General features: G+C 40.4%; 5 protein-coding genes and 1 long non-coding RNA gene across 12 annotated transcripts; 1 reads left to right on the top strand and 5 right to left on the bottom strand.

Annotated features, from left to right (window-relative positions):
* Positions 1 to 68,521: 68,521 nt before the first annotated feature.
* Positions 68,522 to 87,819, bottom strand: LOC119888340 (centrosome and spindle pole associated protein 1-like). Of its 4 annotated transcripts, none has more exons than XM_038698875.1 (28): positions 87,698 to 87,819; positions 86,873 to 86,999; positions 86,507 to 86,579; positions 86,203 to 86,306; positions 85,375 to 85,431; positions 83,706 to 84,028; positions 83,492 to 83,592; positions 83,115 to 83,211; positions 81,753 to 81,810; positions 81,116 to 81,393; positions 80,373 to 80,491; positions 80,094 to 80,226; positions 79,618 to 79,729; positions 78,153 to 78,300; positions 77,866 to 78,042; positions 76,791 to 76,903; positions 76,352 to 76,501; positions 76,073 to 76,216; positions 74,752 to 74,865; positions 74,503 to 74,569; positions 74,129 to 74,255; positions 72,718 to 72,842; positions 72,465 to 72,593; positions 71,623 to 71,663; positions 70,125 to 70,185; positions 69,821 to 69,930; positions 69,520 to 69,676; positions 68,522 to 68,948 (listed from the first exon to the last, which is right to left on the bottom strand). In XM_038698875.1, exons 2-28 carry the CDS (start codon positions 86,969 to 86,971, stop codon positions 68,770 to 68,772), a joined length of 3,396 nt encoding a protein of 1,131 aa, XP_038554803.1. In that variant the 5' UTR covers positions 86,972 to 86,999; positions 87,698 to 87,819; the 3' UTR covers positions 68,522 to 68,769. The 4 variants fall into 4 exon arrangements, 3 of the variants coding, with proteins under 3 accessions (XP_038554803.1, XP_038554804.1, XP_038554806.1); XM_038698876.1 differs by having other exon boundaries at positions 77,914 to 78,042; XM_038698878.1 differs by lacking the exon at positions 86,873 to 86,999 and having other exon boundaries at positions 87,698 to 87,767.
* A 720-nt stretch (positions 87,820 to 88,539) lies between these two features.
* snx25 (sorting nexin 25) lies at positions 88,540 to 104,710 on the bottom strand. Its single transcript, XM_038698879.1, is given in 22 exon segments — positions 88,540 to 89,449; positions 89,547 to 89,647; positions 89,759 to 89,940; positions 90,599 to 90,665; positions 90,787 to 90,801; positions 90,804 to 90,903; positions 91,014 to 91,097; positions 91,290 to 91,367; positions 91,860 to 91,973; positions 92,427 to 92,567; positions 92,996 to 93,127; positions 93,557 to 93,721; positions 93,846 to 93,971; positions 94,192 to 94,341; positions 94,644 to 94,775; positions 94,950 to 95,140; positions 97,047 to 97,117; positions 97,560 to 97,746; positions 99,299 to 99,471; positions 100,336 to 100,552; positions 102,835 to 102,919; positions 103,728 to 104,710. Coding segments are annotated over 22 exon segments (2,928 nt in total). The 5' UTR covers positions 104,079 to 104,710; the 3' UTR covers positions 88,540 to 89,383.
* On the top strand, positions 97,716 to 100,476 carry LOC119888342. The gene is made up of 3 exons (XR_005441880.1): positions 97,716 to 97,779; positions 99,179 to 99,241; positions 100,343 to 100,476. It is a non-coding gene; the product is annotated as an uncharacterized LOC119888342 (long non-coding RNA).
* A 1,131-nt stretch (positions 104,711 to 105,841) lies between the features above and the next one.
* Positions 105,842 to 116,412, bottom strand: fgl1 (fibrinogen-like 1). 3 transcript variants are annotated; one of them, XM_038699905.1, is made up of 12 exons: positions 116,266 to 116,412; positions 115,702 to 115,815; positions 114,438 to 114,557; positions 114,229 to 114,325; positions 114,016 to 114,089; positions 111,723 to 113,474; positions 110,173 to 110,341; positions 109,839 to 109,998; positions 109,570 to 109,658; positions 108,847 to 108,935; positions 108,160 to 108,347; positions 105,842 to 108,010 (listed from the first exon to the last, which is right to left on the bottom strand). In XM_038699905.1, exons 6-12 carry the CDS (start codon positions 111,786 to 111,788, stop codon positions 107,812 to 107,814), a joined length of 960 nt encoding a protein of 319 aa, XP_038555833.1. In that variant the 5' UTR covers positions 111,789 to 113,474; positions 114,016 to 114,089; positions 114,229 to 114,325; positions 114,438 to 114,557; positions 115,702 to 115,815; positions 116,266 to 116,412; the 3' UTR covers positions 105,842 to 107,811. The 3 variants fall into 3 exon arrangements, with proteins under 3 accessions (XP_038555833.1, XP_038555831.1, XP_038555832.1); XM_038699903.1 differs by having other exon boundaries at positions 115,729 to 115,815; XM_038699904.1 differs by having other exon boundaries at positions 115,729 to 115,848; positions 116,266 to 116,351.
* A 219-nt stretch (positions 116,413 to 116,631) lies between these two features.
* cnga2a (cyclic nucleotide gated channel subunit alpha 2a) lies at positions 116,632 to 125,287 on the bottom strand. The gene is made up of 11 exons (XM_038698664.1): positions 125,151 to 125,287; positions 124,745 to 124,834; positions 122,789 to 122,902; positions 122,477 to 122,668; positions 122,282 to 122,389; positions 121,488 to 121,594; positions 120,845 to 121,332; positions 120,447 to 120,725; positions 120,224 to 120,322; positions 118,628 to 119,005; positions 116,632 to 118,547 (listed from the first exon to the last, which is right to left on the bottom strand). The coding sequence occupies exons 2-11, from the start codon at positions 124,831 to 124,833 to the stop codon at positions 118,368 to 118,370; spliced, it is 2,034 nt and encodes a 677-aa protein (XP_038554592.1). The 5' UTR covers position 124,834; positions 125,151 to 125,287; the 3' UTR covers positions 116,632 to 118,367.
* A 3,723-nt stretch (positions 125,288 to 129,010) lies between these two features.
* On the bottom strand, positions 129,011 to 139,505 carry LOC119888858 (plastin-3-like). Of its 2 annotated transcripts, XM_038699638.1 has the most exons (16): positions 139,384 to 139,505; positions 136,081 to 136,149; positions 135,592 to 135,743; positions 135,170 to 135,299; positions 134,946 to 135,078; positions 134,660 to 134,741; positions 134,318 to 134,483; positions 134,053 to 134,192; positions 133,721 to 133,816; positions 133,336 to 133,522; positions 133,165 to 133,243; positions 132,916 to 133,036; positions 132,651 to 132,784; positions 131,526 to 131,649; positions 131,195 to 131,319; positions 129,011 to 130,462 (listed from the first exon to the last, which is right to left on the bottom strand). In XM_038699638.1, the coding sequence occupies exons 2-16, from the start codon at positions 136,139 to 136,141 to the stop codon at positions 130,330 to 130,332; spliced, it is 1,863 nt and encodes a 620-aa protein (XP_038555566.1). In that variant the 5' UTR covers positions 136,142 to 136,149; positions 139,384 to 139,505; the 3' UTR covers positions 129,011 to 130,329. The 2 variants fall into 2 exon arrangements, with proteins under 2 accessions (XP_038555566.1, XP_038555567.1); XM_038699639.1 differs by lacking the exon at positions 136,081 to 136,149 and having other exon boundaries at positions 139,384 to 139,437.
* Positions 139,506 to 144,179: the final 4,674 nt, after the last annotated feature.

Below are 144,179 nucleotides of genomic sequence, written 5' to 3'. Positions count from 1 at the left end.
ATGTTTACAGATTAGTTTACATGCTGTAGCCCAGTGTAAGCTGTACAATCCATTCACTGTGAGGAAATGAGAGTCATCAATTTAATATATTGGGCTTTCCATTTCATGTGTGTGTGTGTGTGTGTGTGCATGTTGTCTCATATTGATTCAGACTGCAGGCTACAAACCAGTCCGCTAACATGCTTCTGAATAAAATAAATCTGGCCTTAGAGGCAAAGGCTCCTGACACAGAGCTGTCATATCCCCTTACTCTCTGTTTCTCTCTCTCTCGCTCACACACACACACACAGTGATGTGCATCAACCCACCGGTGCGATTGCAGCAACACCCCTGAATGATTAATCACACCTGAGTGTGAGTGTGTGTGTGTGTGTGTGTGTGTGTGTGCGCGCGCGCATATAAAAAGAGCAAGACCAGATGAGATCACATGAGGAAGAGAAAGATGTGTGTTCTGTCTCAACTCCTCACAGCCCCTCTGACAGGAAAACAGGAGACAACATACACACACATATTTGATCCTCTATCCCATTTTTTCCCATCTCTTTGACATAATGCATTCCCTAGCCCCTTACCTTAAACATCACAATTCCATGCCTAATCTTAACCCTTGCCCAACCCAAACCATAATCTAATTGTAACCGGAACCCTAAAACCAAGTCTTAAAAAGCATCTCTACCTGTGCCTCAGTTTTTGTCCCCATGGTGACACAAGTCCCCATTGGTTAGTGTGCCTTCAGTTTAAAGTCCCCACCGGGATACACAAACATGTATCACTACCACACACACACACATACACACACACCATTGTCCCTTACTACTAACTAACATGACCCGTTTGTGACAAGATTGGGCCAGGTTGTGCTACAGGCACTGTGTTGCTTCTCTTTTTGAAGGCAGTGATGTGCAACAGATTTTGCTGATGGGCATTTGAACATTTATTTTGTCTGACGACATGAGACTGTGCTGAAAACATCTGAGTAGACATCATCTTTGATACTGATACTGGTTACAAGACATCCTTTAGTTCTTTTCAGTTGCTAACAAGAATTTACCTAAACTAAAAATACTTTATTGAAACTTAACCCAACAACACACCTAACTCACACAAGTAGCCAAATAGTACATTTTCTGCTCAAAACCACATTTTGTTCTTTAAACACAAACTCTACATTTTAAAATGCAAAAACGTTCTCTACACAGTCAAACTCTATCAAAATCAAATATTTCTGTCAAAACACTAGTAACAGATCAATCAATCATAGCACAATGACTTTCTAAATACAAACAGTTGATTGAATTACAAAAACTGCATTACTTTTCATGTTTCAGTTCTACCTGCATACAGTAGACAGTGTGAAATCCATTGTTTTTTGCAATTTAGTTTCCTTTCCTGTAAACCATCCTACATTTTTGGCTTGAAGGTAAAATGTGTGCGTCTTTGCCAACAAACTATGTAAAATTGAATCAGTCATCTTTACTTTAAAAACTGTAGATTAGGAAAAAGATAAGTGACAGAATTACAAAAGCTTTATTAGCAACATGAAATTGCAGCCAGTGATCAACTAATAATCTAACCTAGGTGGCTTTTGGTTAAAAATATGTAAAAAATACTGTCAAATACGTTTACATTCCTTCTTGGTCACTACGCTCCTCCAACAAACACCGCCTGGCTCTGTCATCCCTACACACAAAGCAATCTAAGTACCGGCTGTTTGCATCTGTGACACCACGATTGTGAAACAAACTACCACATACCATCAAAGCAGGGGCATCCTTCTTTAACTTCCAAGAACACTTCCTCTTATAACGCCTCTAACCCCTAACTGTAACATGCACTTTCTGTGCTGTCCCTCTATCTTCTTACAGTTATATTGTATTAATTGCACTATTTGTTTGTACATAAAGAAAAACTTAGCGTTTTAGAAATGGGTTAAATGTCTGCATATTCTGTGTAAACAATATGAATTGTGTTAATTGTATGGTATGAACAAACCGATGTGGGGCTAACTGTTTAGAGTTTTGAAAATGTGACTGCAGATTGGACAAAAGGATGTTAGCGGTTGTAAAAATAAAACTGCAATAAACATAACACCACAAGGTAAATCATTTAAATACTATGCATTCATTGTACCTCATGTGCTATACAGTTAAGTTATGGCTGATTAGATTTTAGAGGTACAATGCAGATGTGAGTTTTTATCCTGTTAGACTGCACAGCAAATGTTTCAAAAATTTATTGTGTGTATTGTGTAGTTTAGTGCCATACTTTGGCCTTTCTGAGGTCGGATCCACAACTCGTAGAGATCCCTTCAGCCAAAAATACTTGAATACACTTGATCGACTGTGTAGACTGTTACTACTGATTTGTACTTTCTAATACTGGGTAGGATCTCTCTTTGGCCTCAGAACAGCCTAAAAACATTGTGGCATGGATTCAACGATTTGCTGGAAACATTCCTTGGAGATTCTGCTTTGTCGGCTGAATCTCCTTTTCCACCACATCCCAATGACACTCTATTGGACTGAGATCTGGTGAGTGTGTAGAGCTCTAGAGAACATGCAAATGTGCTTTGCGAAATTGGAAGATGGGTTGACTGTGGCCTTAAAGGGATGGACATGGTCAACAGCAGTACTCAGATTGGCTGTTTCATTTAACCCCTTGACGCCTGAATTTTCAAAATAAAAAAAATAATTTGTGTTTTCATTTGCTTTCAAGCTGATGTTAAATTAAGTGAAGATTGTTAATTTGTCTATAGAACATAGAAAAGATATAAATTCAGGTATGTGTAGGTATAATGCAAATTAGCAACAACAGGCATAAAAGAGAAACCAGGGCTTGCAAAAGGTTCCTAGGTACGTATCGAATATGCACCAACAGGCATTCGGGGAATCCATGTGCTATCTTGGCTTGCAGTCTGCAAGGAAGAGGTATGATGCGAATACGCGACAATCGGCGTCAAGGGGTTAAATCATGCCCAGTTGATATTAAGGGGCCTAATGTGTGCAACCAATGCCAGCATGAACCAATGACACTGCCCTGGATTTATGTTGCTGATGCCACTTTGTGATCCCACCATGTGCATGTTTCAAACAGAAACAGACAGCCGGACCAGGTGATGTTTTTCCAATCTTCTTAGGTGAGTATGCGCCAACTGCAGCCTCATATCCCTGTCCTTAGTTGACAGGAGTGGAACCTGGTGTGGGATACTGTAGCCCATCCACTTCAAGGTTTCACGTAAGGTGCTTTCGTCCACAAAACTGTCACTCAATGGATGTTTTTTATTTTTGGCACCATTCTTTCTCTAATCTCTGGAGAAGGTTGTACAGGAAAATCAGGAGTCTGCAGTTTCTGAGATACTCAAACCAACAATCATTCCATGGTCAAAGTCACTCACATCACATCTTCCTCATATTTATGTTTGGTCCAAACAACAACTGAACCTCCTCACCATTTCTCTATGCTTTTTTGTATTGAGTTGCTGCAACATTATTGAAGGTGTATCCAATAAAGTGGGCACTGAGTGCATGTTTCACTATCATCTGTGCGGACTACCCTGGTGAAATGAGGTGAAATAAAGTTGTGCGACCACGGTGTAGTTCATTTATAGCCTAACATAAGCTTTTTACTTCTGGCAATTGCATTTACGCTTGAAATTTGAACATATTATGTTGCCGAACAAAACCTGTAAGTATCATAAATTTTTGTTGGCCACAGAGCTCATTTGGTGATTGAGAGCACCGGGCTTTCTTAATGGATAAGAGTGAATCAAATGAAGACATGTGTGGAACACAAATACCTATTAGGTATAATAGGTATTTACCTTTTTCTTTTTTAATAAAAAAGGGTAAATATTGTGTTGATGCAGTTTTACAATAACTTTTTGAACTATAGACTTTCTGTAGTATATACTAAATATTTTTATTTTTACACCACTACTGTTAATATGTAATGAAAATAAGATAAAATATTTGTGTTTGGAACCTAAAATCTATTTAGATAAGTGTACAAACTGCTATCATGTCAATATAACCACTCATACTAATACTGGTCATACAAACTCACGTTCTACATTTTCACTGCTACATATATAAACTAGTACAAGGTTATGTTACATGATGGTTTTTGGTTTGGGGTTTGTATGTGGTTATTTCCTTGTGTCATTTAATAACACATTCAGGGTTTCCTGATTTATTTTCTTTATTTCTTCATGATTTATTTTTATTTTCTGTTCTTTTCACTTCTTACTCGTGTTTTACCACTTGTTAGATAGTCCTTATGGTTTCCACCTGTGCCTTGTACATCACCTCCCTCTTTTTATATTTAAGTAAGTGTTTTCTCATTGTTTGTTGTTGACTCATCTTGATCTTCATCTCTGTCTCCTGTGCCTGTTTCAGATTCATTTTGGATTTTGCCTGTTTGCTTTGCCAGTGTTTTTATTTTGGACTCTACACTTTGGACTGCACCAGTTTGGATTTAGTATGCCTTGTTTTGGGCTCCAGCCTACCACTACATCATGTAAGGCTATTCACCTTTGAGTTTTCTAAATAAACACTATAAACTGCATCTGCTCCACCTGTGTGTCCTGCTTTTGGGTCCGAATCCCTACTTTACCTGCTCCCTGCTGCGCTCAATGTAACATTTTCTTGATTGTGTAAACTTCAACTCAACAAGACATATCAATGAAGAATATAAAGGGCACCATCAATATAAAGGCTGTAACGAAGGTTATGATATGGTAACCCTAGTTCTATAAGCACAGGCGGAGCCCTCTACTGGACTCTATGGGTACTACCTGCTCCAATCACACGCATGCACTTGCCCACTGAAATTTTATCGTGCACGTAGCTGACCAATAGGACGTCGCTACCGATACGTGCGTGATGTATAAATAGCAGTGTCCCTACTGCCTCAGCATCCGACCGCCTATTCAGCAGATGCTGTCAGAGTGGCAGGGCTCATCGGTAGAGGGCTCAACCACCACATCACCTAGTGACAGAATGGTGGGACACCCCTGAGACGGTCGCTGGACCGACAGGGGCTTGGCCTGACCATTAACACCTGGACTGCCCTGACTTCTCACTGGAACGTCAGGCATGGCCATTGTATGTTCCCCCTCTACACCCAGTATTCACCAGATCCTCACTTTTCAGATCCTAGGTCTCTCTTGCGAGCAGGATCCCGAGAAGTAGCCCGACATATCCAAGAGATAGAAACACACAAACTGCTGACCAGTGCATCGAATGGGGGCTGTGTGCTCTACATAGGACGTTAGCCTAGCACACATGGACACAACAGATGCACTCTTACCTCCCTGCACCCTAAGTGGGGTAGGGGGGTAGAAAGCATCCAGATTTATTGTCCTGGAGCTGAACATGTTCCTTATGTTCTTTAAGAACAAAGGAGGTGTGTGGTCTCAATCCGGCTGCACTGTGGACACCAAGAACCAGCATGCAGCTGGGGTGAACCGACAGGCACACAACTCACTCACCTTCTTAGCAGAGGTGAGAGCAAGGCGCAGGGCTGTTCAAGAGATAGCATTTTCATTGGGGACTGCTCCAGGGGCTCATAAGGTGTAGATATTAGAGCCACTAACACAAGCAGCAAGTCCTACTGAAGCGCTGAGAGACACGACACCGGTCGCTGTCCTCTCACACCCTGCAGAAAGCGTATCACGAGGGGGTGGGTGAAGACTGTTCTGTCACCAAACCCACCAATCCACTTAGCTTTACAACAAGACGTGGTGGAGACTGCCCGCCACTTGGATGGTCTGTACGACCTCAGCGGATAGACCAGCCTGAGTCTGCCTCTCCCCCCTTTTAGGAGCAAAACCTGGAGAGGCTGGTCCAACACCAGCATTGTGCATATGAAGCCTCATCCTTGTGACAGAGCCCCCCAGACCATAGGTACAGGTCAGGGCTCTGTCACTGTAGGCTGCGTCACTTCTACCAGAATGACGAACGACCGTTCCCGCCTCACCTAACTGAAGGGATGAGATGGGGCGGGGGGGAACGCAAACAGCAGCCCTGCTGGCAATGCGTGTGTAACGCGTCCATCCCCAAGGGTGGGCTGTGCTGTGGCTGAATTGAGAACCGCAGTGGGTGTTGGCAAACAGATCCACCTCCGCTCTCCTGAAGCGAGCTCAGATCTGCGGAACCACATTGTTGTGCAGTCTCCACCCGCTCAGCTGGGGGCCAGCCTTCGACATGAGGTCAGCCACCCCCGTTCTCCAAGCCTGGGACGTGAAGGGCTTTCAGAGACAGCATGTGTTCTGATGCCCACGTCCATAGGTTCCCAGCCAGCACCAACATAGCCATGGATTGGACTCCGCCCTATCTATTGATGTACGCGCTGGAGGAAACGCACCACAACACAACCTGGAGTGGATTGTGGATGTGTGTTCCCCCTCGGTTCTTCTCAGGGAGCCACTGCACTCCCCTGACAGGTCTCTCCCCATCCAGTGAGAGACTCATCTATGAAGACTGACATGGATGAAGACACCCTGCCGAGCAGCACTGCCGAGCAGCGCTGCCAGACAGTGAGAGACCCCCAGAATCGCGGGTCCTCCTGCACTAGAGTTGAAGGGGGGCGGTCACCATGCATCACCTTTGCCTTTTGAGGTCCAGATGCAGGCTGGCAAACCAACATTGTAGCCATCGCCTGTGCAGCAAGCTCAGAGGGACCACCTGATGGACTACTAATTGATCGCAACCCCAGGCTGTTGAGGTGCAAAATCAACTGGGCTGTGTGGAGATCACTCAAGGCTTCAATCTCTCCATGACCATGAGGTCGTGAGTAGAAAAGAACCCTCATGCCCTTCTCGCACAACGATTGCAGTGCGATGCATCTGCTGAGCATGTGGGGGGCTAGCGTGTCGTTGATGGGGAGCCCAATGTATTTGTAGGCTACCCCCTGAGAGGAAAAGCGTAGAAATTCCCTGTTACTGTGTCACCTCGACATGAAATAGGCTTCTTTCAGGTTGATGGCAGTGAACCAGTTGCCGGGCTGCACTGGCTCCAGCAGTTTCTTGATCATCAGCATGTGGAAACGCCCTTTTGTCCATTATGCTGGTTCAGTTGGCAGAGACCCAGAATGGGCCGTTTTCGAAAAGGTTTAGCCGTCCGTGGTGTCTGTGAACGCACCACGGCCGGAGTTAGAAAAGGTTAATCACCTGATAGGCATAGGAGGCATTATACATATTTCATTTCAAAATCTATGTTTTGTCCCCCCCTCTTTCCTAATGTAAAGTTTTATTTCGCATTGCCTTCCTGGCTCAGGCGATTTCGGAACTGGCTCATATAGGAAGCGTTTACTAAGTGACCAGTCAATCGCTCACACACTCCACATCAGTCCCAGACAAAATGTAGCCTATAGAAATGTTTAGGGAGAAAAAAAACATTGCTCGAGGCCGGTGCAGCTTCTTCTTTTGTGCTGCTGTTACTTCTAGCTGAAGGCAGCAGTGATGATGGCGTATGCAAACATTTAGAAAATCAGGCAAATATCTTTTCAGTTTAAGGCTTTATTGTTCTGCTAACACAACTGAAATCTAGTGAGCGCACACCATGGCACTGGTGACCATGTTGGAAAGCAGCCTGCGTCACTCTTTAACAAGCCTGCAAGTGAAACACTTTCACTTTCCATTAACGGCGCATTAAAAGTGTATTTAGTCTCTGAAGAGCAAATGAAGACTACACACTGTAAGATCTTTGTCAGACGATCACTGCATTGATTGAGATATATTAAAAGTGTCCTGTTGTTGAACAGAGCATCGCTTTGGACATTAGCCTGTTTCTTTTCTTTAATGCACATTGGTAACTATTTGTTTTATAGCGATGTCCAACGGTGAGTCCAAAAACTAAATGTTGCTGATGAAACTGATCTTTCACTCAGTAGAGAGAGAGAGAGAGCAAGAGAATATGGTGGATAAAACAGTCCTGTTGGGTTTTACGCATGACGTACAGCTTCCTCTGTATATAGGTTTACCTGCTTCAACAACAAGCTGCTCTCGTGTTACTGCCAGAATAATGCTTTGCGTTGTGAAGATTATTTAGATGCTTCAGGAATAATCAGATTGTATTGGCAGCCTGTGCTACTGCAAAGCAAGCGGTTTGGTTGGCTACATCTCCATAATAAAAGGCACTGGCAACAAAAGTTGGCTGGGTAGCAAAACTGATATTTTAAAGTGACCTTTAAAATATTTTAAAGTGACCTTTAAAATAGGTTATAACTGAATCAAAATGATTTCATTTCAGTTACCTCAATTAGTCAGGCCTGCGTGTGTTGATTCAGCAGTGATAATATTAAAAGTTGATCTACAGGAGAAACATATCTGAAAGCAACCCAGAATGCCTGAGAGCTGCTCTGCATTATATTCTGTTACAGTTTTAGATTTTAAATTGTTTTATTATACCTTTTTTAAATCAGAAAAACTCCTTTTCCAAGAGTGTCCTGGCCAAGGCAGGCAGTAGTACAATTGTACATTTAAGATGGAAATAAATAATCAGTTACAAGGTCATAAAATATCAAAATGTTCTTAAATATTCACCACAATTCAGCAACACCTGAATTTTGTAGCTGTACATAAATAATTTCCACAATAAATTGAAGCAGAAAAGGCAGAAATTGGTGCAGAAAAACACCAGAATGCAGGAAATTAAGTGTTTAACACTCACAATTTACTGCTTTACAGACTTAATTTTGGGGTGGGGGGGGGGTCAATTATTATGTGAAGATATGAAGTTTTATGGGCTGGGCTAAGCCCCCAATGTTTTAAAATCCTAAAAACGCCCCTGCGTCAGCGACAAGCTCACAGCTTCCATGTGAAGCAGCGGCAGGTTCGACAGCCTCGCCTCCTGCAACAAGGCACTACGAGCCGCTTGTGGAGGAAACGAAACCAACCAAAGAAGCGAGCAATCTCTTTCGCCCCACTATACCGAGAGAGAGACCTGACTTTGGCTGTCTCTCTCCGGTTATAGCAGACTAGCCTAGCTGCGCTGTGAACGCTCGGTGAAAGAGATGTCGGCAGGGCGTGTCTGTTTATGTAACACGCTTTCACTGCCGGTGAGCTAGCAACGCACCCGTGCGAGTCCTTGTGGGCGCGCTGGGAATGCAGAGTAACAGTAGACTGCTGAATTGCCCAGTTTCCACGGTAAGAACAGCTTGTTTCTGGGCTGTCACGTTGTGGAAGCAGACCATCGGACCGCAGAGTCCGTGCAGCCTCACCCACCCTCTCACTCGGTTCTGACTGGGAGAGCGGTGCGAGCCGTTAGCTTGGCGTCGGTGAGCGCAGTGCCGTGTTCGGCGCGGCTAGCCCAATGGGATGGGGTTGGTGGTGGGGAATTAGCACTTTTAAGAATGTAATGTGTTTCTAATAAACAGTTTAACATTCACAAGCATCACCACGGTGTACACAAGCAGCACATGTAAAACAATGTTTTACAGTAGAGGGCAGAGCCTGTGTGAGATAGAACATCTTCAAACAGCTGTACAACAAAATGATCAGGTTAAGCGGTCACACGACAGTGGTTATCAACCCAGATTTTCCCATTCCAGCCATGCTCGCGTTCACATGAGGTGTTTGCAGTATATGACCAATCGCAAACTTGGACAAGTCTACTGGCAGCAGAGTCACATATTTTAAATGAGAAAAGAAAACTATGATATTACACAAAAGCGAAGCCTTTAAACATAATCCATGTTGAAGAAATATTGTGAGCCAGGTTCAGGTGTGAAGAAGTTTCAGAGACTGATGAAAACTTAACATAGCATGGTTTATTGAGCATGTGAACACATCGAATGCCAGCACCAAATCTGAAGGATAAAATCTTTTGGTTGCTTTTATGTTTCTGTCTTCCCCCAGGTGCCTGTAGGTTTCCCTATTAGGTCACCTTTAGCTGGCCTTAACCTAGAACAACTACTCTATCTGATGTTTAGACTCCAATGCTACTTCATATTGGAATCTATAACTACCCATGAGTTGTACTCTAATCTGTGGAGCCAGAGAGTTCTTGTAGACATTCTTGTAAGACTAAGCCTTGTAAGATTCCCAGAGAACCCCTATATCTGCTAGCCTGACGCCTGAGCTACTATCTCTACCTTATCAATCTAACTGTTGTCTCCCTAACAAGGACGATTACATGTGAGAAATAACTAGATCTGGAAGGTCAGTGAACACTTGTGGGGTCAGCTAATGACTCTAAGCTAGACCTGTCTTACCTTTCCCTGTCACATCGATTAAGACCCCTAAGAAATATCTCTAACAATCCAGGCTACAAGCAAGACAGTTGCAGTAGCAAATGCAGTAAGGACAACTGGCAAAAATAGCAGACTATGTAAGTTAAATGACTTATATTATCACACTCCTATAATTACAGCAAGAGTAGCTCTGACCAGGGCCAGCTAAAGGTGTCACTGGGGAGTTAAAGAAATAAGAGAAAGAAATACACTTTTCACCCCTCTTCCTCACAATTTTCTGCCCTGCCTACTTGTACTTGTAACAATACTGTGCCATGAGCACTAAAAGTGGAGGCATAACCATTTTTACATGTTATTTCTTCACAATGAAAAGGTCCGAGCCTTCAGTTGCAAAAGGGAGAAAATGGAGAAAAGAGGAGTAATAGAAATCCCAAAATAAAGGTGTGTGGTTTCTGTTAGTGTGTTGACATTTAATTTTTAGTAGTTTGCTAAGTAACAATACTAGTTAATTATACTACAAATATTTATGATTCTCACAGCCTGAGAAAAGAAGCTGCTTTGAAGTCTGGTGGTACGACAGCTGATACTTAAGTATATCAATAATAATAAATGTTGCACAACATAGTAATTTATATTACACATTTTTAATTTTGAACTTAGTTGCTGGTGCAACAGGCTGCAGAAGTCCTACTCTGCAACTACATGGTTTTGCTTGTAATAGTCTAATATCTACTATATAAATTCCCAGAAGAACACAGAAAATATTTAAGCCTCCAGCTGCTGGAGAAGGGACATCTGATCTCCCACATCACTCTCTGAAGCATGTAAGTTAAAACAAGTATGTGTAGTCTCCGTGTAATTGATAATACACTGATATATGTTGTCATTGCCATTATTATTATTATTATTATTATTATTGATTACAGTTAAACCTTTTTACTAATTAAATGTATGTCAAATTACATTTACATTTACTCATTTGGCAGACGCTTTTTTCCAAAGCGACTTACATTTGAGGAACAACATGCAATCATTAACAGAGCATAAAATACAGCATGAGATCTACAACTGACAATACATAATAAAAGCAGCAGTAAATACTAGTAAGCGCTAATGACACATATCGCATCAATGGGATAAATACCTAGGGAAAGAAGTTAGAGTTAACAAAAAGTGCAATCAAGTCAAAATAATTGAAGGGGATAAAAGAAGAAGAGCACAGGAAGTGCATGCTAGAGGTTAGGAGTTAGAGGTGTTATAAGAGGAAGTGTTCTCGGAAGAGCTTCTTGGAGTTAGAGAGGGACGTCCCTGCTCTGACGGCGTGTGGTAGCTCGTTCCACCATCGTGGTGTCACAGATGCGAACAGACGGGACTGGGATTGCTTTGTGTGAAGGGATGGCAGAGCAAGGCGGCGTTCATTGGAGGAGCATAGTGGCCGAGAAGGAACGTAAACTTGTATTATGGAGTTTAGGTAGATGGGTGCAGACCCAGTAGTCACTCTGTATGCCAGCATTAGTGACTTGAATCTGATTCTGGAGGCCATGGGTAGCCAGTGGAGGTCACACAGCAATGGAGTGACATGCGTCATTTTGGGCTGATCAAAAACCAGACGCAAAATAAATCAAGTTTAATTTAATTAAAGGACTCAATGCAGTGGTGTAACAGTATGGATGTACTGTATGTTTGAATGCAGCTGCAGGTGAAATAAAAGACCACAATCACTCCAGCTACATCCATTGAAACACAGCCTACATATGAGTTCTGTAAATTATATGTTACAGCTGCAGTTATGAAAGTAGCTAATGGCCAAATCAAACACATTTTGCTAAAATTCTATCAAATATTCACAATCTGTTATAAAAATTTGATTTTAAAATTTAACTCAATATGTACATCTGGAATGTTTAATGTATGCTTGGGAATTTATTTTTATTCTGATAATACTTTGGACAAACCTTTGACCATTTTTTAATCCTTCATGGTGACAGAAAGTCATTAGAATTGACCCTTTGCTAAGCCACGCCCCAAATACACAGCTGGCCAATCACAGCGCAGTATAGGTATAGCGACTTTCATGGATGCGCTCCATTGACTCTATTGTAAAAAGGGTCGTTTTCTAGCTTTTTTAGGCTGTATTTTTCTAAGATATGTTCAAACGCTGTTCCTGGGGCACTTGTAATAGTTACAGTCGCTACCCAGAGAGGTTGATAGGAGAAGTACGATTTATTCTCTTTCCAAAACCTAAAATAAATCCAGAATAATGTTGGCTGTGGATCGTTCCTAATGTAATGTTAGTTAGCTAACGCTAGCTAACTTCCTACTCAATTGAATGTAATAAAGCTCCACAGTTCTGCTTTTTATTCATTGTAATAATGATTAGGGGCCTACCTAGTTTTACAGGAACAGTAGTGATCGTTCATCTAGTTGTCTTTTGTCTAAATCGTCGCGGGATGCGGTGGTTCACTTGTACTGTGTGATCGGTAGGCTTTAGCTTCTATCTTTCATTTTCCTCACGTCAGTTTGAGTCAGTTTGACAGCCTGCACACTAAAAACTCCTGGGTTATTTCTTCAACCCATTTTCTGGGTTAGTTGCGTTGGGTTAAAATTAATCTCTCTCTCAAATTCAAATTCAAATTAACTTTATTGGCATGAATGTATAGCAACCACCCCGCAGTTCTGGAATTTTCTCACAACAGTCGTTTGAAATAACCGTCGCTTCGCGCTCCATCTGTTTTGGCCTGTGCTTCTTTGGTGCAACTTCGTTGTGTATTCAAGGTAAGCGAGTATTTTCAGTGTTGATGTAATGTAAACTTTTCTGTGTCCATGTCCCCGTTGCTAGTTTAGCACCATTTGCTGAAAAAATTACCATGGCTTAGTTGCTATGTTACTAGCGTTAGCCGTGGTAATTCCGTGGTTGCCATGTACATCCAATTAGTTTAAAGTCCGTGTAAAGTCACACATAACATGACACAACCAATGTTTGAAGACTTTAAGCCTTAAATTCAAACCAGTTATTGAATGTTGCCGAATGTCTGAAAGAGAATGTTTGAGAGTTGTTTATTTTTCTATTTTTTATATAGAATTTAATTCAATGCAATAAAAATGTAAAAGTGCTTGAAGTGTGTAATATTGTCAAATGTCTACCTTTGTTCTGTTTTCCAGCCACTCATCTGTTTCCATGTTTCTGTCATTTAGTTCATCTGCATCACCTGTGTTTGGTTAATTACCATCAACATCATCTGTTCCACCTATGTTCTGTTAATCAGTGTTCATCTGTGTTAGTATTTAGTCCCTTCAGTTCAGTCAGTCTTTGGCCGTTCTACTTTATAGTCTTGTTTAGTGTGTGTACATCCTGTCTGTACCTTTTGGAGTTACTTTATTAGTAAAACGTTTGAATTGGAACTTTGTACTCCTCCTCTTCTTCTGCCTGCACCACACCGTGACAGATATAATGTAAAACAAAGTTTTATTTTCTGAAATAAGGCATACTGGCATAGTCCTGGGTTAAAAAGGGACCAACTAATTTCTGGGTTATTTCAACCCAGATATTGGTGTTGTTCTTTTGACCCAGAAGTTGGGTTATATTAACTACAATGTTGTTGTTTTTTAACCCAACATTTGGGTCAGGTATTTAACCCAGAAGTTGGGTAAAAAAAATAACCAAATTTTCTGTATGAATAATGCAACTGCAAAACTGTCTGCTTCTTTCTGACATCGCTTTTTTCCAACAAATTTGATAATATTGCTCCAGGGAGTGCAGTAATAGACAGTGGCAGCGCCGACAGTTTGTCGGACTTAGCAACAGTAACTAAGGGGGCGGGGCTTAGCCAAGGGTCAGTTGTAGCTTCTTTTTTCAAATGAACCAGAACTACACTTAACTGCGGCTTCATGTAAGAGAGTTTAAAGGCAAATACCAATATTATCTATTATTAAATGGTTTCTTACATATTTGCATTATCATGGTAACACTAGCGCAATAAAATATATTGAATCATAAATGTAATTTCTATGTTAAGAAAGGGAATATAGCTAATCTAAATACTAATCAATATTAGTCTGTAACCATTAATATTTATTCAAGTTGTCTCAGGATACAATAAAACTAGAATAACTTATTCCCATCCAGCAATTATGTAAACCTAGATTGTTGAATTTTTTTCACTCATGTAATTACTGTACAGTAGACTAGTAGACTGTTATCTAAAATTTATGCTTTAGATGTGTTTACTGCCTGATGTGTAACTGTTCAATCACTGTGTATCCTTACTAAAGGGTTAATAATTATTTGCATGCATGCATGTTTGGATGTCCCTGCAGGCGAAGAAACAACAAGCACAACATACACTGCTACTGCTCTACAGCCTGCAGACACCCCATCAACTGGAACATATCCGCCCTGTCTGAAATGGTGAGGTCGGAGTTAGTCAGCAGAAGGCCATGTCAGGTAAAATCAGACTTTACATTTCCAAAAAAAGAGAATGAGAGAAGTTGCTACCAACACTTTTACAGAAAATTAGAGAATGGAGAGAAAATCAAGAGAAGCTGGGTGGCATATTTCAAGAAAAAGAATAGTTCAATAGAGTAGTTTTTACTGCTTCTGCAAGCTGTTTTACAAAACCCATAAGAATAGTCCAGAACACTTGAACTGGAGACTCATCTTGACAAGGGCCAAACAATAAATAAAGTAGAATTGGCACTTCTGGAGGAAATGATGAGGTGGCGTTAAGTCCTGACCAGGGCAAGTATTTATCAAGCTTCTCAAAGTGCCATTTTAGTCTTAAGTGCTGAGAATTCATGAAATTTACTCCTACTTTTACATTTAAAAATAAAAGCAAGTTATCAAATTTCTCAAAGCTAAGAATCACTCTTATTCTCCCAGTTATTTAAGACAGCTCGAGAGGTCTCTCAAGTGGTTAGGAGTTGCCAGTAGGGCTTGTGATGGCACTGTGGAGAGGAGAGAAAGAATTCTGACAATACGCAATTAATAAGACGGGGTCAGACCACGCAGGCATAAACTTAGTCAGCGAGTTGGTGAGGGACGTCATCTCACCACTGACTTTACACAGTAATGCGTTTTCAGATAAACTGAAGGAGATGACGCTTTGTTTATTTGCCACAGGACAAACGCGGCAGTGCTGATGATTTTGGCCCGTCACAACCATCATAATTATTATAATATCATAATTATGGAAACAATTTTAGCACTTACAGCTCCACACACTGTCACACGTTTCATCGACTCCCCAACAAGACCCACCCATAATTTGACAGAAGCAAACACAGTTCATATAGCCAGCAATACATGAGTGCATTTGATGGCGCTCATATAAAGATATACTTTGTTTTATCTTTCATTTATTAGTGTGAAGGCCTATATCATAATGTATTGTCTTGAAAATTCTTTATTGTTAAATGTGTGTTGAATATAAACTCCTCTTAGGAATTTCACATTCAATGTGAATTTATCTGAGAATATTCTTAAAGAAGGAAATCTATTTAGTGATTGGTCCTTCATCCAAAATCCTGTTTGCGGCACAGCAAAATATCGTAAATCAGCACTAAGACTGACACTTAAGATTTAGTCTTACACTTCACTCAAATTAGGACTATGATGCTTGATAACTAACTTTTAAGCACAGCTTTGAGCCAAGAATTTTTTTTCTCTTAAGTCAGTTCTTAACAGTGTTCTTATGAGTAATTCTGAGAAGTTTGATAAATACGGGCCCAGGTTTGATGACATAATTCATTCAATCAGTAATTTTGCATCATAACGCTGAAAATGTTTCTTTTTGGTGGTGAAAAAGACATCAGTCTCTATAGCTTTGGTGGCAAATTAGTTTCTTTTGTGCCCTGTCTAAAACTGACAATGGAAATTCAAGCATTTTCTTATTTCACCTGGTGCCAAAAAAAGTAATTTACAGCTGTTCTAGAGGAAAATATACAGAAAATTTATTACAACTAAAGTGTAAAAACTCCATCTTTAATACATAAATTTGTGATAAATGTAGGATATGGTACTTATGATCACCACTAATGTGATTTCCACAGTATGCTTTTCCATGATGTGTTATAATGCAAACTACCTCACTGTTAACATAACATGGCAAATCAGGGCTTGTTGCCTGTAGCTGCAAATTACAAGTCAGCTGCTGATTACATGTGTAAAAATAAAACACACATGCAGAGGCTGTACTAAACCCCATTAACGGAAGATGGTTTAGAAGATGATGTCTCATTATGAGGCATTCCCTTGTTTCACTTGTTACATGAAAAAGCTAATTGAAGGTATTGTATTCACGTGTTTCTCAAGATTAACACCTCTTAAACACCACACAAAGAATTTCTTAATTTGTAGAACCTAAGTAAGGCACTTCTCAGATGTTGTACAATTGTTTTACAATAGTAGCATAATACAATGACAGCAATGTTACATAATCTATTTAAATAGACACAGCAGGTGTGTTAAGCAGGTAATGTAACATTACAGCTAATTAAGCTACCTATTAGCCATACATCAGTTTGCTAGAGTCACACCTCTGAACCCACACATCAAAATTTCTATGTCCCTCTTCAATGGTAAATGGCATGTGGGACAGTGCATTTCATGTCAATCTAAGAGCTTGCTATTAAGTAAAAGTCCACTGGGAAAGATGCAGTTGCTTTTGTTGATAAATGTTCGTGCTATTCAGATGTAATGTATTATCGGGGCTGCCAACTTTTCAATTTACACTCACCGGCCACTTTACCACTTTATTAGGTGCACCATAGTACCAGGTTGGACCCCCTTTTGCCTTCAGAACTGCCTTAATTCTTGATGGCATACTTTCAACAAGGTGTTGGAAACATTGACTTTGGTCTAGATTGACATGATAGCATCACACAATTGCTGCAGATTTGTCAGCTGCACGTCCATGATGCGAATCTCCACCACATCTCAAAGGTGCTCTATTGGATTGAGATCTGTGGAGGCCATTGGAGTAAAATAAACGCATTGTCATGTTCAAGAAACCAGTTTGAGATGATTTGAGCTTTGTGACATGGTACATTATCCTGCTGGAATTAGCCATCAGAAGATGGGTACACTGTGGTCATAAAGGGATGGACATGGTCAGCAACAATACTCAGGTAGGATGTCGCGTTTAAACAATGCTCAGTTTGCACTAAGGGGCCAAAAGTGCGCCAAGATTTGTTGTTGTTTACGCCAAATTCTGACCCTACCATCTGAATGTTGCAGCTGAAATTGAGACTCATCAGACCAGGCAACGTTTTTCCAATCTTCTATTGTCCAATTTTGGTGAGCCTGTGCGAATCGTAGCCTCATTTCTATGTTCTCAGCTGACAGGAGTGGCACCTGGTGTGATCTTCTGCTGCTATAGCTCGTCTGCTTTAAGGTTTGACATCTTGTGTGTTTAGAGACTGTATTCTGCATACCTTGGCTGTAAGGAGTAGTTACTTGAGTTACTGTTGCCTTTCTGTCATCTCGAACCAGTCTGCCCATTCTCCTCTGACCTCAACAAGGCATTTTCATCCACACTACTGCCGCTCACCATTCTCTGTAAACCCTAGAGATGGTTATGCGTGAAAATCCCAGTATATCAGCAGTTTCTGATATACTCAGACCAGCCCGTCTGGCACCAGCAACCATACCACATTCAAAGTTAATTAAATACCCTTTCTTCAGCAAGTTGTCTTGACCACATCTACATGCCTAAATGCATTAATTTGCTGCCATGTGACTGGCTGATTAGCTATTTGTGTTAACAAGCAATTGAACAGGTGTACCAAATAAAGTGGCCGTTAAGTGTAATTTGGAGTAAGATTCAGTGGATCAGTGCATTTTATGAGCAGGCCTTATGTGACATTACCCACCGCAGGGGTCTGGGATATCACATAATTTATTATTTTTTTAAGTTTAGCACCCAAATTTGCAATTTCTGCATGCATGGATAGGTGAAAAGCCAAGTCAATAATCATGGTCAGCATTGATTATGGTTGATCAGCGCATTTGCCAACCTCCAGACATCATCTTTTTATAGAATATAAACAATTTTTTAAAAAGCATTGTAGAGCCACCATCTCATTGTCTTAAATGTAATACCATAGCCTTGGAAGATAATCTGTCTTACCTTCATGTATGCATACTTAACTGTTACATGTTAAGATGGTAAAAACATCAATTAATCAACAACAGACATAGACGGAGATACATTCATCAAACTTGCAGTTGTTGGTGAAGCATCGTTTTAAAAAATTTATATTGCAAAACTCTACTAGTTTTGTTACCACTCTGTCACAAACTGTCTGCAATTCACAGTGCAAGAGTGGTTCCACTTGATTACTACACATAGCTGAGACAAAAAAAGTGTCATGGTTTAGGGTATTGAGTTTTGTTGTTTTGTTTCCTGTTTTATTTTGAAAGTATTCTGCCTCTTGTGTCTTGTGTAACTTGTGCTTCCTGTTTGTGTTCCTCGTTGATCGTCTGGTATGCCCAAATACGTTTCACCTGTGTTTATCATGATACCTTATTAATCATCTCCCTCTTGTGTCTTCGTTTCATGTCGAGTGTTCCTGTCCATTTCCTGTGTCCACAGCCAGTGTTTGAATTTATTTATTTATTTTTGGCCACCAGGCAAATGCAAGTCTTATAGTCACTGCATGCAATGCAAGTCTACCCTTCATATCTCTGTTTTCGGCCTCCACCACCTCCTGAGGATAATATCTGACTGCTAAATGCCAGCCAACACCTAGTCACTAAAATTGTCTGTTTGGTCCCGAGTTCCTTGTATTTCCTGTTTGTCAGAAGATTTTTAGAAAAAGTCAAGCTTCACATCCTCTCTGATGAATGTCACTGTACTGCCAATATATACATTCGTTTCACTACAGACAATCATTGATTCTTGACTTTTCACTATCATGGTTTGCCTCTGCGACAGGGTCATAAAATATTTGGGGAAACATTTTCAGCTCTTATTTGCAGTTAAATAATAAAGGTAGAGATTAGAATACCAGCATTCTGCTAAGCCTTCCTGTTTCAAATGATTCACTCAGTGACTCACCCCAAAGCTTAACAGGTCTGGAGATAGAGCGGCACCAAAGGGCCTATGGTGTGACTCACACTGAGACCCTACTGGTCTACTCTTAGAGCAGCACGACAGGGCTGACAGTCATGCGTCACAACACCAATATACCTTTCGTGCAATAAAAATATTAATTACAGATACTTACAAAAGCCAGCAGCATATTACAAAGCCTGGAAAAGAGCAGTCAGAGGGATGTAATGTAATCCAAAAGAGGAGGTTTTGAAAAATAGATAACTAAGGATATCCTGTCCTCTCTATTTGTTGTCATTAATTTCCTTTCTCTTTAATCCTTTCTCTGTTTCCAGCCTCTTCAGTATGGGTGCCATTTTATCATTAAGAAGAATGGATCTCAATGCTGGTTTTGACACTGAAGAGGTTGAAAATGTATATTCATAGGCATATGACGGACCACAGCCTTATAATTATGAACCTTTTAGGTGTCCAAGAGACCAGGAGCAGACTGGGATTAGAATAATTAATGACCATAGGATTGAAATTGAGTTGTGGTGTGAGAACCAGTGGAGAACTGGATAGGTGTTCTGTTGAGTGACTGGCTAACAATAGCTAATAATAGCTGTTCTGTTCATCACAATATTGTAAAGTTTCCTATCAGTTATCAGGCTGTAACAAAACTACTATTGGTTGTCTAATACTGGCAGGAGTATTGATACTTAGCACCTTGTATCGTATATGGCATTTAATTTGTTAGTTAGCTAATGTTAAAAAATGATTTAGGATGAACAGTTCACCTTTTTGCTGAGCTGAAAATCTCACAGATCCATGACCATTAATCTGCCATGGACAGTGGACCTGATGAAGCTGACCTGAAGGAGCTGCACCAGCTATCGGCCTCAAACAGGTTTTCTTTCAGATGCAGCAGTAGTCCCATTTCTTCACTTGCACAACACACACCCAGGCACAGAGCTGGTCCTTCTCCTGTTAGTAAAACTGTGGACCAGACATCCTTACAGGCTGGAGTTTGTGCAACCTGCAACGGAAAACTCAGACTCACTATCACCTACTACTAGTGTTGTAGTCAAGACCGCCCAAACTGAGACCAAGACAAGACCAAAACAAGACCAAGACTTTTGGGGGCTGAGACTAAGTCGAGACCAAGACTGAGTCGAGACCAAGACCAGTTCCCCACATTACATGACACACAATAAAATGTGGAACAAGATCATTGGTACTTCACAAATTGATCTCATAGATCCACATTCCCATTAAAACACCCAAATACAAAAACTAAGAGCTGAAATCAACGTAAGCATCTTTTCCATGCTTACCATCCACTTAACATTAGAGCTGGGCAATATGGCCAAAAATGTTATGACAATAAAAAACGTCATACCATTTGATATCGCTAATTAAGACGATAAATGCCAAATCATTATTTCTTTCAAAATAAATACAGATGGTTATTGTGGTTCATTTATTCAGAATAAACACTTGATGCAAACAGTGGATCACTTGATAAATCTTAGGTGGAACATTCAAAACTACTGTGATAAAACGTATTTTCAACAAAAATGCATGAGTTACATTAAGTAAAATATGTTTTTCAGTCCCTTTTCCTCAACAAAACAGATATCTTAATAGAAAAAATTAAGTGCTAATTAATTTGTGATTCAAATGAATTAAATCAAACACTTATTAAACAATTAGGAGTGTGTATGAAGGGGCTAGGGAGGGGTGACAGCCGGTAACGGTAACAACACATATTTAATTAGTGTTATTGGTTGCATTTGAAGCAATAAGTTTTATGTTGTCTCACTCGTTCACTTTCTTGGAGTGCTAGTGAAGGGGGACAGCGTGGACAGGTGACAGTTTAACCCATTTTTAAGTTTTACATCCAATCACAGTTAGGATGTTAAATAAATCAGACAATGAAAAAGCAATTTATTGATATTCCAAAAGTTATGGTCTCGACTGATCTTGAAATAAAGTCCTGAGCCCTCTATGTTCGAGACCGATACAAGACCGAGAACAAATGGGGTCAAGTCAGAGACAAGACTGAGACCCCCAAAAAGGACCATCCACTGGACACGGAAAGTGCAATGGAATGATCATTCAGGTCGGAATTCCAAGTTGGAAACTAGGGCAAGATCCGTCTAGCCTGAGTTTGCCGACATAAACACATCTGACGTCACAGCACTATGGTGACACATATAACCAACAGTAAGCAGAATGACCTTTAGTGTTTGTGTTGTGAAACCTACGGTAAAAACTTTATAGTTCCCATTTCCATTGATATTCAGATGATTTGTGTTTGAGCGTGCAGAGACTACTCCTCTTGTCTTTTGCAAATGGCCTGACGGACTTGCACTATAAATATTACTGAAACCACTTTGACTGGCAGTAAGGATATTGGTCTTGTTGAGATAGTCAAAAACTTGCCTATAAAACAACTTTAGATGCTGCACAAATAATGGATACTAGGTGGTAATTTGATACCTTGTAGTAGTCACCTGCTATATTGGTTATTTGTGCAATTCTCTAGGGTAGATTAAAAGCATGTTAAAGCTTTCACTATTACAGGGCCAGCGCCTCTCAAGAACTAATTAGTGTCTCTAAATAAATTATCTCCTTAGTGATCTTAACTGTAAAGTCAGAAAATAACCCCCATGATGTGAGCAGGGTTATCTCAGTTTGGACTTCTTTACAAAGCTTGCGCTGAAAGACATGGGCATTTATTAGGAAGGGTGACTTGAATGTAAAATATTATTCAGTTGCATTATGGGAAATGTAGGATCAAGCTAACTAAAAGTCAGGATATTTCTGCCTCTACTGCTTCAATTTTGACCATCCTTTTTGAGCCCCCTTTTTTAAGACAGTAAAAGACTTAATCAGTAGATTGCACCTTTAAGGTTGAAATATAACTAATACGATGAATAAGACATTATAGAGACATAATGAAGGTTAAAATGACTGCCAGGACGGAGCCATGTTTATGTATATACCTCTGAGGGTTGAGAAATCAGAGCATTCCTTTGGCAGAAAAAGTTTGGCACCATATAGCTTCCCTCTTCATGCCAGAATACCCCCTCTAGTCACTATATCAATGGCTTTGGATATTCATGAAGTCACAGGGCAGTCTTGGATAAGAGCCAGCGACTGTTCCATCTTGGCTGTCAATAATGGTTTGTTGACTTCAAGCCTACTGTATGTCAGCGCCGAGGGTGCACAAGCTGTAGCACAGTCCTCAGTTTGTATCCACTGTCAACTTACAAACAATCATAAGACATCATCTTGTCTGATGCAATAAAGTGCTGTCATTGAACCAATTTTCAATGGCATTTTCCAGGCTACACTGAAAGAAAGAAGAGGAAAATAAGCAGGAGAAGGAAAACAGCACTACACACTCATGCTCAGACTGAAGGTGGCTTGTGGCACCACTTGCATAGCTGTGCATTACTCTGTCACGAGGGTTAAAAAGCTGAATGTATTCCCTGCAAAAGCCTAAAGAGGTAACAAATGGATCAGTAAACCTTAAAGACAAGTTTGTTGTCGGCATTTATTGTAACTAGGCTGGGTAAAATATTACTGTACCCGCAGTTAGCAGTAAACATGGTCGTCACTGCTGGATAAATTGCCATAAAATGTCTCCTTTCCCTTCCCAATTCAAACACATAATGAAGAGCTGCCCATTAGAGAAAAAAAGCGCAGGGAAAGAAATGTGAAGTTTAAAAACAAAAATTTAATTTGGTGCACAAATTTTTCCATTAATGTTGAAAAGACCAGGTGCGAATTGTTGCTTGGCACAAACATTTGGCCAATTAAGTTCCTTCTAATTTTTCGATCAACTCTTATCCAGCAACCAGCCAACTGTCATCAGATTCAGATTTAAATATGACTACATCCTGGTTGGTAAAATTTTTTATCTACATTTTTATGCTTTTATTATGCCTTTATCACAGACAGAAGACAGATGACCAGAAATTAGGTAGGGAATTTTCACTATATCACTATATACTGTATCTGCTGTCTCCAGCTATTAGAGTCTTTACTATATACTGTAACTATATACAGAAATGAATAGCTTGGGAATAAACAACTGAACAGAAGAATAAATATACATAAAAAATATTATATTAAAATCAGTTGGACTTACACAGTGACAATAAGTCGCAGAGAGCTGTGTTTTAAATCAGACAGTTGTGTGCAGAAGAGGACATGAGTTCTTTTCTGACATATTTATTATGAATGGCGCTTTTAATTCAGTGGTTATGAATAACAAATTATATTACCCTAACACTATCTAAACACCAATCTTATTCTGAATGTCAGAGAGCCATATTGGAAGTTTTATCATTCCCTTGAATACAGCCTGACTCAGTGCTCCTCCAAATATTTTATATCTGTCTATCGATCCGTGGATTTTATAGTCATTCTTCTCAACCAAATGACCCACAGGAGTCTCCATAGATTATTGATGTGACTATTATGTATGTCATCTTTGCCTCAGCTGAAGAATTAAAAGGGAAACACAAGGACCTATTAGCCTGTTGCACTGTCTCTATCAATGTGTGTGGAACAGAGAGAGAGGTGGCGTGTCTTCAGGTTAGAGGCCTTACCTCATTTCACTCAGTACACTGCTTGAACGGTGTCAAACGATTGGTCACGCCATGCCTTCCCCCAAGGCAGATTCACAGACAGCACATTCACACAGTGAGGTCAGAAGTAGCAGCTACAGTGTACGCAGCTTAGCGCTCGTTTTTTTCCTGCCTGCTGACTTGTCACTCTCTGCTCTACGCTACATGCCACTGGTCCGTCCCCTGCAGGAGAGAGGAGGAATTATTTAGGCTTCTTTCAGCTCGTTCAAAGCCTCTTCAGCACCAAAGCTTGTGCAGTGCTTCCCTGCAGTCTCAGACGACAGCTGGCCTCTTTACAGTTCCAGGCTAAACTGCAGGGGATCTGACAGCAGCAGGAAAGCCCCAAGATGGGCTGTGAGAGCCCAGCAGTGCCCGTCAACCTCAGACCCATCTGTGAGCTTAAATGAAGAAACTCCCTGTAAAAAAAGAAAACATCCACAACTGTGTAGGACAAGATATAACATTTACATTCCCTATAACCCTATAGTCAGTGGGACTCTTGCTAGGTTTTCAGCATCACACTAGATGGAAAACAAAGGAAAAATGCCGGAGAAACATTTAGAATAGTTTGACACTATCACTAATTGCTTTAGTTTAGATGCTTCCCATTCAGGAAAGTGACCAGAAAACCATGCAGTGCTGACAAATCATTGTTGAATCCTCACAGTTGGCAGCTATTATGCAAATACCATGACAAGAAAACTAAATATTGGCAGTGAAAACCTAAACTGGCAGAGCCTATTGCAAGAGCTTCAAGCTTTGACCTGACTGTATTCTTCCCGTAATACTGTAAATGTTGCATCACCTCATTCGCTTCGTTTTTCCAAATGCTAAATGTTTTTCATTGTGATAAAAGAAGCACAGGACCTATTATGATCTACTGTTCCTTCACACAACAGATTAACAGGCAGCTAATGCATACTGGAAAAGCCGTAGCTGCCTTTACTCTTCAATGACTGCTTTAATAACATCAGCTAAGCTCTAGTATTTTTATATTTGTTCTTTTAAACACCAAGTAATTGACCCCTTATAGCAATCAATAAGATTCACAGAATATCTCCTTCACACCCTCTGTGGCATCACACCATTTCTTTCAAAAGCTAGAGTAAGGAAAACAAGTCCTAGTCTTTACATTCACACAAAGGGCTGTGTTAAGAATACTGTGTTGCTACAAAACACCTATAACAAGAAGAACCATCTTCATTTTCATTTCTTTAAGAACTTAATTACACAAATATTAAAATGTGGTTTACTTTTTCTTTCAAAAAGTAAAATTCCTCTTTTCTAAACGTTTAGGGCACATTTAACAAAATGTTTGAAAACATAGAATAACTATATACAGTATGTGTGGACATCACGTATTTTGCTTTTATTTGTGTGGATGTCATGATTCTGACTGTTCTACTAAATTTTAATAATTTGTCTGTGGTGTCTGACCTGTTTGGCAAGGATACATATTGAAAATGGGTTTGATCAACAAAACAACCCTGTTTTTGGGTCCACTGAGGGACCCTGACAGCAGGGAAGTCAGTTTTATCCATTAATGCCTTTTTGTTAGTTTCTGAAAATTTTAATGGTGTAATAGTGTTATTCGGAGTGAAAATCTAAACAGCCTGTTTATTCTAATCTGCAGTCCTTTTTTTACTGCCCCATTAACGAATTTGGATTTAACCTAGAAGACCTTGAGAAATCTACAATTTCACCATTACCACAAACTCTTGAGTGTTCTGAATAAGGCCCCAAGGGTGACGGGATGATCGAACTTCTAACAATGGCATTAGAATATTTGTAGAGGCATAATTAGTTTATTAACTTTGAAAGTAAATGAAGACCAAAGTCTATGTCCATGCTAGCAGCTTTTTGTGGTTATACTTTGACACGCTGGTGCTTTGAGCTAAATGTTAATGTCAGTATGCTAACATGCTGATGTTGAACAGGTATAATGTTTATATCAAATTCACCATCATAGTTTAGCATGTTATAATGAAACAGTTTGGCAGGTATTTATACCAATCCAAAGTACTTAACAAATAGAAATTTTGACCCCACGCTGCATTGTGGTCTCAGGAAAAATTACAACAAACAGTACCTATCACTAATGTCCCAAAAATAAAGTGCAAATCACAGCACCTCTTAAGTCTGTTTACAGCCAACAGTGTTTATTTCTTGGCAGAGGCTTGACCGAAGCACAATAGCTGGATGAAGAGGCAAATGATGGAGCCTCTCACTCTGACCCATTAAATCATAGCAGCAGTGCTCTCATGAGCTCATGTTCTGATGCCTCGTCATCAAATAACCCCGCAGACGAATCCAAATATTGACAAGTATTTTGAGAAAAGCTCGCCCGCAGTACACTCTCTTCCTGTTTCTGAACTTATTTTTGAGTCTCCCTCACCTGCTTCTGATGTTTTTACTTCAGCGGTGCAGCAGGCATTCAATAAAACATCCCACTCTGAGGATATGTAGAGATTTATTGGTCCACATGGCCGACTGATGGAGGGAGGTATAGATAGGGAGACCTCTGAATGTCAATTGACAGGAACACACACACACACACACACATAGTTCGACCATCTATCTCTTTCAAACACACACACACACACAAACGTTATCTGCTTCTCAGTGTTTCTCTCATGAACACAATCATACTCACCCACTCTATGCTTATCACTTGCAGGACTGACTCACACACAAACTGATTCTGTATTTCAGGGAGTGACAGGTGCATGTGCTAACATTCTAATCTACATACAAACGCCAGCAGCAATTTACCTTAATGTCACCAGCAATGTTTTCCTTGCTAGGCACAAAGATACACACGTACAAGTCTCAGTGGCTGTACAAGCATGCCACAAGTGAATAAATTGCCTCATTGTGTGTGTGATTGTGTGTGTGCCCTTTGTAGTAATCCATTCTCCAATGCAGAGTATTTTTAATTAGTCGGTAAAGCCTCGAGAGAAGGGGAGGGGTCTTTGGGTGTTCGTCAATTTACAGCACAGACAGTGACATTAAACAAAGCCTCAACATCACACACACACACACACACACACACAAATTAAGAGTACCAACTTTGTTTATGTACAGTTTGCAATCAAATCTACCATATTTTGTTGTAGTGGAATAGGTTTGAAACCCCAGCATGATCTCTGTGGCTTTATATCACACAAGGAAGTTTCCCTTTCAGAAGTGTTCAAATGAGTCTTACCAGAAAGACATCTTGTGGGTTCCACTGAAGTCTGTGGAGCGCCCAGGGAAGCATGTGGAGCACTAGATAAAATACTTCCTGAGCTTGATTGTGACACAACTACTGTTATACTTATGTTACCTGCTACCGCCGTCCCAGTGTGTCCTGTGTGATGCTGACATTCCTCACATTTCTTTTCATCTTCTCAATGTTTTGTCTTTCTTTTTTTTCATTGTGGTGATGAACAATGTTTATCACCATGTGAGCTGAAAGTGACATATTGTTAATGAAGTAATTGTTCTTTCCCAGCTAGCTCAGGTACAAGATCAATCCTCTGATCCTTGCTGTTACCTTCATGTAGCTTGTCACACAAGACATAATGTTGAGGATTTTGTAACCGGATGACTGTCATCTTTAAAATTGTCAGTGTTTGGCTCAAAAAGCCACGGAAGGTAGATCTTCAGAGTCCGGTCCTTGTCAGCCTGTATGTTCTCAGGTGTTGGAGAAGCAAGATGGCCTTAATTTGGGTGGAATGGTGTATTTTCTGGCACTTTCACATTGGTGTGGTTTACAAGACCTCGTGCAAAGTCATAGACTGATATATTGGGCATATGTTTCTACCATAGAAGCATATCTGCAAAGTCTCTAGGGCCTTCTGCTCTGATGTTAAACTTCAAGCTGTACACTACACTGCAGGGACTCATGATGGCAGCCAAACCACCTGAATGAATAGAAGAAAATCTAACTATTAATAAGGAGTATCTAAATGTAGAGTTAATATACACTGCTCAAAAAAATAAAGGGAACACTTAAACAACACAATGTAACTCCAAGTCAATCACAGTCCTGTGAAATCAAACTGTCCAATTAGGAAGCAACACTGATTGACAATCAATTTCACATGCTGTTGTGCTAATGGAATACACAACAGGTGGAAATTATGGGCAATTAGCAAGACACCCCCAATAAAGGAGTGGTTCTGCAGGTGGTGACCACAGACCACTTCTCAGTTCCTATGCTTCCTGGCTGATGTTTTGGTCACTTTTGAATGCTGGCGGTGCTTTCGCTCTAGTGGTAGCATGAGACGGAGTCTACAACCCACACAAGTGGCTCAGGTAGTGCAGCTCATCCAGGATGGTACATCAATGCGAGCTGTGGCAAGAAGGTTTGCTGTGTCTGTCAGCGTAGTGTCCAGAGCATGGAGGCGCTACCAGGAGACAGGTCAGTACATCAGGAGACGTGGAGGAGGCCGTAGGAGGGCAACAACCCAGCAGCAGGACCACTACCTCCGCCTTTGTGCAAGGAGGAGCAGGAGGAGCACTGCCAGAGCCCTGCAAAATGACCTCCAGCATGTGTCTGCTCAAACGGTCAGAAACAGACTCCATGAGGGTGATATGAGGGCCCGACATCCACGGGTGGGGGTTGTGCTTACAGCCCAACACCGTGCAGGACGTTTGGCATTTGCCAGAGAACACCAAGATTGGCAAATTCGCCACTGTCGCCCTGTGCTCTTCACAGATGAAAGCAGATTCACACTGAGCACTTTGGAGAACGTTCTGCTGCCTGCAACATCCTCCAGTATGACCGGTTTGGCGGTGGGTCAGTAATGGTGTGGGGTGGCATTTCTTTGGGGGGCCGCGCAGCCCTCCATGTGCTCGCCAGAGGTAGCCTGACTGCCATTAAGTACCGAGATGAGATCCTCAGACCCCTTGTGAGACCATATGCTGGTGCGGTTGGCCCTGGGTTCCTCCTAATGCAAGACAATGCTAGACCACGTTGCACCACAGACTGTCCAGGAGTTGTCGGATGCTTTAGTCCAGGTCTGGGAGGAGATCCCTCAGGAGCCCATCCACCACCTCATCAGGAGCAAGCCCAGGCGTTGTAGGGAGGTCATACAGGCACGTGGAGGCCCCACACACTACTGAGCCTCATTTTGACTTGTTTTAAGGACATTACATCAAAGTTGGATCGGCCTGTAGTGTGGTTTTCCACTTTGATTTATAGTGTGACTCCAAATCCAGACCTCTATGGGTTGATAAATTTGAATCCATTGATAATTTTTGTGTGATTTTGTTGTCAGCACATTCAACTATGTAAAGAAAGGAGTATTTAATGAGATTATTTCATTCATTCAGATCTAGGATGTGTTATTTTAGTGTTCCCATTATTTTTTTGAGCAGTGTGAATTTATGGAAATGACCAATGATAGCATAATAAAGACAAACGCAGAAAAATGTAAGCTCTTACCCAATGCTCCCCAGATCTTCTCAAACACTTTGTCGTAGGCCTGTCTATTTTACATTTTGGTCCTGAGGCGCAGAATGAGATCCATCTTAGAACCGTGAGAGTCAACACATTCCTTACAGAGCGTACACACTGTGTCCACCTGTATGACAGTACATAATATTATCCCCACTAACATTTAGGCCTATTGTTGTGACTTCAATCTATTCAACTGCTTCAAAAAGCCACTTTGCTTCCATACAACTGTCCTGATCTTTGTAGGCCTATAATAAAGAAATAGGCATTTGCGAGTCCTTTGTGAAAAGAGACAAAATAAGTGGTGATCCAACTGTGTGAAAGATACCTTCAAATTCATCAATTCATTTGTGAGTCTGTCTTCTGTTACACTGATGTCATCTGCCTCTGCTGATTGTCTTGGACCTTGAGCTTTTAAAAATTCTGTGTTCAGCACTGTGTTGGACCTTTGTGTGCCTCGCCCAAAAATGATAGCTGGGATGGACAGTAAAGGTAAGGATTCTTTCGTTACCTGTTAGAATGAAATGTTGGAAAAACATTTCAGCAAGTTCATTAGTTTGTAGTTTAAAGCCCCTGTAAACCCACACGGGTTTTTCTTATTACTCTGGCTCATTACACAAAGCCAATTTGAAAATGGGTGGAGCTATGGTGAGAATTTATGATGTAATAAATTCTAAGCACCAATAAGTATGATTATAGGTCAACAATTCTTCTACCCAAATTGGTTTTATAAATTTAACAGGGTAGTGGAGCTGGCAGTCAAACAAATTTGTCCCAACCCACATATCCCTGGGAAAAAGGTCTAATCACACCTTGTGTGGGTATAAACAGGCTTTAAGAATTTACATAGCTGTTAAACATGTGTTGCACATGAAAAAAAAATACCTTAGTTGCTGTGTTTCTCAGTTATAAGCACAAATTACAATTATCTGATTTTGATGCTGTTTTACTGAATCCTAAATAAAGAACTGCACTCACAAAAAATACAGAATACAGAATTACCCTTTTGATTGAAGACCTCTGGCATCTCCAGTGACACAGAATCCCAACATCTTCAATGTTCACTTCCACTGTGAAATCCTCATGGACTGGCTATAAATCACTGACTTAAGAGGACAGTCACGCTCACACAACACAGTGTCAATAATCTCAATTGTTACATAAATTAATAATGGTTTAGTCAAGAATTTCTATTTTATCCCATTAAAGACACTTACACGGCATGCTAAACGCCATTTTGTGGAGATCCACTTCCACCATAGGTGGGAAGTTTCCACAGTTCACACAAGAATATTTGTATTCATGTGCAGTGAGAGCTTCAAAATGCAAATATGCATGAAGAAGCCAATCCTTGCTTGGCAAAGCAGTCTTTTCTTCTTGCATTAAAAACTCAACCAATGGCTGTGTGAGCCTATAAAGATAAAAATGTCAAATAAAGCATTTATTGTACGATGGAACAATAGATTTTAGGGCTGTCAATATGTTTGTCCAATCATATCAAGCATTACTAGATGTGCAGGCATGCAAACTGGTCAGGGGTAAAAAAGGTGAGATGGATACACAAGCAGAGAAACGTACAGAGACGGGTCTTTTTTTAAGCTTACATGTATAGATAACGTGCATTCGTCTACTGCAACAAGAGAAAGTTACCGATACGCAAGGGCGTCACTTTGTTTTCAAAAGTTGTGGTTGATATTAGGGCTCAGATTAGGGATGTGGCGATACACTTAGCTTACGAGACAATTCAATTCAAAATCTGTAAGTATTACAGAATATAATGCAGTGCAGCTCTCATTTTGTGTTGCTTTCACAAATGTTTCTCCTGTAGATCAACTTTTCTCATGTAATATCATCCCTACTGAATTAGCACGCATGCAGGCATGTGTGCTAATTCAGCAGGGATGATATTCAAAAAGCTACTTCATGTTCTTTTGTCATGTTCACAGGAAGAGAACAGAAAATTAGGCCAAATAGAAATTGTGACAAGAAGTTGTTAAAGTTACTGACTGGTGCGGCATGTTTTGGGGTCATTTTATAATTACATTTTTTTTTATAATCAGTACCTTGTTTATTCTTACTTAAAAATGCAAATAAACCTTTCTCAAAGCACTTTCATTTTATTTTTCAAAGCATTTTTAACAAACGCTTTCAAAAAGTGATGTGGACATGTCCGCAGCATCCCCAGTGTAAATAACACAGTTGCCAACCAAGCGTCAAACTTCGGGTTTCATCGGTGAGGACATATAGGAAGTCATTTAAACTGCAATTCATCGAGTGGCCACTAGAGGCTGGCTGCAGCAGGGTGTCAATCTCCATTGATCCCCGTGTTAAAATGCCCAACTTTACAGCAGAATAAAACATGTTTACAGCCTGGTTCAAAAAATGAAATTTAAATTATATTAAGCCTTAAAGTTCTGCAATATTAGGGCGTGGACGCTTTGACTGACAGGTGCCTGCTACCACTGTGACTACTAGCCGACTGACTGCCGTCTGTTAGCTCAATTAACACAGTCAGTCACGGAGCTTTGTAGCTCAGCCTGTTTGAGCCTTTTGGACATTTCTTCATGCAAATACCGACGAATAATGGCAGGCTGTGCGGTTAACAGTAGAGAACGACAATCTAAGAAGCCTGTGTTCCAGTTGGTGAGTGAAATTCTAGTATTTTATTTATGGGTTAACAATAATTAGCAGGTATTGGTGCCAGCATACATAGCTTGTTAGCTTAGCTTCTTATGCTAATTAGCCAGATACGAGCGGCCCTAATCTGTGCCAACGATGCTAAGTTCATGGAAGTGTGTTCTAACTGCTGTGTTTAAAGATTTAATGGAAGTTAGAAAGAAGAGAGAAGCCAAAATGTATGTGTTAGACATTAGGGTGATGATACTACTGAAGAAAAGGCGTCTGTGTGAAGTTGTAAAGTAAAGGCTCAGCTCTCAGTTAACATTAGCTGCTGTGGTGTTATCGTTAAACTTTATAAACAGTCTATGTTAGATTTGGCTTCGTACTATAACGGAGTCACTGTTCAGTTAGATACTAGTCAGATACTATTAGGATAAGTGGCTGCACCTGAACCGGAGGGATGTGAAGGGTTGAAAGGCAGATAGCGGCTGCAGCGCCCTGCCTGCTGGAAGTACTGTTTAAAAACAATATGACATTATTCTTCTGTTGTGGGGTTCATCGGTGAGGATAATTGATTCAAAGTACATACTGAAGGACATTTAGAGTCATCAATAATTTATTATTACACTTGGTAGAAGTAGAAATCCTTGAGATTCAGCCAACAATCTGAGATGATAACCGCTTTTGATCAGTGTGCACAGCAACGTGTCTGAAAAGGACCTTAAGAGATGGATGCATTATTCGGTAGGACAGATGACATAGGCTACCTGCAGAGATTTACATCCACCCTTTTATCAGAATATATGAGCGTTATCTCCCGCAAGGTGCATGCAATTCTCTGCAGGCATGCAGAACTCTGCACCTGTGGTGACATAGAGCTGTGCTATAACTAGGACGAGGCTCCTGAGATTCATAAAGTTAGTTTAGTTAAGGCAAGAAATTAGGTGTGTGAGAGCCGCTTCTAAATTTGTTTGGGGGATTAGAATTCGCCAAAACAAAAATCAAGTAGTACAGTTCAATATCAAATATAAAATGTCAGAGAGGTTATCATGCTGAGCCGATCTCAGAGTTTAGTAGCTTTATGGCAGTTAAACTGTTAACTGTCTACCCATTGTTGTCTTTACAGGTGCCAGAGGAGCTGACTGCAGAATACATCTTGATGTGATTAGCTGTGTCCAGCTCTACAGGAGAGAACAGCTCCAGCTTCCAGCGAAGCTCTTGAGCTCCTGCTTTTACTCACAACACCTGAACACTACTGATGTGAAATTGATGTGTTATCATTATAATAACTCAACACATTTCAGACATACAAAACTACTACTACTAACCTTTTAATATTGATGTTTCCATGAATGCAAGATAACATAACATAACTATTGCTTGTGTATTAGGAATACTTTGTTATAAAATTGATCAGACTATACATAAAATAAAATCACATTCTTCATTCATCATCAGTTTCCTATGTTAATTGTAAATAGTCTGATCTAAACTCAACAATATATTATAGTTAACAGCTGTAAATTATTTATAGGCTAACATTTTGCATATGTGTTAATAGAAAGTAAAAAATGAAAGGTTGATGTTATATACTGTTTTATTTTGGCATTTCTTTAAGAGACAAATGTGACATTGACGGAGAAGTTACTCTGTAGTGAAAAACAAAGACTTATCTGCACATTGAATAGTTTTGAAGCCCTGTAGGAGGTGTCATTTACTGTGACCTCTTGTCTTGTGTGGTTTACGTTGTATAGATGCACCTATTTACTACATATGCATTCGAACTCACAATAAATACCACCTAGTGGGATTACTAATTACTCTGTGCAGATCAGTCTCTCTTTCAGCACTTACCCACAGGATGGTTTGGAGGTGTTCACATTCTTCTGTGTTGAAACTAGACTTATATCAGAGCAGCAAACAAGACACTCTTCAGAAACTTCAGGCTCTGTTACTGGGTGTATGGCTCCTTATTTTTTTTAAAGTACAATATAAGGTAGAAAGTAAAAAATACTCCTGCACACACAGAAATACACTGCATAATTACTTTTCAACATTACATGTGAAACATGTTTGGGATTATGTTCACTTTTCAACTTATACTAGACTGATGTTCTTTAGCAAGAGTTCAGCTTTAATGTTTCATGTTTTATCTGTGGTATACAATTAGCTTTTCAGTAAGTAGTAAAGACATAATGAGTGCTAATATATAGAATTCTATATATATATACAGTATATATATATATATATATATATATATATATATATATATATATATATAGATAGATATATATATAGATATAGATATAGATAGATAGATAGATAGATAGATAGATAGATAGATAGATAGATAGATAGATAGATAGATAGATAGATAGATAAAAAGGTTTCTGTAGCCTTTAATCTCTCAGTCTGGTTCTTGTGCTTTTCCAAGGTATTGTAATTTTTTTACATGGTCCTCTAAAAGATGCCTCAGTGCTTTAATGTTGACAGTACTACTATGTCACATACATGGGAGAAAATGGAGCAAGGGACAGTCTTTAAATGTTTTTATTTTTCTCTCTCAAGTGTCCTATTCTAGACAATAAGCTCACAAAGCCCTGCCGACAGCAGCAATGTTACTCAAAGTAGCGGGAATTAACTAACGTGTTAACAGCCATGGCTAACATTTTACAAATTAATGTAAGGCGTCTACCACGTAGCCAAATTGTTCATTTGAGATGTAAGTTAACGTTAACATAATTAATAACTTAATGTTAGTCAAAATCTAGTGTTGCAAAATAACATTACCACAAAATATATTAAAAAGCATTTAATACCTTGTGAAGTATGTCAATAACAGATATGTTAGTTATTTTAATATTTTCAGGTATCTTACCTGAGTGTGAGCTGGTAATGACCATAGACTGGTAACAACACAGCAACAGGTTCCAACCTCCACCGTATAGCACCGGGGGGGTTTAGAAGCCACCGTTACCTCTCCTAACGCAGAGTAGCATGTAGCATTAGCTCCTTATCCTGAGCTAGCCTGAGTCTTGTAGAGCCAAGCGGGAGTGGTTCCTCTTTGCCCATTTTTAGTTATCCGGGAGTGACACGCGGCGACACGTTGGCGATGACCGGCTCCGCCCAATTCGGGCTTCAAAACTACTCTTCAGAAACCAACAGGTGATGTCACAGACACTACGTCAATTTTTATATATAGTATATGATGCCGACACGTTTTATCCTGCTGATTTTAGCCTCCATTATATCCAGGTTGCTGCCACTGCTCTGAACAATTAGCTTAGCTAACATTACTGGTTAGTAACAACGGGCAAAGTTCTAAACTTAATAACATTACTGTCTTAACATCAGGCTTGCTTTCTGACGAACAACTCATTCGGCAGTCTTTTACCGTCCTCACGTGTTCAACTGTCAGACTCCGCAGTGTAGCGGACTAGAAAAAAGACCTGTCCTACGCTGCCTCTGATTGGCTGTTGAGTAGAGGCATTAAGAGTGACGATTAGTTAGGCAGAGCCAATTGTAAAGTTGCAAAGCTCAAAGCTCATGCTAGAGAGGAGAGGACTCTGTGAATTAAACGGGTAGGCCTAAATGCTGTCTTAGAAACAACCGACTCCCACCCCCCCAAAATCTTTTCCCATTTTCTTTTCAAAACGGTGAATTTTGCCAAAAGGTGAGGTGAGTTTGCATGCCTGAGATGTGAGCAACAAAACTAAATAAAAATAATTTTAGAAATCACAATATTGAACAACATTATCTCATATCACATGACATGGATGTCATCACGTTTAGCTTCATTATATTAAATTCTTTGTTTAATATGCAATCTAAATACCTGAAGTGAGTTCCGTTTGAACAGACACGGATAAGGTCAAATTGACACTATCATCAAAGTTATGCAAACCATCCTTATACTCCTGGTATCTGTAAAGCATCCCAAATTGGCCACATTCATTGCAGTAAGTGCGAACACCTGAGTGGAGAGGAGTGGGAGGTAAGTGATGCTGAAAAACAAGTTAACAAATAGACAAACAGATTACAGCTTGCCTTTCAGAACACCAGTCAAAAGACACAATCTGTGCTTGACTTGTGATGAGAACTGGTGGGCCAAGAACCATGTTTCATAGACATGCAAAGCACACAGGTTCCAGAGGAATAAGCTGCATGTGACATTCTTCATTTCAGACAGATATGACATTGTCAGGTAAAACAGGTAGGTATTCTTTTGACGAGTGAATGTATGAGACCATTCTTTGGAGTCTGTCATCTACAGGAGGATATGTGATGCCCGTATTTTCAGGTAATTGTTCTTTTTCAGTTGTGATCTGTACCTTCCTGAAGAGGTGGCTCCGTGGTTTTGAACATGGGCAATGCCAGGTATTCATTCTTTTATTATATGTCACAGTCACCATGACTCGTCCCATTCGGCTGTAATAGCTTACATTTGGGTCATAGCCTGATATGTACCATTTCAGTAAAATTTTCAAGGTGACATAAACATAGACAGGGACACTGGCAGTAGCTGTCTGTGACTAGAGCTGGAGACACTGCTGTTGTCTCCAAACCACTTATTTTTCACAATATCATTAAGTGTTTCTTCACTAAGTACAGTCTGGGTGGCATTTGCTGAACAGTAGTCTAGAGAGTGTACATGATGGCATTGAAATGTCTTCAAGCCACTCCTGACAGCAAAGTCACTGGCCTGTTGGCACCAACTGGACTCGCACTTGATTTGGTGGCTGTTCCCCCAGGTTTTCTTTTGGACATGAAGAACCACAAGTGGTCCAAGAAACGACTTTTCACAGCATATATGCCATTCCTCTCATCCATGCATCCCGCATCCAGATGGGAATTTGCAGTGATGTCTCTGACAGTTTTATCTGTGTGTTTTCTGTAAATGTGCTTCTTTATATTTTTTTCTCTGGAACGGCACATTACATTGAGGACAAAGTACACTTGGCAGCTTTGCACGGCGTACTCTGCAGGGAGGGTTGTCCAGGCGAGGACTGAATAGCAAGGATTCTGGCGGTGGGTCTTGGGGTCTCTCTGCTGGATCTCCTGGTCCTTGCATTTCACACACGCACAGCATTTAATGTGCATATATGTGGAAAAAGACACAAAACATTCATACATAGAACAGACACACACATATACTCACCGATACTGTCACCTATATAGTGCTGAGATGAGGTAGGTTCACAGATCTAATGCAGAGAATGGACAATCAAACTGTCAAACTGACAATCGACTAACAATATTAAGTGAACACAGCTAATGCAGTTCCACAAAAACTGAAGAGCGATTTAAGACCTTTGCACTCCTCTATCTGGGAAGTGATGCCCTTCTCTTGGCAGTCATGGAGGGGTGGCCTGCAGATCTGCAAATTCCTCAGTGTATCCTGCCTTTTTGTTGTGGTCTTGGGGACAAAAGCATGTGCTTAAGAGATAAAGCAACTAGTATGTAAAGTTGCTATTGGTAAGCTAACTAAGTATCCCTGGTTACAAATGATAATGGCATACCGCTAAGCTCATTGGAACATAACCTTCATGTTGAATTGCATTTTTGACATGCACCTCCATGTGCTGCAAAACCTTTGCCTACACCGGGACTTGTACATTGAAGTGGTGCAAAGGGGGCAATGATAGCTGGTACAGCACACCGTGCATCGTGTCACCCCCGGTATGCTGTTCTTTTTAATTACACTGATGTGTACCTTAGGTAAAAGCACAGAAAGAAAGAATCAAAGTCGGCTACCATTAATTGCTCAAAGGTACCATTAGGTAACAACCAACAAAGTTTAAATGCCGTTGCAGTTTTAAATGGTAAAGTAATCGCATGTTTCAGGAAATAAATAATATATATCAGGGATACAACGATAACATCCACAAATTTACGAACTATATGTATAGCCAAAATTGTGCGTTTAAGCGTTTACCAGTAACTTACCGTAACTCCGACTCCATCTTCTACTCCTTCTACTTCTCCTGCTTCTTAGCGCATTCTTGGCGGCGGAAGCTTCTTCTCCTTCTTCATCTTCTCTTGATAAATGGCGTATTTCACATAAACTTAAGGTGCATACCGCCACCTGTACGGGAGTATCTCCTTATCTACCCTATTACTACATTAAGCATTCTAATACTGTGTGTGTTGACGGCCCTTATGTTGGGTTCCAGTTGCCATTTGAGCTTGTCAAACTTTCCCACAGTCATCCTGAAATATTAAAAATGTGCCTTGTGTATTACACGCATTTGTTGCAACAGCCCCACTCATGCCTTCGCCTTATATTCAGCAGATGGACAGATGATCTCTTCGTCCTATTGTTTTGTTTCTTCAGCTTCTCATAGAGCCAAATCAGAATCAAACGATCGTTGTGTGCCTTCTCGTCCGCATCATCCTCTTACCACAATTGTTCAATCAGTAGAAGTAATTCTTCCTTGTACAGCGCAATGTTAATGTGCAACAAAAAGCCTAAACCCAACCTTACACCCACCCAATTCATGCTCCTTACACACGCACAATTCTTGGTAACCCAACAGTGGTGACTAACTTAGTGTGATGGTATGGATACATCTGTACCTCTTCCCTGATGGCATGAGGGAAAACAGGCGGTGGGAGGGGTTCTTGGTGATGCTGGAGGCTCTGCAATAAGGGGGGGAGAGGGACACCAAAGATCTTCCCAGCTGTTCTCGCTATCCTGTTCAAGTTCTGTTTCACAGTTCCTGAACCAGGCAGTGATACAGTAGGTCAAAACACTTCCTATTATTAATAATTAGCTCACAGGGAATGACTGCTCACACACCTCTTTCCCTCTCCCTGTCTCTCAGACCCGAGCTGTAGTAATAAATCCTCAAATGGATCCTCTTTTAGTCCATGTTATCTGTTTGAGACTGTAACAGGGTGCGATTTGAGAGAACACAGCGGAGGGATGTTTTGGAACATTTTTTTTTGTCATCAAAATACCCCCCACCCCCCTCATGGTTCGGCACGCAGGTGAAATGTGGATTGACTGCAAAGTTTAACCATCACAGTATGACAAAAAGTTTTACTGCCACTGTTACTTTTTAAAGTAGTAAATATATAATGTTACATCGCGATCAGTGAAAAGACAGAGAAGACAGATGCATGCTGTGTTTAAGCGCAGTGAGTGGGTAAGGGGAGAGCGACTGATTTAAAAGCCGTCACTTTCAAGAGTGTCACTGAGTGAAAGCCCGTAGTTGTGACTTCGGGCATGTTCACTGGTATAACAGGGACACTAGGCTGCTTGTCATCATAGAAACAGATCATCATATTTTGATGTTTATTGCAACTTCAGTAATATCAGCTGCCTTCTCTTCAACACACAGCTCCGCTGCTCACTGGAGCAAATATATACATACATATATACACACACACACACACAGCTTTTTAAAAACGATAAAATATTCTTTGTGTTGTTCATCAACGGTGATAAATTATCCAAAAATCCCGCAAGGTGCGGACAACTCGCCACTGCCCCTTACACGCTACGCCTACACATGCGTACTGACGACCCAGGGTTAGGGTTACAATTTTGGATTTATTTACGCACTTTAAAAACATTTATCCATCCATCCATAGTCAACCACTTATCCTGCGTACAGGGTCACGGGGGGCTGGAGCCAATCCCAGCTGACATTGGGTGACCCACCCTGGACAGGTCAGTTCTCTTGAGTTATTCAAGAAAAACACAAAATGTACTACTTACAATTGGTGACAGGAAATGTCCCATAAGACCAAATAAAGTATGTTTACAGACAGGGGTTCAGGTGAATGACAACAGATGACAAGGACTTAACAGAAATGAGGGCACTATATACTAACTAACGCTGGGCTGGGAGGGAACGAACAGGTGAAACACATTAGGGACTAATCAGACTGAATTGGAAACAAAGCTAGGCACAGACCAAAAGTACAGAAATACAGACCAAACTATGACATATAATTGGTCACCTCATCTACCCATCTTTAGTGGGTAGGCCTCTTCCCGTTTGGTAAGATATTCGACCGTGACACGCATTTACTGGTTGCTACCTTGTAGGAAAAAACATGAGCATTACATCACTGTTGATGTGTTCAAAAGCTGACCAAGTATGCCATCTTTTCCTTTACCGGGATGTTTACAGTAAAACTCCTGGAGCTAGTCCGCAATTACCGAGATAGTTATGATGTCTCATTAAAATCACAACCTGCTCGAATGTCGCTATGTTTGCTTTGTTTACGATGTGCAAATTTAGAGGTTGTCAAGGAAGATAATCCGGTGTTGGCGAGGGAAGATCCAGTCCTGGTCTGCCCCGTAGTGGATTCAGGTTTAATCCCCCAGGTACACGCAAAGTACGCAGGCAGGTATGTGAACAAAGCTGACGCCTGTCTATGTCTACGCATTGTTATAAAGCAAGTATATCCACGGCTTAACTTCTCTGCTCTTATAACAGCAGCTGCCACGTAACGTAAACGTCCTTTGATGAATGATGAGAGGAAGCTAGGAGAGCGTGTGTTGCCGTGCTCGCACTCCGCATTGACATTAATAATTGAGTGAAATTTTACTAGCAGTGCTCATAATTCAGCAGTGACGATGTGCCAAGTATAGGGGAACCCTGTCAATATTACCTTATCAATTAACATTTAGATAATTGATTATTAAAATTTCTGAATCAAAAATAAATAAACCCAGCTGTAATAATTGAGCATATTTACAGTACAAACTTTGTCAGTGAACTATGCAGGTAAAAAAACAACATTCAAAAACAAAATAATTGTTCAATAATCGTAATCGAGGTAAAATGTTCAGTTGATTTTGATTTTAGGTGAGGTCGTCCAGCCCTACACTGTGGCGTTTTCTCCACTCCAGTGTCCACCAAAATGGCTGGAATGATGATGGTGCTCAGACTCAGCGATCTGGGGTTAAAATGTGATTATAGTTAGAAAACGCCCAATAAATCTATTTTATGATGTCAGCTCTTCTCTTAATTATGTATTTTTCTTCAGGATACAGTTTGAGGAGTGTCAGATTCGGCAACTATTGCACTATTTTGGGATCCCTCTTTCTGCACCTACCTCTACAGTTTCTGTAGGATATCACTATACAAAATCATCTCTGCATAACCCACAGCATAAAAATAACTGAAGTCTCTGGGATCTTCAATGGATGGACATTTTCCAAGAGATCTTTTATAGTGTTGATTTCTTATCTTCAACATAAGCTGCTCAGGAGCAGGCTAGCCGTTCAGCATAAGTTACCATGGTGATGCACCCTGGTAAGAAGTGAACTACTGTCCTAGGACTGAAAAGTCAGGGTAAACGCTGAAGTTACCTCGCTAAGCCTGTAGCTTTGTAGCACAGGCCCTTGTTCATGTTCTCACACACAAACAAACAAAACAAATACAACAAAGACACAGAACAAAATGCCAGAGACAAACAGACACAGCAAATCAATAGCACTGATTACCACCATCAGTTAGGGTGACCTTTTATCTGGCCCAAGTACCAGTTCAAATAAACCTGTAACCTGAAAGTGATTTAGGTGAGCAGTAGTGCATCTGTAAGTATGAAGACAGGTTGTACCTCAGATTGGTGCATTTATTTTGCTTAGATTTAACTTTTATTTTTACTTTTTTAACTGATAACATTCCAAATATGTACATCCCCGTTTCCCAAAAAATTGGCACACTGTGTAAAATATAAATAAAAAAATGTGATGTTGTGCAAAACATTGAAACCACATTTAATTGAAAGTAGCAAAAAGATTTTGGAAAATGATATGCCCATTTTGATTTTAATGCCTTCTAAATCTTTGTATAATTTGTTCTTAGATTATTGCCTTTTAAAACTGAATGTGTTTTTTTTTCATTTTTCAAACCAGAATGAATAAACACAAAAGCAGAAGAAAAAAAAGAAAAAAAGAAAAACAGACATCAGTTTTTGTTTTTCTGTTTTTAAAATGAAATGGAAAAATAGTGATTTTGATATTTAATGTGTCAGATTTGTGTAACCACACAGCTTCATATTAATGTAGCTTTTTTAGAATTGTCGGAGTTACATCATCACTGTAGTATTCCTTTCTCATAATGTGTAGTGTTGGTTATGTGGTAAGGGCCGGTAATGTAGTGACCAATATTGCCGTAGCCTCGAGGAAAAAAAACCCTTGATAAACATGTTTGGGTATTTTCTGAGATCGCTCAGGTAACCAGTTGTTAGATCAGCCCCAAACAAAATGCGAATCCTGAATGTTTGAGTGGACATGTTTGAAACAACATGGAAGCAATTCATAGCAACTGGTGACATTTCTAAGCGTTGATGGCATACAAGCTACATAACTAAAATATTAATCTACATTGCATCTCCTGTACCTTTATTTTATTTTATTTTTAAACATCAGCAGGAGCAGTTTGGTTTGACACTGCATCAGGTGTGGCAGCTGATTGTACACTTGCATCCATTAGACTCATGATGTTATCAACATAATTAACATTATGAATGCATATTAACACCCAATGCTCTCACACATTTTAAAACAATTCAATTATTTTGTTTCTTGCTGCCTTATCAGAAGTGGCAAAACTAACAGGAGGATGAGGACAGCCTGTACACACAAAGTCCTAAGAAGAGGTCTAATCAGGAAAATGAAGTGTCTGTAATTTCTCTCACTAATTTTGGGTCTATTTTGCATTCTCACTGCTGTTCTACTTTCCGCACTGTAACTTTTGGTCACCTTTTTACATAGGCTTTTAACATTAGGTGCAGATTGGATATTGGATACAGTAGGACCTCGGGGTAGCACGTCTACGCTGGGAGGACACCCCACCACAAAGCCTGCTATTTTTTAATGAACATACCTACCAGGACAGGAGGCGGTGGCATCTCAGGGCAGCGCCCCTGCCCAGGGATGGGACCCCGCCATCGAGCCTGTGATTTTTTTTAATGCACCCAACACAAGCACAATACTATAATAATGCATACAACAACAACAACCATCAAAGGGAAAAAATTTTTTTAAAGTTTATTACAATAACAATCAACACAGGATAAAAGAGGAAACTACTCACTGAACCAAATTTAGAAATAGTTTGAAGGCAGAAAATGGTGGCAAGAAGTATGACTAAAGTTGCATCAACTAAATAGAGACGAAAACTATATTGATTATACAGAATATTAGCTCATCTCACCTAAAAAGAGTCCAATATAATGTAGAAGCAGGAAAACTGTCGATCTTAGGGCGCTAGGAAGGAGCGTGTGGATGTATGAGTGAATGCTTGTCTATGTCGCGTCTTTCCCTGTTTAGTCTTTGCGTGTTGTCCCTGCCTCATCTTGTCCTTATTAAAGAAAATAAAGAAAAAGAGGGGAAAAACAGTCCAGTAAGAGGGGCACAAATATTCTACTCCTTTTTTTTTTTTTTTCTTCTATGTATGTGAAGGTAGACTTGTGCTTCTCTCCTTTGTTTTGTGTTTGGATTTTTGTGTTGATGTTGAGGACTGAAATAAAAAAAGGTAAAAAAAAAACGCAGTAATGTAACGCATTACTGTTGATAACTTCAGTAATCAGGAAGCACATGGTGAGGACATCGAGGGGGTCACATACTGCACTACTGACTACCTGAACTTCTGCATGGACGTTGTGGTCACCACTAGAACTGTACGCTCCCCAACAACAAGCCCTGGATCACCAGTAATGTCAAGGACATCCTGAACAGGAAGAAGAGGGCATTCAAGGATGCTGACAGAGATGAGCTGAAGCACGTACAGGGGAACTCAAGGTCCACCTGAGAGAGGCGAAGGAGGACTACAGAAGGAAGGTAGAACAGAAGCTGCAGCACAACAACATGAGGGAGGTCTGGGATGGCATGAAAACCATCACAGGCAGCAAGAAGAAGGGCAGTGTCGCAGGAGAGGGGGATGCTGGGAGAGCAAACCAGCTAAACCTGTTTTTTAACAGGTTTGATACTCCAGCTCCCACAACCAGCGACGGCCCACTTCCATCACCTCCCCCAACGCCGCCACCACCATGTCCATCACCACCTCAGACTGCAGACCACCCCCACCCTCCACACACATGGACATTTCAACACCGCTCCCCACCACCATCACCAAGGATCAGGTGAGCTGAGAGCTGAGGAGGCTCCGTCCAAGGAATGCAGCGTTCCCGGATAGAGTGTGTCCAAGGATGCTTAAAGCCTGTTCTGCTGAACTGGGGGAGCCACTCCAGCATGTCTTCAACCTGAGCCTGCGGCTGGGGAGGGTCCCAGTGCTCTGGAAGACTTCATGTCTCATCCCGGTTCCCAAGAAAAAACACCCCAGGGAGCCGGGTGAAGAGAGACGACGGTCAACTGGACAGACTGGTGAGGAGAGCTGACTCAGTGGTGGGCTCAGAGCTGGACTCTCTGGTGACAGTGGCAGAAAGAAACTGCTGTCCATACTGGACAATGCCCACCACCCTCTGCACAACACCTTCATCGAGCAGAGGAGTGTGTTCAGCGGCAGACTGCTGTCCCAGCCCAGCTCCACCAACAGACTTAAAAACTCTTTCATCCCCCTGGCCATCAGACTGTAATAATAATAATAATAATCTTTATTTGTACAGCACTTTTCAAAAACAAGTTACAAAGTGCTTTAACAAGTGTAAAGACAACAATACCCAAAAAACAATAATACAAAAACAATACAAGATAAAGAATAGAAAAGACTAAAATACACGTTTAAGATAAAATAAAATAGTAAAATAGAATAAAATAAAAGGGATAAAATCAAATAAGTCAAATAAGATCGGGAAAGGCTCTCCTATAAAAGTATGTTTTAAGAAGGGACTTATAAGAGTTCACTGACTCAGCCGACCTCATTTCCTCGGGCAGGCTGTTCCAGAGCCTCGGGGCCCTGACTGCAAACGCTCTGTCCCCTTTAGTTTTCAGACGAGACTCTGGAACAGACAATGTACAACAGCTCCTAGTCATGGCAGGGAGGACAATAGACAAAGGAACAGTTTCTACCTCCATCTGCACTCCATTTGCACTGTTGACTGTTTTGCACTTTACTGTGGCTACTATGTTATAAGTTATTTTTATTTTATTTTAATATAGGTTTAATGTATGTATAGTTCGTATGCTACTGGATACTTGAATTTCCCTCGGGATAAATAAAGTATATATCTAAACAAACAAGAGAAACAACAACAACAAAATCGTTGCGTTACTTGCAAACTGGTTCTTCAACTATCCGCATAACGGGGAGGACAGAAAAATAAATCAAACGTCCCTTTTCCTGCGTGTTTGCGTAACACTTTTCCGACCTCACTTTTGACTTTAGCGCCAGTTCATGTGGATACAGAAATGGCAGAGCTGCTAAAGACGTCTTTCATGGGGTGGAAGTATTGTATTAGTTTCGCACCTGTGGTGAGGCTCTATAGCCTGGGCAGCCATGTGGTGACTCCTCCTCATCAGGTATAACCACTTCTTTGATAAGCATGTCCAGTACGAGGGAAAAATCTACTTTAAAGCTGTAGTTCGGCAAGTGAGCTACAGTAAGTTTGTTGTGTGGGTTTGAACTGTTAACTGCACAGCTCAAATTACATTACATGCTAAGTTTTACCATCAGATATTGTGATGAGGGCCAGTGTCTTATTTTTTATTGATATTATTTAACAAATTAATATTTGCACTGGTTGGAAGGACAACCTATTTTAAGTTTTGTTGTATTCTAATGAAATTCTTGATGAAATTAAAGTTTTAAGCATTATAGTACTGTAGCCTTGTTCTTCTCTTGACAAATGTTTTGCTGATGTTCACAACTTTGTTTGTTTTGAGGTATAACTTGTTATTTGGAAGTTATTGCGCATCGCAGTAATGTAACTAGTAGTGCAACTAGTTACTTTCAGCAGTGAATAATCTAGTAAAGTAAGGAATTACTTCGTTTTTTTAAAAGTAACTAGTAATCCATTACCTTTCTTGAGTAACTACCCCAACACTGGATATAATATAATAGAGATTATCACAGCTTAAAAGCTTCAGACAACCTATAATACAACTCTGTCTTAAAGTGACAGGCTCACTAGGTTACACTCACTCTATTCAAAGATACAATATCTGCAGCTGTGAATACATAAATATCGAGTCCTAAAAAGTACTCACTCAATTTATAAACAAAATTTCACAGTACAATGGTATTGTGTATAATGTAACTCCCATGGGACTCAAAACTAGTTTGAACAAATGAAATTCATTTGGGATGTACAGGATGGCCCATTATGAGCGTCCACCAGCAGAAGAGACAGGTGGTGCCATAATGAAGTTGAAATGCCAAGCAAATGTCATAAAGCTGAAATATCACAGACAGAGTTGAATTTCAGTTAATTATGAAAACAAACAGCCATGTGATCAAAGACGGAGTGTGATCTATTAGAGCGAAGGGAGGTATTAGTCCCTGGAGCAGGACGAGAGACCTGCGGTTTATTAATATGGATGAGGCTCGTTCTCCCTCTGAAGTTCTAATTCAGTCTCATTTTACACACTTAAACACACACACACACACACACACACACACACACAGATTTAAACGGGTGCTCTCATCTCTTTGTCAGTTCAGTTCCTTTCAAAGATTATTTTCGTCCTTCTTCCTCTCTCTGTGTTTTCCCATGAGGCGCCTCAGAACAGCTGTACAACAGTTTATTATATCAACGATGAAGATATTAATTTGCTCAAAGAGGCAGAATGAAAAAGAGCGGAGGAGGGGCAACAGAAAGTGGGGTTTTGTTAATGATTCTCTCATTCATCATCTCTTCACCACCCCGTCCTCTCTTTTTCAACTTCCGCTCCCCTCCTCTCTGTGATTTCTCTAATGTTTGTCGTTAAATTTTAAAATGCCAAAACAATCAATAAAAACATGACAATTCTTAACTCAAGGTCCACTTACTTGCTGTTATTGAACTTTAATAGGGCCTACATGTGGTCTTCTAGATTACTAGCACCTTTATTTGACACTGACGTGTACGTACGATCTTTGCTTCAACAGCTTATTGATAATCAACGATTCAAATGATTGACACATAAAACAGTTTTCTGTCTTGTTAAGATTTGATTAGGGCTAATGTTAGTGTTTTCATTATAATTAATAATAATATAGCTTACCACTAGTAGGCCTAGTTAAAGCAGTTTTTTTATGGTAGGTGGTTCTCATTCATTAAGTCCTTGACTAGTCGCTAATGCTAAGTGATAACTTGTCAAAAATCATCACCATTCACACAGAGTTAAATATTTCAAAAGTCTGCTGGAGCACCATGTCAACCTTTTTTAATGTCCCGCCCCAGCCAGGCTCTGATTGGTCGGTTCACGAAAAGTGACATTGATGAGCAACTTGGTGCAAGAGGACATGTCCGGGAAAAAGAGGACGTATGCTCACCCTTTAGGGTTTATCCTGAGATGGACATGAATTCCAAATCCATACAATAGTTGCCAAAATATTTCTCTAAAAGACAGAGCCTCATGGTGGCGTTAGAGAATAGATCAGAGGATCACCAAAGTTCATAAGCGTCATCCTCTGGGGACCATGCATGCCTGTACAGAACGTTATGGCAATCCATCTGATAGTTATTAAGTGCTGCGCTAACAGACCAGCATTGCAGACCCATAGCCAAGCTGCTAGTATGGCTAAAAATAGCAGACTCTTTAGCTGCTAAATGCTCCGCTATGTTTACCAGCTAGTCATTAACTTTGTCTGCAGTTTGGTTTGGGTTTTTGTATTTTAGAACAAAAAATGCTCTGTTTTAATCATTGAAGTGAGTTTGCCCTACATAGAGCAGAGTTGAGGGAGACAAATCACCGCCCTGGCCCTTCACAGCAGCAGACAGCACTGTGACAGAATAACAGAAATTGTCACACGACAGCGCTCTGGCACACACACACACAGATATACATACAGAGGCCCCTCACAAGACCCCCAAGTAGGGAGACAAGCGACAAGCTGTCAATGTGCATGTGTGTGTATTTGTGTGTGTAAGTGCGAGAGAAGCTCTTCTTAATTAGCTAGCTATCCTGATGACAGCAGACTAGGGTCAAACTGTGCCGGGCTGCGCTGAGTGCGTGTGGGTGTTAAGGAGCGTCGTTTGACTCCTCTCCTTCATGACATGTCTGAGAGCTGAAAACACTCCCTAATCACTAGAGGCGCATACCCCCACCACCACTACTACTACTAGGAAATACACGCATATACACACACACACACAGTTCATGATGCGTGTTGATGGATTGCATCCAGGCCAGGAGGGTATTGCTGCTCTTCCCTTTTGTTTCTTGTTTGTTGAACAGATGCTTCACAATGACACACACAGACAAAACCTGGAGCTGCTCCATTTAAAATCAACAGGAAACAGCCTTTGTGGATTCGTTGCATGTTCCTCTTAAATGATGACTTGTTGTGACAAGTCTTTTAATTGCAGGAAAATTAGTTTCTTGAATCCAATCAAATGATTGATGGAATAGTTTTTACACCAGAAATAATCCTTCTAACCTTGAACACATTAGCTTTGTCCTGTCAGCTATTTGGCTCTCTGCTCACTTTCCATCCCATCAACTGAGGCTACTACATTTGGCCATAAAAAGCTGGAGGGCCATGAGGTAGATCTTTTAATTAATTACCATACCAGCAAGCCAACCAATCTACCAGCCAGATCAGACCCAGGAGGCTGCATGACACTGGTGGTGCTGTAGGGAAATTAAAGAGAAGGCATTCGGGACTGTGCATTAAAGTCACATGCTTGGATTTTCTCGGACAAATTTTGAGAGCAATTCATTTAAGAGGAATATGCTGAAAAGTAATGTTTTAATTGCCTCCTTAGTTGAAAGTTTCAAGCGTGTTTCATCTCTGGTTGGGTGTAGTCAGAAGTGTGCTTTGTTGCTCATGTAACCACACGTTGTTATGAGCTGTGGTGGTGGTTGAGCAGGTTGAGAACCCAAGCACAGGACACTAGAGCTGAGCAGATATAGTCTAATGATTTATTAACAAAAAGAGAGCACACTTACAAACTGTGGCTAAGTCCAAAAAGAATCCAAAGGGGTGTAAAAGAAACAGTGGTCCCAAAAACGGCAGGAACAAACGCAGGCAACCAACACGGGATACACTCAACAATGAACCAACACAGACTGAACTGAACACAGGCATTAAGTAGTGAGGCAAACAAGCGGGGTGGGAACATAAAACAGGTGGATGACATCAAGGAGAACAGAACAGGAAGCAAAGCTAGACAACACCAGGCACAGAACATTACAAAATAAAACATGTGCTAGCAGTGTAATAATTTTGCAGAGTGGTAAAGCACTTTCTTATAGTATTAGAAACCTCTATGCAGTGTTTTTGGTGTCCGTTAAGCCTTCAAACTGTTGGATCTACTACTCATACTGCCGTTCCTGGATCTCAGTGATTGTCTCTCCTGTACCTGAAAAACAACATAGGAATGTTTTCAGTCTGAACACCTGGTAACATGGGATTCCAATAGCGACCCAGAGTCTTGGTAAAAGCCATATCAAAATTATTCAGAAACTTCTCATCAACTTGTCCCACAAAATCCACTTCTCAGTCATTATTATGTATGTGCAGTGTGTTCCAAATATTATATTTCTCTACAACATAGCCTCTTAATGTGGCACTACTGCCTCCACATAGCACTAAAGCTCCACAGAAATAATACATTTTTACGACTTTTGGCAAAGCAGCTGTTTAAAAAAAAAAGAAGGTTAATTTGTCTCTGGATACAATAAAGTCAGTTGGAAGTGTAATCTTTTGGATGCCTTAGCATGTCACTACCTTGGAAGAGAGCGTGCGGTTTTATTGGCAGAGACAGATGAATGGTTGTTTTAGATTTAGGTTAGATTTAGGTTTAGATTACCATATTTGAAACTTGTTAGAGCCGCAACTTTGCAGACGATCCAGCCCTATTCCCTTATTTTTTTCTGCTCTTACTGTTTAAAACCATAGACTCCCCTTTGTAGAGCTTCAACAGCAGAACTTCAATCTCCGAACTTGTAAAGTTCTTATTTTTACTCTTCAATGTCATTTCCATGAAAGAACACTTCCTGACATATGGGGCATAAAAGAAATCAGCTATATTTGCAAGTAGGCTTACACATACAAGGAATTTGCTTTGGTGTTTTGGTTCTTGACAGTGAACACTGAACATAGTAGTTATACTAATATAATGTACGATTCTCATGAATGACTGCTAAATCACACACAGAAAGCTTTTATCATGTTTCCACATGCCATTTACACTGAAGTTATCATTATCTGAAGTTAAGAGCTGAATCTGACGTGGCACACTTGTACGAGCCCATCGTACTGAAAAAAAAGTATGAGAAAGTTAAGATAAGAATTCGAAAATGTTTTTGCATGAGGCCCATTCTTTCCAATTTTTGTGGGGTATTGCTTTAAGTCAATAGATTGCATTGGAATAGAGGAGAACTTTAACACCTACTAAATGTTTTTGCTGTCAAATGTTGAAAATTTATAGCAGAGTAATTTCAACATTTAGCTTTGTATTCCCCTCATGGAAATTTCCAGTAGTTCAAAAACCTGTGTTAACTTTCACTTTTTTAATCAATAGTGATTCCATTTCACAATCAGGTATGCAGTTAAGATTCAATTTATTTTGGCCTTTCTTTGCTTCCATATTCCAGACTCTTAAGGTAGAAAAGGTCAGCGTGTACTACATGCCAACCAAAATCTCCTGAAAAGGGTCCACGTGCTGGTTCTTCATGTTAAATTTCCATCATGGATGCATGGCCAGTAGAGGTGTGCATAAACGGGGCCTTTATGCCCCATCATTAAACAGCATGAAGTAAGAACGCTAGCTGTTACTAACAAATGAAAACAACTTGACCCAAACTAATAAATTCTCAAAAGACTTTTCTAGTTTCTGTCAGACACCTTATTTATGTGCATCGAGCAAATGGATCGAAACAAGCCAAATCCAGTGATTTTAAAAGTTTGAGGTTGGACAGCTTGACAGTCTGGCGGAAAGGCAGCTCGAGTGGTGTTGGCTGTCTCTCCTGCCAAAAACAGCCCGCCTGTGTCTTTGTATGTGCAGCTGCCTTGCTGGTGCCCCTTCTGCTATCATTATTTAGCTACTTAATGCCATAAAGAGATACAGAATAAAAAAAGAGAATTGGGCCATGAGGCTGCAGTAATGGACTTGTAATGGACTATAAAACAGCAGTAAAATCCACACACTTACCCTCACAGGCCAAATAACACACACATAGACACAAGCCATATCTCTATCTGCCACAAACCTCCTTTGCCATTCATAGATCAAATGATAATGATAAATAGACTGTTACAAACATGCAGCTGGACAATTGCACTAAAATATATTACAAAATGAACCATTCATGTTTTTTTTCTGTAACATTTACCATTGTATGTAAGTGAAGTGTTTCAAAAGCAATTTTCAGTCTGCAGGAAAATGTCAATAACAGTAATACAGGAAAATGTAATGTATGAATGCAAACAGGAATAGATACTCAAGCAGTCAACAATCACACACAAACACACACAGCTCTCCAACCCTGATGAAAGAGTCTTTGAGGCTGTAGCCAGGGGATTAGTTTTGAGGATCGCCGCGGGTCGTTTCTCCTGTCCTCCTACCCTGCATTGCCTTCTCTCCACCTAATTTGTAAGGTGAAGAACACTGTGAGGATGTCCATTTAACTGGTCTTTTTCAAATTGATCTTAAAACAAGTGTAAAATTGGTTGCAATTGGTATGAGAGAGCAATTCCAAAGTAGTTCAGAGGGTTTCTAGACATGGGCTTAGACATAAAGATCTACTGGGGCACAGACACCCCCATTCTCCCTTTAGATTTTAAATTTTGATTTATTTTTGATTGAAGTGTATGAAATGTGTTAGTGTGTGCCTCACCAGCTTCCCTTGCTGAGCCCATTAATATTGGCACTGTCATGTCCGAAAGGGCTTTGACCAGAGCATAAGCACACACACCTATGGTACCAACTAAGAAAAGTTCTGCTATGGGGTCCTTATACCTGATTTGTGAGCCATGTAAAGAATGTGCTGCACAGTCACACCTGACACTGCAGTGCTCTCACTATTACCTCACTTTTAAAACAGTCTGTCTCTGTTATAGGCCTGAATGGAAACCTCTTCTAGAAAATACCGCTGCTGATTTGAATGGACCTCTGCGCACTAACTCAGTCCTCCATTAGGCTCTGAGCTGCTTGTTTCTGATGCTGCCTGTAGACCTCTGGTTTTTACTGGCTGAGGCTGCCTGTATTTGACCTGAGTCTGTGTGACCTTCTAAAAACATCTGGACTGGGTCTGTGCTGGTACTGGATTTGGACCAGCTGTGCTTGTACTGGCTTATGATCCAGCATCTACTCTACTGACAAACTTCAGCATAGCCCCTGTAAATTATAAAATATCAATACTTGCAAGATATTAATGTTATCAGCTGCTTCAGGCCCATTCAAACAGGCTCCCCGGGTTTCCTTCGATATATTTTCAAAAGGAAAATTTTATACTATGACGTGACTGAGTATGTGATGTTTATTATCTACTGAAAGATGTGCATCCATATTGCCCAGCCTTCCCTGCTAATCAACATTTTAATAGTCAATGTGAATCCACTGCTTTCCATCTTCCATCTTTCCATCGAAAGTCACTCTCATTGAGTTATTTTCTCTTCTTGTGCACAGAAGGATAGTCCCTCTTAGTCCTCTCATCAACGTTGTAAATGCTTACTTTCAACACTCGTTTTTTTGTTACATTTCATATCGTAACAACATGCCTTTTCGCATCAACCAGTAGTTTGATTTTGAAATTGTAACCAGATGTTGCCAATTGTTGCTAACTTGACTGCAAAGCCCTACACGTCCAAAAACGATGCCAAGGGGTCTTGACAATTTCAGTGGGGCACAGCACATGGATACAAGGGCACATGCCCAAGTAAAAAGGGTCTAGCTGTTTCTAGATTACATGATTCAAGGAAATTCTCATAAGATCATTTGTGCTGAACAAAGAATGGATTGTTTAAATTTTAATAAAAGAAAGTTATTGAAGACTTAATATTGGAGCAAATGACTGAGTGAATGGATATTTCCTGTTGTGTTTCTAATTTATTCTGATTTAAAATCATGTAACCAAATCATTATTTACAGTAGGAGAGAAGAGGCAAAAAAAGAGAGCACCAACACCAAGAAGATGAGTTTCTTCGGTGTACGGATATGTATTTGAATACCTACTTAAAACCTATTTTAATTTTGTCCCCCATCATTTAACATTGAAAGCATGTTGGGAGGGTATCTCTTAATGTACAGAATGAACAGGAGGAGTGATCAGAGCCACATATGGGCATATGTACAGTATTGTTTTAAGACAGGCTTGAGAAAACTGTGAACCTATTCTTAGTGTGTTCACACAGGAAAAGTGACCAAATAAAATATGTAAGTGCACACTAAAACATTTGCTTTTTGAATGAGCTCTTGAAGGACACTATTGTCACACTGCATTAGGCTACACAAAAGACATTGTGGATGGTGGTAAAACAGCTTTGTGAACACAGCAGAAATAAATCAACACAACCAAAGTGTTTGTATACTAACTGCAAAAACTGTATATTAATACAGTTAGTAAAGTGTATAGAATTAATATTTAGTGGGGAATTGGGACACAACATAATTGTCTACAGCCAGCCTTAAATTTGTACTTTCAGTTTGTTACTAATGCTAGCATGCTAACATGCTCACAATCTTAACACACTGATGTTAAGCAAACAATGTTTACCGTGTTCATGGCCTTACCGTGTTAGCATGCTAACCTTTGTTACAGCTGAGGATGATGGCTATCTGGTTATCAAAATCATTAGGATATTGGAACCATGAATGTCAAATTTTAGTAGTGAGTTGAAGGTGAAGAAAACCTTTTGATAGTTAAAATATTTCACTCAATCAAAGTTGAACATGCTGACTGATTGACATTGCCATGCCTAGAGCCATACTGCTAGCACGGTAACGTAACAACGCCCAGCTTCTGTTGTCATGACCAATTGTGATATTAAACCTGAATTGACCAAAACTAAATCCTACTATGTTGTTTGTATAAATGATTCATCGTCTCACAGAGCTAGATCAGATTAGGGTTGCCAACTCCCTGAAATGGAAATGATGGCAATGTTTGAGTCACTCAGTGTTTGGAGAGTCAGCTTCATCGCACAGTCGGAAGTGTATTAGCTTAGGTTGTATGATAGACATGCACTAGGTCAGCAACAGTCACCTGTACAAAAAGAAAAATGTATAAACTACCTGTATAAAGATAGTATGTGTATGAGCTGTTTGAACTTATAAGATGTGTGTCAAAGTTTGTAGATATGTATCTAGTATTTATTATTGTTATTATTACTATTATTATTATTATTATCATAGCTATAAATAAAACAGTGAATATTATTTACTACTCAGTCATTACTGTTAGATTATATGAACCGAAATTAAATGAATAGAATGCACTTTAACTGTTATAGCATAAATAATCAGTTTAAGTGCAGGGGAGTAATGACCTACATGTAGGTCTAATTAAACATGTTGCAGTAGGCCTTGCCCATGAATAGTAGGGCTATCATGATAGTGTGGATTGCTTTGGTGCAGCTTCCCTAACACTGCTAGCTCATCTATTAACCAGATTTGGGTTTAATAAAATCTATATGAATATGATTGCAACCAATCTAAATGATACCAAAATAATACACACTGTACCTGTAATACCTACCTTATCAGCCTCCAGTGAAGCCTAGCAAACAAAAAACTGTGAGAGAGCTCCCTGACTTCTCCAAAGCCTCTCGTTCCTCCTGTGATTCTCTCCTGATCCATGTTGTCTTACATTGGCAATTCCAAGGTGACTGATGAAAAACTGTCAGAGGACAGTGCAGCTGGCCTTATATGCATTATCTCGAACGTTTTCCAGCCATTTGTTTTCTTTTTGCCATTCAGCTTTATATTTCTGTAAATGTTTTGTCTTTCTTACCAGTGGAACATCAGCCATATTTTTGAAACTCGCGGTGTCACTGGAATATCATAGCAACACTGACTCCACTTTTCATTGGTCAATAAGCAGAGCATTCTAGAAGCGACAGAGAGGGACAGCTGCAGCAATCAAAGCTGTAAGGTTTCATCGCTCAGACATTTATTTTCTCATTTCTCATTTATTTATTTAAGGACAGTGCACATTAATCAACATTTCTGTAAATGTGCCAGTGTTAGCCAGCAGGCTAATTTTCAACTGTAGTCCATTGGCAAGATGTAATACTAGGTACATAATGGCTTAATTAATTTTGAAAATTCAGAAGAAAATCTCCCCTTTTCAGGTCAATACGGGACATGTCTTTTAGTTTCTAAATACAGCACGATTCCATATTTTAAGGAACGGCTGGCAACAAATAGCATAATTCATTACTTAGCTAGCTAGCTAGCAACAGCACGGTACTTCAGTGTGTCTTGGGTGTTTGCCACCTCAAATCTTGTTCATTTTCCCTGGAGCAAAGTGTTTCTGTGGGGGCTAGGATTCGGTGGTTTTCTTTTTCAGGATATAATATTGACTTTGACCCACATAGTACACATACAGTGGGTACGGAAAGTATTCAGACCCCTTTAAATTTTTCACTCTTTGTTTCATTGCAGCCATTTTCCAAAAATCAAAAAAGTTCATTTTATTTCTCAGTAATGTACACTCAGCACCCCATCTTGACAGAAAAAAACAGAAATGTAGAAATTTTTGCAAATTTATTAAAAAAGAAAAACTGAAATATCACATGGTCATAAGTATTCAGACCCTTTGCCGTGACACTCATATTTAACTCAGGTGCTGTCTATTTCTTCTGATCATCCTTGAGATGGTTCTACACCTTCATTTGAGTCCAGCTGTGTTTGATTATACTGATTGGACTTGTTTAGGAAAGCCACACACCTGTCTATATAAGACCTTACAGCTCACAGTGCATGTCAGAGCAAATGAGAATCATGAGGTCAAAGGAACTGCCTGAAGAGCTCAGAGACAGAATTGTGGCAAGGCACAGATCTGGCCAAGGTTACAAAAAAATTTCTGCTGCACTTAAGGTTCCTAAGAGCACAGTGGCCTCCATAATCCTCAAATGGAAGACGTTTGGGACGACCAGAACCCTTCCTAGAGCTGGCCGTCTGGCCAAACTGAGCTATCGGGGGAGAAGAGCCTTGGTGAGAGAGGTAAAGAAGAACCCAAAGGTCACTGTGGCTGAGCTCCAGAGATGCAGTCGGGAGATGGGAGAAAGTTGTAGTAAGTCAACCATCACTGCAGCAATCCACCAGTCGGGGCTTTATGGCAGAGTGGCCCGACGGAAGCCTCTCCTCAGTGCAAGACACATGAAAGCCCGCATGGAGTTTGCTAAAAAACACCTGAAGGACTCCAAGATGGTGATAAATAAGATCCTCTGGTCTGATGAGACCAAGATAGAACTTTTTGGCCTTAATTCTAAGCGGTTTGTGTGGAGAAAACCAGGCACTGCTCATCACCTGTCCCATACAGTCTCAACAGTGAAGCATGGTGGTGGCAGCATCATGCTGTGGGGGTGTTTTTCAGCTGCAGGGACAGGACGACTGGTTGCAATCGAGGGAAAGATGAATGCGGCCAAGTACAGGGATATCCTGGACGAAAACCTTTTCCAGAGTGCTCTGGACCTCAGACTGGGCCGAAGGTTTACCTTCCAACAAGACAATGACCCTAAGCACACCGCTAAAATGACGAAGGAGTGGCTTCACAACAACTCCGTGGCTGTTCTTGAATGGCCCAGCCAGAGCCCTGACTTAAACCCAATTGAGCATCTCTGGAGAGACCTGAAAATGGCTGTCCACCAACGTTTACCATCCAACCTGACAGAACTGGAGAGGATCTGCAAGGAGGAATGGCAGAGGATACCCAAATCCAGATGTGAAAAACTTGTTGCATCTTTCCCAAAACGACTCATGGCTGTATTAGATCAAAAGGGTGCTTCTACTAAATACTGAGCAAAGGGTCTGAATACTTATGACCATGTGATATTTCAGTTTTTCTTTTTTAATAAATTTGCAAAAATTTCTACATTTCTGTTTTTTTCTGTCAAGATGGGGTGCTGAGTGTACATTACTGAGAAATAAAATGAACTTTTTTGATTTTTGGAAAATGGCTGCAATGAAACAAAGAGTGAAAAATTTAAAGGGGTCTGAATACTTTCCGTACCCACTGTAAGTCTCATCAAAGTCTGATAACTGATAAAGCTCAATCACTCTGTTTCTCATTTGTTCCTGAATTTCTTTGGATCACAGCATGATGTCTAGCTTTTGAGGATCTTTTGGTCTACTTGACTTTGAAGTTTTAACGGGGGGGGGGGGGCAATCACTTTTTCACACAGGGCCATGTAGGATTGGGTTTTTTTTATAATAAAAATCTTTGTTTAAAGACATGCATTTTGTGTTTACCTGTTATCTTGTCTAATATTTCAATTTGTTTGATGATCTGAAACATTTCAGTGTGACAAACATGAAAGGAAAAAAAAGAAATTAGAAAGGGGGCAAACACTTTTTCACACCACTATATTTGTCAATAGGGCTGTGCAGCTCTTCACTGGTGAACAACGTGGTGCCAATGTTTCCGAAAGCAAAGCACTCAAGATATTTTTCTCTCTGTCTGCAGAATCCAGACGGAGGTGCACCATTCTGTTTCCAGACCTGCAAAACTGTAGCGTTTTACCTTTGTATTTTTCTGTTTTGTTCTCTGTGCTGGAGTTCTTTTAAGAACTTAATGGCTTTATCCAGTTTGTTATTAAAATTGTTATGAACTAGAATCGTATGTCTCGTTGAGGTATTCCCAGTTAAGAAACGCTCTGCATACGACATTTTGCCGATGCAACTTCAAACAGCAGGCAGACATCTGCAACACATAAGTGTGCTATCTAGGGAGTTAGAAGAACTGTGGATAGTATCACCTAATGGTTTGTCTACCTACAGAAAATAAACCCAAATTATCCTGATAGCTGAAAGTAAGAGAGGATGCAACAACCGATCAGGAGGGACAATGGGGTGTGATGAAAAATATAGTGTAATCACTCAGTTCTCAGGAACCACTAACACATGAGAAACTCAGAATCCCTGTCACTTCGTCTCCTGTCTCTGGGCTACATATTCAGCAGACTAAAACGTGTCACATATCATTCTGTCTCATAACTGTCCGATCAATCTCTTTTTTTTTAATTATCTCAAAGCAACCCTCGCAGTGAAGTAGAAAGAGAAAGAAAAACCTCTTTGGTGATTCAGGCCACAGGCAAGACATCAGAAACTAGACACTCAATATCAGTTTCACAGTAATCTCTGTACTTCTGCCTGTAATCTGTACGGTGAGACACAGGCTTGAAAATAAATCGCTCCCATGTTTCTGGAGAACAGAATGCAATTTGTATGCCTTCGAACAACATGCTTGTTCGAAGGCATACAAATTGAATTCAGTGCTTGTGTGTTGTGTTTGGAGCTAATAAAGCTGATGGCACTTTGAGCTACTGGCTTGATTAAAGAGAGTTACTCTGTCTTCTCGTTGTCTTTTCCCCCTCATTCTAATTCTGAGTCTCTCTTTCTCATTTCCTCTGTCCCTCTGCTCCGAACACACAGGAAGAAAGGATCAGAGGGGAAAGAAAGGGTAGGGAGGAGGGACGGAGAGAAGAAGTTGGGCGGTTGTTAACCTTTATAGAGACGCCACTTTGTTGATTTTCCTCTGTGTTTCATCTTGCACTTCAGCTAATTAAAGCCATCAAACAAACACATACACATGCGCACACCGAGAGCTATGGGCATTTTTCTGTCTTCTAATTAAAGCATCTGTTTCTACCTGCTCTCCACTGCTTTGGCCTCGACTGCTCTCCTCTTTCGCTCCATCGCCGCAGCCTTCATTAAGACGAGAGCTGGTTCATCATGAGTACATCTTGAGCATTTACGAGTCCACACTGCTGTTGCTGTTTATGTCATTTTCTATGAAGATGCAGATTGATTCAGGTTTGTAGCTGCATTGATTTACTCCTTCACCCCTCTCTCTCTCATTTTGTCAACCTTCCTCCGCCTCTCTTCTTCTCTCCTCACGGTCACCTCCCCCAACCTCTCTCCCCCTGCTGATGAAGAAGCCCCGGCCATCATTAGTGACCCCAGCGCTACGTCAGCTATAGTTTAGCAGACTCTTGTGGGAGTTTCGACTCCCACAGCACTTCCACAGACCAGGATTTCACTTTTACTAGTAAGGTGAATCTCAGTTCAGCAGAAAAAAAAAGTCTTCTCTAAAGCATTTAAGTAGCATTTCAGCTGTTTTGATAATAGACATTCACACGTAATGCGTGACAAGCATGTCAGGCAGAGCTGCTAAATACACTAAGGTGTAAATCCCAGATCAGGTTGGTAAATCCTGCAATATTATCAACAATAAAAGAAGTGGTTTCCCAGCAATCATTAGAGCGCACTAGCGACTTGACAGCCAGCCGCTAAGAAGCATCCACCAGAGTTTAGTCTTTGTTATTTTCTTTGGTCATGGCTAATCAAAGGAGCAATATGATGAAAGAGGTTGTCAAATTTTAATGCTGACAACCGTAAAAACACTAGAAATGTCTTTCTTCCTCGGGATTCCACATGGACAAAACAACAGTGTGATATTCTTCATGTAGCATTCTCAGCTTTTGAAAGGGATCCCATTTAGTCTGTAGAACTTTTTATCTTTCATGAGAGAGAGTGAGAGAGAGAGAGAGAGAGGAGGTGCTGCATAAATATATGCTCATCAATATGTGGCGGTCAGCGTTGATAATTATCCCATGCACTGATTTATTTGTGGGCCGTCACAAATAAATCAATTAATGCTTTCACTACCACCCCCTTTGCCCCCAAACAAAGCAGTCTCTCCCAAGTTTTTAACTAATATCATCTTCATAACGAGGAGCAAGGAGTGTGTTTTTTACAAAACAGATAACGTTTCTTTACGCCACCGGCTGAAATAAAAAAATAAATCAAGTAAATCCTGACTTTTGAACAGCTGTTTTTCTGCACATGTAGCCTGTTTATAAGAGCAGTATTCAGCAGTTACAAAACGTTACTTTAACGCCACTCTCTCCTGACGAGTCCAAGCATCAGTGGCAGCAGCTGCTGGAGTTTCTTTCTGTTACTTTCACATTGCTGTGCTGCTTCTGCAGATGCTTCAATAAATTAAATGTAGATTTGTTTGCGGTTGAAAGGTTTTTACTGGTTGCACAGTTTACAACGGACGACAATGTTCTTTGCATCTTAGACTGTGGCACAATAATGGCAGCAGCTACTTACAGCTGTGGAAAGAACGCCTCTCTACCTCGTTCTACATTCTTCCTTTAGTTTTGGCTATCAGCGGACATGAACAACAAAGTCCGGTGCCGCTGACCTGCTGCACAGTTGCCTGCTCACGTCAAGGATGGTGCGTTCAGTAACGTAGTAAGGCAGCGTTACTTGCCTTAGTAACTAATAATATAACTGTTTTAGAAAAGTAATTAGTTACACTACTAGTTACTGGGAAAAGTAATAATATTACAGTAACGCGTTACTGCCCAACACTGGTTATGGGTAACCATAGGTCACATGAGCGTGTAGGAGCCGACATACATGCCTCTCAAAAGCCTCCACTCAGCATTATACTGACTCAGGAAGGCCACGACAGCATAGCATGGTTAGCAACTTCAGTCTGCGTGCTTGAGATGCAGGTATGCAGGTATGCATCTCAAGCACGCAGATTGGTTGGCCCAAGTCCTGTCGGCAGGCGGATTTGAAACAGACAAACAAATATTGTACTTTTGTTCCAGTGTTAAAAGCTAGAGCTGGTGCATACTGCAAGACTTTCTTCTCAGATTGTTTAACCCTTTTAGATCACATCCTCAGTCATCAGATGCATGAGGATGAAAGCTTGAAGTAACCAGTTTAAACCAATAATATCATGACCAATCCACCCAATCAATCAATCTTTAACTTGTAGCTAAGAGAAGCTATTGCGAGCAACAGCATGGTATGTCCGTGTGTCTTCATGTGTTCACCGCCTCAATCCTTGTTCCGTCTCCCCTGGAGGTCAGAGCAGAACCGCTGCTCTTTCGCATTGAAAGGAGACAGTGACATGGTTCAGGTAACCTGATCTGGGAGGACATAGACATAGGAAACACAGCGCAGATTACATATGCCATCTGGCCCGGGAACACCTTGGGATCCCGCAGGAAGAGCAAGAGGATGTGGCTGGTGAGAAGGACCTCTGGGCTACCTTCCGAACTCTGTTGCCACCCTGACATAGACCTGGAAAACTGGTGGATTGATGGATGGATATTTTTAACCTGGCATCTGGGACGCATCACAACATGGTGAAGATATGTCAAGGATCCACTTGACCTCTCAAAAATGTTTCTGTGACAGGCAAACTGTGGCAAAAGTCATGTAGTCTGCATTAGGCTTGACAGTGCTGCTATATGTTTATGACTTAAGTTAACCAGATACCAGACATTTTGACAGATAAGATCTTCAAGGAAAGGTCTTGCCTTTTGCAGCTTTACCTCCTCTTTTCCAATGCTTTTGTTTTCCTCTGTTCCTGTACCTCACCAGGAAAAATCCATAAATGCCCAAATAACCAGCACAAATATTTGGTTTGTACTTGGATGGAAAGAAAATATGCTGTTTTTCATAGTCTGCTGAGCAACATGGTCGAAGTATCAGTATCTTTTCAGTCAAAAATCCATAACTCTGCAGGATGTTCACTTCGACCAATCAGAAAGCAAGAATCTTGCCAGTGCTCCCCTCCATCTCCCCATGTCCCTCAACGATTTTTTTTTCTCCAGCAACACATACACACCCTGCCGAGCAAGAGACTCTGGGTTGGCAGACGAGAAGCGCTGTCATTTGTCAGCCACATCCCAGAGGTAACATAAGGGATAGGCCGCACAAGTGTGTGTCACTGTGTGTTTGCGTGAGTGCGTGTCGGCTAAATTAAGCGTAGCAGTGATGTTGTATGGAATGATCAAACAATTGATCCAAAACTTAGTTTGATGTTTCCTGGCTTGGACTCCAGGGGGTGGAGGGGTGTGAACAGGCAAAGAAGAGAGCAGAAGATGAGAAGAGGAGGGGAAGGAAAAAGTGGGAGAGGAGAGGCGGAGAAACAAAGCAGAAGTGAGTTTTGGAAATGTTGAAGGAGATGCTGAGGGTGATACACTGCGAGCAGAGATCACAGTCTCAATCTGAATACATTTAAATATATTCTTTCACTTCCTTTTAATCATACTCACTGTGGCTACTGAAACGAGCCCAGTCTGCCTCATGCGCGTGAATATGTTATTTCACAGTCTGAAGTTCATTGTTTGGAGAGAGACTTTTAAATAATGGCACTTCAGGTAATACACTACTGCCATCCAGTGGTGAGATAATACTATTACTCATTTCCAGTGGCCTCCCAACAAACACCATCCTAAAATAAAAATAAAAAACCTAATCAGTGACATAGAAAAATATTATATCCTTTTAATTATGTTCTGGGTCCAGCTTCTATGAACTTTGGACATTATTTTTGCTTCATTAGCACCACTATTCCCTGAAACACACACATATATAGATGCACAAAGACACTTAAAACATTAAGGAAACACTGAGGTGCACAAACTCATTCATACACACACACATACACTCACACACAAACTGTAGTGGGCAGTGCAACTGTAATATCATCCATTACGCTGTGATCTCCACTAATAGGCCACTCCAGTGGCAGGCTAATTCAAGAAACTGATTAGCATAAGTGAGCTATGGCGTTCATTAGCCTTATCAAGGATTCATAACGCTGACCAAAATGAATGGGATCCTCTTCATGCTGTCCAAGGCAAGCACTGAAGTCATTTACACAGGCAGTGTTTTCTCTTCACTGATAAACACACATAAACACATAAATACAGTACAGCAGTGTTTTTTTTTCTCTGAGGCAATGGAGGGCAATATTGCCTTCAGTAGGTAAATGGAGAGGGAATTTGAACAAAATTAATCTAATGTTGAGAAAACACTGAAGTATCAAATGCAGCCAGCATAGTGGCCTGTAAGGAACTAATGTAGGGCTTTTTCTGCTAACAGTCATTTATTAGGAACTGAAACATAAAATAAGGCATAATAGGCTAAAAGAGACTACATTGAAATGCTTCTGCAGACAGTAGTGGGAAATTAAAGTCCATACCCATAAATTCATTCAGCAAATGCTAGGCTAATGGATTTCTGTTGATTCTAAATGTTCAGTTTGTGAATCTAAAAGCTCATTTGATCACTATGTTAAAGCTACACTAATTTACATTAAAATGGATCAGAGTCTATGTGTAATGTGAAAGGCATCCCTCGTAGTAACCCACAGAGAATGATCCCCCATCAGCTCCACTGGGCATTTTAACGTCTTTAAGTTTGTTGTTTTGGTTTTACAGCACAAAACTTGACTGTTTTGGGTCCCTATCACCGCTCCCATCAGCCTTGTTTCCGGCCACAGCAGGCAGCTATTTTTCTCTGATAAACACACTGCCTGCACAGCACTGAACAGCAGACAGACAAAAGTTGGCAACTAGCTGGTGAACATGTTCCGCTGCTCCCAAGTGGCTGAAAAATAGGGTAGCTTGCCATTACGATACCTGGGGGCAAGTTCTTTAGCAACTTAGCATTGTTCTTCCATAAAGTACGCAGACTTGCAAGGAACACTTTTCTTTATTGTCAAAATTGGTGCAGCAGATATACAACTGTTTTTACAGTCTCCCTATGATTAATTCACTGATCTTGATGTGTAAAACTGGTGCAGATCTGACATTTGTCCTCGGCACTGAAATGTACATAGTTTGTAGTTTTGCACGTATGGAATTTAACGTGTGAAAACACGTTTACATGGGTTTCACACAATACACCTTGAAAATGTTCCAAAACCACGTTTCTCATGTGAAAACTGCAAAGCACGTTTCACATATTTGAATTATATTCCCATGTCAAATCTTCATGTGAGACCCATGTGCTCCACATGTTAAAACCTGTGGCAACATGTTTTCCACTCCTTATCAATGGGAAATTCATGTGGTTTATTTCACGCTGACTGGGAAGGTGCAGCAAAAGACTTCCTGGTCCCCTCTTGTGTTTTGGGTTGGGCTGCTGGAAAGTTAAAGACCATAAAATGAGTTTGGAGCAATAAATTCGCCCAGCTGAGGGGGTTCTGCCTGGACAATCAATTTTTGGATGAAGTTGCTAACCATGCTATGCTGCTGTGGCCTTCCTGAGTCAGTAGAATGCTGAGTGGGATGCAGTGTGTGTGTGTGTGTGTGTATATTGACACTGGGGTGTCTGGTTGAGTAATGGGGGCGTAGCAGAGTTTAGATGGCTTCTATCCTCCTTCCTATCCAATGCTGGAGAAGGTCATCACTCATACAGACAGAGGGAGAGACAGAGAGAGGGGGAAGTGCACGAGCGGGCGACAGTGCTCATCCAGGCAGGAAAGAGAGAGTGTGAGCCAGTGAGAGAGCTTGAATGAGACATAGATCAGAGCGGTACTGAGAAGGACGAAGATGATGGTCGGAGCATGAGAAACTCTTGGTAGACAGAGGTGGGAAAACGTGTGTTTGTGTGTACTCTAGCATGCACGTAAGACAGGTATTCTGTCTGCGGGGACACTACAACGATGGTGTCCAACCTTCTGTCATACATGTATTTTCACATTTTACAATGCAGTCTTCATACGCTGACCTGCTTCCTAGTGAGGACTGTTCTCAGCCACTAGCTCAGCCACTACAAAGCCCTAAAGCCTCATTAAGCACAGCAAACACTCCAGCCTGTGCCATATCCGCATCAAATCCAGACTCAGTCACATGACCATGTAGTAATCACACACTTGCTAGTTAATGTCTAAATAAAGATCTTGGATTGGATTTGGTGGACAGATCATTCTCTCATTCGGGTGGAAATCCACACCTTGAATTTGTGCCATTGCTCTAGTTACTTGTTACTCTGCGTTTCTGCTCCAGTGAGATGAATTTGATGGCTAACAGCTCTTTATGTAGAATACTGTCCAAAAATCAAACCTGTAAGACAAATGATAAACAAAAGACCACAGGCTCTGCAGCTTTTCATTTCCTAGTTTTCACTTGCTCAGGTTTCATGGATGATGTATAAGACGGGCTCCCTAGACAGAGGAAACATCCGGCCTTAGATGGTGTCTCATATCTTCATGCAGTAATTCTAAGACCTTACTTTCAATAAGTCTTTACTTTCACCGAACAGCAAAGAAAATACTTTATTCAACTTTGATTTAACAGACTAATCCCGGAGCTGCTCCACAGTGAATAATGTAACCACTTCTTAGAGACTGGAATATGAGAGCATTTGCTGTTTAACAGCAGGAAGCCCCAAATACTTTTCAACTCATGTGAATGAAATACCTCAAACAACAAGACTGAGAGCTAAGCCATACTGTTAGCTCTGTGAGGCTGTGCTTAGACACAGTGCTTTCGGCTAAAGAACATCACAAGCACAAGAAGACCTAAAAATGATTTTACTAACATGCTGATTTTTATATTGATAAAACAGGTCACACCCTGAAGTCAAGTGAAATCCTCTTCTTTTGGAAACAAGTCTCAGTATATTGACTGAAACTAGGCAAAATAAAGTAGATCACTCCTTATCGATCAAGCAAATATTACATTGTGCAGTGGCGGATGCAAGGGCGTCACTTTGTGTTGAAAAGTGGTGGGGACATTTAAAGGTTCAGATTAGCGTTGTGACAAAACTCTTAGCTCTTGAGACGTGACGATGCAGAATATTGGGGTCACGAGAACAAGACTAAAAGATATTTTAATACTATTTAAAAGAAATATTCATTGATGAAATACAATGGTGGGAGTGAAGGTCCTCCCTCAGAAGATTTTGAGCATTAAGCACTTAATTCCCTGCATTCTAGAGACATTTTCTGCACCAATAAATGTCTTTATTTATATAAAGAGGAACACAAAATTGAGGTGGCAGGTGACAATTCAGAATATAAAAATATAAATATAATGGAATATAATGCAGTAATCAGTTAATTGTTTTTTTTAGCTTAAGTAATTTTTTTGGACAATACAGTGAGGAAAATAAGTATTTGAACACCCTGCTATTTTGCAAGTTCTCCCACTTAGAAATCATGGAGGGGTCTGAAATTGTCATCGTAGGTGCATGTCCACTGTGAGAGACATAATCTAAAAAAAAAAATCCAGAAATCACAATGTATGATTTTTTTAACTATTTATTTGTATGATACAGCTGCAAATAAGTATTTGAACACCTGTCTATCAGCTAGAATTCTGACTCTCAATGACCTGTTAGTCTGCCTTCAAAATGTCCACCTCCACTCCATTTATTATCCTAAATTAGATGCACCTGTTTGAGGTCGTTAGCTGCATAAAGACACCTGTCCACCCCATACAATCAGTAAGAATCCAACTACTAACATGGCCAAGACCAAAGAGCTGTCCAAAGACACTAGAGACAAAATTGTACACCTCCACAAGGCTGGAAAGGGCTACTGGGAAATTGCCAAGCAGCTTGGTGAAAAAAGGTCCACTGTTGGAGCAATCATTAGAAAATGGAAGAAGCTAAACATGACTGTCAATCTCCCTCGGACTGGGGCTCCATGCAAGATCTCACCTCGTGGGGTCTCAGTGATCAAAAGAAAGGTGAGAAATCAGCCCAGAACTACACGGGAGGAGCTGGTCAATGACCTGAAAAGAGCTGGGACCACCGTTTCCAAGGTTACTGTTGGTAATACACTAAGAAGTCATGGTTTGAAATCATGCATGGCACGGAAGGTTCCCCTGCTTAAACCAGCACATGTCAAGGCCCGTCTACAGTTTGCCAATGACCATTTGGATGATCCAGAGGAGTCATGGGAGAAAGTCATGTGGTCAGATGAGACCAAAATAGAACTTTCTGGTCATAATTCCACTAACAGTGTTTGGAGGAAGAAGAATGATGAGTACCATCCCAAGAACACCATCCCTACTGTGAAGCATGGGGGTGGTAGCATCATGCTTTGGGGGTGTTTTTCTGCACTGTATTAAGGAGAGGATGACCGGGGCCATGTATTGCGAGATTTTGGGGAACAACCTCCTTCCCTCAGTTGGAGCATTGAAGATGGGTCGAGGCTGGGTCTTCCAACATGACAATGACCCGAAGCACACAGCCAGGATTACCAAGGAGTGGCTCTGTAAGAAGCATATCAAGGTTCTGGCGTGGCCTAGCCAGTCTCCAGACCTAAACCCAATAGAGAATCTTTGGAGGGAGCTCAAACTCCGAGTTTCTCAGCGACAGCCCAGAAACCTGACTGATCTAGAGAAGATCTGTGTGGAGGAGTGGGCCAAATCCCTCCTGCAGTGTGTGCAAACCTGGTGAAAAACTACAGGAAACGTTTGACCTCTGTAATTGCAAACAAAGGCTACTGTACCAAATATTAACATTGATTTTCTCAGGTGTTCAAATACTTATTTGCAGCTGTATCATACAAATAAATAGTTAAAAACATACATTGTGATTTCTGGATTTTTTTTTTTTTAGATTATGTCTCTCACAGTGGACATGCACCTACGATGACAATTTCAGACCCCTCCATGATTTCTAAGTGGGAGAACTTGCAAAATAGCAGGGTGTTCAAATACTTATTTTCCTCACTGTACATATGTTTTTTTTCTATATATTCCACTGTCTGTTTTCTTATTGTGCCAAAAAACTTTCTCATAGCATTTCATTTGTTAACATTTCTTGTTGCGAGCTATTTTTCAGAACATTTTAACAAATGCTCTGAAAAAGCGGTGGGGGCATGTCCCCACTATCCCCAGTGTAAAGGACAGCTATGTGTGGATGGGAACGTCTTGTTGCTTTAAAGAAAGTCAGACTGAATACTACCTTCCGTGGCTCAGACTTTAATGCAGTGTTAGCAGATGATTCATGGCCATGAGCACAGAGGTCTAATCTGTAACAACATTTAAACACACTCCTGTGAATATGGGTCAACTTTTTATTTCTGTGTTTGAAACAATCTGGCGAGTTAGCTTCTTAAAAAATTGTAAGTCAAAAGTAAATAAGTATATTAGTGAATCAACAGTGATTAATTTGACAATTAGATGGCTATTTTTGCTAAGCTAACTGGCTCATATTGAACAGATGACAAGAGATTCATTCTTCTCATCTCTTGGCAATGAAATAAATTGTTTTTCACAAAAATGACAACACATTAATATTAACTATTATAGTTTATAGAGTACATGTAATAGTGAAGTCAAACTTCTGCCATGTTACACGTGAATGAAAGAGGAAGAACTAATCTTAATGTAAACATTGGGTTTTTAATTCCCTGAATAGATTGAGCTCATTTTTAGAGATTCATCATTTATCGAATGGCCGTCAGACGCAGATGGAGTCCTGCGTAAGATCTTAAATATCATCATAGTAATGTGTTGGAGAACATCTGATTGAGTTTTCTGATTGAGGCTGTGAAACCTTGTTAAAAGGACACAATCAAATTACACAAGTCATTTAATTAAAATATAATTTATTTCAGACATAATTTAGTCATTAATAAAATAGCAAATGTCAAATAAAAACAAAAACCTGCAAGTTCTCTGGGACAGAGGTTCTCTGGTGCAAACAATGATTTAACGAGTACATACCCGTAAGCATAATTTTTCAGACATTCATATTGACATTTCCATCCATGATCCTCTGATTCAAGGACAGACGAGCTGTCAAAAGAGGAAGGCCCCTCCATGCCTCCGAGGTCCTACGTCGTCAACTGCTCCCTCCTCGACGGTCGGTCCAAACGTTTCAGTGTGTCCAGTGTTCCCGGTCGTGTCCAGCGATCCGTGGCGACAGTTCCTACAGCCCTTTGATGGTTGAGATTGTGAAGAAAAAAACGGGGAGGGGAGGAGTCGTTGTCGTCGTCAGACAGATCCACTGGTCCTGATGAACAGGGGCAGGGCGACGGAAAGTTAAATACAAAACTTAAATACCCAACTCGTCTTAAAATCCAGTTGTTTGCATCTCTCCAACGCGTTCTCATCTCTGAAACAACGGTTTCAGACAGCGTGACAAAGTGTAATTATTTTACGCTAAAGGTTTCCTTCAGCGTCCGTATAAAACGCCACCGTTTACTACGTCGCAGCAACAAAAAGGACATTTGAGAGTCTCTCAAATAACTACGTTTTGTCACTTTTTCTGAAAGCGTCAGTATTGGACGACCTGAGATGAGAACGGTCTCATCTCACCTGCTGCAGATTAAATATCTTCTGCAGAAAAATGGAAATGTTATTCTTTATCCAACTAGACTCAACATGGGTTCCATGGTTATTTGAATACTGTCTGAATGGGATGACCCCTGGGCTTTGGAAACCCATTATTTAGACATCTATGAAAAATAGTCAACTTCCTTCCTGAAAAATACCTTTGCTGATATTTGCATTCATTTTGAAACGAAACTGAAATAATTACATAAAATATAACAACCTGCAGAAATTATTTTTTGAAGTCGTACCAGCTGTGTTGCCAAGGCAACTGAGAGCCCTCAGGTGACCTGTCCTGTCCCGGCTCCTCCCCTCACCGCCGGGCTCTGTTTCCCGCTGCAGTCTGTTCCCTGTGTGGGTTACTTCATCATCATGTTGGCCAAAGGGCTGGCTGGAAGCAGCATGATCCTGAACCGATCAGGGGACGTGAAAAGAAGAATTTGTGAGTAGCATAGTTGTAGCTTTTGAGCTCGTACGGTTGTTATTTAAACTAAAGCTGAAACACAACGTGTCAGAAACCTGTGAGGTGTGTGTGGTGTGTAAAGCAGGTACCTGGGGGCGCTGTGACTGTTTGGCCAGCCTCCTCCGCTCCCTGGCTGACAGCAGAGGGGTCTTCTCATGCTCTGGGGTACGCGGCGCTGGAAAGGCATCGCCTAGGGGGTCTTAACACACCACACACAAGCAAATTTAGCCCAAGGCATGTCAACTACACAAACCTAGAGGACAGAATGTCCTCTAGCAGCTCCAAGACCTTTTGGTTTAATTATCTGCACAATTTATGATGCAAGGTGGAAAATGTTGCACATCTTGAGTCTAATGACGACAGTATTACATATCTGTATCATGGTGTTCTTACCGATGAAAGCACTCTCTGACTCCAGCAGAGAACCTCTTGCTGACCCCCCCATCGCACTCCTCTGCAACATAAACACACTTTTTTTTTAAAACTCCACTCCAATAGTTACATGTTAGTTGTTACAGTAAATACAAACATGGGGCCTGTACTACAAAGCAAGTTATTAATCTTGCACCAAATTAATGCATTTAACTTTAAAATGTACACAATTTTCTTCCAGGGGGGCATGCCCCTGGATCCCCTGAGAGGGTCCGAGGCCCACCCACCATAGTCTCTTAAAACGCTCGTTAACTACTAAGTCAACCCAATCCAGCCATGTGTGCGTTCACCTGAAAGGGCCGGTGTTTGCAGCATATGACAATATGGACAAATCTACTGGCAGCAGAGCGGCATAATTTACAAGCAAGGAGCAAACTATGATAATGGAGAAATACGAAGAAGGCAAACACAATCCAGGCTAAAAGCAACACAGCTGCAGTTGCCACATGCAGGAACGACAGCTGGCAAAAAAAACAGCAGATTGTGTGAATGTGTAAGTTAATAGGCTTATAATCTCACTGCCCCATCCTTAGGGCATGAGTAGAACTGACTATAATCACGTGTGTGTTCCATTAAATTAATGTGTTGCTTAGATGAATTCTTACAGCGTGTATGTTGCAGCAGCTGTGTGTCAGCGTTTCGACATTTAAACTCACTTTCAAGAGTTCGTCACTTCAAACATCAGATTAATTTCACACACAAACATTGTTCTTAATTAATTTTATAAGCCACAAAACTAAATAATCCATTCATGCCATAGAAAGTGCTAAATAGTGATCAAAAACTGTATCTCAACATTTACTGAAAACTCACCCACATTACCTGCACCCAAATAACAAAAGGTGGGGTGCTACATGACCAGTCTCTGTAACATAAATAGTTATAGCTACCCAAAGTTATAATAAAAAAAATTTAATAACTTAAATACCACAATATATGCTCATAATACTTAGCCACACATAAAATGAAAACTTTTTCTAAAGGCTGTGACAGGCTGTGTGAAACAGACTTGGGAGCAAATAAAAATAAAACACTTATTATTTATTATTTTATTAAAACGTATTTCAAAGCATTAAGTAGGCTAACTGTCAACAAGTACAAGGCTTTTGTGCCACTCTCTTTGGAATATCGCTACACATTGCCGCATCACCCACAGCAAAAACTAAAAGTAGACAAAAGTCTGCGATGACGCCATCCCAAGACAATTGATTGGTCGGTAGGCTTTTAGAGCGCTGATCTCTCATCTCAAACATAAGCTGCTCCGGAGAAGGTTAGCCGTTCAGCATAAGTTACCATGGCGATGTACCCTGGTAAGGAGTGAACCACCGTCATGGTACTGAAAACCCAGGGTTAACCCTGAAGTTACCTCGCTAACCTCAAATCCTGCTTCGCAGTACGGGCCCCAGGAAGAGAATGATTGTAGCTGAAGCACAGGCGCTTTTTTTCACCCCCAACTCACCAGATAATCACTTTGCTGTGGTGGGGCCAGGTCAAAATAATCTGCAACATAAGGAGGACATTTCTTTCTTTTTTTTTTTTTTTACTCTGAAATACTTTTAAATATCAAAAGCCATAGACCCCATTTACAACTGGCATCACATGTGATCTGCTCAAAAATTCATTTTAAAACATTTTAAAAAGGTAATTTAAACCTTGTCTGTTCGGTTATATAATGCTGTAATATTTTCCCCGCTGTGTGTGTTCATGTACAAAACAGATAGAACTGCGTTTAGTCACATGACTCCGCCCAGTCCAGTCCTGCTCAGCTTCCAGGCCGGAGTCTGAAGCATAGGGAGATGTTTGCTAGTGCTAATTGCCTTCCCTTTCCAACAGTTGGGTTAGGGTTAAAAAACAAATACAAAGCTAGCACTGCAAAAGCTACAGGTAGTAGCAATAAATAGCATGCATACAGGTAATTAAAAATGAACGATGCCTTCCCATGGCATTGTTTCTCTGGACTTGGGACTCTCCACCGTTTGTTGTGTCAGCCCCGCCAAACATATTTTAGCATATCGAGATCCAATCAAAATGCGGGCAGAATCAAGACAACAAGAATGTGTTAATACCGTGTGCAAATACAAAAGCTTGTGGATTTAATTTTATTATCCAGACACAGATCTTGTCAACATCAGGTATAAATGGGGCCACATAGGAGGATCATCAATCATATATAACTTAGTATAATATCAGTGAATGAAAATAAACTGTTCTAGCACAGATACATCTCTAATTTACAACTTCTGCAAAGAGATTAATAGGTCTTCCAAAAAAATTAAAAAAAAACATGCATTGAGCACTAACCGTCTTGGACTGTAGACCTCTGGCTGCTGAACTGGTCATATGGATCCATGTAGTCCCGCCTCCTCCTGCTGGTCACAGCCACTTCCTCCAGCTTAGGGACCTCACTGAAGCCCAGCCTGGACTCACAATCTGACTCACAAATACAAAGCAGTCACAGCTAATAGTGTTGGCATGCAGTACAACAGAAGGCTGGAAGACCTGTGTATTACCTGTGTATTACCTGTGTATTACCTGTGTATTACCTGTGTATTACCTGTGTATTTGAGCTGAAGGGAGTCGTGGAGTCGCAGCAGGTTCCTGGAGTTCGGCCTTCGGACCGGAGCCTGGAGCCGCAGCCTGGCCATATCAAACACGTCCACAACGGGACGCTCCCGATGTCTGGACGAGTAAACACAAGAACACACACACACGATTACAAACAAAAATAATGTATAACTTCAATTAATAGCTCTGGCTTTTATTTGCTTTGAATAATAAATAATAGAGGAATGGACACATATCTGGTCTGATATTCTGACTTAATGTCCACTTCAAAGGTCGCCAAGAGCTGCTCTATCCAAAGAGGTCCTCTTAAAGGCAAGACCAGGCCTCTAATTGAGACCTGCCTTTATTTTTTTAAAACATGTAGTCACACCAGGCCAGTAAAAGGGACAGGTGTCTAATTGGGACTAGGCTTTTAATTTAAGTTTTACAGTATTTACTTAAAGATATCAGTGACTCATATGGCAGAATCCTTACAAATCAACAAATCATGGCTTACAATAAATACGTGTATGATATTTGTCCCCATCACAAACCTCCTTTTCAAGAGCAGATCAGGAGTTGAGTTACATATTTGTATCGGTCATTATAAGATGAACATTATATAAAAAGGCAAATTAGCCACAGTGTGTCCAACTGATTAGTATGTGACATATTACTGCTGAGCATACTTTTGTCAGGAGAACCCTGTCAGCAGCAGCCTGAGTAGCAAAGGCCCACAGACAGGTGAACTGCAGTCTCTCAGGAGCTGATTAAAAAATAAATTTAAAATAAAAGGTGGCGTTTTTAATTGCAGTGGTTGTCATCGACAGACTGACAGAGAGGACAGAGTTACAGAATCTCAGGTCAGAATGTTTAACTATCAATTTTAGTCTTATTTATTTTAATAATCTGGGTTGCTCGTATATACAAAGCATATTGTCTGTGACAAAAAAAAATTGTCTCTCCCAAAGTTAAAACCAAACCTACACCCTAGCTTTTAGCTAATTAAACTTTGTATCCGTTACTTTACTTTAATATATTACAACCATTTATCCATCACTTTAAGCAGTCGTCACTTCTCTGCTCGCTTGCTGACTACTTTACGTACACTTTCAACATGTGGTGTTCAGGTGTTCCTGCTGACTCAATGAGGATAACATTCCTTATCCAAATTGTAATTCCTCATTTTTCAAATTAGTGAGCTACTCCACTATCTTTCCACATAACACAACTGCAGAACTCCTAAGGTATAAGTACCTCAAACATTACATAAAATACCTGTGTAATGCTCAACATATATATATCCTATTTGTAGTTGAATGTTAAGTGTCAGCACTAAAGTTAAGGAACCTACGCATGTATAAATCTGTGCTCCAAATGCTGCACTTTGTGATAAATATACCAGCTGCCTCGGGGCTGACCTGTCACTCAGAGGAGAGTCTGATTCGTCCCAGTCGCCCTGCTGCAGACGACCCTCCAGCCGTTTCTGTTCACTGCGAAGCTGTCGACGCAACACTGACAGCTCATTAAACACGTTGCGCTGGTCACCTGAAAACACACACACACACACACACACACACACACACACACACACACACACACACACACTTTGACACTGTGTTTTCACCACAAATACCAATTCTCAGTAATTCTCAAACTTCTAACACTAGATAATCACATATATGAAAGACAACCTGAACCAAACACTAGACACTGCAGATTCAGCAAACAACTGGGGAGTCAATTTTAACTTGCCAGTGAAATGATATCTTTAACTGGGTAGATTTTACTGTACCTGCAGCTCGCAGCTGATTCCTGCAAGCAGGGACAGGAGGGGACTGGAGACCAGACAAAGAGCGCTCCTGAAAGACAGGAAGTGACAATGGTATGGAAACAGAGATACCCAGAAGGGCAGAGAACACATTAACTAACCTATATTTATCCAGGGAAAAGATTTTGTCAAGTGTGTGTGTGTGTGTGTGTGTGTGTGTGTGTGTGTGTGTGTGTGTGTGTGTGTGTGTGTGTGTGTGTGAGAAAGACTCACAGAGAGGGGGACCATGGAATGCTGGCTGTCAACAGTGGGGGGCCTGGGGGTGTACTGGTGTAGCCCACGTCTGTTCTGCAGAGTGGGGATTGGAGGCGAGGGCTCCCTGCGGACCTGACACCACACAAATGTAAACGTTTCAAAGACTATGGATAAATTCAGTTTAACTTGACGTCTGTATTTTGGTGTAATTCAAGACTGCCAAAAAGGGAATATTAAGAGTAGATACAGATGGTAACAAGGAAAATGTTGCCAGACAGTCTGCATGTTTTGACTACATTATAGCGAGTTATAATTTATTATTTTTTTTATGTTTTTCTACTGCTTAAAATAAATGCTAAATAGGGGGACTGCCAGTTACTACAAAATGTGATTTCACCCAATTAGCACATATTCAACAATAAAGGGGGAACAAAAGGTTAGGTACTGTTTGTTAATGAATAAAAACCTTTGTCTTAGATCAGGTGCCTACACCTGCCAAATTATCCTAAGAAAAACAATCAACTCTCGTTCTGCTCAAGCGGAGCAGCTCTGCTGCCACCGGCTGATCCTGCATCCTAAACAGAGAATGTCCTCTTTGGGTGATCAATAAAGCAGAAGAAATATTACTATTTACTTAAGGGCCCTTACACGCCACGGTTCTGTTGTTGATCGACTGCTTACTATTGTCTGTACTTTCTGCAGTATATTCAGCCCTGTTGGCGCAATTGGACCTTAACGGCAGCTGTATTCAGCTAATAACGCAGGTTGGATGGAGGAGGCAGTAAGTAAGAGAGCTCCTTGGCTGGTCTGCTTAACAAATCAGTGATTTCACCCATTTAAGCCGTTTCCCCCCCCTTTTCTTCTTCCACAAGCTGACAATGCCAGTGAAAAGCAGAGCAAAGCAAAACGTTACAGTGCCAGCTGCAGCAGCATTCTAATGAGACAGCATGAACAGATTCACACAAGCATGAAAATGGCAGGCTGCTTCATTTTATTTCTTACCAGTGTTTTCAAACTTTTAACACAGACAACTGACCAGCCATAAGGCAGGGAGAACACCACCCTGCCCATCCATGTGTGTACATGGAAAGCCCATAGCAGAGAAAGCAGCAGCACAGACCACAGAGTTCGACTTTGTTGCCTCCCTACACAGTGCTCCATTTCTTAGCAGGTACATGCTCACTAAGCTTACATAGCTAGTACTTTAAGATTACTGTATGATCATTTTAAACTGTATAGTAAAATATCTAACAATTACATATTTATTTTTATTTACTGCATAGACTGCAGTGTGATGGTGTTTGTTGAAATGAGGTTGTCAAGCCGTCAGTGAACTAACCTCCTCCACCCGAGCCTGTCTCTCCCTCTCATACTGCCTCCTCAGTAGTGCGTTCTCTTTCTCTTCCGCTTCCTTCTTCTTCCTCTCTGCTTCCATCCTTTTCTGTTCAGCCAGCTGAATCAGCTCTTCATTCTTGGCCTTTTGCTGAGAGACAGAGAGAAAAGAGAGCAAGGCAACGATACGGTACGGGGGGGGGAAGAGGGCAGAAAAAGAGTCAAGTACAATTAATAAAACACAGGTGTAAATTCTGCCCACTGAAGAGTCTTTTTAGCTCCTCACCTCCATTTCTTTCCGTTTCTTCCTCTCTTGCTCTTCCTCATACTCCCTCTGGATGCGAGCCCTCTGCTCCTGCAGCCTCTTCTCCTCTTTCTCCTCCTCCAGTCTCGTCCGTTCCCTCTCCTCCGTCTTTTTACGCATTTTCTCCTCAATCTGTAAACAAATGACATAAAACCATTACCCCAAATTACTTTTACTTGCAGGCTGGAGGGCTGAGGCAAATCTCTAGCATGGCATGAAAAATAAAAAATAATAAAAAAAACTTTCCTTGCTTGTGCTGATAAACTCAAATTCACTTGCACTATTCTAGCAGCTAGCTAAATTCCTAGAGGACAGAAATCCAAAACATGATCGTCCGCCAGCTAAAGTGATGCTCAACAAGACAGCCTACCACAACAAAAACGCAGGCAGTAGAGGTACCACCAGCTGCTTATAACGGTACCTGCTGTTTGAGGTAAGCTTTGTACTTGTCCTGCTCATTGAGTTGTTGTTGGGTGGGCTGGCTAGTAAACACATTGCCTCTGGCAAACTGGGGGCTTTGGACATGGTTGAAACCTGCAAAATAAGAAAACATGAAGTTTTAAGTCAGCTGGACCAAAACACATCCTATTCTGAATACGTTGTCCTTCAAGTCTCGGATGAAACTCACTAAAGCAGTAGCCCAGAATATGAATATGCTAAAAGACGTAGCACCAATCTTTACTGGCATTTTATGGCAAACATAATGTTCTATGCAGTTTCATTTCTCAGTTGAGAAGCAAATATGAAGTTTTTATATGTTAACCTGAATGACCTCTAGGCATCTGTGTCAGCAGTGCAGTTTTCTTAGTACTCTACAGTGCTGTGTGGAAAGTATGTAAAACAAAGTAAAACACTCTTATTTTCACGTTTTTGTCTGTTTAATCACATTTTTCCCCCTTAATCAATAGGGTTGGGCTGATAGACACAGCCATCGTTCATCGGCGATGGCTGACAGACATCACGACGTTGAGCCGGCATTGTGATTGTAGAGCCCCCGCCCCCCAAGCAAAAAAAATCTCTAACTTTCACATTATACCACCCTGTGAAAGCAGGTTTTAATGACCACAAACATTCTTATTATTGTTTTTAAGTATGCTTTGCACAGTCTGCCTCGGAATTCTCTTCTCCCCACATTCTGACACACTCACACACACCTACACCTCAGGTAAACACCCCGGCTTGCCCCGCCTCTCTCTGTCTCTCTCGCCCCATCTGCTCCATTTTCTCCATCAGCAGTATGTTTTATAAAGTCGCCTAAAAGTTGAGAACTTGTCTTTTTCCTGTATATTTCCATCGCCCAACCCTTTTAATCAATATTACTTTTGTCAAAGCTCCATCCATAAGACCTGTTGCTTTACATACTTTCCTCAGTGACTTTCAGTGAGATCTCAACTTGTGCCTGTTTTTTCCCGCAGGTTTGATCTACTGTGATGCTAGAAATGTTCTAATGGCAAAACACTGCTACAATACATTAAGAAGAAAAATGGTTACGGTACCAGAGAGCCTGTCACTACTGTCATGGCTACTGCACTCTGCTACAGTACCAGAGACCCTCTCGCTGGGGTCAGGGAGCTCTGCCCGGCGGGCCGTTATGGCAGCCGTGGCCCTCTTCTGCCACTGCTCTGGGTTGCTGTAGGCCTCCTCATTCAGCTTGTGCATCTGGTTGAGGTCAGCTGGCGACAAGAGTAGGAGCTAAGAGTTACAATTCTGAGAGCAACTGTAATTATCTTGCAGGGGGGGACACACGTATTAAAAAAACAGACACTATTACTCTGGGACACACCGATAAGATTTCCAGTGCTATCTCTGAGTGGGGCTCCTCCTCCACCTCGACCCCAGGGCTGGTGGTTCTTCATCTCCACCTCCAGCTGGGCCTCGTAACGCTCCATCTCCTCCCTCTCCAGGCACCTCCGTTCTTGCTGCTCCTGAATCTACAGTACAGTATTTTGTAGGTTACATCAAAATAAGCTTTTGTCATCAAAATATATCACATTTATTATTATTGAACCATATTACTCTAAAATGTATCATGAGGCTCACTGTGTAAAACCAAGACTATATACATAAAAACACAACCTTTCACACAAACCTATAATACTTTAGTACTATGGTATTATTGGGATAGCAAAACAATTGGTGCATTTTGAAATGTAATGAGTCACATTTTAGTTGAACTTATTGCAGGTGCAACTCATGAGCTATCAGTTCCAACGCGTATGTGTGTATCCCACAAGGGTAAAACAGGGTTTCTGTTTGAATAACAGAGCCAGAACTAAGTTCCGACATCAGCCTGACAAACAACCAAAGCACATCAGCGATGAGCCACCTGGTACAGAGCCTGCAGCCATCATGTGGCACAAGAACAATGCAAGCTGGGAGGATTAATGTAGCTTCAGTGTCACAGAGCAACTAGAGGAGAAAGATGAAAGACTAGGGTGGGACTGAGGTGGCACGGGGGTGTTGGAGTTGACACCTGAATAGGGGGGAGATCTCACAAACACTTCTACTGCCAAATATCAAGGAATTAATGAGGATCTGAGGGTATAACTTAAACTATCTTTTAGACTGAACTACATCAATTTTACCTTGTTGAAAAGCTCGCTGCTCCCTCTCCTGGAAACTTCCTGCCAACATATCACAGACTAGGATGCAGTGAAAGTTCAAAGTTACCTACAGCCACTTTACTTCATTCTCCCTAACAATGTTATTTGCGACCAAACAGGACCTGAGCCAAGGTGATACTGTTCATACACAGCCATTTGTGTGTGCACTTAGGTATCCAATGAATGTACAAATCCTTTACTTCAGTTCAAAGCTTAGTCACTGAATGTGTTGACTACAGTTAAATTTACTTTAAATACAGACAACACTCAGAAATGTTAAGACATAAAAAAATCATATCTTGCATTTCAGAAAAAAAGGTGGTCCCTCTGCTTTCGCGCAGTAATCAATTTAGATTAAAAAAACAAACAAAAAAAACTCGTTTATCATTTCATCCACATATCTGTCAGAAGGATATGTGGATGAAATGATACCCATCCCTTACAATACCAGTACCAAAACCAGTACCCTTAAAGTGATACCGATACCAAAGAGCACTTCATTCGATACCGATAATTATAGTACAGCCATTAGCCCTCATATGCCTTATAGTTCTAATGGGTGATGAATTCAGTGGGGATCTGTTGAACCAATCTTGGAAAAGACAAGTCATTTTCAATGTAGAGTAAAAAATTAATTTAACCTACCTGTTGTTTCAAAGCTTCCCTGTAGCTCAGAATCTTCTCCCTGGGTGATCTAGAACTCTCTGAAGGGAAAGCGCTGACTTGCGAGTCCACAGTAGCAGCCTCATTGCTAGGCCTGCCAGGAGAGTTGCAGAATCACACAGTTCAGATCTGAGCATGACTTTTGTCTTACTTCACCTCTCGGCTGCTAAAATGACATCCAAACGTACTTGACACAAGAAACTCTATTACGGTCGCTGGTCAATTATCCAATTTAATGAGACAATAAAAGCCTATTTCTCCATCGGAACACAAGCAGGTGCGAAAATAAATTATAAGGAAGTTTACACAATTATCTTATTTTTGCTCATATGCATAAACAATTAGTTTAAGTGTTAAGTTGAAAGGCCCGCAAAATTACGATAAGATGTCTGTGTCCTGGTAAAGCAGATACATTTACTGCTACTTCATTTTAAAAAGTACTAAAAAGAGGTATTTACTGGTTTGCAGGCTCAGGGAAACTGCTTCCACTGTGCTGGCTGTGAGGGCTGTACTGGCTGGGGGCAGCGCCACCCGGTGGTACGTTCCAGTAGGGCATAGGAGGGCCAGCACCAGGAAGAGACAAGTGACCATCTGGACAGACAAATGAAACGCACATTGGAATTGTGACGATAATGCTGAATGTAGCATATGTGTATAGCCTACTACCAGTATGTTCACAAGTGTGACAAATACGGTAGACAAGAAAGTTGTTTTAACAGGAGGAGCCCGGTGCGTACAGTAGGCCGCGTTTGGGTCAAGCAGGTTCCTGGAGCCGTAGTAGTGATGAGTCTCTCCATAAGGGTTTCTGTAGGCTTCACTGAGAGTTGAAGGAGGAGGAGGAAGGAACAGGTTCATTCTGGAGATACAAAGTAGTATATCAAATAATCAATGAAGTTATATAGCACAGCGTCTCATTTATAAATTAAACATTTTTATATACTGGCTGTATTTGAAATTAAAGTGTTCTATATTATGTATTATAATAAGAACTACAGAGTAGGAGGTTAACCAGCGAGGCTACAATAATTTTTAGTTTAAAGTTACTTTATACTGAAGTTCATTTTTGTCAAATGACTTGCTTTATTGTCAAACAGTCACAGGAAACACCCCAAACATTTGTCACCGAGCTAAGCATTATTGTTCATCAGCAATGAGTCTGCAAAAACAAGAGTGTCATTTTTGGTGAATCAGTTTAGAAAACATTGCAGAGAGTACTGGAACAAGACGGAGCAGCAGGCGACTGCTTGCACTGTACAAAGAAAAAAATCTTTATTTTATTTATTTATTTTTTTTATCAAAAACCTTGTGAGTTTGTTTGGCTGCACTTTAAACAGATATACCAGTTCTTCTGTTATCTAGCTGCTAAATGAGGGTTTATACCAAATTAAACTGCACACGGTAGTACCACAGTGAGGACACGTATAAAGCATGATGGAAATCCTGAATTATATACAGTAAATGGTTTACGTTCAATGGATACCTGGGAGTGTCCATGGCTCTGGGGAAGGAGAGGGCAGCAGGCTGGCTGGTGGGAGACAGGCCTCCTCCTGCCAGGCCCAGGGCAGAGCTGTACTCCAGCATTGGGGACTGGAAGGCCACATGGGGCTGCTCAGGAGGAGGAATCTCTTTGCCTCGAACACCTGTGTTGGCATTATTAGGTAGACGCCTAGATGATTTTTCACTTTCTCCTGTTGCTGAAGGCTCCAAAGCCCAATGATCTTTTCTCCTGCCCAGTCCAAATTGTCTGATTCGGTCCGGCTGATTTGTGGACAGAGACAAAATTGAAAGATAAACAAATATACTGTAAACGCTATATAAAGAAAATCCCTTTGATGTCTCCCCTTAACTCTAATTTCATTTTTTTATTTTCTGCACAAGCATTTTACAGTTATATTAATTTTGGCAGGGCACTCTGGCCTTTGACCTCATCTTGGTGATTTAAAGGAGAGAAAAAAGAAAAAGAATTAAACTTGCAGAGTTTGCTATGAAAAGAAATATTAGACACACCAATCATTCAAAGATGATGTTCTACAAATGTGGCTGTAGGGTAAAATACTCAAAAGGTCTGTGAAGTTGGGAATTCGCATCCACCCACTGGTAAGAGTTTGCCACCTGACCTGTTTCTCAGGATCATTTGCACCCGTCGCAGCAACTTTCAGCTCCAAATCTTTCTCCCTGCAACAAGGACACACACACACACGTTGCTGAGCATTTAATGACACTCATCCACAGGGACTGTCAACAAGTGTGAAAGTGTAGGTTCAGGGTTTATCACACAAGACCCATTACACAAAAGCAGTGTTGGGCAAGTTACTCAGAAATTGTAATATATTACTAGTTAGTTAGTACTCCATAAAAAAGTAATAATATTACTTTACTTATTACTGGGTGATAAAAAGTAACTAGTTATGTTACTCTCTAGGTTACAATATACTTTCACTACCAACCAAAGCAGTCTCTCCTGACTTTTTAAATGATATTCAAAACAGCAGCAAGCAGTGGTTTTTTTATAAAATCGTTTCTTAATGCCACCGGCTAAAATAAAACAAGTAAATACTGACTTTTGAACTACTGTTTTTCTGCGCATTCAGTATTTTTGCAAAAGATACAACGTTACTTAACGCCACTCTCTCCTGACGAATCCAAGCATCAGTGGCAGTAGCTGCAGGAGTTTCTTTCTGTATCGCGTCGCTATGCTGCTTCAGCAGATGCTTCAATAAGTGTAGAATGGTTTACGGTTAAAAGCTTTTTGCTGGTCACACAAAATTTACAAATGACAACAATGTTCTCTGCATCTGTGACACAGTAATAGCAGCAGCTACTTACAGCTGTGGAAAGAACGCCTCTCTCCCTCGTTCTCCATTCTTCCTTTTCTATCAGCTGACTTGAACAACATAAGATCTGGTGCCGCTGAGCTGCCGTACAGTCGCGCATTCACGTCAAGGATGGTGCTTTCAGTAACGCAGCGTTACTTGGATTAGCAACTGTAATAATATTACTGTTTTGGAAAAGTAATTAGTTACGCTACTGAGAAAAGCAATAATATTACAGTAACGCGTTACTGCACAAACACAATAGTGATTGTTATACACTACATTACATTCAGCCAATATTTCCTCACAGTTTTTCTGTTTGTGTGCTCTGAAAAACATTTGGTTTCCCTACGCAACTCTGGAACGGTAAATAGAAAATGAAGAAAGTAGTATTTGTTTGGCAACTGAGTTCAAATATCCAGAATCTTCTACTTAATCACTTAATCTCCCTTTCAGTGTTGCCATAATGGTAGCTGTCCATATATTTTAATGTGCATTCAGTTGTACAAAGGCTTATCATACATTCTGTTGCGGTTGTAGTAATAGAACGTTAAAGCTTCTCTATTGTGGCAGCAATTGCAAGTCTGTTTTAATGTACCTGCCTAAAATGTTATTATTTCAGGCATTACATTGTTCTGAAAAAGACATGAATCACTGACATTGTACCTTTTCTTGTTCCTATGCTGTTCTGCTATCTGCTCCTGCAGCTCCTGTCTGTAGCGCATCTTCCTCCTCTGTAAGGCATCTTCTGTGTCAGCTACTCCTGAAAAGAGACCACCTTTTCTTTTTAGCATATTTAGTTTTAGTCCTTTGAACTTTTCATGCCATTTAAAGGGTTTGATAATCTATCATTTCAGAATTCTTTAATTATTATTTTGTCTTTACCAACAACATTGAAAGGATCCATCCTTTTCAGAGGTTACCACACATATTTAAAACAAATTTTGTGCAGTCATTTCTTATTAGGAAATGTTCATTTAATGTTGGACCTTTGTTATTTAAAAACAGACTTTTCAGGTGCAAAATGCAAAACGTCCTTTAACCTATTATAAGGCCAGTGGCAAACTCTGCATCCTCATTTTTGTTCAGTGCTTTTGGTCTTCTGCCTTCTCTGGCAGCACCATCTGGATTCTCCCTCTTCTCCCTGGGAAAAGCCAAAAAGCAAACAGATTGAAAGAAAAGAATGAATAAGGACAAACAAGTCAACATGTTTTTAAACATAAATAAAAAATACACAGGACAATTTTCCCCAGGTACCTGCCATCACTCTTATTGGGTCGCCACTTCTCATAACTGGGCCCAACCCCCGTATGCCTGCGCCTTCGGCCTTCCATCAGCTCCAGCTCCTCCTTGAAATCTTCCTCCTCTGACTCCTGGTCAATTGGCTTCCCCAGCCTGTCATGATACCTAGAAAGTGCTGACAACTGCTCCTCGTCCTCTTCAGAGCAGAGGGTCTTAACCTCAGCGAGACGCAACGCCCTGTGAAATCCCCTACTGTCCTCTGTTAGAGTAGCTGCATCCCTGCGCGACGGAGGTCGCTGTTTGGGAAGAACACCTGCCTGGTCTTCAAGCAGGTCTTGCTAAAATGAAACATGATTGTAAAAAACAGGGTGTGAAGCTATCATCACATCCACATCAACCATTTTCAGCATAGATGTCAAGTTTAGAGCTTTGTTCGATGTGGTTCCCAACCTTTTTTGGTCAGACATTAACCAGACAGTAATGTCGGATGAACTCCAGTACCCCTTTGTCAACACTATCTGTAATGTTATTGATTTAAACAGATATTATCTAACATAAAAAAATATATATATAAAAGTAGATTCCCCCCCCCCCCCCCATTCCTTTTAGCAATATCCACCATTTTGTTATTACTTTTGGTTAACTGTTTCAAGTGTTTACTTTTAGTTAGCGGTTTCAAGTGTTTATCCATTACTTTTAGTTAGCGGTTTCAAGTGTTTATCCATTACTTTTAGTTAGCGGTTTCAAGTGTTTATCCATTACTTTTAGTTAGCGGTTTCAATTGTTTATCCATAACTTTTAACTAGCTGTTTCATCCATTACTTTTAGTTAGTGGTTTCAAGTTTAGCTAACTGTTTACTTTTAGCTAGCGGTTTCAAGTGTTTATCCATTACTTTTTAGTTAGCGGTTTCAAGTGTTTATCCATAACCTTTAGCTAACTGTTTCAAGTGTTTATCCATAACCTTTAGCTAACTGTTTCAAGTGTTTATCCATAACTTTTAACTAGCTGTTTCATCCATTACTTTTAGTTAGCGGTTTCAAGTTTAGCTAACTGTTTACTTTTAGCTAGCGGTTTCAAGTGTTTATCCATTACTTTTAGTTAGCGGTTTCAAGTGTTTATCCATTACTTTTAGTTAGCGTTTTCAAGTTTAGCTAACTGTTTCAAGTGTTTATCCATAATTTTAACTAGCTGTTTCATCCATTACTTTTAGTTAGCGGTTTCAAGTGTTTATCCATTACTTTTAGTTAGCGGTTTCAAGTGTTTATCCATTACTTTTAGTTAGCGGTTTCAAGTTTAGCTAACTGTTTCAGGTATTTATCCTTTACTTTTAGCTAGATGTTTCATGTGCTCATCCATTACTTTTACATAACTATTGTTTTAGATATTTATTTTAACCATTTACTTATGCAATCCTTTTAACTAACAATTTCAACTTCACTGCTTGCGACATAACTGCTTTTCACTATGTGACACTTTCTGTGTGACAGGTTTCTGTGCCACTTATTCCTTTCGAGTTAGTCTGCTTTACCATAGATTTTGTCTGGCATCCAGTAATAAGCAGGTGTTATTTTCTTTCATTAAAAGCTGGCTAGTAACACAGTTAAATTTGTTATGCCAGCAACAGTCAAAGACATAATTTTTTCAAATCAACTGACATCACGAGGTCATTAAAGAGACATTTACCTTGACAGACCTCTTGTTATCGAGGTGGATTAATGTTCCAGGGTCAAAGTGTTTTTTCTGTAACATAAAATGTTACTGTTACCAACATTGTGACTTTTACTCTTCCTACAACACATTCTCCACAAAAAAAAGCAGTGTTAACCTAAGGACCAAACTAAAGCTAAAATGTAAAGCTGAAAAAAGCTGACAGCTGAGGCAAAAACTAGAGCCACAATGTACCCACCTGTATAATTTTAGTGTAAACAATAACTAGGTATAGAGTGCAAATTGTGGAGTGGAGTTCACACTAGATTTCCTTAATAATTACATTATGCAGTAGCTTTACTGCAGTATACTGCATATACCCACTCAAAGCCAAATGCCTGGTAAACATAACTTGGTCATGTGATATTTCCAAAAGTTTACATGTTGCTGAGGATACCTGAACACTATTTGGATCATATGATACTGAGAGCTACAAAGGATTCAACAATCAACCAGGACTGAAATACTGACAAACGGCTGCTGCATTTCATGACCACATTTGGAAGTGGAAATGGGACCAGCACTGTTGCCACATGCAACATATTCAGTTTAACAATGTTGACTTCAGTGGATCCAGTCCTGGAACAAAGCTTTTGTCAATGTTTCAGAAATGGACTGCGAATACCACACACAAAGCTCTCCTTACGGTTTTCAGCAGACCCCTGGAGCAGCAATATCTACTTTAATACTATACTAAATAAACTATAATAAAATACTGGCAGGTCTAGAACAAATCTTAAACTGATCTTCAGGCTTGTGAGCTAAGGCCGAACACAAATAAACAGGTAAGTCTGTATCAGTCACCTGAGCCATGTAGCGCCTGTAGTCCATACGGAGCTCATGCTGCAACCTCTGTTTCTTCCTCTCATACTCTACACCCAGGGGTAGAGCCACACCGCAACTCTCCTCTGCCAAACACATCCATCAATGTTTAATAGAGACACCAGGTGAAGAGTTTCATTCCAAAGCAACAACTGCCACTTGAAACAACGTCTACCCCCACAAACATTGCTAACATTGCATGGGTTACTATTAATGATACACATAGGTACTTACTTATTTTATGAAAATAATCACACAAAAAAAGGAGGGAAGTGAGGTCACGTACCTCTCCCCTGTGCTATAGACTTGGGAGGAATGTTCTCTTTAACAGCAGATTCATAGGCCCTGTGTGAGTTTGCCTGTCAGTCAAAAATACAGGAATACAGTGCATAAAAAGGATTGCAATACAAAGGCATTAGGCTTGCTGCAAATACGTTATCAAATGACCTGCTTATAACTTTACATTTCCAAACAAATACTAAAAAGGGGTCAAATAATCCATACATCAGTTACACTACAAAACGTTTGTAAGTTTCCACTTATGTCCCCAGAAAATGAAGTGAAGCCTTAGTTATTTGTGTATTTTATCTTTGGGGGTTAAATAAATTAAATCAGAATTGAATAATTGGCAATAACAATCATTCCAGCACACCTTCATTTCCATGTATGGAGGGTCTTGTTCTAAACTGGCTTTATCTGCAGCTACTCTCGCCTTCCGCTCCTTGATGAAGTTCTCCAGCTCGTCATCCATCTTCTTTTGGCAAAGTTATACAACCCAACTGAGGACATAAAATGCCATGCTTGCTTATATTCTTCACTAACGTTACTGCATAGAGCCAAATGTATACAGGTCTTCGGCTCTGTACTGTGAGAAACCTCGCAGTTCACTTTACTGGTGCATCATCTGTGATTAGCTGATGAACCAAGAAAAGTCCGTCTTGGGTGCAGGTACATTTTGTTTTTCATGCAGCTGACAAAATACACATATATGCACGAGAGAGGCTGAGGTTACCCAAATCAATTAATGTTTAAATACTATTACGGAATGGTTGATATCAACTCCAGCACTCCGGGTCCTATATTGCACGCGTTGTAACGTTACTGTCACTTTAATTTCCCGTTGTCAGGCAACCACAATGAACACGATAGCATCACAGTCCTCACAGATAGCGTTAACCCGCTTAACCGTATTGGCTTAGCCACTATCAGAACAATACAGTTATTATGAGTATGATGAGTAAGACGTTTCACGCGTTGTATGCGATGATGGTTGCTTAGTTGGTTTAAAGTAACCTATAGCTTACCTTAGCTTAGCTTGTTAGCTTTAACTAAAGGCAAGACAAACCCAAAGTAAAGCCAGTAAATTAAGAATGAAAGGAAAGCTAAACCTAGCTGGTGACTAGCTCCTCGCCCAGCTAGCGTTAGCGCTCTAAGGTAACAACCAGTATTAATGTTGTTAGCATTAAACAAAACCTACCATTGACTTTCCAGGATAAGGTACCGTTTGTTAGCTTGGAAATGTTGGCGGCGTCTCGTCTGAGCCAAACATCACTGCACTTGTAAGTTCATGACAATATTACACTACTTCCGGTTTCAGGAGTCAAAATAAAACCAGCGGCTGCAACAGTTTTCCTGTTACATCATGTATCAGCTGGTTATACAATTGTGCAAGGCTGGAAGCATTTGATGTGTCTTGTGTTGTAAAAGGGCCCAGACGTTATGCACCAACGTACATTGTTTTACCTCACTTATCTGAGCAAAATCTAAAGTTAATTCACAATGTATTGTTTCCTTTATATTTTACTTTTCATGGTCACAGATATTGTGATGTATTATTTTAGATCAATGTTGTGAAATATGTAGACATTATCAAGGGCAAAATATTGCGTGATGATACTATCATATGGCAGCTGACCCTATGATCCCATTCCCATGCTTACTACTGTGCTGGACCCATAGACTGTGGCTGGACCTTTATGTGCCCCCGCTTTGCTGTGCACAACCCTTTGTTTTGAAGGCAAAGTGCTACACTTCCTGTCTTCTGACGTACTCTCTCTGCATTGACAGAACGCGGCTCAGCTGTGCAGCATCGCTTGTTTTGCCACATTTGGTGTCCTGTGAAGACATCAGAGTGGTAACGCTGCAATGCTCACGCCCACTCCCGCTTGAGACTCAACCCACCGTGTGTGGAACACATGTCACACTGGATCAACGCACAATCTTTGTAATGACTAATGTTAATCTTTTACATGTATAATACTTAATTTTAGTCAATCTTGTAGTTTCAAAGTCCATGATAAGAAATTCAAAACCGTCATCAACTTTTTGTTCGCAATTTATTGCTTATATAAACGCTCTCTAAACAATTTTTGGTAAAAATAAAATCTATCAATAACAATCATAAATAAAATCATCACAATGACTTTTACATAACATTATATTGCACAATTATAAGCCTTAACAAGAATCACAGAACACAAGTGTTGCTCAGGTTGTGTGTAGGAGGAATGTTCAGAGGTCATCGACACATACTGGTTGCCTTTAGAGGGCAACAGGAAATCTGAACTTCAACTGTCTTTGCTGCATTTAATTGAGGTCTTTAGATTATCAGCTCTACAAATTAATAACCAAACAATCAAGTTGTTCACGTTCATGATCTGTTACTCTGCCGTGTAATCTATAGACCGCCATGATTTATGCAGTAATAAAACATTTAATTTCAATTTGTTGTGGTACAAGTCTGATGTTTCTGTGCTATTGAAATAAGAAAACTACAGAAGTGGGTCACATAATGTCAAAAATACAATTTGTTCTTGAGTGAATGTGGACTTTTCAGTACAAACATGACTGGTGTAGTTAGACTGCTGCCTAAATAGGAAGAAGTCGGACTCTATGTGGTTTCTCCCCGTTCAGATGTTCAGATCTGTACCACAACAAAGTCAAACCACTTTCAGTCTGGTGTCAGCCCGGCTTTTCATCATTTCACAGCAAAGTTCTACCAACAGAATCAGCATGTGTCCCAGCTGTGACCAACACGGCTGCTTTCTGTCTGAGGTTTCCCGAAAAGGCCGTGTCCCTGTCTAGCTTGGCAGTTTATGATTGGTCAGCTACAGAGAGGCCTTAAAGATCCAAAGACTGTGTGTGTAAAGTGATACAAGTGTGTTCAGATGCTGTCCACCTCCGCGCTGAGTTCAGGGCTTACTTCCTTGAGTAACATTTCCATCAATACCTAAGGGAGGGAGACAGTGAGACAAATTAATTATTATAATAATAAAAACCAGTTTTATGACAAATACAGTGTTTGACATAATATGTATCATTCTTACATAGAGAAGATGTTTGTTGGCACTAGCCTCCTGCAGGGCATTGAAGATCTTGATGATTCCGTAGCGGGCGTTCTGCTGGCCAACTAGATTTGCTAGTGCATCTGATAAAAAAGATCATATTAAAACAAAATAATGAGGTCAGATGAGTCACGTTTCCGGTGTTGATAAGTTTAAGATCAGCAGGTCATGTTAACATGGGTTTCAGTTTCTACCTGGGATATTGTCAAGTAGTTTCTGTTGAGCCCGTTCCTTAGTTTCATTGCGTTCAGTGTCCGTTCGGACCTTGACGTGTGGCGCCAACTTCCCGTTAGGCCAGAAGGTGTCCCTGAACACACTGATGTAACATACCAACATCTGTTCACAGAAGATCCAGTTTACTGTGTCCCGGATCTGTCTGAAATAAGAGCATTGAAGATGTTAGCCTCGCGCCGGATCTCAGAAAGAAAAAAAAAAAAAAACACACAAACACCAACAGGCTCAGGAGATCCAGTGTCAAACAGGTCAATAAAACAATACCAGGATTTTGAAACTTTATTTGTCATTCAAAACTATATGGAACAAAACAACAATCCATTGCAGTGGCTCCTAATTAAAAGTAAGTAAAAAATACTGTTGAAAAGAATAGAAAAAAACCACACAGTGCAGCATAAGTACTTAAAAGGTCAAATAAAAGTAAAGCTATAAAAACAGATGTATATAAGAGTAGTATATAAATATATATATATGTACAAGGAAATATAAATATATTGAACCTTTTGATGCCTTTAAGTGTAATTTCTCATGTGCTATAACTGGTTGGCTGTTTGTTACCTGCAGTAACATTACCATAACAACTGATCTAAAGTCAACGGTCAGTTTGTTACTCAAATAAAGTGGCCAGAGGTACTGTGAACAAATGGAACAAAGTCAACTTTATAGCTTATTGTAAGACAGCTCTTTGTAGGTTGCATTCAAATTATTTGTTGTTAGTTGCTGAAACTTGATTTTCCTTTTTAAATGTGACAGCCCCACAAAGGAATGTTTAATTAAAATCCCAACTTGCTAGAACTTACTTGTTGATAGTTCGTCCAAATGTCACCTGGACTAGTGCAATTAGAGTCTTCCTCACCCACTTAAACACTGAGCAGACAGACGACAGTGAGCGAAGGAAACAGATCAGATGAATTCACTCAGATGCAGTTAGAATTGCAAATTGCAGAAAATGCAACAGTGATTAGGAAGACAACAGAGTGCTACTCACTTCCTCTGAGCTCAAGATCTCTCCTATGAGCATAAAGCAGGGTTCAGCCAGGGCGTCTCTCCGCCCGTCTACCTCATCACCGTAGTCTGACAAGTCACTGTCATCATCAGCCTCCTCCTATAAACAGAAATTACACACGGCACACACAATCCAAATGAGGATGCACGGCAGCTCGAGTGACGGTCCACAACTTCCTGTTGCTTTCCTAGTTGCAAATGAAGCTGTACCTCAGTATGGGAGAAGAAATCTCCAGGCAGCCTCTCCAGGAAGGAGGCCAGAGAGAAAGAGGACTTCTTCTGGATTGACATCACCTTCATACATTGAAAAAGATATTGTCACTATACAATATTTAACCACTCAGGAAGGAATTTCAAAGCCTCAACTTCTAACACTGAATGAACAAACAAAGCTTGTTATTGCAGTTGTAATTCAAGCACAAAACAGGACAAATCATACGTTGCAGTCCTGTCTTATTTGAAATGCAAGTATGAAAAATTGGTTACCTTGAGGTGCTCTGGAGACGGGCTGAGGAACGCATAGAGAGCCTCTGACTGGCACAGTCGTTCATCGGTCAGCAGACGCTACAAACACACACAGGGCTGAAGTTATCATGGTGGTCATCATAAATTAAAAGAGGCAATGTGAGCATAGGGCTGGTTGTTGTTCTTAATGCAGTGGTTCCCAACTTTTCTGTCAGACCTATTTCAACCATTTCCCCATTACTTTTAGCTCTGCTTGCTTAATGACCAGTTTTCATGCACTCTTAATCACAACATGGTGTTGAAGTGTTGTAGCTGAATCAATATGTATTTTTTTTTTATATCAAAATGTATTTTTATTTTTTCAAACTAGCTGAATTATTCCACCAGAACATCTGCTTTAGTGTATTAAAATGTGTGTGGCTTTATGTTCAAGTTAACAAGGCTTTATTTGTAAGTGTAAAGAGAAGCACTATTAAATCTGTTACAGCAGACAGGGGAAAAGGCACGAAGCACCAAAGTTTTGCTCTTCTCAAGTTAATAGCAATTTCAGTAAAGTAGTACCCTTACAGTGTGAAATGTTTCCATATTTACCTGGAGGAAGGCATTGAGCTGTGTTTTGCTCTTGTCTAAGAATTTCTGGTCGATGGATTTGAAGGGAAGTTTACTGAGTGACGGTAACTGGAGCTTCTTCAACGATGGAAAACACTGAGAAAGAAAGACGCACAGTGATTGAAATGTGATTTCACAGTGATGAGAGACTTACCACATTAGTGCCAAAACTGAAGTAGTTTGTATTACATTTCCATATGGTTACCTTCATTTTAGATAATATAGTATAGTGTATTAACAGTTCAGTTCAATGGGGCTTTATTGGCATGGGAAACAAGACATTTTCATTGACAAAGCAAGTGTGAAATAATAACAACTACATAAACAAAAGAATTGTGCTATTAAAAGATATATAGACAAGTAAAATAAGATAATAAATAAATATTAATAAATGTAGAATATTTATACACAATGTTTACTGACTTACTCTAATGCGGAGGTGGGTGAAACAACAGAACAAGCAAGGCAACAGTTAGTTTAACTATAAAGCACAGAAATAGCTACTTCCTAAAGAAAAGCCTATTCATTCACATGCAGGTTTGGCGTTACCTCAGTGAGCTTGCGGTGCAACATCTGGAATTCAGTCAGTTTCCTCTGGACGCTCCAGCGACTGTTGGCCGTCTCCTCTCCTTCTACCAGGCTAACACACACGCTGTAACAAGCTACGGTCTCGCCACCTTCCTCTGTAGCCTGGAATACACACACACAAATGTCTAAATGACTACATAATTAACATTAGCTTCATGCTCCAGATCTGTTGACAACAACCATGAATGCATCTACATCACATAACGCCTGCCCAAACAGGTGTAACAAGGATAGTAAATGAGCACTTTTCTCCACAATGCATTTCTTGGGCCATAAAATCATCCGAGTTAGCAAGTCACATGGAAATATTAATTCACTCCTTTAGGATGCTTTACACTTTAATTGTATGTATTTTCTCCTCTGCCAAAAAGCATGTCGATGCCAAGTCAAAAGGAATGTCACCAGAGGACTCCAGTCGCTCAGGTTCTCCACTGGAAATCAGCCAGCTAGTTATGACTAGCTTGTTTCTTCAGCATTAGTAGAACAGGCTGTTTATTGTTTGTGAAAAAAATGAAAAAAAAACACATTACCTCAGCAGTAGTAATAATAGCTCTCCAGTGGCCCAGGTTTTCACACCACCAGTCAGTCCTGGTGATGTGTTGCTGGAGTTCACCGTGTTCTTTCTCCATGGCTCCTATCTCTTCCTTTAGTTTGCTCACTATCTGCAAACACACAGGGACAGACTCTCACTAGCATGCAAATCGTAGTTCAATGAAGACATTACATTAGTGACGTGTGGCGGTTTTCAGGTCAAAGAATGTTTTTAACCCTCTTCAAAAATGCGTGTTATGAGTGTTGTGGATATTCTATCACATTACTGACATTCAAAGTGTACAAATGCCCAAGAGGCTTTTAAGTAAAGCAGATCAGCTAAAATGGCTCTTTATTAGAAGCCTAATTGTCACTTTCTACCTCAAACCACTGAGTTAACATCTCGACACTGCAGAATTCAGGGCATTGTGCTTTACGGGTCTGCATGTGCACACACTAATTCTGATCTTGTGTTTGATGCTATCCTGCTGTGGCCTTCTGCAGTGAATACTCATTTGACGCCAGGGTGTGTTTTGTCACATTTTCTTGTATTTTGTTACCTTCTTATCTGGTTTGGGTGCATTCTGGATGGAGCCAAGGGCCTGTCGCTTGTACTCCAGCTTGTCGTAGAGTTGGCGGAGTTTCGTAGCAGCATAGCTGGCCTGCTCATTGATTCCTTTACTGCCTTCGTCACCGACCTCCTCTCCTGCGTCTAGACCCTGACACTACAGAATAAAAATATACATTTTTATGAAAATGGATAGCAATAGCAGAGGTATACAAATGTACAAATGATAAATTTGAGTATCTTAACACATGAGCATTTTATCAACGTTGTGCATGTCTGACCCCTTCCTCCTTTTCCTCAGTGCTACATTGTGATTGGCTATGGGGCTCGTCTCGTCTGATCAGCTTATCGTAGAGGTCAGAAACCAGGAAGGAGGGGTAGTACCGCTCTCTCATCGTCTCAGCCACCTAGAGGTTGTTTGAGAGCAGCAGAAGATGCGTTATTGTCATTGTAGAACAACTTTGACACTGTGGAACATGAACATGCCAGAGTCACATACACAACAGTGTTGTTAATAAGCAAAGCTCCAAGTCCCTTTTCTTTGTTTAGTAGCCATGTGCCACCAGTTCTTGTGACAGAAATTCTCCAATGTGTCTGCAGTCAGTTAATAGCGAAAACAGCAGTTACCTGTTCCTGTAGTCTAACAAAGACTTGTGTTCCTCTGTTCCCCACCAGACTCTGTTGGATCTCCTTAAGAAGAAACTTCTCCACCGGAATCTCCCGGCTCTCCACAAAAAACTTCTGGTAGATTTCTCCTACGATTTGGGGCACCTCGTTCTGTCGTACACACACATATTAATAAACAAAAAAACAATTACTCATGTTCTTTTTTTTACACCGCATTGATGTGCTTCACTGCTACTATCCAATATTCATATCCGAGTTTAAACGGCCGACACGATCTGTATTCTGATGAAGAAAAGTACCAATATTTTGCAACACCCAGGCCCAGCACTAGTACAGCTCACTACTTCAGGTAGTAGAAAAACATTGTCACTCAGTGTCTATCACTGTTCCCCTAATAGCATATATTATAAGCAGTGTTGAGCTAATCCCTCTGGAATGTGTGTACACGTTACCTTGTTGGCAGTTTTCAGAGTTTCCACCAGTTCCCAGAAGCTTATCAGTGCTCTCTTATCAACTCTCTCCATGTAAACTCGGAAATGCTCCCGGTAACCTGGATTACACATGATGTCTTCAAACTGGAGAATCTGGATGTGAGAGCGGGGAGAGAGAAAATGACAAAACATAATATTCTAAAAAACAAAATAACACTCAAAGATTCTCATTTTCTATTATTTGGCAACTTGACACAGGTTTCAGAAGCTTCTTTTCAATCAAACACCACACCAGCTTTATCACAGTCCACATTATCAGAGTCTTACCTTCTGACTTTGAGGATCATCGCTGTCATCAGCCCCTCCGTCCTCATTGTTCTCGTAGTTTGGTCCACCGAGGAGGCGGATCCGCTTCTCACATTGTTTCTTAGCAACAGTCAGCTGATTGATATATCGTTTCATATCTCTGGCCCTGAGCAGGTCTGCCTTCATGGCTGCTGACTCTTTACCTTTTCGCTCTAAGAGAGAGTGAGAGCAGCGGTTGAAAGAAACGTGTGAGCCAGAATGGTCACACAATAAGACACAATAGCATGATTAGCCGATTTGGAGCCACTGAACCATCAAGATAAAGTTGTTAGACATTGTTAGCTTTGTGTTACAAATACTGTAGGCAAGTTGTGTAAAGCTGATGCTCAGAGAATGAATGTAAATCTCAATGAGTAAGTAAAGAAAATAATACTGTAATAGAAAAACATCATTTGTGAACAAGAAACAAGATAAGTGTGACCGAGGGTGAAGTTATAGATACCTATGTAGAACAATTCATTTATCAGGTCTTAGTTTGCTATTAGCCATGCTAGCAGCATGTCTTGGGCAAAATTTGATAGATGTTCATGGTTCCCTGGATGCTGACTCCTACTGACTTTGGTGATCCCCTGAACTTTGTTTTAACCCTAATCCATCAGGAATCGCTTTTAGCTCTTGTTACATGTCACTTGAACCTTAACTCTCCCATTCAGTTTGCATTGTCAATTCTCGGTGTTCCACCTACTTTCACATGAGGGTAAACTCGCAAGTGATTGACACAAGTAAAGGCCACATCAGACCTTCCCACCCAGCTCTATATAAGGGACCTTCAGAGTTGTTGCAGTAACGTGGAGTAAGTTAATGGAGTTCTGTATTCACTTAATACTTAAGTATTTATAAGTATTGTGGTCCTATAACCGCTACTTCCCTACATGGTGTTAATAGGGCTGAACGATTAATTGCATTTGCGATATTATCGCAATATGATAAAACTAAAGTTTCTAATGGCAAAGGCTGCGATTACTCTCTGGTCACATGACACGCAAGAGTAAAGCAGTCTGCATAAGAAGCATCGACTTCACACGTTATTCTGTACCTTGACTTGTACAATGGCCTTAAGCTCGAGAGAAGCTGACACTGCAGAAACTTTAGTGTCAAACAGGGAATAAAAGTAGCAACCACCACCCGCGGGTAAATTGGTGGAGGTGGTTGAAAATCTTCAGGCCATCCGCCGCTTTGGCGAACAGGAAAAATGCACAACAGAAAGACACGTGTAGTAAGGTAAGCGTATTGTGGCGATGGGCGCCTGCGTTACACAAATAGCCACCAGTCAGCTCAGGAAATATCTGTGAAACGGCGTTGCTGCTTACCAGCATCTGAGGCTTCGGGGGAGAGGGGGACTCCGGCGTTGTCGGAGAACTACTAAGCTTGTCTATTAAACACGAGAGGCATCACTTGGTTTTATTTTCGTTGGCCAACTTTGGAATTGAACCTCAGACTGAGTATTTTGTTTTGTTTGCTTACTGGGATACAGAAAAGCAGGTTTTTGATGAGAGATAAGACTTGTGGAGATTTGAACTGAGATAAGGACTTATTAAGTGTGGGTTTTGTATTGAGCACTTACTGGTGTTATCATATTATTTAATGCCATGACTCTAATTATCTTTCTCATATTTTTATAATTTGATATTTCTTCTCCACAATTGCTCATAGTAATAATTCATGCAACACATAAGTTCATCATAACACAGGCCTGGCCTACAGGATCTAATATTGTGTTGGTCATACTATACACTGATTTATTGTTTGTCCGTTTTGAATAATACAGAAGGTAAAGAGCTTAAAAATGAATTGCATATTAAATTGCAATATTGGTTAAAAAAAACACAATTAGATTATTTTCCAAGAGCGTTCAGCCCTCATGGTATACTAGCTATTTGGTTGCAATGATATATATTTCCCTGTTGCTTTTATGTTTTATGTAAAGCACTTTGAATTACATTGTTGTTGAAATGTGCTATACAAATAAACTTGCCTTGCCTAACCTTAAATTCCCACATTTTCTATGTGGTTGTTTTTGGCCTTTCTGTAATATGGTGAACTGTAGTGTCTCTGTACCTTTCTGCTTCTTGAGCTGAGGCAGGCTGCTGATGGTGGTGGCATGAATAATCTCTACCACTATCTGATACCTGCAAAGAGAGACCAAGATGTTAAATCAGGAATCAATCAATGAAACCAAAATGGGCTGTCTTAGGGTGAATAAGCAGAATACTACAGAAGTAAACAAGATATAATTACATTTGGCATGACACAGTGGTAAGACTTTACATTTAAAGCATGTAAACATTTACTGAATTAATAAAATACACCAGCAACAAGTCAGTGTTGAGCCGTTATTCCTCAAACAAGACAATATTTAGATCCAATATAATGCAGCAGAGACACTGTCTGTTCCCATGGTAACCCAACAGCAGCAAACAGACAGAGTGTCAACACCATCTGGTTAACATGTTTGTGTATATACACAGTATACTTCATTTAAGGACGTACAGGATAGTCTCTGTTTATTAAGGCAGTGCAGGCGTATAGGTCTGTGTGTGCGTGCATGTGCGTGCGCTTTTAGGGTCGTGCCTGAGTTGTTTGAGGAAATTGACATCAGCTGAAGTTGATATGAGTTTGATGAAGTCTTCGTAGGAGGCAGCGTAGGTGTAGGCTTTCTTCTGCTGCTCAGCCTGCTGCTCCCTCTGCTCCAGCTGAGACAACAGCATCCGGTTTATGGAGTCTGGGTCGCTCAGCACCTCGACCAAAGGCTTCAACACTGGAGCACACAGACACATACCAATCAAAAAAGGTATTAAGATAAACGCAGAAATTGACTAATACCTGTTAATTGAGTCTGAGCAGCTGGATAGATATTTAACAGATTTCATTGGGGTCAGAATTTCTGAATTTTCCCAGGAAAATCTACTGTAAGGAACACTTTGGAATGAGAAAGGGATCAATTGATGGTGTAATAAAGCAGCTGTACATGTGACTTGCTAATTCAAAAAAGTAGATTTAGTGTTATGTTACACTTTAAGCCTTCAGAGGGCCAACTTGTGTAGAAAATGCAGTTCTACAGACAGAACAGCAGCTAGATATCAAGGTAATGCATGCTACTCCCATAATGTAATAAAGAATTACTGCAGGGGAGTCGTTTTATTTCATCTGTTATTATTCGTAGCAGGAAAAGCACAGGTGGAATTAACAACACTAACAATGTTGGTTGCATTCATTTTAGGCTTTCCAGTTCCAGCTCCCTGTATTGTATGTGCTAGCTCTCTGGCAGGTTTCAATGGAACATGTCAATGAAACCATCATTAACAGTTATTAGTTCCAGCTGAGCTCCTCGTGCTCTGACAAGTCACAGTGACTGCTGGGAAAAAAAGGTCTATTACTGACATAGCAGACACAATACTACTATACAGGAGGAAAGGACACGGACACACACACGGACACACACACACACACACACACACACACACACACACACACACACACACACACACACACACACACACACACACACACACACACACACACACACAGATAACATAAGTGGTTTTCTGAAAGGTCTGATCAAAGTATCATACATATTCTGTCTCATATCTTCTCTAGAGAGCACAGAGGTTTCATTTATAGCAAGTGAGCCTCTTAACAATGGCTTCAGTTGTTACAGTCGACATTTACCTTCATCACAAAATAGCTGCAAGCATCACAGTGTTTTCGATGTCCACTTTTCCATCTGCCATTGTCAACCGTTAAATGGTAACAATAGACCTTTGTCACCGCAGACATTATCACTTGTCCTAGAAGGTGCAATTAAAAACATTCGATGGCTCCATCCCCATTAGTGTCCACAAAAGCCATGCCAGAAGGACCTAAACAGAATGCAGCCAGTAATAATGCTATTATTATTTGATCTTATGGCTTTTTCAAACTATAGGAACATTTTTGTTATTGTTTAATTTATTTTATCTGGTTTGTATTTTTTATTTTGGAATTTATTTACTTGTATTATTTTTTTTACTGTAAATTTATTTAAATAAAGTTAATATTAGTAATGTTAATTACACCGGTGCTTCTCCTGCTGCTATCAATATGTCTACTGTGAAACAGGTTTACTAACACCTCCTGTGCAAATTATGATTGATCTCAAATTAACCAGTCCATTTCTTTATTTCCCCACCACTAAACTCTGATGACTACAGTGCTGCAAGAACAAAGGATGTCTGGCTTTAGAGTTTGTGTTTACCAGCTGACCCCAAATACAGGTACAATTCAGCATCTAATACAGTACCTGTACGTACACACACACACAATCACAGTACCTTTAGTCGTGATGACTTCTGTGAGGCAGCAGCGTAGTGTGTGTGACTTGGCGTCCTTGTGTGGTAGCAGACATAGCAGCAGTATTCTGGCTACACAGCGGAGGAACGCCAGCTCCGATTCTGGACTGACCAAACAGGGATGGAGAGGAAACGGCCGGGCACACTCCTCTGGTCTGGACACACACATGAAAGAGCCGCGGATTAGCAGTGAGACATAAACAGAAAGAGACAGAGTGAATTTGAAATGCTATTCTGGCAGAGCTAGATGTCGGATCATATTATGCGAGATGTGGCTTCATTGACAGCACGAACACCGCCATTGTTATTCATACTTCAGCTGTGTTGCATTTTCTTCTAAAACTTGACTGAACAAGACAGACTGCTGCTCTGCTGCTAGTTTGTTCCTAAGCTACTAAAGACAAGGGAGGCTAGACATCTCAGTGGTGTGATCAAATCATAAGTCTCGCCTGACTTGGCAGGATAATGAAACCAGACTACGTGTGAACCATCACTCTCTCTCTGTAAGTGCACAAGGCAGACGCTGCCTGGAGATGAAGGAAGTCATTGTGGATTATTTTAATGTTCTATATACTGGACTGAACTGCCGTAATTTCACACCATATGCAAACATAAAACGACGGGTATGGACACTGGACTGGACTGGACTGGACTGGTCTGGTTGGTGGGGGTGACACATAGATAAGATGATTGCCTTTGGTGTGGGAGACCCGGGTTCGATTCCCACTGTGAGACATTCACCATTGTGTCCCTGAGCAAGACACTTAACCCCTCATTGCTCCAGAGGCGTGCAACCTCTGATATGTATAGCAATTGTAAGTTGCTTTGGATAAAAGCGTCAGCTAAATGAAAACATGTAAATGGTGGGCAGGGAATTCTTATACGCTGATATTATCTGTTGGCTGTGCAATGGAAGCTGTGCTGTATATATGGTTTATATGATTTCTGGGTTATGAACACCCGAGCATTTAATAAGCTAATGCAACTTTAACCATTTACAATCATGGGTATTTGTGTACCTTGCAGATGCAGCCTTCAGGTCAGTGAAGTGTGTGTGTAGGATTCGGATGGTGTCATAACACACCACATTGACGAGGTCAATCTCAGCAAGCCTGGATCGCAACTGCCCAATCATCTGCCACCAATCCTCTGACAGCATGGAGTACAACTGACCCTCATCATGACTCAAAGGGATGTACCAGGATAGGATGTAGTCTCGGTACGCGTAGTCAAACACTGGGGAAAGACAGTGAGAGAGAGAATTGGAATATCATTAAATATCAGAAAATAAATACTGTAAGTACAGCTGCAGCAAATGACCATCATTTTGTGCACCAACAAGTGTTGCTGATCGATGCCAGTCCACTTTGTCCGCTGAGATTTCAAGAAGAAGAGCTGTCCATTAACGCTGTGTTACTAATTCACATTTGCTTTGAAGGAAAGAGTATGGTACTTCCCCCTCTTTGTGACATAACTAAAGTAAAACTTCATGACTGTTTGTACATTTTTTCTTCATGAAAGATGTAAATCAAATTAATTTTTCCTTTTCTGATCCATTTCACTTTAGCTTTTCCACTGTAAGCACTTCAAGGGATCTTAACATCTTTACTCTTCACAAGGACAGCACAAGATCAGACAGTAGTACTGCACATGACAGTAGGGTTACAGCAAGTCTAGGGAGTTTTAATTATTCTGACCTGAGCTACAGCTGTCACAGGTTTACTGTATATATTGTCACCATGTACACTATGCGGCCAGTATAACATGTGGCAGACGTACCTTCTTCTTTCACACAAAAACAGCTTTGGCAGATAAATTGATGCCACGTTCTCCATTTCTCTACATAGTGTTTTCTCCTCCTCTCATAGTCCAAATACAGGCAGGTTAGGTGAGTTTGTGACTGTATTGTAGGTGAGAACGCATTTGTCTGTCTGTATGAGTTAGTCCTGTGATAGACTGGCGATTGGCGAAGGTGTGTAGCCTCCAGCCACCATGACCGAGGTGGTGAAAAGGACCAGTGGTTTGGAAATCGTGTACATTAGTCCCAATAATTAAAAAAAAATAAAAATTAACTTGGAAGGCATTGGTACTGATGGGAAAAACTGTAAAAGTATTATTTAAGTGTTTTTATGTATTTTCTTATGTGCGATTCTTAGCAAAATAAGCTAATAAATATAGATCCACCGGGCCGCTAATGCCCTGAACTTCACAGAGCTGGGCACTAACACAAAACTGATACAGAAACGCTGTTCATCAAAATAATCTGACCCAGCAGGTCTTGACTGCGAACCTAATAACGTCATCGTAAACTCAAACCACACTATTTCAAAACACACACAGATGAGCATGTGCAAACACACGCCCTTGGTGTAAATCCTGGAACCATCTGTTACTTGGCAGCCAGGCATCCAGTTCTACTGACTGTGCCTCTGTGTGTGTGTGTGTGTGTGTGTGTGTGTGTGTGTGTGTGTGTGTGTGTGTGTGTGTGACATTATGACCAGGACGTTCGACTGTTGGGAGTGGGAGGGGTCACTGACAGGCCATTGTGACAATGTGACAGAAAAGTCAGTCAGCACTTTTCTCAAAAACAGAAGTATTTCCATGATGAATCTCCCAATGATCCAAATCAGCCAACCAACACACACCAAGTGGAGACTGATTTCTGAGGGAGTAAACTGCGTTGTGTGAAGTGAAGAAAACATTTTTCTCTAAATTGCGTGCTCTATAGTGAGGACTTGTAATTTTGGACACCTATTTGTAATCATTTTGCATCAACACTGTCACACTGTAGTAGTGATGCCCAACTGTAATTCACACATTTGTTGACTTAAAGGCAAGCATTGGGGTGTGCCATATCATATTGTCCGTGATAATAGTGTGGTGATAATGTGATAAAGATTGCAAATATTTTGATAGGTTGAATTATTTATGTCATGACTATATGCAGTACAGCTGCAACAGGCAAAATTCATGCTGCTGCCGCAAGCATATTTGATGCAGGGCACCAAAAATACCTTGCAATAACATGATATTATTCTGAGGCAAAATCCACTGAGGGAATTTTAGGAGCATTACAAAATATATACATTTTATATTTAGAAATCAGACACTCAAATAAAATGGCAGAAGGGAACTACAGTGCACTGTATTTAAGAAGCGCATTCAGACACAACTTTGTTGATACATTCAAAGACAAATCACTGTTTACAATAATGCAAATAAAGGTGAAAATGCATGTTTTTATCCTATACATTTGATAGTGTAAGCTGTAAACATCTGTCATGTGGTCCAATTTAAGAACCCCGAATTATTGATGCACTATGATCTTTACGCTTGCTGTGTAAAGAAAAAGAAACGCTTCAAAACAGCAAACAAAACACTTAAAAAAACTGCTGGCTGATGCGGCCTAGAGAGCCTCAGTGGAAGTGATGTGCATGTTTTGCAGTTTCTAAAAGCATGAACGTGGACATAAGATGCTCATAAAACAACTTTGGAAAATATCTTAGGTGACCCATTACCTTCCTTCAGAGCTTTGTCCACGTTGTGCGACACCACCACCCTCTTGCTCTGGTTTGACTCCTGAAGTGGCACCAAAAAACGGGCCTGAAAAACAACAAGTGTATCAGATCACACCCCTTCATTTCCCATCACAGATGGCGGGGACGACAGCATGAAATCAGGAAATATTGGGCAACAACAGGAAACGAAGGAAGAGGAGATTGAGAGCTGTGCCTCCAACAAGCCTAAAATTGTCACAAACAAGGCAGCGCACATTTTTCACAGCTCATACAACATGTCGACCAGACAAATGCTTGTGACAATAGTCCTCCACTGTCGGCATCAATAAGTCATCAGTGCACCGCAGCAAACAAACACTACTGAAAGGCAGGCAGCCGCTGGGCTGTGGCAGCCTGTTAAAGCAAACCAAGAGCCAATCGCTTTCCTTGCAGAATAAATCACCCTATATGCGTGTGTGTCTAAATCCAGCAGCATGACTGTGCCTCATCTATTATTGAACAACACAGTGAAGATCAGGAGGGTGGGCGGGGAGAGAAGATGGGAGAGTGATGGGGAGGGGAATAATTGAGGAGGTGTGGGGGATGCAGGGGACAGTTGGGGATGCAAAAATGAGAAACATCAAATGTAGACGTGCTCAACCTTTTTTGAGATTTGGCTGTTAGGTGTGTACCCCCAGTCTACTGGAATAAATGTTAGATCTGACAGAGTGTCATTAGATACCAGTAGAATTTGGCAGTGTTTCTGTCTATCAGTGCATTCCAGCTGTTGGTTATAATTCAGTAGAGTGTTGTTCTTATGTAATTTCATACAGGACTGGCAGAGTGTGTGCATGCTGCCAAAGGTGCACAATATGAGAGGGATGAGTTTAAACTAGAAGAAAGCAGTCTCTTACCATGAGCTTGTTGAAGAACTCCAGCCGGACAGTCGACTGCCTCCTGTGTCTGTGAAAGCTGTTGACTTTGAGAGGACTCTTCCTGACTAGCAGGACAAAGCTGCCGGCCAGGAAACAAAGCAGGGCGAAGGACACATAGATGAACAACTTCAAGAAGAAAGAGGTGAGAGTCAGGCCTCCACAAGCCAGGTTGAACACTACTGCTGCCACCACGCCCAGGCAGAAAGCCGGGACGAACCGGAAAGAGGAGCCGACAGAAGAGGCGTGGGTGGCAGACATGGGCCCCTCTTCTCCTCCGATGCTGCTACTCCCTCGAGCCAGGGGTGTAGTGGTAGTTGAGGGGGTGGGCATACTGCGACCCCACCATCCATACACGCGTAACTGCTAGTTAGACTGAAAAGTTGGTCCGCAAGTCTATATACCAAGTCAGAGAGGTAGGTGTACTGTGTATACTCGTGTATACCCTCAACTACAGCACTGTCTCCAAGACGAGGCATTCCCGCTCTGACATCTCCTCTCCGACCCGCACCGCTATGTTTCCCACGCTCCTAGCATCGGCCCGCCCGGCGGCCACAGGCACGGAGCCCCGCCAGCTTATTCATCCAGAACACGACCCTCCGGACAACGGAACACGCCGCCGAGCTTGTCCTGGAATTAGTGATAGGAGCTGACAGCCGCCCAGAAAGCAGACGGAGGGAGACCCGCGGTGATGGGAGGGATGGAGGAACATCCGCCGTCACCTTGGAGACAAATAGGTGAAAGGGTAGCTTAGCTAACCTACAGGGCTAACAGGAAGCTAAACTAGGAGGCCAAAAGAAGTTAGTGTACCCTTCTTTAAAACATGAAAATGCATTAATTGCACAGTAAGAGTCAGCAATAATCTCGAATTACTGTATGGTTTGGCTGCTATGACAACTGCATTATCGACTAGCTAGCTAACTAGCTTATTTGCTAAGAAACGTTAACCCATTCAACGTCAGCTACTGTTAGCTTCCTTAACTTACCTTTTAAAATAAAAAAGGTAACAACGCTACATTCTCGCTTTGCTCTCTGTAAAAGAACGCATCGGGTGCTTTGCAATGGCGAACTAAAAGTCTTGGAAACACCACGCCGAAATATGTCAGGTCCAAAATCCCCGACAGATGAAAACAAGCGACTGTTATTTACCTCGAGCTCCAGCTGACTGACAATCTCTTTGAAAGTGAGAGGGTGGCAGCCAATCAGCGCTTGTGTTCGCCGCGGTGGGTGCGCCTGTTTTAGTAAGCGCGGCAACCCGAGTGGACGGAGTGCTTTGTTTGGACGCTGGTGTGGATGCACTGGGAAAAATATGAACCAACTGGGCAGCCACAGATTGTAATCAAACACACAAGGTGATAAAGGATTTGTTTGACGATTGATTTTTCTTTGAGAGACTGGTTTAAATGGCTGCCTGGAAATATAAAATATCTGCTTTCCGTTTGTGGTGTCATAAATGTTTAATAGCTAAACAATGTGAAATGATGTCACTCTGGACATCTACTGGATATTGTTTCTTGTTCACTTTATCTCTATTTTTGTAAAAAAATAAATAATAATAATAAAAAAAAATTCATATTCAAATAAAATAAAAATAAAAATTATTAAAGTAGAAAACCTGTGACTGACAGAAAAATGATTGGCCATTACTAATCCACAAAGACTTGATGTTCATAAAGGAAACTATATGAATGAAACTGTTTTTTCTTCATCTCCTAATCTATGAATTTATAATCAAATGTATTAATAGCAGCATATTACTTTTCAGTAGATTAAACATTACGACAGATAAATCCAATTTTTAATGTTCATTTTGGATTACTGACATGCATGGATTTGCAAAAACAAATGTATATGCATTACTTAGTGTGGCTCTGCTCTACATTTAGCCAATGTAGTAGGCCCTACTCTTCAAATATTAAATTATTCGAGCATTACATCCCGTCTCTGAATGAGCTTTCTGGGACACTGACACATGAGTAGCACATTAAGTGTGCAAAAGCCTTTAAAATATAGATATCCTTGACTGTGTAATTGTTACAATTGGTGAGGTATAAAAGGTGATCATGCAAGAATATGAAATAATTCAGTGGACAAGAGGAAGTGTTTCCTTGTTTTTATTTATGAATCATGGTTATAATCCAAATGGCAGGGAGATAAAGCTGGATGTATGTTCCCAAGAAGAGTTGTTAATAATAACCTGTACGTGTGATATGAAGTACAGAGTTTACTAAAACCCTAAAAGGAATTCTTTATAGTTATATGGTTTTCCCCTCAAGTAACATATATTGTTGTGTACAGTCCTGTGTTTTCAGTCATGTAAAAGCCTACCACGTTCCTGGTCCATATTCGGAAAATGTAACAGATTTTTTATTCAAGTTTAGTCCTTAAAACAGATAAAGTAATTAATGAAGTGATTTTAACATTCATGTGGATTTTGACAATCACAGCCTTAGTACTGCGTTTATCTCATTATTAGACTGGATGGGCTTCTGTCAGAGTGTTCATAAACCCAGTCACTGTTTTAACCACACCCTCAACCTTGTTCAGGCTTATGGCATGAAATTGAACATTTAATAGTCTTTCCACAGAATCATATTTTATCTGACCACTGTTTAATATCTTTTGAGTTCCTATTGCTGAACTACGCACCCTTAGGCAGAAATTCCTATTCTAGATGTCCCTCTGATAATGCTGTAGCTAAATTTACAGAAGTGATTGCGTCTTCATTTAATTCAATACCATGTGTCAACATAACAGAGAACTGTTATGCTAACTTCAGTCCCTCCCATATTGATCATCTTGTTAATAGTGCTGCTGGCTCACTGCAAATGATACTCGATTTAGTTGCCCCTCTAAAAAAGAAGATATTGAATATTTGTAGCCACAGGCAGAATTCTTATATTTCAGTTGCTTATGTTAAAACAGCACATAGCAGTTGGGCAAACTCCCAGTACCGCACTCAGCTGCTCTTTTTTATAATTTTTAACACTAACCGTTCTTGTTACAGACATTTTCAAGGACATGATAATGGCTCCTTTCATCGCCTTCAGTCCAATCTTTCTGCCTGTGTCAGGCACACACTGATTCCTCCACCAAAACAGACATTTGTCTGTGTTACTTCCTCTTGCAACATTCATGTCTCCTAAACAGGCAAAAAGTTTCACAAGTCCCCTTACAAGTATGTCTTTAAAGATTTTACTATGTTGTTGAAATTTGATTGAGATAATCTTTAGCTCATAAATGCTATATTACTCGACTTAGTTACTGCCACATTCCTCCATCCAGATACAATCTGATAGCACAGAATATTTGTCACCATGTGTCAATGGGGTTGATTAGTGCTTAGTGTGCAAACAAGTCCTCGTGGGATTTGAGAGGATAATAAAAATAGATTTATGTTTAAAGGGTAATTTTGGGAATTTTACCCTGTGCCCCATTTTCACATATTTTTGGTGTAAAACTGATTAGTAGGTACAGTTTTGGAATCCATGCAGTAGATGTCTTCAGCTGACTGGCACGATCCGGTTGCAGTGGCTGCAACGTATTTCTCCACCAAAAGTGATGGGCTCAGACTGTTACACAAGGTGTCTAACAACATCATGGAAAGGATCCTTGCAAGTGGTTTTAAAAGGAAACTGAAGTATTGATCAAGGTCAAATCTTGCTCTGAATTCTCGTGAGTATTGAGGTGTTGCAGGAAGACAACAGTGGAAAGGTTCTTTTCATGATGTTGTTAGATACCTCACATAACAGACTGAGCCTGTCAGTGGCAATCAAAAGCACTTTTTGTAAACGTAATTTTGACAGGAGCAATTGCCTCAGAGGAATATGTTGCTGCTGGCTGAAGCCATCTACTGCATTTATTCCAAAACCTTTTGTATTTAATAGTCATTTACACAGCAAAACATGTGAAAATAGGGGCCAGGTTTAAAAATACTACAATAATCCCATTAGGTTTGTTTTTTGATTTTTGAAATTTGATTTCACACCAATTAATACATGTTTGCCAAGCTGTTTCTTCCCAAAATACTGAAGCCAAGAAGACGTGATATCTGCTCGTGTCTGATCTAGGCAGGTGGTTTGCTATGAACAGCATTGGGGTCATCAGTGGGGTCAGTTGTGAAGTCGCTGGGCCGCAGCTTCATCATGCTGGTCTTCAGGGAGTACCACCATCCTCTCCAACTGTACCAGACTACACCATCATCTGTCAATGCACTGTAGTGCCCATTGGGGTAGTACATGCCATTCAGATGGGCTGAGTGACACCTGTAGAAAGATAGCATGAAGAGAAAGAATATTTAGTCATTTTTTATTTTATGAATGACTGTGTTTAAGATTGTAACTGTGAATGCAGATGTTGCATCTATGTGCATCTTCCAGGGGAAGGGCAGATTCTCGTATCATGAAGCCCGTACTTGTTGAACCACCAGCCTCCTTTGTCTTCCTGGGCACAGTTTCCTTTGTAGTTATCATTGTCTTGGTCATAGGTGCTGAATTTCATGCCTTGGTGACTGGCCCACACTGACACATCAGCCCGATCACTTCCAGACATAGCATCTCCCGCTGTACCTACATAGGCTCCAAAGGTAAGTCGGTAGTGATCCTGCAGAGAGAAACGAGGAGATCAGGGTCAACTTGCATGAGCTTCAAAATGACAGGATGGAAGGAATAGTTTGTCATTTTGGAAAATGCTCTTAGTCACTTTCTTGTGGAGTGTTAGATGAGAAAATCAATACCAATCTCATGTCCTGCCAAAAAAAGTAGCCTATTAGATCTTCACTACCAGTAAACCGAAAGGGATTACAGGGATTAGGAAAAAATGTATAAGGTGTCGTGTACTGTGCTGTGCACTGAGCTTTAGACGTGTTGGAAGGTGGATTTTTTTTGGCTTTGGACAGAGCCAGACTAGCTGTTTCCTCGTTTCCAGTCAGTTATGCTAAGCTAAGCTAACCAGACTACTGGCTGGAGGACAGACATGAAAGTACAATCAATCTTCTCATTTAATTCTCAGCAAGAAAGCAAATCATTTCCCCCAATGGTGACAATTCCTTTAACCACCCCCCGCCCACCCCAATATTTTAGGGGTCAGTTAGCATTATCACCTTTTCATTGGCCAATTTAAAGTTCTTGTACTCTGCATAGCGTTGATAGCCGTCAAAGTCTTCCAGGTTAATCCTCAGAGAATAATTCCCTGTAACAGACATACAATAAAAAGCCTCCTGAAAATAACAAACCATAATCTATCAACACAAGAAGAAGAAATGTTTTCTGTATGTTTTTTGGCAATGTGGGAGCATCAGAACAAGCTGTAAACAACACTGCTGAACATGTTAGCAAACAGTTGACTATTTACACATCCAACAGACACGGAGCAAGGACTCATGTGGAGTCATGTTTCTGGCAACATGACGAAAGTCCAATATTCACTCTGATCCTAGCTCTGTTTGGTCCCCTCTAACTCCTGAGAAATATATCTGGGTCTTTAGCCCCTAAGTGCTCCACTTTTTTTTACACCAGCTAGTGGCTAACCATAGTGGCTAACTTGGTCTGTGTGCTGCCTCCTGCTGTTGGTGGCAGTGAGGGTGATGAGAGCAAAACAGTAAGAAAAAGCTAAACAATTGGCTGACAGGCACTAAAACGCTCAGTAAGAGCTGAGAGGAACTGCAGAGTGGGTAATCATTATCTGTGGGTTTATCACTATGAGCGCCGCCTCTCATATTACACACAGTCATTTGATCCATGGACAATATATAGTATAAATATATTGATTAGAACAGCTTTAAGTTTTTTAAATTTTGTAAACGTTTCTCAGAAGCAGTATTGACCTTGTGTAGTGATGTAATGCAGGTTGTCATTTCCGAGCCAAAATTCTGCATTCAAGTCTCCAAAGCCATCCTTGTACTCTGCCCATGACCTGATAGATAGATAGATAGATAGATAGATAGATAGATAGATAGATACATACATACATACATACATACATACATACATACATTCATACATACATACATACATATATACATAGATACATGGGATTGCTTTTTATATGATTTCATTATTTGACACTAATATTTATTAGACGTCACAGACACACCTGTTAAACCTCTCTGTTCCATTGATCCGTCTCTGAAGGACAATCCAACCACCTCCATCACTCATATCACAGTAGACTCTGACTGGATGAGGGCTGCCATGGGGCTTGATTATGTAGAGACCACTCGATTTGGAGCCAGAATTGAAGAGCTGGGAGCAGTCTGACACACACACACACACACACACACACACACACACACATACACACATACAAATACACACTCTATACTTGGTACATCATCTGGTTCCTGTTAATGCAATATGAAATCTGAAACTGATGTTTTCAACTTAGTTTTCAAATGTTGTTTTTCCAGTCGTGAGGCCGTGGCCCTGACCTGTGTATTGTATGTCCTGGCTCTGGTTGGATCTGGCTTTGTCCTCCTTGCCAGGTTGGTTCAGCAGTTGTAGTCTGTGTAGGAGGAGTTCTTGTTTCTGAAGCTGGCCCTGCAGAAGCTTCTTGTGTTCCCACAGACGAGCCACCTCCTCACTGCAAGTGTCTGACGCCTACACACACATTTGGATTGCTATACTTGTGAGAATCTTCACTTACAGTATATACACTCCCTAACGCAGTGATACATATTGATTAAAGAAAGCTATATGCAGAAAACTACAGTATTTCTTCTTCTTTCTTACATTTCAAATTAAATCACTATTATTTGATCTGTAAAGTACTGGTACTTTCTCCAAGGAGAGGCGAGCTTAGCTTAGGTTAGATTAGCTTGAAAGAGGGGGAAACAGCTGGCTCTGTCCAAAGGGAACAAAATCAGCCTGCCAACACCTCTAAAGATCACTAAGCATCATATTATATATTGTGTGTTTAATTCGTACAAAAAATAGGGTAAAAACTTTAAGTGACTATTTCTTGGCTGGGAACAGTGACTTCTTTGCAGTGATTAACGAAAACAAACAAGATTTACCATTAGTGAACTTTAAAGATGCTAACAGGAAGATTGAGGTATCTTTAGAAAGAGCCATCTGTTTCCACTGTCTTTATGCTAAGATAAGCTAAGCAGCTGCTGGCTCTAGCTTCATATTCAGTGTACAGATATGAGAGTGGTACCAATTTTATCCTTTAGCTCTCAGCAAGACTGCGAATCAGTATATTTCCACAAATGTTAAGAGACATTGAGCCAAAATGTTCTTACTTTAGAAGTTTTTCATGACTTGCAATGTGGTGTTCACAAGCACAGAAATAAAAGAACTCCCTGACACAAAGAAATCACACCTACCATTGACAGGATATGTTTAACTATCCCCATTGTTGTTAAAACAGGGTGAATATTTAAATAGAAACTAAGCTTGGACAAAGTAACATCCACCATTTATCACTTTCACTGGAATTTGTCTTGCATGTGAAATTCATAAAGTAGAATAAAATAGGTAAAGTTTCATAAAGTAAATTAACAATTCTCTCAGCCACCTCTTTCCAAATGTACTCAAAATGCTAATCAGACCTGCCTAAATTCATCAACACTAATTTTTAAGTGGTGGAAGAAGTATTCAGATCCTTTACTTAAGTAAACACTGTGAAAATATTCCTACAAGTAATTGTCCAGTCTTCAAAACCTTACTTAATTAAAAATAAGTATTATCAACAAAATTTGGAGACACATAGTTTTCACTGGATAGGAAGGGCATAAAGAATTGTAATCTGAAAAGTAATTAGTAACTAAAGCTTTCAGACAAATGTAGTACATTTGCCACTGAGATGTGTTGAAGTACAGTACCTTAATAAATATACTTAGTTACATTCCATCACTGATCATAACATGTTTCCAGATATAAAAAATAAACACATTTTCATAAGCATACAATAAATGACTTGAAACATTCCTGTATTAAGTAGCAAAGCAGCCTGACTGATTGTTTGCAGAGTACTTACATGGAGACATTGAAAGCAAGCTGTGATGACCATCAGTCTTGTGAGCAGCAGCAGTGGGCCTTCCATCCTCTTCTTTTTTAGACAGCACAAAACTAAAAGCTCAGACGTCAAAAGACTTCCACTTGTCAGAGTTTAGTTGAATCTGGTCACAGAGAGCACAGTTAGAATCTTGAAATGCTCCCCACACCTGGATCCAAAGAAAGATGTTTTCAAGGAGAAGGAGAAAATACCAGATTCTCTACAGTCATAAAGTATAGAAAATATGCAGGGAGTGTCGAGAACAGATGCACACACAGATGCCAAAAGGAAGACAGACTTTGTTGATTCCAAACTGGGGAAATTCACAAGTAGCCACACTTTCGGGAAAATCTTTTTTTGTTGAATGGAGTAAAGAGATATGGCATATCTAATTAATAGAAGGTAATAAAATAAAAAACTATAATCATATTCCTCTACAAACATTTGCATTTGATCAGAGGAGACCATGCCAAAAGTGAAACAACTGTTCCTCAGCATCCCCGAATCTCTCTCCTTTTGTCTGTGATCTGCCGTCTGTCTGGCCCTCCCTTTTTCTCATTCCTCTCGTCTGTTCTCCGCTTGCCAGCTCTTTGATTTTTCTTTCCTTTAATGGCCAATTATCCAGCCGTAGTATTGTCATTGAGTGTCATTAAAAGACTTGGGTAGTCATTTTGTTGATGAGCTGTATCTTGCCATTTCAAATAAATGTGAGCAGCTGAATACCACTGCAGGTCAGCCCTGAACAAAGCATGAAGACGCAGTGCAGAGGGAGACATTTTAGCTCAAAGGATCACACAGGAACTTTTGTGAAAAATGTGGCTGTTGCTGATGATGATTAACGTTGATTCGTTGCCGTTCCAAAAGTCTTTGACATATTGGTATTTGCTATCACACAGCAGGTGTACATTTTGGGAAATAGACTTCTCTTTCTTGCTGAGACTTGGATGACCCCTCTCATGTCTGTACGGTTAATATGTAACAACAGCAAGGAGCTGGTTATACCAGCTTAGCATAAAGACAAGACTTGAGAATGCTGCTGCTCCCAGTCGAGACAAAATCCTGCACATAACTCCGGAGACGGTCTAGCTGTTTCCCCATGTCCTGTCTTTTTGCTATACGAACCTAACCAGGTGCTGACAGTAGCTTTTTAGGTATAGACGTGAGAGTGGTGTTAATTCTTGATAGCCCTAAAATGGAAAGAAGCATATTTCAAACTATGTCTAACAATTCCTTTAACAAAATATCAAAACTATCCTTTATTATTATCCATTCATGGTATCCATCTAGATGTTTCAATGATGTCACAATCCATATAAACAATTACTAAAGACAAGTATCATTCTTATGCCCGGTTACAGTCTATTGTGTATATGTGGAGGTCACTATCAGATCCTGACTATGATAAAACAAACAAAACCATTTTGTGTGAAAGGGCGCGTTTTATTAGCGTCAAATGACTGTTCACACTAAAAGTGGCACATTCTATGGGAACAATTAGAAATATGTAAAAATAAAAAATTATATGTATAAATAATTATAATGTGACTTTTCTGACATTGTTAATTAAACAAAACCATAATACAATCTGTAGTTCATTCCTCAGGCATTGTTGTGTTTACACGGTGTCATTTTATCCAGCCATCAGTACGACTGGGCAGAGATGTGATCGCTCAGCATCCTCTTGCGAGCTGGTATTGCTTCCCTCTCCTGAGGTTGTTGCACTGATCAGTGATCCTACCCAAAAACACACACACACACACACACACAAACATTCACAATCAGTTTTCATTACCCACAGTATCAAGGACCCGCTCAAAGGCACTGTAACAACACTGGACTTCTGGACTTAATCACAGATTTAATCACTGATGACATAAAAAGTCTGCGTGGTTCCAACAGAAAATTCAGTGTACGGATGGTTAAGCCCTTAAAGGGATAAAACTAAAGGGCTGGTGTTGTCAGACATTGCAGCCAAAAATTGCAAAACTAAAACTTTATCTCAACCCAAACAGAGCATTTGTGTTATTAGTTTTCCAGTTTTTTGTCTGACCTCTTCACCAGACATTTCCTGGATTCTGCTGCTTTTTGTTGTGTGTGCCTGAACAAAATGTGCTCATGGGTTATTTATTTATAAAATTAGCTACTTTAAAGCCGTTCCCTTCAGTCATACATACTTACCACATTAAGACTGGAAACCACCAAATACTTCCCATCCTCTCCATCACACAATCAATCTCTGTGATTCATCAGCAGGCTACTGTCTGTTGAGTCTCACCTTCAGGTCTAAGTCAGACTTCCCCTGGTTACCTTGGGTGTCTCTTCTCCTTGTCACAGCACTGTCAGTTTTTCCTGAACAGAGAAGAGAAGAGTGCTGCTGCACAACCACTGCCAATAATACCATTACTGCTACCACCACTTTCATTTCCACCATTATTATTACCAGCTGGAGTAATACAGCTGCTGATGTAGCACTTCTACCACTCATTACCTTTGGTATCCACTGTGCGCTCTGGGATCTCCAGATCATCTGGTTGAGCATCGTCAGATTTCTTATAGTAATACTGTTGATCAGGAGGCCCAAACCTCTACATGCAAACACACACACACATGATTTGACTGAGGAGGTGGCTTCTATTGGTGGGCAATAACACACACAAATCCGCACACACGTACATGCATAAACAAGCATTATTCTACCTTGTCAGGCCACATGAAGCTAATGAAGAGAATGACAGGAAGTCCAACAGTGAAGACATAGACACTCCAGAGCCAGGGACGCTGCTGGGTGGCCAATAGGAGGCTCTCTATGATGCCTGGCTACAATACAAATAGACAGATAGTGTCACGATCCTGTCCTGAGTGCTGTGTTTTTGGGTTTTGATTCTGGGGGTTTGGTTTTGTATCTGCATGTTAGTCCTGTCATCTGTTCCGTTTAGTTCTCTGTGAGTTTATTCTTTTATCAGTTAGGTATCTGTCCTTTAGTCAGTTTGGGTTTCAGTCCTGTCTGTTGTCTTGTGTCTAGTTTACTCTATGTTTTGATTTTGGTTTCTCTGGGTTTTGGTTTCATGTCTTAGTGTTACTCCTGGTCTGTGTACTTCTGTGTAGGTTGTTATTTGTTTGCCCCGTGTCTGCTCTGTGTTCTGTTATTAGTTCAGTCTGTTCTCCCTGTTACGTCTGTAGTCTGTCGGTATGATTAGGTTTTAGTCTATTGTATGTTTCCTCTCTTGTGTCAGTTGCCTGTGCCTTAAGTTCTGTTCATGTTTGAATTTGTGCCGGCCTAAGTTCTTGTCTTATTCTGTTTCGATCTGGTGTTTGTTTCATGCTCAGTTTTTGCATGCCTGTCAAGTGTTGTCTGTTCCCCCTGTTATCACTCTGCCTGCCTGTCTCTCTGTTTCCCCCTGCTGTCTCTCTGCCTGCCTGCCTGCCTACCTCCTTAACCTTGATGCCTATCACCTGTTTTGCTCCCGCCCTGCTTGTAAGTTCCTGTGTATATATGCCTGGTGTTTCTGTTCAGTCTCTGTCTGGTCATTGTAGTGTGACTACGCTCTGTTTTGTCTCGTGTTTGGAGTGTTCTGCCTGTCTCTGTGTTGCCTGATTCTTCTGTTTGGACTTCTTACACCCAAACTTGCATTTTTGTGTTTTTTGGATTCACATATGTACACCTTTTGTCAACTCTCCAGTGTCTTGCGTTTGGGCTCTCTCCTGTTTGCACTTCATCCAAATTTGTGACAGATAGTGTACGTCACTTGATAAATGGCATTAAGTCAAAGGTCTAAACTACAGTGCCTGGATAATAATACCATGACCACACAATGAATGTGATAGAAAACCTAGGAAATAATTAGAATAAGAGATGAAGAGAGAATATACTCTGTTTTATAATAATAAGTTAAATATGAAGTCAGTATGCAAAACAAATTGAACCATTGTATCTTTTCCTAACAGTGATTAACAGACTTACTTCAATAGCAATAGGAGCAGGTCTTACCTGTGCTGCAGCAGACGCTGGTGTCACACTAGCTACCAGCATCATGCACAGCAACACAAAGCTGATCTCCATGTCTGGAACACAAACCTGCATGCACACACATTCATGCAAGTTTGTGCACTAAGTTACAGCCACACACAAAGATGTCCGCATACACACAGTAACAGTCAATGTGCTGCACGTATACACATGCACACACAATGTGAAACCCATTCAGATAAGTTCACATTCAAAGATCCTCAATGAGGAGCGGCAGGGGGAAAAAAAGGTTTTCTATTGTTGCTTCCTGGCTAGGTCTATTACATGACTGCAAAGATCAGACTGGGAGAGAAAGGACACAAAAGGAGAGAAAGAAGACAACAGACACAGGAACACTTCTGAGGAAAGGAAATAAAAACTAGATGCAAGGAAAGAAACATGCACACACAAGGGGACAAAAAAACAAACAAAGACTAAAAAAAGGAAAGAGAAAGAAGTGAGAGTAAAAGTAAGAGAAGCAAAGAGGAAGCTACAGAGGACTCAGCAGTGGGTTTCTACCTTTTTAACACTGTGATTTCTCAGTTTCCACTCGTTCCTTAAAATTCACTTCCTGAAATCCTAAACTCGTGATGTTGAACTTTGTTCCCAAGTCACTTGCTGACATGGCTGCAGAGCATGCAGCGGCCACATTAGAGGGGTGTGATGTGCTTATTCACAGACACACACACTGACACGGCCTTCCATGATTCTACAGTAGTTGTGTTGTATGTAATTTATCATGCCCATTACTTAATAGTATTGTAATAATAAAGCTGCTGATGTATCATGAAGTAAAGAGATTTATTATAGTTTCACAAGGAGCAAAAAATCATTTAGAAACAATCTGCAAAGCAGAAATAGATTCAATATATCAAAAAAGAGAAAGTTCATTTTTATGTAAAGTCCACTTTGCTGAAGAAAAATATTACTGTAATTTATATTAATTTAATTGATTTTGTTATTTCAGCTGCATTCATTAAGGCTATAAGGGTTGTGATCTTCAGCAGTCAGTACAACATTAAAAAAAACATTCTCTGCATTTTTATTTTCAATTAGAGTGGATGAGCTGTGAAAAAAAGAAAGAACCGCTTGAGAGAACTTGCAAACCCCAATAGAAACTCTAAACATGCTAAACTATTCCTTTAAACTAAAAACACTTTGTATGCTGTGTGATAGTTTAAGCAGTGTGTATGCGCACTGATTTTTATTTAGGTAGTTTGTGATGTTCCCATAGATAAATAGAACAACTTCCTGGACATGTGAAGTTAAAGCTGCTTTGATACCATATTCAGTTCTCACAGCAGGCATGTAATCATATTCATAGTGATTCTTTGCCCCCTAGTGGAAAAAGACATTGTTGAAGACACCTCTTGAGACACGAGTCAAGTGGACAGATTTTTGGCCTAATGAGTAATGTTCCCATAGTAGTGTAGTGGTTAATATCTGTGTCAGCCATGAATTCCTGTGTAAATCCTCCTCTTCAGCCAAAGCATTAGTGATTGGCTCAATGTGTTAATGTATTTTTTACTATTGTCTAAATTGAGTGTCTGCAACCTTTGAATTTGTTTGTTGGTTTAAATGTCTGAAGATTCTCAGTCATCCAGTACAAAGGTTGGTTAAAATTAAGGGCAACTGGACTTGGTTGAAAATACCTGAAGACATTTCACCTCTCATCCAAGAGGCTTCTTTAGTTGCTTTAAATGTTTTTTTCCCCCCTATGCACTTTTATATATAGTACTATGAGCTGTATTTAATGATGAATATACACCTGAAGTTAATTAAATGTACACCAATTGGTTCTTATTCTCCTTCAGTAAGGTAAGGAGGGAGAAAGTTAAAATTAAGACATGGAGACAGCTTCAAAATCAAATAAACACATTTTACACTGAATTATGTCAAATAGTCAGACAGTTAATGTCATACTAAATGAGGTTTATGGTGTTATCTTTTGCACTTCAATATTTATGAATAAATAAAAGTATAAATAAATGTCTGGTGCACACTAGAGGATTTTCAAATCCTAACAGATTTTAAAAACGTGTACCACAGACATAACACACATTTTAATATTTCAATCTCAAGAACACACACACACACCAGTCAAGACGCAGCACCACACACTTGGCGTTTAAACTAAACGATTGCAGTGTGGCGATTCCAGGGACCCGGGATCTCACAGAAACCCTGCTGCCGTCGTCAGCTAGTTGCACTTGCACTGTGTTTTGCGCAGAAAAACAAACTAAGAGAATAAATCTGTGGATGAACCGATGAACTCATGGCTGAGAAGACGACATCAGCATGGTTTATACATTTAATAGCGCAAGAAAATACACAATTGGTGACGCCTCCCGCTCAGCTAGTTGTAAATGTTTGATGTTTATAATTCAAAATCGTGGTGTCTCCAATCAGAAACCCGAAACATCCAATGAGAACAAGCTGACTGGGAAGCTTCACCAACATGTTGTGTTGTGCTCGCACTTTAAAATACACTGTGCTGACCTAAGATTGTGTCTGTAAAGCCCTCACACTACAGGATAATTTGGGTCCATAATCTGTTCTGACCTCGGGTCAGGAACAATGACATGTGCTTTTCCATACATTTCTGTAGTTTGAGTATGCGTTCAGAACCGGATGTTGATTTCACTGCGCACGCCATCACCGCCAGAAACACTCTCGTTGCTGTCTGACAGGAAGCCGCTGCCTGTGGCTACTGTGGGGATGTTGTGTTCGAGGGTTGTGATTCGCTGTTTCAGTCGAAGCTGGGAAGCGTTGAACTCGCTCTGCAGACGGGCCAAACACGTCTGAAAACAACGTCATCATTAGTTATTATCATTAATGACCGTACCAACAGCAGTAGTAGAAGTGGAATAATGGTACTGACCTGTAGCCGATCCAGACTGGTTTCCAGCCTTTCCACCTTCTCCTCGAGCTCCTCCCCTGCAGACACGTTTACTTCCTCAAGAAGCCCCTCCTTCCGCAGGATGTCCCGCCCCCTCTGCTCCAGCTGGGCCCTGGCGTGGGGGAACTCCTGAAGCGCTTCCATCAGGTCTTGTTTGGAAAGGCAGAACAGGTCTGAGTATCCCAGACTGCGAATGTTAGCCGTACGTCTGTTACCCATCTTGCTGCCGCTGATGTTCAGAATGCTGATTTCGCCGAAGCAGCTTCCTGAGGTCAGAACAGCAAACTGGGTGACTCCATCCTCCCCTACCACTGCCAGCTGGCCATCTTTAATTATGTACATCTCCTTACCTACATCTCCCTTGGGAAAACAGACAACAGAGAATATTAATCAGTATTTTTAACAGCCATACTATCCATTCAACAGAAGAACTGAAAACTAGCCTAATAGCCTACTGTAGGTATAGCACTAGAAGTAATGTAGACTAGAAACAGCACTAAATATACAATTGTAAAATTGCCTTGGAAGATTTAAAGGTACCCTGTGAGGTTTTTGACCACTAGCAGTGCTATGGAGTCGTGTTTTTACTAGTGGGCCCATGTTTTGTTTGCATCATGCATCTGCACAAAGACAGCATACAGAACGATAAAAGACACATTCCTGCTGCCTGTTTCCAGCCATGCCACTGATTGACAGTTGGCAGCAGTAATGTGCAAAGTAGTGTAGCAATGCACCAAGGCCACGAAGAGGGAGACTGAAAACTTGCAGACAGCGTGAACCATGCATAATTTAAAATATACAGCTGTGGAAATGTTTTATGAAGACAATTGCATTCAACACTGGATACGCAACATGCATGCAAACTGTAACGCTCGTTTGCAAGACTCCATAGGGTATCTTAACTACAAGTCATAAAACATGCAGCTGGGTAACTTCCAATAATGAAATAGTGCTTGTGATATTGCTAAATATATCAATGATCAGTTGATGCAGGGAAAGCTAAAGGATAGCTTTAAACCCAGACGGTATTCATCATCCAGATTTGATAGCAGAACATAGCAAAATGAGCATGTCTGGATAGAAGGCTACCTACCAGCTGTCCAGCAATGCATTTACTCTGTTTATGTTGTGTGTAGTTAGTGCCCAGGAGCCGCCCAACAGCTGTGCAGTCATTTTTGGTGTCATGTCTACAATCTGAGGTGCTACAGCTTTTTAGTATAAACAGTACATCCTTTAGAAAAGAACAGGGTATATTCTGAGCATAACAAACATTCAACAGCTACTGTGAGCAGAAAGACTTTGGTCCAGTACATATTTAAATGCCACCATTATATAAAGATATTAGTTATGTGCTATTCATGTGAACAAGATAATAGACACTAATGTCCATGCATTATGGGCACCAAAGTTCGAAGTAAGGGAACATTTTGCAGTGTACCCGCTGGTTGACCAGCTGTTCTTAGAATAAATGGACTGCTATGTTTGGACACCTAATTCCTAGTTTAATACATCCATTACAGTGGTGCTGTAGCAATTGATAATATGTCCTTCAACAGTACCAGTAAAAGTAATACTAACCTTTCTACAGATGTAGTCTCCAGGACTGAAAACCTGCGGTCGAAGTTTTAATACCAATTCTATGAGGAGGCCTGCCTCACAGTCCTGGAAGATGCGCACCTAAGTCCACACACCCACAAACACAATTTATTTTGACTTTGTGATGATGACCTCTACATAAATACATTGCATTAATGGAGTTAAGAGAGATGTATATGGAGCTTTATTGTCTGAGTGTGTTTACCTTCTTCAGTGTGTCCAGGTGAACGTTAATAGCAATCTCTGCTCTCAGTTTATTGGGCAGGCTCCTCAGCACTTCCTGCTCATCTATTGTCTTCTGATTGGTCCAGAGGTAGTCAAACCAGCGAATGACACGCTGCTCTAGCACCTTGCTGACGCTTCTGAAGTGCATGTAGTGTTTCAGGGTGTCTACGCGGCTCTGAAAGGCTGCTCTTGTGGCATTCATATTGGAGATCATGGATCCAACATTACCCACAATGGAGGCAAAAATCAGGACACCGACCTTGGACAGAAATACTAGTATTAGCCATTTTTATAGACTGGAACAATTCCAAATCCACGATATAAGGTTTTTATGAATCATTCAAGGTAAGATAATATGAGCTATTACTATGGACTTACCAGGAAGTCAAATATCAGGAACAAATATTCCTCATCTCTAACAGGAGGAGGTGTTTCTCCGATGGTGGTCAGTGTCAGAGTCGACCAGTACAGACAGTATATGTAACTTCTGGTCAGGGAACCAAACTCAGGATCTGATGCATTGGGATAAACCCAAGAATCAGAGCCCAGTCCCAGGACCTTGGAGAAGCTGTAGTATCCACAGGCATTCCAGTGGATAATCACCAGGATGTACAGAACCAGTTTACAGATGCGGAAAGCGTTGGGGTAGCCCGTTCGTGTCTCTGTACGTTCAAACAACTCAAACAGGCGTGGCAGACGCAGCAGCCGGTTGAATCGAAGAAGGGGAGTGTAGCTGATTCCAACGGTCAGGTACAGGAGGTCAGTTGGAAGAATGGAGCAAATGTCAATTTTACACTGTGGGGTTCGTACGTAGGTTTCCCTCAGACGGCGCACATCTTTCACCATCAAGCCTTGATCCAAGAAACCTACACATACATAATACACATGAATAAATGAGTCAATGTAGGTGTCTCTCAAATGACATATGTATTAGTTAAAACCAAGATCCAATCAAATATTTTCATGTAGTAATGGAAATTAAAATAGAGAGTTTTGACTCATTGTTTAATTGTTTCATTACCTGTGTGGAGACGAACCGCTATATCCAGGATATAGACTCCATCACAAATGTAGTCCAGTACCAGCCACACCAACACATTCCTCATCTGGAGATCATCGAAACAGGCCCTACAGGAACAGGCACCCAGAGACACACTAGCAAATTAAGAAAACAGCACGCTGCACCGAGAAAATGATGAAGAATTAGTAAACAAAAATGACCCTTTGGCCACTGAAATAGCAGTTGGTGCAGTGGTAGTAAAGGTACTATCAGAAACAAGAGTCCACCACTATTAGCAGTATCAGAAGTGGTGCTTTCCACCCTAGCTTGTTCTCTACAAGTCCTGCCTATGCCTCCTCTTTGACATGTGCTTTTCCATACATTTCTGTAGTTTGAGTATGTGTTCAGAACCGGATGTTGATTTCACTGCGCACGCCGTCACCGCCAGAAACACCAAAAACTCACCAAAAACTGGCAAAAACAGCCACATATTTCAGAAAGCTATGGGTGACATCATAATCACATTGCTTTCTATTCAGTGCCAAAGCAGTGCAATAAGTATTACTACAACTGTCACTATTATACACTGAACAAAATTATAAACGCAACAGTTTTGTGTTTGCCCCCAAAGGAGAAGTGCTCACTAACACAGATGTTGACAGATTTGTGCACAATATTTGAGAGAAATAGGCCTTTTGTGTACATAGAGAAAGTCTTAGATCTTTGAGTTCAGCTCATGATGAATGGGGGCAAAAACAAAAAAGTGTTGCGTTTATAATTTTGTTCAGTGTAGTTGCACAGTAATAGTTCCCAACCTGACAACTAGGAGAGTCCAGTTATAAAAAACAGCAGCACCAATCACCAGCAGCCAGTTGTAGTATGCATCATCAGACGGTGATAAGACCACGACTTTACACTTCCTCCTGACAGAGAGGGGTAAAACAACAGAAAGACAGATTTATATGTGTCAGTTGATGTTTAGGCATTGTGTCCTTTGTTTGCTTTCTTACTTGCGTCTGGGGCGTCTGATTTCATTGCCTGCATCAGAGCCAGTAAGACTGTGGCTGAACCTGCTGGGCGGGGCCTGGGTGTCCATTTGGGCGGGGCCTCTAAAACGTTCCAAGAAGGAATCTGGTCGCTCTGTCTCCTCATGTAGACTCTTCTGTGCCCATTCTCTCAGAGTCATCACCATACCAACTATCCTGAGGACAGGTAGACAGAAAAATGGAAAGAGCTTATACTATACGGCACCAATAATTTTAAAGAGTAAAAGCATAAAGTCAACTTGTGTGTCATCAGTGATCATTTATCAGATGTCATACCTGGACAGAGCACCTCGCCCCTGAAAGGAATTCTGGGAATTATTAATCTCTCTTCTGTCGATTGCCGCCATTCTCTGAAGCTCTGAAGAAGTGTCATCACACATCGACTGAGCTCTACACAGATAAACACATCACAAGTACATAAAAAACATAGTTCAGGGACTACTACAATAACAGCAACAAACTCCGTCATTAGATTAAATAGAGTAAAACTTGGATTGATGTCACAATAGCAGACAGTAGGAAAAAAGACAACTGTGATTCTGAAGATTAAAATAGAAATGTACATATGTTCATTATTTAAGTTTTTTTTTTATGACCACTTAGGGGCAGCACAACAAGCAACACAGATTTTCCTCTTGTAAAACTGAGATGGTGAAAGTGTTAACAAACTGTAGCCTATTTACACATCCAGCAACGCTAAGCAACATTAGCATTAATTTGGAGTCATGTTTCTGTCCACCTGATGACTGTGTAAGCCAAATGTTGACTCTTCTTTTAGCACTGCCTTGGTCGCCACCAAGTCTTTAGCGGCTAATTGCTTCGCCATGTTCAATAGCTAGTAACTAACGTTATATGCCATTTGGTGCTGGGGAGGGAGCATACAGTGGTTTATTGAGCTTTTTGGCTGAAAACGGCTTCCTGCTGCTGCTTGCTTTAATGAGGGCTGTGAGACTGAACCAAAACAATAAAGTTGCGGGCCATAAAACCAAAACATTGAGTTGAACGAAGATGAAACGCTCTGTAGAGCTGTGGAGAACCTCAGAGTCGGGTGGCATGTCAGGCCATTTTCATTTCCATGGTGTCAAATAGCTTTGTCACATCCTTTGGCGTCTGGTACCAATGTACATGGCACCTTTTCGTGTCATAGATCAATGCACTGGGGGAAACCCTTTAGGGGCATTGTTCAATGCTAAAAGTACTACTATAAATGGAACAGTGTCCATTTCCTGTGTGAAACAAAGTCAGCACTGATTCCTTTAAGTGATAAATACTTAAATTGCGTTACTTAACTTACATAATTTAAGTCACGTAACGTAGTTATCTTAAACCCTGTAGTTATCTTAACCCAAACCAAGTAGCACTGTTGCCTAAACCTAACCAAACTGCAACGTTTTACACGGTAACAAAGTGCCATTTCACAATGATAGCCACTAGCTTTATTTTGAAAATCTAACCGGATGTTGCATTATTATTCTAGCTGACTTGACCTCAAAGCCCTAAACAAACAAAAGCAACACTAATGGGTACACAGGGCTTTTTAATAAATGGTGTTGACAAAGCGTCCATACATGACGCCCTGGGATGAGAATGGGTTCGGCTGGTATTTCTGTAGGTTTATCATTACCGGCAACACCTCCTCCCCCAGTGTTAATATAAAATATTAATTATTGGTGCAGCTTTAAATACGACTTTTTTATGTACAAAAGTGTATATCAAATATTTTAAACGAATCATCAAATATGTATCATCTAACAATATACACAAAACTATAATCTTAACATGTAAAACTGAACTATGCAACACAAAATTGAAAAGACTGAACTGCCCAATGCAGTATCAGTCTACTATGACTGAATGACAGACACTTACTGTTGTCATTAAAACCCTCTCGGTCCTCAGTGGTGATCGGTTGGGTCACAGAGCTTTCAGGCAGGCCAGTAGGCTGTTGTCTAATGGTTTGTGATTAATGTGTAATTTCAAGTAATAACTAAATTGTAATCTCAAATTTGGATAATAAAGATTTAATTCTCAGAAGATGCTTATAGTGTTGGATAATTGCTCATTTATTTTCTTATAGAAGCAGTAACATTATATTGCATACAACACATCAGGATATTGAAACTACAACTAGGTCTCAACAAGTCAAATAATGGTCCGTATCCGTATGTACAGATACCAGCACCACACACAGAGTCATGAAAATGTGTAATGAATGTATGTACGTGTTTGTACCTGCTAAGTGTGCTGTCAGCTCGGTCACTCTCCTCCTCTGTCCATGTCTTCACGGACAGCCTCTGTGAATCCTGCACTGGACCTGTCATCCTACACACACACAGACAGACGGACACATGCCGACATACCCAACTTAAGGTACATACACTGTCACAAAAAATGCTAATAAACACACCTACACATAATAAAACACACACTCACATTAAAGAGACATGCAAACATAGAGAGGCTCATGCAGACTGCCAAACACACACAACTCATGGACCCACAATCAGAAAAGTAAGGTCGTCCTGTACGAGGTCATCCTGTATCAGGCATCACCATGGAAACCAAATGGCATAGCAACAAGCTGTATAGTAGTCATGAAAACAGATTGTAAGAGACAGAGACAGACAGATCAACGAACCTGATAAATTTCCTGATATCCCAACGTTAGCTTGTCAGTCGATCAGTTCAGTTCACATCTGTAGATTTGTTGCATCCCGTCTCTATTCAGGTAGATTCACAAGACATTAATCAGGACAGACAGATGCTCACATGAAGGGATGGATGGATGGAGTGAACAAATGTAACCGATCAAAGGAATGATCACATGGCACTCCACAAAAGCATCGTTTAAATTGCAAATTGTGTGTGTGTGTGTGTGTGTGTGTGTGTGTTCCTTTTCACCTCCAAGCTCATCTGAATTCAAGAACCTTGTTTGAAGTGGCCTCTGAGCTGCAAGTGTGTCTTTGTGTGCGTATATTCTCCTGATTGCTGAAAGAGAAGTGTTTTATGGACACACACCTGCACGCGTGAATTGAGACGTAATTTTATTTCAGCTCCATTCAGAAACTGGATTTTGATCCACAACGCCTCTCATATTTTCCAGTAGAGCATCATATTGAGCTGAGGAATCAATAATTGAGATGGAATGTGTTGTTTGGAGCTGGAAGAAGTGCTCTATGTGTATTCTGAATTCACTGAAATTAAACACAAATCACCCCAAATTATGGTGTGCGCACACACGCTTGAAACCTTAAAGAATGTGCTGGGCAATTGAAAGTATTTCTTAGGGACTGAATGTCACACGTGATTGGTTGAATTAGACCCAGGAAACATCCAGCTAGCTCAACAGCTCTCTCTCAACACCAATTACAGCTATCCATACTGCCACCATGAGGTCATATCACCCACACTGTTGACATAGTAACGGCCTGGCAACAGCATGGTGTTATTATTACAATTGACCTGTCCCAATTATTTTCCTTTGTTGTGCTTTTGTTGTTTGCTTATCAAAAAACAATGTGTTTGTATGCACATACTATTACATAATTCACTAATGCACTTAATATACATATTTTTATATTAATACTGGAAAAAATATTTATCACTTGCATTGAAGAACTCACAGAGAATCATCACCCAATTTAGCTTCGCTCTACGGAGTGTTTTAGTGTCTTTCAGCTCATTGTTTTGGTTTATGGGGGCTCATCTATAAAATAACGAACGATCAATTTTGAGCATGTCTTAAGCAGAAAAAAACTTTGATGTGGAAAATGATCTTTTGTCTTAGCAAAGTATAGACCTATACATTGCCTGGCCTCAATCTCCTCTACCATCGCCGTGATCTTTTCTTCCAAAAAGTTCTCATTTGGTCCATGGTTATTCCTGACTACACCCTCATTTGTGCTGGCATTATATAAGGCATAATTGTTCATTGTGCCATCAATTTTAAGTTAATTTGAGATTTATAGATCACAGGGGACACTATTTGCTAATGGTTTTCTAAGAACCTGTGTGTTCAAGGTTTTTTATGCTCACTTTTATGAATTGAACAGAAGCACACCGTCAGGAATGTTCAAGTTCAAGTGTAAATCTAAGAACACTTTTATGAAAGAGGCCCTTGATGAATCCAGTGTATGTTTGCTGATCACCAAATGGCTGGCAGTTAGCGACTAGCTAGTGAACTAAGTGGAGCACAACTAACTTCCAGATATTGGGTGGTGTAGTTGATGGAGAGCAAAACAGCTAAAAGAGCGGGGAAAATTGGACTTACTTTTATCAGGAGGCCAGATACAAACACTAACACATTAGAGCTACGCGTTTCGCCCATTGCTTCTTCAGGCTTACATAGTGAAATTACAAACACACTTACAGGTGTGTTAAGTAGACCCTGTGCAGGTCATGTGACCAGCATAATCCATGTTTTCCATAAAACCTATAAAATTAACAGCTTATACAAAGCATTATAATATAAACGGCAAGAATGTGCTAATTATCCAAACAAATCAACACACATCATAATACATATATTTTAAACATACATCAGCCACAAGAATCACAACACAACAGAAGCTCATAAGTATATTAAGGCAAAATAGCCTGTCGTTATACTAAATGTGATAATTTAGTGTGATAATTATTAACAGATCGACAAACATCACAAATAAATAATATATATATATATATATATATATATATATATATATATATGTATATATATATATCCACTTTAAGAATTAAACATACACAAGTCACAGGAATTACAACAAGACCTCATAAATAGCCTGACGTTCCTACCTTTAGTATATATCCCTAAAGGGGAGGGTAGGACATTCAGTATCGTAACTTTCTCTGAAGGAAAAAAAAACACCTCAGAGATAAACATAATGATCAACATGACAGGAATGGGCTCAAATCTAGTGTCTCATTCAGTCCATGAGGTTCAATTGTGTTCAGTTCATGAATCCAAAAAGCTTCTCTTCTCAAAAGTTGGTTGATCATGTTACCCCCTCTTGGATTAGGACTCAATCTTTCAATGCCAATGAATTTAAGAGAAGTTGCTGAACCATGGTTTTTCTCTCTATAATGTCTAGCAATGGCATAATCCATGTTCCCATTTCTAATGGCCGCCTTATGCTCTGCCACTCTCGCTTTGAGATTCCGTTTAGTTTGGCCCACATACATTAAGCCACATGGACATTTCAAAACATAGACAACATGGGTAGACAGACAATTAATAAATTCTTTTATGTTGTATTTCTTTCCTGAATGGTAAAATATTTTTTAGTGTTAAATGTGTTTGAACAATGTGCACATTTGCCACACCTGTAGTTCCCATAAAGCTGTAGTGAAAGCCAATTAGTTTGAGTGGGTTCTTTATACGTGGAACTGACAACCAACTCTCTGATATTTCTGCCTCTACTGAAGCAAAAACGAGGTCTAGACACTGCTAAATGATTCAAATTTGGGTCACATTCTAGGATACGGCAATGTTTGTTTATGATCTGTTTAACTTGTTTAGAAATGGTACAATATTCTGACACAAATGTTATTCTGTTTTCAACAGGTTTAGGGGAAGGCTTCAATAATTCTGTCCTATCTTTTCTATTGGTTACTTCCACAGCCTGGTCAATAAGTGTTTGATCATATCCCCGTTCTCTAAATCGTCCAGCCATTTCTTCAGCCTTTATGTGATAATCCTGTTCTTCACTACATATTCATCTTAATCTCACAAACTGACCATATGGAATATTACTAATTATATGGCTAGGATGGCAACTAGTAGCGTGTAAAATAGTATTTTTAGGTTATGATAGAGAATTCTTACTGGCCACAATAGGTCTGCCAGGAGGACTTAATAAACCTTTATGTATCTCAGGCAATAAATAAAACACAGGAGTGTAAAACATGGATTGTGCTGGTCACATGACCTGCACAGGGTCTACTTAACACACCTGTAAGTGTTTTTGTAATTCCCCTTTACTTTTGATTTTTCATAGACTGATCCTGCACCAGCACCTTATTGTTGTTGCTGTGCTCGGGGAATTTCTTGTTTCCTTGTGATAATGTCAGTGTTGTGTTTTTAGCTTATTGCTCTGCCCCCAAGTGACTAAAGAGATTAGTTATTTTAGGTGTAAATAATACTGGTCCAAAATGTATATAGAATTGCAGTCTTGTAATGATGAGGAAAACTGTAAATTCGGGCCGTTAAAGGAATAGTTCAGCCGCTTCTTTGCTTTCCTTCCAAGCAGGAAACGAAAAGTCATGATGTTGTTAATTTAATTTAGTTACTAATGATTATCTTATACTTTGCTTTTTTAATACACAGTTAATTTAATTTAATCACTTTATTATTTTTGCTTTAGTTTTCAATACATAATCAATTTCAATTCAATTCAGTCCATTATTTGATTATAACTAAATACAGACAAAATCCTTTATTAACCAAGTGGCACACCCAAGGCTCCATATAGGACAAACAAACACCAGAAAACGTAATTCAAACTATATTTGAAAGAATGCTTTTATTTAACATTGTGATCTGTTGTACATTGAAGTTTGGATGTATTGCTAGCATGTAAGGCAATATTTTTGCCCACAGCTGCTTTCCAAAGGGCCAATAAAATAAAACAATTGACTGGAAATGCTTCACTGGACACATGATAACAATAAGGGAATGTTAACATCAGCAGCAACTAACCTGGATCAACTGCAGCATTAAGACAAAATGTAATAATATGTAAGACTAATACAGCATTAGAATTTTTTCTTACAGCTGAAGTCATATTTTAATTATTGCTTGCATGTTGAGTTTATACTAAAGCTGAGGCAGCTTTTGACATTTTACATTTCAGAAGTCTACAGTTTAGAATAGAAACTGCCATTTACCATTTAGTCAGTGTTAAAAGGTTTTTAAATCCTTAAAATAATGTGTTGTGATGTGTTCTTTATAAAAAGTTCAAATATATTACATGCATTAATCTAATAATTATCCCCTTAAAATCTCATTAAAATACCTTAATTTTATCTGTATTTATGGCAGGTTGAAAGACTTTCATAGTGTGTTTTAGTTTCTAGTGTGAAGACTATAATCTAGCGCAGCTTTGGTATTCAGTAAGGAGTATTATATTATGGCTTAAGTACAATAAATGCTCATACTGTGAATTGGCTGGCACAGTGGAAGATACACCAGAACTTAGTCAGTATATCATGAGGCAGTGACACAGGGGAAGCTTTGATATGTCAGTAGGTCATTGGGGGAAGAAAGCAGTTATGCAGAGGTAGGAGTTAATTGTCATTTTAAAAACCCTGAAAAGCTGAGGATACACTAGAAAGATCACCACCTTGAATTTTTGCTTTCCAAGGCTGAGAGATGTTAAGTGGCCATTGTCTTTAAATGTTTCCCATGTATCATAGCCTTTACATTTAAAGAAACAAAACCTTTTATATATGTATTTTCTCAACAGGTGTACCCCTCATCAGAACCACAGGAGTCTATCCCAGCATGCACTAGGCACTCAACCAAAACAAATCCCCCAGTATTTACCATGTAGCCATTACAGAAGACTCACTTCACTGCAAACTATCTGACCATTTAGAACATTTAAATTCCTTTTGCACCCTAAGAAGATTACGACTGACTGCATCAAAGTACACAAATATTCACTGAATGCAGAACAGATGGATAAAGTGACACTTCTATTTTTGGCTAACGCTGAATAACCGCTTAAAAGAACAAGACAATACAGCTGTGTTCACTCTCTTCGTGTCTCATCCCATCAAACAGGCGAAGGCAGTCAGTGTGTGTGAATGAGTGTCGTCTAAGCCCTCTTCATGCCTCTCCCCATCAGGCACGCGAAGATGGTCATCACCATTTTGGGGTTGATCTCCACCAAGTCCTCAGGCAGGGCGTAGACTTTTGCACCAATCTTCCTCGCCATGGAAATGGCATACCTGGTGCAGGAAAGGGTCATAGTTAGGATCACTACGGCAATTTTATTTAACTGTATTTTTTAGTAATTTACAAATGCATTTATTTTCTGCTTGTTATTTTCTTTTATAAGCACTGATTTGTCTAAATTACAGTGGGCTCCGGAAGTTACAGTTTCTCCAAAAGCTGTGTTTCAATCTTGAATCAGACAAGTCTTCTCTAGGTCTTCTCTAATGTTTTAAGACTCACATTTAATTATTTAGTCACTTTTTCTTCCCGCTGTATGGATTTATATTTGTGTCAAAATGCAGACATTTTGAACAAAACATTTTTTTCAAGCGCATAAATCATAATTTGTAAGTGACATTTTTGTCAGGCAGAGAAAAATTTTATTTGAGCAAACAAAAATATTTTTTTGCTCAATAAATTCATTCCTCTGGTTGCGCTGATCGACGTACACTAACTGCACAACAAAAACCTCCGTTATACTTCATCGCGCTACCATTCCTGAGAGAGCTTCCCTAGTGACTGATAACACCCCTAGCAACCGGATTGATACAGCTGAAGTACAATTAGATGCTCTGATTGGCTGGAATTGCGGCACACTGTCAGGTTGAGCGAGTGTGCAGGCAAACGTGAGAGCACATAAAGCAGGTATTTGCTCAAATTAAATTAATATAGTTTATGTGCATGCAAAACATTTGTCTGTGCCGTCCTATGGCGCGCTCAGAAAAGAAGTCAGAGAAAGTCATTACTTGGCATTGTTCAGTTTGTCTTCGTCTGACAGACTTCCTGTGTGAACCAGCTCAAAGTTCACACTCTTTGGCTGAATGGCATCAATCAGGTCCAGAACTGGAATACTGGTACCGATTGTTTTGTCCTGAACAGAGGGATACACACACAGCCACACACACAGATCAGCACATATATACAACATACAGTAAAAGTTCAGAACTGACCTTTGCCAGGGGAAGATAGAAATATGTACTTTCTCTTACAACAGTGTCAGTGACACTGCGTACAGGATGGTTGTGTTGTAAAACTACACGATTAAAAACTAAACTAAATCACTTAAGCAAAACTCACCTTGAAGCTTTTGATAGAGGAACTCTTGCCAGCCTCAACCAAAGTCTTGTTGACCCACGAAATTATCAAATCATCTCCTGCAACTGCTCCATGTCCAAGGTTTTCCAGAACATTTAAAGTGTACCTGCATATAGATCGGAAGACCTCATGTATGAATGTCAACAATTCTGTGATGATGGAACAGTGGATAAAACACAGGCCTTTGGTGTGGAAGCCCCGGGTTCGATTCCCCCGGCAACATCCATCAATATGTCTCTCTGACATATACAGCAATTGTAAGTCGCTTTGGATACAAGCTTTAGCTCAATGACTAATTAAACAACCTTATTGTAGATAAGGTATGGAGCTTGGGGTACATTCAGTGAGTTAAATAGTTAGAGGGGGGATTTTGGGGGTCCAAAATAAAAGATAATATGTTGCATATCAAATCAATACTACATTTCTCATAAAAGCCTTTGTTTTCCCTCTTTTGGACTTGTGCGTTTGGTTTGAAACAGTATTCAGCTCAGTATTGAGCGAGCACGCTCAATACTGAGTTGGCAGCAGCGAAACAGGGTAGTATGTAATGTGTAATGTATGTATAATGTAATATATGTACTGTACCCTTTCAAATACGTCCACTAAAGCGCTTGTTTTTGCCACTTACAGGCTCAGATTGTTGTTAAGACAACATTATGGAAATGATCCCTGCAGAGACAGACCTTTTTTAAAAGCAAAAGATCTGTGTTGTTTGTTTATGCAGAAACAGTCAGTGCTATATTGCTCGTCAAAGCCACAGTTAGTTTGTGTTATTGTGTGACTTCGGTGTTTTTAACCCTTTAAAACAAGTAAAATACCAGTTTTTATAAATGGAGTCTGGTGACTTTGAGCAGAGCGATATACAGCGACTGTTTGTGGTTGGACAAAAAGGATTCTACTCGTCTAAAGGTCCCTAAGGTGCAGAAAGACTCGTTTTGGCAAAAGCCTGCTACCCGCAGCCAAAGCAGTCTTGATGAGGACACGAGGAGTCCTGCCTGCAAGGATTACGTCACAAAAACTAGGGAAAATGTTGAAAACTGCTTTACTCTTTAACATCTCAAAATCACCACGTAATGAAGTTAAGTTTTACTATTAAGGGTAAGTCACCTCCTCATCAGCTGCCACACCAGCGCCAGAGTTAGAGTTGGATTTCCATCATAGAGGTCCTGTCCGCCAATTCCCACCAGGGAAAAACCAGCACTTTTCTTACCCAGCTCCACAGCATAGGTACAGTTTTCCATCTGTCACACACACAAACACACACACACATGAAGTTAGTATATTTTACAGTAAACTCAGTCAGGATCCAGGATACACACAGCCGCAGTTTGGAAAGTGGTGTGTGTTGTATGTTATGTTATGTGTCTTTGACCTTTTTTAAATGTCCTCCTCCTACTCCTTTGAATGGAGGGTGGTTGACTCTACCCTCCCAGTCCACCGGCACTTTAATCTTTTCATAAAGCTGGAGAATCACCAAGGCATCGTGCAGATCCCTGCATGAACACACATTTACACACACACACGCGCGCGTGGATTGAAATGGGTGAATTGTGCACTCGTGTGGCAATAAACAGTAACAATGACGACTACAGCGAGCCATTTCAGACAGAGAGGTACTGACCCGTAGATACGGTGAACATGTGGACTGACTCCGAGAGAGTTCATCCAGTTCCTGAAAGTTCTCTCCTCTCTGGTCTCACCTTGAGAGGGACAATAAGAGAGACAGGTAAGCCTCACGTGCAGACGCGTGGTGAAAGAATATGTGAGAGAGGAATAATTCATCCTTGCTTACTCTCCAGATTCCAGTCTTGGTTCTCTGGTTTGGTGAGAGCCGGGTGTTTGTTGAACAACGTGGCTACAAAGGCCATGTTGAGCTTGGCGTTTCCACACACGACATCGGTGGCAGTTACAAACTGTCGGCAGCCGAGGCGCTGGGCCTCTGTGAGCATATACTCTGCTCTCTTAGTAAGATCCTTCTCCTGGTGACACACAAACAAGCACAGGTTTACATTTTGTTGGGGAAAACAGGCATCTGTCATTTGGGATACGGAACATCCTTTAAGTGGTCCCATAGACTAAATGACATATGTGTGACAACAGATCCAGCTTTTCCTGTAGCATTTAAATATTACAACTTTATAGCTGTGGGCAACTTGTCTTTATGCATATCAGCTTACATAAAGACCAGTCATGTCGATCTCAATCTGCGGAACGTCCTCTTTACTGCCGTCTGGAGCAATCTGCTCAAGCAGGTGGAAGTACGCCTTGGAGTCCTGCACAGAAACAGAGATGCACAAACACACAGATAGAGGCTTAGTGAGATACGATAAACCCCACTGATTTATTCTCTTGGGATTTCACCAACATTGTGCTGGGAGTGAAACTGCCACATTAAATATTGCAGTATGTAACTGTACGTTATGTAACTTTTTTTGCAAAAGGTTAGACCCCGAAACTAAGGTAAGGGTTTAGCAGTGAAACACAGTAAGAGGCTTAGATGTTTCCTTACCTTAATATCTCCAGAAAAGTTTGATATGCTCATGCCAACTTTCTTTAAATGGAAATTGGCCCAGCGCAGCAGCAGCTCCTCTGGAGTGAGTTTCATCAACTCTTCCATACTCTCCCCTTCCTCTAACAGCGCTGCTAAAGCTGTACACGGAGAGACAAGCATGACTCTGATGTGCGAGGGTGGAAAGCAAAAACGTCTGTCTGGTGTTTAGTTTTATAACTACAGACAAGTCTGACTCTGTGTGTTTGTGTGTGTTTGTATATACCTTCATTGCGGCTCAGCTGTATATCAGCAAACAGTCCTATCTTGATAATCTGCCAGAGGAGCCCGAGCACCAGGTGAGGTTTTCCCTCCTTCAGGTCTTGAGCTCCGATGTTGACAACTTGGCAGCCGATGGCCGAGGCTGAATTCAGAGCCAAGTTCAGATTCTCCTGTTGTGTGTGTGTGTGTGTGGAGTGGGGGGGGGTAAAGTTGGATATGGCCACAAATTAGGTCAAATTCATGCAATACAATGTATAACCAGTGATGTGGTTTTAGATAAAAAGGCGTCAAATTCTAAGTCACACTAAACATGACACATTACTAACTAGTCATGCAACAGGCTAACCTGTGTGGTGAAAGGCGTCAGTTTTTTTTTATTGATGGTTCTCTCATCAATGGTGTCAGGAACGGAGAGGTTGATGAGTTTGCTGCAAAAGATTACCACATTTTAGCACAGTGAATCCATACAATGCCTAAAAACAGACAGAAAACCGGTTCAAGTTAATGGATTTGGGTAAAATGAAGGATAGAGATAGAAGTTATGGACAGATAAGTACAGATATTTACAAAGTGAGCGATCAATATGCTGAAGAACACATGATTTTGAGTGCTTTGATGTTAGTGAGACTCACCAAAGCACGATGCCGTCTGCCACTGCTTTGAACAGAGCTTCAGTGCTGGGGTTGATGGGCAGGACATGTTTACAGTCTGGATCCTTCTCCAAAGAAGTGTTAATGTAGTTTGCAAAGGCAAAGCGCTCCTGCTCTGGAATACAGAAGAGTCGAGTGTCACGTGGATATTGGAGGGTGAACTCTTCCATATTACTCTGTCAGTAATTAAATATTACTGTGCTAACCAGAAATCGAATGATGAGTTCCTTCACTGGTGCTCTTGCTGGTGCCCCCGATGGCGACGATGCCTTCTTTCTTGTTGAGAGCTTTCCTGAAACCCTGGGCCATGCGGCTGTCCTTCAAATCCTGGAAAATCTGCACACAAAAACACACACAATCAAACTCTGGATGCATTTGCTAAGATACTGATTCATAATTACGGTTTACATGTTGGTCAGTTTAGTGGTTTGTCTTTTGTCCCAGTTAGCCAGTCACTCACTCAAGTATGACAGAAAATACGTTAGTCATCAGTTGATTTTAATATAATCTGATTTGTTAGTCATACGTCCAGTTTGTCAGTTGAAGCTAGGACTCAACAATTAGTTGATGGTAAACTGTTAGCAAAGGTGTGAATCAGTTAGTTAGTTGGTTAGTTAGTGTTACCTACAGTCGTGAACTCTGTGAGGTCGATGCGGCTGTCGTTGTCTTTGTCCAGCTTCTGAATGATTTCTCTGATCTGGTATCCAGGCAAAGGGCAGCCCACCTCACGGAAGAGATCGCCGAGCTCAGAGGCAGTGATGTACCCATTACCATCCAGATCTGGAGAAGTTGGGAAGAGGGGAAAATAGCAAAGTTCAAGCACTGTTGTAATTTGGAGCATTTCCATGCTGCTCTTTTCTAAAGGACTCTAAAATGCTTCATGTGCAATCCTAAACTGCTGCCGCATCCCTTTGATAACGCATCGATTCAAATGAAGCTCTGCAGCAGGCGTATCAAAGGTTTCACTCCTTTCCATAAATCACAGATGCACAAAAGCACAAACAGGAGCACAAACAATGTTTAAGAACATGCGTTTGTACTCCACTTAAAGTGTGATTGACTAGTTCATCATTGTCTGACAGGTGTCTGCAATATCCGCACACACACTTTTACTCACCCACTTTCTGGAAGCCCTCCCTGATCTCCTCCATCTCCTCAGTGCTGATTTTTGCCGACATACTGACACCTAAATAAAAATAGAATAGCAGAAAATGCTGCATTTAGGTACTGTGACGCAACTTGATGAACTCTTTTACACATTATACACATAACCAGAAATGATCCGTTTCTAAAGGTGCCAACACTAAGTACCAGATTAAATCACTGATACTTTACCACCAATTAGCTGCTGTACCTGAATACAATTGAGGGCAACAAATAATATCATAGTTGAGATGATTGGTAGCCTGATGTTTTAAAAATCAATGAGTCAACATAAGCTGTGCAGATTCATCTCAGTCATCTGGATGAAATGGTTTTCATGATTACAAGCTCCTTTGTATTGATGATGGATGATGTGCTACATTGATGCTTTCATAATTTCATGGTGAAGAGGAGCATTGAACTGAGCAAAATGATGACTTATGTGAGGAAGTTATTTCTCCTTTCAGAAGTCCCATGGTCTCACTTTAATAAATCATTGCATCTAGGCTAAGTCCTCTTGGTGATACAGGGTACAGCAGCCAGCTCAACACGGTGATGCTGAGAAGCATGATTCATATTCATAACTTGGGCATCTGAAAGAGTACAACAGGCACAGATTTGTTAAATGTGGGTTAGGGTTAGAGACATTATTGCTCTGTTTACCGTTAAATGCTTGGCTCAGAGTGGAGCCACACTACAGCTCTCAAACAACACAGCTCTGTTAACTCAGCCAGGAAAATAGATAGTAGCTCAATCTATTCCACAAAGAGTCAGTTAGCATCACAGTTACATTCATCAGAGACCCTTTTAACATCTAATAGATTTATGTTGATTGCCTTTGGTGTTATTTGATTCTGTAATGGAGGTTTGTTTTATGGCTTTTGTAGATAGCTAATTACATTACAGCTACTATATATAGATATTTATTAGCTCTCTCTAGAACAAAACCAATACGATATGATCCACATAAGCTTGTATAGAATCGTAGACCTGCATATTCACATCTGGCTGAAAGATTAAAGGATCAAGTCACGCAAATCACAAAAACAAATATCATATTTTTCCACTTGTAAATGACAATCACAATGATTCTATCCGAGTTTAGGGAAGGTGGACATATACTTAATGTTATTGGAGGCATGCTGTATGAGAAAATGATTTTTGTAATGTAAAGACTATGCCTTTGGTGCGAGAGACCTGGGTTCAGTCCCCCACTGAGACCCATACATCATGTGTCCCTGAGCAAGACACTTAACCCCTCATTGCTCCGGAGTCGTGCGACCTCTGACACATATGTCGCTTTGGATAAAAACGTCAGCTAAATGAATAAATGTAATGTATCAAATGAGGCAGCTGACTATCAGATCTTATAGGCAAGGGTGATGCTTTCAGTAGCAAAAAGCAGAGCTCTTTAGGAGGTTTGCAACTTAATGTATCACACAACACATCGGATAATGTTATAGAAAATGTTGGCCTGCGCGGGACACTCCCAGACAGTAGAGATGGTGAAATTAGCCTGAACTGTATATGATTTAGTCTGAGAGAGAGCTTTCTGCTGCAAATAGCAGAGCCCTGCTAGCTGAGACAAGAAGATCCAGCGACTTGATGTATTACATCCGCAGATAATCAATACAAGCCCACCAAGCCAAAGCCATTCGCACAAATCAAGCATTATAAGCCTGAGATATGGCATCTAACTGCAACACCAAATAGAAAAAATAACTTCATCCTTACATAGCTAATGGAACTGAGACAAGTTTAATAAAACCATTCCTCCCCCCTCTTTAGACATCCATTAAAAGATCCGATTGATGAGAAATCTAGAGATGAATGATGTTTTCCACCTGTGAGTGTAAAGAGACATTAGCAGACTAAAAAGATGTTTGTAAAAAAACAACCCCAACAATTCTTAAATTGTTGGTTTTTGAATTCAAATCACGTTTTCACATCTTTAAAATTCACTTATTTCCAATCCAAAAGTCTTTAAAAAACCTCTCACATGTGCCGTGATCATGTTACAGCAAAGGCAAATAAACAAATAGGCTAGGCTTCGGCATAAACATGCAAACATAGTGATTGTTCAGCCAGACACAGATGCGGGCTTGTGTCTCCAAAAACACATAAAAAAAAAAACAACGTTTAAGACACTCCAATACAACCCTAGTGGTCAGCTATCTATTCCCCAGGTTATTTGAATAATGAATGGACATGCAGTCGTATTAAAGCAAACCAAGCCTGTCAACACAATACAGAAAGTATCCTTCAGTACAAGATACTGTACATCTGAAAACCTTAAAATAATTTACAATCAATAGGAAATGCATTAAACTTGAGCTACGCTTAATCTTTAAAGACATTATTGTGGTTTGTGTTTTTGCAAATATCATCATTATAACTTCACACTTTGAACTCTGTTCATGCAGAACACAATATTTGTTTACTGCCACCAGATGTCACTAGTTCACTTCAGAAAGAACCCAGAACTTCATTTTAAAGCTAAAGGATCTTAGGGTTTGTCCTTGTTGTGTTTTCTGTGCATGTTTCTTAAGGTAGAGGTAGTTTAGAGGTCTGTTTATGCCAATAGTAATCAGAAAATCACAGAAAGGTGTTATTAAATAACACAACATGATCATGCAAAGCATATTTTGGAAATATTGATCAGATATCTGTATCTAGGTGGTGAAAAAAATGTCATCAATCATGCATGTAGCTAAAATCCAATCATTCCTGATTGATCTAACATTAACTCTATGACACTGCATTGTCTGGATCATGATTTGTCCTCCGGATTTAGATACTGAGGATTCAGTCACACTAGCAGTGATGCACATGACTAAAGCAGTGTGTTTATAACCTACAGTCACACTCCAGTATTATAAAATCCATTGAGAAAAACAGCTACATTCAACTACATGTATTTGGAAACAACCAAAAAATGTATAATTTATACTTAAATAGCCATAGTATTTACTATTAGAGCCTGCAAGCTGCAGGAAAAACATCTAACGTTAGACCTATTCTTTGCACAATAAATGTTCAACTTTCAGATGGTTAGCTATATGGGATGCTCCATTATAAATCAGCTAGCATACATATATTAAGATATAGGCTATTCATAAAATGATAACTAACAGCTGGCATTTTTTGATTCACATCTCTAAATAATCTTCTAGTAAGCTATGTGAGTTATAGATCTTATTTTCTGCTCCTCAGTAAACCTAACAAAAGACTTCTACTGAATCAAGAGAAAACGCCCTAAAACGCTCCTTCTTCTTACCTCAAGTCCGCTGGTGCAATTCAATAAAAGTCACCTGGGGTAATGAAACCCTGTGTCGGCTTCTCACTAATCCTCTGTCCCATTTTAAACTGACACCGCCCGGTGAGGAGAACCGCTCCGCCCCTCCGGGCCCACCCCTCCCGAAACCAACCTGCCTCCGCCTTCCTCCCATCAGCAGCCAGAAACTAGTGATGTGGGATACCACTTCATTCCTATACGAAGTAATACCCAAGCTGGTATTGCTGATACCCATACCAATACTTTTTCCATATTTTATTTCTAGTTTTATGTGACCTCCCTCTCCTTTTTCTGTATTTATGAGAGAAATAAGGAGTAGGCTGTGGCCTTACCAATTCATAATAATAGCTGCATAATGACAAGACATCAAACTACTGTCATATTCTTTAATTATAATGAAAACATCCTGCTCAGAACTGCTGCTTCATAACATCATCATTATTATTGTGACAGACTTAATCTCAGATGTTTAGCGAAGTTTGCAGTGTTGCTAAAGTATTTGCTAAAGTATTTCACTGTCTTTGCACACACATCACACAGAGCAACATTATTACCTTCACAGCTAAAATACAGCTGACTCTGTATTCAGTCATGGGAAATGGAAAGGGCTGCACTTCAAAGAAGCTCCGTCACAGAGCCATAGCGCAAGCATGACTTTGACAGGCGGAAGGAAAAGTAGTTCCTATCAACCATGTATAATTACACCATCCTGGTGACAGTAAGATACTTATGATAAAACACTCACTCACTCCAAATTACTAAGTTTAGATATCGATTCTTTTATATGAGTATTGATCCTAGAGCAGGAAACGTTGGTATCAGAAATATCAGTACTTTTGGGTCGACCTGCAGATCACTATCAGAAACCATACCTTTATAAAAGAGCCATAAGTAGCACTCACAGATGCCACCAAGCTAAAGGGATGAACTAGCAAGCTAAAACCACTTCTTGTGAATAAGCTGCTTGATGTACTGTTTAGCCTTTGTTTTATTTAGAATTTATTTTTTCAGAGTTCAACAAACTAACAGCTCTGAACCATATTTCATTCAGTTCAGAATTTCATTGTCCCTCAGACCAGCTGCATTGTACATTTTACACAAAAGCTCCTCTTTGCAGTAAGTAAGTGAACACACGGTGTCAACCAAAGATTGTAAAATGTATCAACATCAGGCAAGGTTAGACTGTGTACAAATAGTCATCTGTAGCAGATTACTGATTATTCATTCTGCAAACATGCTTTATCAGTGAGTGTAACTTTGTGTGTGATCTGTCACAGCTCTGCTGCTGCTATACCAGCCTCTACATGCAGGAATTCCTCCTCTCTCCCTCCTCCTCCTCCTACCCATGCCTTTACTTCCCCTTTTCTCTTCCCTCTCCTCTCATATCCCTCTGCCTCTGCTGCGATGTGCTGAATCTTGTCAGAGTAAATTCCTCCCCAGTGGCAGAAACCCAGGAGTGGTGGGTTTTGATTCAGACTTGAATAGTTAGTGTCCTGCACAAACCTGCTCCCTATTATCTGGTTCTTTTAATGTTGATTACTGAGATTGTAACATTAGTGATGCAGTAAATTAAAAGGTGGGTATTGTATTATTGGTGATCTTGGATGATTGCAGGTTTTGATATTTTTAGCTTACATATTTTTAACAGCTGTATTCATTTATTACGGAAAGGTGCATTTATATATTGTCTTACTTACTGTAACGTTGGATTTTTATACATGTATAATCTGCTGTTATCCTTTTTATCTCTCGCATTTTCTGCTGAATTTGCTTTGCTGGTATATCAGCACCTATTATCGGGCTGATGTGTGGTTTTTGTCTGTGTACTCCGCAAAGCTGTTGTGCACCATGAGCCCAAGAAAAAATTCTCCTTGAAGACAATAAAGTTCATCTAATCTAATCTATTATCACAATATTTACTTGAGGGATGCATTCACTTACATCCCATAAAGCTGTGTCAAAATTTAGGTAAGATACTATTTACTGTAATTAATTATGACACCTTTCCCCTAAAAGGGTGAGGCAGCAGGTTTTACTTCAGCTAGTCAGAGAAATTTTGTCTGGCATAGCTTGGCACTGAAATTTAGTATTTCATGTCTGAAAAGTGTCAGTTCCCCCATTTTTAATGATTAAATGCCAGACTTTTCTAACCTTATTTATCGAGGTAGCTTTCAGCTTCAAGTGTGCGTGTTTTCCAGTGGTTTTACCCTGAACTACTCCTTTAGATACCTTCATTTAAACAAGTAAACACCTGAGTAAAACACTGGTTGGATTTGGTTGAGCTTGATGTGAGTGTGCACTGTTAGCCTACCCTGGGTATATGAACGTTCCCTCTAAACAAATGAAAATCCTTCTCCAGCCAAGCTGTGGATTTATCCAGACTATTAAAAAGTGGACCAGACATTTATGTAATTGAATGGCATAGAGTGAGTGTTAACAGACAGGCGAAACAGTGTGGAGCACGCTAACAGCTGAATGTTTCAGATGCATACCACGTAACCGCAACGTCCTCAGCTGGAATCCGGCCAGGGACCTTTGTTGCTTTGTCATTTCCCTCTCTTCCCTTATTTCCTGTCTTTTCCTACACTATTAACTGTCCAATAAAGAAACTGAATTTCTAATTTACATAATAATATCCCAAAGAAATGCCACTTTAAATAATAGATCTTATTATATAATAGCATAATGTGATATCTTCAGATGATTTGTTTTGTCCAAGCAACAGTCCAAAAGCCAATTAAATTATTAAATTTACGGTGAATCCTCACATTGTAGAACGTAACAATAAGAAAAAACATTGCCAAAGGTCAGAAGAGGCGGTCCTCCTTTTATACACATAATTAATAAAATTTAAAAAATAAAAATAGGAGTATTTCCAAGAATGAGACCAAAATCCATTCTTCTCGTCACTCCAAGATGCGAGATTCTCTTTCTGAAATCTTTTCTAAAAAGTGCTGATGAATTACTTTGTTTGTTTTTATTAATACATGCATCTTGTTGTAATATTACTGTAATAGTTGATATTAAATAGTTTCAAGTACCATTTTAAAAATAACCCACACATATGTAATTTAATGACTAATGGAATGTAGTTACAGTAAATGTTAAATTGAAACAAAGACCCCAGTTGATTTGTGTTCCTATGTGAATATGGTAAAGGAAGGACCTTGCATTTCGTCTGCTGGTGCTTAATCAGGGCTGGAAGCTGACAACTTGCTCATGTGATAACACTGATAGTATGTCAACAAGCTCCATAAACTGTTGGCCAATTCACTATTGTTGGCTGCTCCTCTGCCCCTCAGCGATGTGTGTGAGAAACACATGGAAAGGAAGAAATGGAGCCACAGATAGGGCGGACAGACTGATAGACTAACCATTGTGCAGTATTGGCAGGATGCTGTGAATACTTTAAACACATGCTTCTATGATTCATAAACCAAACACACAAACACAAAACAAATGTTGTGAGCAAAGTATGAGTCTCTACAAATTTTAATATTGTGTTGAACTGCATAATAATAATAATAATAATAATAATAATAATAATAATAATAGATGCACTGGTGGGTGAGGAAGGAGACCTTGTATTCAATCCTAGCAGAAACAGGAATCCAGTGAAGTAAATAGAGAACGGATGTGATGTGGTCATACTTTCACACTCTCATCAGGATCCTTTCAGCACTGTTATGAACACATTACAGTCTCTGCAGACTCTTGTTAGGGATCCCGCTGAGAAGTGCGTTACAGTAATCCAGTATGAAGGAGACAAAGGCGCGGACCATTTTTTCAGCATCAGGTAAGTGTGGAACGGAGTTTTGCAGTATTTCTGAGATGGTAGGAAGAAATCTTGCAGAGGTTTTTGATATGGGCTTCAAAGTTGAGTTGTGGATCAAATGGCTAAAATCTGGGTGTGGAAAGTAAACCAAGCAGTACTTGCCCCCCCTCATTTACCACCACTGAGGTGCCCTTGAGCAAGGCCCATAACCCCAACAACTCCAGTGGAGCTGCTTAGTGGCCAGCAGACCAGGCTGCGGTTGTACTGGGCAGCTTCCAGGTGTGAATGTGTAACAGTGTGAATGTGATCAGGGCCTTCCTGCAAAAGAGAGGCTACCTCTCAGTGAAGCTCCCCTGAATAAATTAAGGTTAAAAAATAAATAAATAAAAAAATCCTACACCAAGATTGGTGACTGTTGTGAAGAGGGGAATGTCATGACTACTGCAAGACATACCGGTTATGGAGGATGACTGGATTTGATGTGAGATGCCAACAAGAATTGTTTCAGTTTTGGAGCTGTTCAACTGGAGGAAGTTCTGTTTCATCCACACGTTTATCTCCTCCAGACAGGCGGTGAGTGTTGAAGATGGGGATGATGTTGGTGAGGCTGCACCGGGTGGTGTGTCCGATTTCATGTACAGTTGTGTGTCATCAGCATAAAAGTGAAATGAAACTCCATTGGGGCTAATGACATGACAGAGGTGGAGGATGTAAATAATGAAGAGAATGGAGACAACAACTGACCCCTGGGGAACCCCGCAGGTGACTGTGTGTTGCCTGGACCTTGTACTTCCAAGTGAAATGTCCTCTGTTCTGTCAGTCAGGTACGGTTTAAACCATTTAAGAGCAGTGTCAGTCAGTCCAGTGGTTTGGTGTAGCCGGTGGAGGTGGAAGAAATAATCGATTCTTAGATGCACCGTGATGCGGACTTGGGTGATTCTGACTTGATTAACAATGTCAAAAAATGTATTATTTAAATGTTAATTGATAACGTAATGTTGAC

The sequence above is a fragment of the Micropterus salmoides genome, unplaced genomic scaffold, assembly GCF_014851395.1.
Source record: "Micropterus salmoides isolate LMB-PRFRI ecotype aquatic unplaced genomic scaffold, ASM1485139v1 Ms_hic_scaffold_5, whole genome shotgun sequence".
NCBI classification, from domain to species: domain Eukaryota; kingdom Metazoa; phylum Chordata; class Actinopteri; order Centrarchiformes; family Centrarchidae; genus Micropterus; species Micropterus salmoides.
The sequence above is the reverse complement of the archived record's forward strand: the minus strand, read 5'-3'. Positions and strand labels throughout refer to the sequence as shown.

What these genes read in the sequence shown, in the direction of transcription:
- fgl1 (XM_038699905.1), bottom strand. Translation starts at nt 111,788, where the DNA reads ATGGAAGGCCCACTGCTGCTGCTCACAAGACTGATGGTCATCACAGCT. An exon ending in CCAGGACATACAATACACAG is followed by an intron (nt 109,999 to 110,172) that starts GTCAGGGCCACG and finishes TGTGTGTGTCAG; the next exon opens with ACTGCTCCCAGCTCTTCAAT. An exon ending in GCATTACATCACTACACAAG is followed by an intron (nt 108,936 to 109,569) that starts GTCAATACTGCT and finishes TGTCTGTTACAG; the next exon opens with GGAATTATTCTCTGAGGATT.
- LOC119888340 (XM_038698875.1), bottom strand. Translation starts at nt 86,971, where the DNA reads ATGGATGACGAGCTGGAGAACTTCATCAAGGAGCGGAAGGCGAGAGTA. An exon ending in GACAGGCTCGGGTGGAGGAG is followed by an intron (nt 74,866 to 76,072) that starts GTTAGTTCACTG and finishes GTGTGGTGTCAG; the next exon opens with GTCCGCAGGGAGCCCTCGCC. An exon ending in ATTCCATGGTCCCCCTCTCT is followed by an intron (nt 74,570 to 74,751) that starts GTGAGTCTTTCT and finishes CCTGTCTTTCAG; the next exon opens with GAGCGCTCTTTGTCTGGTCT.
- cnga2a (XM_038698664.1), bottom strand. Translation starts at nt 124,833, where the DNA reads ATGACAGGTCCAGTGCAGGATTCACAGAGGCTGTCCGTGAAGACATGG. An exon ending in GGGCGAGGTGCTCTGTCCAG is followed by an intron (nt 122,669 to 122,788) that starts GTATGACATCTG and finishes ACCTGTCCTCAG; the next exon opens with GATAGTTGGTATGGTGATGA. An exon ending in TGGACTCTCCTAGTTGTCAG is followed by an intron (nt 121,595 to 122,281) that starts GTTGGGAACTAT and finishes CTGTTCCTGTAG; the next exon opens with GGCCTGTTTCGATGATCTCC.
- LOC119888858 (XM_038699638.1), bottom strand. Translation starts at nt 136,141, where the DNA reads ATGTCGGCAAAAATCAGCACTGAGGAGATGGAGGAGATCAGGGAGGGC. An exon ending in AACTCATCATTCGATTTCTG is followed by an intron (nt 135,079 to 135,169) that starts GTTAGCACAGTA and finishes TCTGTATTCCAG; the next exon opens with AGCAGGAGCGCTTTGCCTTT. An exon ending in TCGACATGACTGGTCTTTAT is followed by an intron (nt 133,523 to 133,720) that starts GTAAGCTGATAT and finishes GTGTGTCACCAG; the next exon opens with GAGAAGGATCTTACTAAGAG.